This window comes from Alosa sapidissima, chromosome 4 (genome assembly GCF_018492685.1).
Source record: "Alosa sapidissima isolate fAloSap1 chromosome 4, fAloSap1.pri, whole genome shotgun sequence".
NCBI classification, from domain to species: domain Eukaryota; kingdom Metazoa; phylum Chordata; class Actinopteri; order Clupeiformes; family Clupeidae; genus Alosa; species Alosa sapidissima.
This window is the reverse complement of record NC_055960.1, coordinates 5,628,150-5,765,000: the sequence shown is the minus strand read 5'-3', so window position 1 is coordinate 5,765,000 and position 136,851 is coordinate 5,628,150. Positions and strand designations below refer to the sequence as shown.

The following is a 136,851-nucleotide window of genomic DNA, read 5'->3' as shown; positions in this document are numbered from 1 at the left end:
TTGTTCATTCATTTATTCATTCGCTGAATTGCATGCTCATTACGTAAACAGGAAAAAATGTTGTACTGTATACGAAATTCTGCCAGCGCGTAGAATTAATAGCCCCTCATAAAACGTTCAACAGATTACTTCCTCACGTTTTCATGGTTGAGGAAAAGTAATTTCTATTAGGTGACCTTATAATAATAGTAGCCATAATTACCACAAATTATTGAGACCATGTTCATTAGTCTTCGCTGAGTTCTCTATGGTAGAAAGACTGTCTAATCACGAGGAATGCTGAAATAATACGCTATTGACAGTTCCAATATTACTTGCTTGTGCAGTTAACCATGAGGAGAAGAAACAGTTTATATTGTCATGCTCATTTAACCTTACAGCTCACTGACACCCAAGCTGAATGTAGTGCAACAGTTCACAGTGAGTTCAGGTTAAGTTCATCTAGGGTAACAGGGCCTTCTGAGTTCCCTGCAAACGGACAGTTTGAGCTGGACCGCCTGATAAGAGTGCGTTTGGCTTGGGAGTTCTGGGGGAGTTGTTGATGAGTCCCTAATCTGGATGGGGTCCCCAAAACTGTGTGTACTGCCCTAACCTCACACCCCACTAGACAAAGGACAAGTGAAAACCAGCCCATCAGCTAGCTCTCCCATTCCCCAGAAACACACTGATCTCACTCACACTCTCCCTCTTTCTCTCTCTAGGTCTCTCTTTCCCTTTCTGTCCATCACTGCATAACTTTCTCTCTCTCTCTCTCTCTCTCTCTCTCTCTCTGTCTGTCTCTAGGTTCTCTCTCTGTCTGTCTTTAGGTTCTGAGTCTGTCCCTAGGTTCTGTCTCTGTCTGTCTCTAGGTTCTCTCTCTGTCTGTCTTTAGATTCTGAGTCTGTCCCTAGGTTCTCTCTCTGTCTTTAGGTTCTGAGTCTGTCCCTAGGTTCTCTCTCTGTCTGTCTTTAAGTTCTGAGTCTGTCTCTAGGTTCTCTCTCTCTGTCTGTCTCTAGGTTCCTCTGTGTTGTTAATGGGTGTTACAGTGAAGGCTCTGGGGTGGTTTGACTCCTCTTCACTACAGGTACATCTGCATCTATCTCTTCATCGCAGGTTTACTGGTCTTTTTCACTCCTCTAACACACTTGCACACACTCCTTTAACTAGGTCACAGTGTGGCCACAGGCTTTTAAAATCTCTCTTTCCTTTTCTTTCTCTCTGTCTGTTTCTTGCTTTCTCTCTTTCACTCTCTTGCTTTCTCTCCGGTGTTCTCTGCCTGCGTGCACTGTGTGTGTGTAGACTCTACAAGACGCGTACAGGTGTCCTGGTCCACAGCTGTGATGGTGGGTCTCTGTGGTTTTTCTCAGAAACAGCCTCGTGTTTGATGCATCATGCCGCTGTATTTGTCTCTCCCTCTCTCCCTCTCTGTCTGTCTTTCTCTCTCTCTATCTCTCTCTCTGATGAGTCTATAAAACAGTGGTCAGCTGCTTTAGAGGAAAAGCACACTCTGGTTTGTTTAATGAACACACACACACACACACACACACACACACACACACACACACACAGGTGGGCAGGGTAGCCCACAGAGTGACTACTCATCTCAGTACATTAGCTGCTGTTGAGGGTGAGGGTCCTTCTATCTGGCACGGCGACCAGTGAATCGGCGCTAGCATGTGGCCACAAACACTTCTTAAACGTTTTCATCGTACAAGAGCCACACGTTCAGAGTCTGTGGTTCAGATCACTAGAAGGTGCTTTTGCAGTGTCCTAGTTTAAGTCATAAGCCTCTGTCACCAACCCTTAATTCAGCTCAGATATACTCCCCGGACACAATGTGCCAAACATGTTATGCATATGAGTGTAGGTATGACTGGAAAGTCTAAGCATATACTGTACTGTATAGATCATAAAGCAAATGACAGTAAAAACATGCAAATGAATGTGAAAGCACCAAAAACCTTCTACTATTGAACTGTTTACATAGTTGTCACAATATTATGTCCTTACCATGAACATGGCGTGAGGTTGGAGACATTGCCATTACATATTGTTTTACATACGTTATGTTCAATAATTCAATGCTTGATTTGAAAGAAATTCGAGTTAAAAATGAATAAGTTTACAAATGAATGATGTTAAATACAAACTATAATAAAAATGAATAAGTATACAAATTAATGATGTTAAATACAAACTATAATAATAGCACAAATAGCTTTTGTACATCACAGATGGGTGAACTAATGAAAGAAAAGACATTGAATATTTAATATCATAAAGATATTGAAAGTGCTCTATCTTTGGACCTTCTTTTGAAAATGTACCTAATATATTACGTCATTTATTATGATATTCTGCATTGATACGATGAATGGTGAATGGTGAATTTTGTTAAAGTTATTTATTATCATTTCTTTCTGTCACCTCATTTGAAATTGTCTGCACTGAATTCAAAACTGTAATTCTGACTGGCTGAAAGTCTATTTTGTTAGCTTTTCAATCAGCCTGTTTCCATTCTCTTCCAACCTATTGCTTTTCCTTCGCTGGACGCTCTCAAAAAAATATTTTCTTTCTCCGGCAGCTATATAACTTGTCACTTTAACGTAATTTTGTTTCCAAAATTCTCAACAAAATAAAAAACGTTTTTTCAACTAAACCAAACACTGAGTGAATCTGTGTGATTGTTGTTATTTCAGTGTGAACCTCAGTGTGGCCTTGTTAAGTTTGGGCCAGTGCGGCTCAGTTTTGTATCAGAACATTCTGATACAAACTAAGTTAGAGAGCTGAGATGGAAAGACAAGCGAGCCCTGTGTGGTCTGCTAAATCCGCTCAGCTAATATGACGTTCGACCGTCTCTAATACTCTCCAAGAGAGGCCTGATCAGTCTACACAGTAAGTGCACTCTCTCTAAATGTCCCATGTGGGAATGAATATTGAAAGAATTCATTTGGAATGATTCAGTTAAACCTTCCTCTCTTCTGCTTCTCCAAATCCTCTTCCTCCTCAGAACAGCACCCCCCCCCCCCCTTCCCTCCTCAAACTCAGCCTTGTAGTTGAAGGCGTCACTGTAACATTCAACCACACGCATCACGTGGGGGCGTCTGACATTTAACTTTCAGACCCCAGACACAGGCAGCACACAGGGCCTTTTTTTTTCCTCCACTGAAAAACAGAAAAGATATCCGTGTGAAGAGGCCTGGGTGTTGCTTAAAAACACAAGCTTGACATCGGCGAGCTGTGAGCACAATTCACCTCAATTCCACTTAAATTCTCCTCTTTATTTTTTTCTGTTGTCTAACAGAAAAATATTTGTAAAAATATTTATAGTTCTACTGGGACGCTGATAACATCTGATCAGATGCAAACAGAAATCAGATGATTTCCCCACTGTTGTCGGCACTCATGTTAGTTTCAAAGAAATCTTGACATGTGCTTCAGATATAAGTGGAGAAAATAGTTGAACTGGGACCAAGACTGCATTTTACTGCATAATGAGGCTGATGACCTCAGGATATGAGCCACCAAACAAGCCCTTGGCTTAAGTGTGGAAGACAATGAAAATGTAGCAAAACAGGAAAACAGCAATAATGTGCCTGTGATAATATTATTAACCCCTGAAATATACTCAAAGATGGTCAATTCTTCTTAATTATATGCCTCTATGATGGAATATTAAAGGAAAAATATACCATAAAATGTTCTGCTTAACTTAGACTTAGAAAACTTTAATGTTCTCTAGAGGCATGTTGTGTTACAGCACAGAGACAAATGAAAATAAATTAAAACACATTGGTACATCAAACCAAACATCTATGGTAATGTTGACAAAGATATTAAACACACATCAATAAATCGGTTTGGTGTGACAGTTGTGATGTTGCACAAATGGTAGATTTCTGAAATTGTTTTGAAAGTGCATATATATATATGCACACACACACACACACACACACACACACACACACAATATGCACACTAACTCTCACACCCCATGCAGATACACACACACAGACCATACACTAACTCTCACAACTACATGCAGACACACACACACGCACAGACATACAATTTCAATTCAATTTTAACGAGCCGAAGCTCCTGGTAAATAAACAATGTTTACATATTTTTGTTGTATATTTATGCATATTTATTATTGCCATTGGTCTCAGTGTTAATTCCTGTCAGAATACCTTTATTTTAACAAAAAAGCAATTTGAGCAACCTTTAATTGAGTATACGCATATTATCCGCATACAATTGTGACCGGTAATAAAACTCACTTTTTCATCTACTTTTCTACATTTAAAAAAAAAAAAAGATTATTGATTACTTCAAAGGGTTGCTAATAACACATGATTTGCATATTTGCATGTCTGGGAAAAAAATGGGCTTAAATGGGTTAAGCATATTGTTGTTTGCTTGTTTTTATCTTTACTTATTTACATTATTATCTATTGATTGAATAAAATGTTGTCTTGAAAGAGAAGGGAGCAATTTGTAGTGGGATAAGACCTAAACAATATCAACAGCTCAGACAAACTCTCCCGTTCTCCCCCTCACTCTCTCTCTCACACACACACACACACACACACACACACACACACACACACACACACACACACACACACACACACACACATACAGACACACACAGCAAGTTAAAGTTATCTTCACGCACACAAACAGTTACTTAGATCAGTCATTACTCTGGGCATGAGGCCAGACTTTGGTCCAAATAGGTTTGGGCCCAGTGATGACTGAGCTTGTTGATACTGGAAAAGGGCAAAAGGGCAAAAAAGAAAAAAAAGATTCAGGAAATATTTTGGCTGTAACTGTTGTCTTTCTAGCATTAGTCGCCTACACAGATCTCCACCCACACAGTGCTTGGACACACATAACAAGGAGAGCACACACACACACACACACACACACACACACACACACACACACACACACACACACAGCTAAGCACACACACACACACACACACACACACACAGCTAAGCACACAAAAGCCACTAGACTGTTACATCAACACAAACACATTAACTTTCTCACACCAACACATCCCAATTCATACTCAGACATGCATAATAAATTGAAACACGCACACACGCACCACACACACACACACACACACACACACACACACACACACACACACGCACATGCACACGCACGCACACACGCAGACACACACACACACACACACACACACACACACACACACACACACACACACACAGCATCCTTTTCCTTCTTCTCTCCGCCTCCAAGTCCAACTTGGAAAGTAAGACCGCTGTAAGGAGGAAGTCTGGGCTGTTTTTCTTTCCTTTCTTTGGAACAATGTGGGGCAGTGGGTGTGTGTGTGTGTGTGTGCGTGTGTATAAGGGGATGGATAATGTTGGGGAGGTACAGTAGGGAAAAGAGCTCACAGGGAGACAGGGGAAGAGTGAGTGAAGAGTAATGCAATCTCCAGACTGGATTCCTCTGTTATGGCAATATCCGATTCAGGCTACGCAATTATTGTACAGGTACCGTAGAGTTCCTCCCAAATGGGCGCTCCTTCCCTTAGCAGCTCCCACCCCACAGGCCCAGCTGAGAGGGCTTTGATCTCATCATTATGTGGATAGTGGACCCCTTGGAAAAGCACTTTGGCTGAAAACCTGAAAATGTGTTAAGTTATTACACTCTACTACTGAGAGAACTAAAGGGCTGTAGGACATATATAATGTACAGTGTCTCTAATGATAATGTATCGTCTGTGATAAAGATGTTTTTGCAACAAAAGATTTGCACACATGCTTGCACGCACACACACAAAGTTAAGTTTTACTGTAGATTAATTAGTTTTTTCTTCATGTTTTAATCCTTCAAGATGTAGGAGGACAGTTGCGCTGAATGACATTTTGGGGGTTTCAGGGGTTATTTTTTCAATAATTATGCATTTTCTGAAAAAAAGTTTCAATAAACATGTGTGTAGATTGAAAGTATGTTCACTCATATAAAAATATTTTTTTAATATTTATTAAGTGGGGACACCAAAATGTTATGTCTCGTCTTTGACCCTGACATGGTTGTTTATTATTGCTATTCTCCTTATTATCTGTCCAGTCTGACCAACATCTTAATTTGTTCCCTGTTAAATTTAACATTTTAGATTGTCTTGTATTTGTGTGTCGCTTTGGACAAAAGCGTAACCATAATCATAACCATAAATAACAAACAAACAAACAAAAACAGCCTTGAAGCCAAATGATGTCATCAGGCAGCATACCATTCCATAAGGACAGGACTTTTCTAAGAAGCGCTGAATGTCTCATTCCATGAGTCAGTCCTAGTCATCTCTACTCCTCTAGGCCCAGAGCGGCTGCCTCGTACAGTTAGGTACACAAACAGGCCTGGTGGTGTAAGTAACCACGTTCCACAGATTCCCCTCCTGGACACATGCTGCCCTGACTCTAATCACATCGGAGTGACTTATATCAGGCCCCTCTGACTCGATCGCAAAGGCTGGATTAGCACACAATGAATCAATAGAGGAGTGTGGAGAGAGAGATGGAGAGAGAGAAAGAGGGAGAGAGAGAGATGGAGAGAGAGAGAGGGGGAATTAACTAATGTTATTGCTTAAATGCAGCTAGTGCATAGCGAGGGGATGGCATTAAGGAGGGCATTGCCGGCCACACAAACTGCTTTTTTTTTTTAAATCCCCGCCTGGACTGACTGGATTTTGAATGATGACCATGGCAAAGACACAAAAATCTACCTAAGGTTTGAATTTACCCTTTTACCAAATAAACACGAGCCTACTCTTTTCCCGCCCTGTCTGCACCAGGGACACTAGTGCTGTTGTCTCGTCCGCAGTCTACGTGAGGAACCATGGGGTGGGTCCCCCCCACCCCGTCATACACGTACGTCAGCAGGGCAGAGATATGCCCGCTTATTCTTATGGGGGTGATTCTTGGTAAGAGGGCACAGTTGACTTTCAAAGAGGAGCGGCTCCTATCAGCATGCCCAAGCGTTGTGCTGGTATCAGCGGGCAAGCACGAGGGGGGTCACCGCCCATTGTATTAATACCCTCCAGACAGACAGAAATAAATAAAAAGGGGCAGGGGGGGGAGGGACTGCCACCGCGCCCGTTAGACAATGATCTCAAAACCTCATCCAAAACCACCCAGTGCTTGTTCCTCTTTATCTGAGGCCCTTAATACAGGCTCCCTGCGTAACGCCCCACCCCCACTCCCTCACCCCCCACCACACACACACACCAGTATGGTCACATGCTGTCTTTATCCAACCCATCCTCCACAAAGCCTATAGTGCCCTCCCTACTGGTAGCCATGTGAGCTAAACAGGGACTTGCACCTCAGGGGCATTAAACTTTCATTGAGAATTATCTTCCTAACTCACTTTTCCTGTATTTGAGCATGTACATATAAACACACACACACAGACAGACAAACACACACACAAACACAAAATGCATGTGTTTAATTGTTTACATGCTTAGGTTCTGCAATCCAGGTCAGTTTTATAAAATATTTAGGGCATGACCTAGAGAATTGATTAAACCCAACTGCTACAGTTGTGTTGCTGATGACATTGCATTTTGCTGTACATCAGCTGCTGGGGGTGGCCATGACACCATTTCATTGGTGGCGCTTGCTCGGCTGCGTTTCTGCTCTATGATGGGGGCTCCAGCTCATGATGCAGCACCATGCCAGTGGACTGGGCGGGGTGGTGGCGCATCACATGGTCACGTAGTGGAGGACCGAGGGCAGAACGGCCGAGGGCAGAACCGCCGAGGCCGCAGTGCTGCGCTGCCAGAGAGCACAGAGCAGGACAGTGCAGCAGCAATGGCCTTGTAACCTGAGGGGGCGCCATACAGAAAGCAGCCCAGACATTACCAGCACTTTATGTGAAGCCTGAGGATGCTTTGTTGCAATTTACCTGAGCTTTCCTGTCAGTTGGCCAATCTGGCACCCCCGCCGCACGGGGCTTTCGGGTAAACGGCCGAAGACGCTCCCTGTGGCACGGCCGCCCTCTTATCTGCACCCTCACGCATGGCGGTGGGCGCCAGGACGCAACTATTAACGGCCCTGGCAGCGACTGGACCCGCTGATAAACCCATTTTCTCGAACGGCCAGAGATACCACAGAGCATCGTGACGGGAAATCTGGAAGCCCCTGCAGCAAACGCCTGCAGTGAATTAGATATCGCAGGGGGGCCGGTATGACTGGTATGACAGGTGCAGATATTTGGGGTTATTTTTGTAGTCAACCCTTTCCTCAGTTCTCCCGGCTCACATGTTTGTGATCTTACAAGGCTGAGTTAGCTCAGGTAAGACCATGTCCGATGCACAGCACTCTGAAGGGGATCACCTGAAGACAACAGAAAGGCCAAGAAGCTCTGACACTTGCTCAAAAAACCTAAAATCATTATCATATAAACATCAGCTGAAAACAAGACCAATTGGTTAGCGCATACATTTGTGACATGATCATATCAAAGTAAGAGCATGCAGAAGGCAATGTGAAAGTGGAATCAATGATGGCTCTTACTACAAATGTAGGAGTCTGGCCCACCATGGGTCAAAGTCCACTTCATACATCAGGCTTATCATCGCCTGTTCCAACTATAAATTCAAATCAGCCCCTTGTTCTTTTTCCTTTATTCGTAAGTCATCACTACCAGTGTTCATAATGCACAATAGTATTGGGTGTCTACCTTTCCTCAAGAGAATCAAACCTTAAAAGCTCCCTATTGAATAAGTCTGTATCACACCTGAAGCAATGGACATTTGAATAGTTCTACTTATGTACTGTGTATATGCTCTTGTGGAGTATTAATTCATATTGTGGGTGCAGAGATGGTGTTATTTGTGCTTCAATAATAAGGATAGAACTGCAGGGTCACTGGTCCACCAGCACCCTCTTGTGTTAGTAGAAAGTACTGCATCATTACAGTCATTCCATCAACACAGTGGAGCCAAGGAAGACGCCTACAAGGAGCATTTCTATGTACAGCGGTTTATTTGATTTGTAAAACATTGGACAAACATATCATTACATTATATCAGAGACATGAATTTACAATACCTTTCTGTTGAAAAGAAAAAAGAAAAGAAAAGAAATTTTGTCAATGAATAATTACATAAATAATTGCAGCAATATGCTCTTATTGGCTGGCAGGCAAGAGGCAGCAAGCCTGAATATGGATCCTGCATCCATACTAGATTTTTTTCTTTAGATTTGTTTCCTCAGTAAAAGACAAGTGCTTTTTCTAAATCGAGATCAAAAGTTTAAACGTTCTTTTGAAGGTTTTGGTTTTCGAGTTTTCTTTTTTTGACAATACTACTCTGGTCCTTTAGGGCTACTGTATCTACAGATTTGTTTTTTTGTATTTTATTTTTTATTTTGCTCTTTTTCTAAACATATTGTTTAGAGATGTTGTTATCCAGTTTGGAATCCATTTCGTCTCTCCCACAACCAATGCCCTAACTTCAGATGGGTTTTTTTGTATTTAGAAAAACAAAACAGAAAACCAGTGGGAAAAATACAAAGAACCAGAAGTACGACCTTTGAGAGCCACATAACCAAGCAAGCCTCTGGAGGCCGTACTTGGGCCGGTCTGTGGGACCAGTCTACCAGTCTAGATGCCATGAAAAACCAGTATCTACACCTGTCCTTCTGGATAATCCTTTGCACCCCAGCTCTAAACCAGCCCCATAATGAGTCAGTTTTGGATTGGATTCATGCATTTGTTTTGTTTTTTTTGCCCTGTGTTACGTACTGGCAGAGTGAGAGCTAGAGAAAATGTCGTATACTGGACCTCCACAAGCAGTTGAGTATATGGACTGGCAGGTAAAGCAGATAAGCCAGTTATGTCCACCATAAGGCCTCTAGTACATCAGGCACTCACAGTCAGCCAGTCTGAAGAGGGTGTGTTACTGAGTGAGAGGCCTCCACTCTGTGGCTGGAAGGGAAGTAGTATAGGTGCCTGCTCATGCATAATAGTACCCTATGTTGGCATCGCCACGACCAGTTGCCTTGAACTTGTTAAGAGTTCATGTCATTTAGCGAATGTCCATGTGAACCTTCTAGAAAAGGCACAACGGTAGTCATACAGCATTGACTTTTCTGACATGATTCTGATGTATGGAGCCTGGCCTTCAGGGGTGGAGGGGGGTAGGGGGTGTGTTTGTATGTGTGTGTGTGTGTGGGGGGGGGGGGCGGGGTGAGAGATGGTCAGCTCATCTGACCTTTTTAAAAGATTAACTACATCCTTTAAATGGTAACTTAAAAAAGAAAGAATAACCAAGATTTCTGTCAAGAGTGAAATAAGATTAAAAAAAAAGTAAAGGAAAAAAATAATAACTTTGCCGAGCAGCAAGTAAATGTAACAACCACAATCACAAATCAAACAGTCTGGATTGATAGAGGAGTCAAAACCTGAATCATGGGCCCCACCCAAGCAGCAACACTGTGTAATACTCACCAGTGATAATACCAGAAACAGGCATCAGCTTTTTTATATATATATATATATATATAACAATTAGGGCCCAATAAGGACACTACCTGTGTTTGTGACAGAAAAAAGCTAAAGCTCACCCAAAAAAAAAAAATAAAAAAAAAAAAAAAAGAACTGGAAATAAAATTCAAATTGAACAGACTTCATGTGGAGCCTGGCATTCTGCAGGTTTATGATATATTTATGAGGTACTGTATATGCCTGTGTGTTGCTTTTTCTTCACAGGACATCAATAAATACACAATGTGAATTAGAAATAATAGAAAAAAAAATAATAAAAAAAAAAACACGCTTCATGCTGAAGCTTGTCTGTAGACCAGAGAGGTAGTTCGTTATGGTTCCATTTTGGACTCCTAAAGAGACCAACATTATCATTATGATGTGAACACTTTTCAACTGAGAGGAGTTGTTTGTTGTTTTATTTTATACACACATATACATATATATATATATATATATATATATATATATATATATATATATATATATATATATGCTTATCTATATATCTATATATATATATATATATATATATATATATATATATATATATATATATATATATATATATATATATATATATATGTGTGTGTGTGATATATATATATATATATATAGATATATATATATATATATATATATAGATATATATATATATATATATATATATATAGATATATATAGATATATATATAGATATATATAGATATATATAAATATATAAATTGCAAAACAAGAAGGAATCGTAAGGTTGCTGGTGTTTATGTACTGTAGGCGGTGTTGCAGAAGATGACTCCATGTATAACTATTCACAGATCAAAAAAAAAATAAACCAATAAAAAAATAATACAATTTTTTTTTTATACATTGATTACTGTTCCAGGTTGTGTTCAGCTGGTATCCAAAAACAATTCCTCACAACACAAACGCATCATTCAAACTTTCAGTTTTTTTCTTCCAGTTTCCAAGTCGAACGACAACACTTTTGAGACAACAATGAGCAGCTAAACCTGTGCAATTCAGAGTGTGAAGGAAGGCGGGTGGCAGGGATAGAGGTAAAGAATGGAAGTAGCACAGAAAGAGAAAGATTGAGTGCTAGAAAGACAAAAGTGAAATAGAAAGAAATTAACAGATGACAGATAAATAAGAAATGGGGGGGGGGGGGGGGGGGGGGGGGGGTAGCAAGAGGTGAAGAGAATGTAAGAGCAAAAGAGCTTTCTTTTTAACGTGAGTAAATGCAAAGCTGGGAAGTCCTATTTAAAACATTAAAACAAAATCTTTTATATACAAACACACTTCTCTTATCAGTCTCTGTCAAATACTAGCAATTAGCAAATTACTAGCAAATAGCAAATTCCACACAAGTGGAGAAAAAGGATGCAAGAGGATAACTAAAGGATTAAAGTACTCACATCTTTCAAAACCATAATTCAGACCCTGTACCACAAATACGTAACACCCATGGATATGTGGTTATCAAACAATCATGGTGGGGTGTCATTTACATGAGAGGAAACCATCAAATCTATCTGCGAGGAACACCAGGTTTAAGAGGGGGTGTTCTATGAAGTGCTATCTAATACTTACAACCTGTCTGTGCATTACGAGTCCTTCGCCAGCACTCTCACTTCTCCTTCTGTGTGAGCATGTGTGTAAGCAGGTGTGTTCTCAAACTGAACTTTACAAAAGCAGCCTTTTTCCAAACCCAGACCAAAGGCTGAGGCCAAACTTCTTAAAAAAAAAAAAAAAGCCTCATCCAAAACATAGCCAGCCACATGACCTGAAACTCACTCACTTGCTTGGACAACTCCTGAGTGACCCATCCAGCCTATTTGAGGGCCACTTATTCGGCCATGCTAGTATCAGATGACCTATCAGATTAAAAGAGAATGCTGATGGACCTATCCAGTTCTCCTGTGAACACTGATGAGGTCACAATGGAGAAGAGGAGCAAGGGGGAGCAGCAGAAAAGCCAATCATAACCCAGCCTCCTGTGGCAGAAATGGGTTATAATGATTTTTAAATGACATTTAAAATTGTCAATAATTTTTTTGCATAAAAAAATATTTTACAAACACGTTCCTGCAACCTCCCAGTTTGCAGTAGTGAGTATTTCCCAGGAATGTTGACAGACAGGAAAAAAAAAAAAAAAAACACGCACACTGTCAAATTTAAAATGGAAAATGATCTGGCCTGAGAGTTTTTTTTTTTTTTGGATTTCCCTTACTTGAAAAAGGGAGGTGATTATTCATTTGCATGTTCTAACAACAAAGTTAGAGTTTAAACCGCAGGAGCGACAACCTTTCTTCACCACTCCCTTGCACACACACATTTGTGCGCACACACAAATACCCTATAGCTGTGTAAAATATACACATATGCGAGTGTTCACATAGGTGACAGTGTGGGCAAATACACACACATTCACATGCTGCACTTGCACAACAGCATTCTTCCTATTCGCCTGTCCACCTGTCTTCTCTGTTAAGTTATACTTAGAAGCGGTCGCAAATGCGAGCGATGAGCAGCATTGAGTTCTCCTGACAGCTAAGTCCTTCTCCCTTTCCACACTCAAATCCAGTCAACTGGAAGAAAATGAACGGCCGTCCCTACAGCCCCGTATCTCAAAAAAAAAAAAAAAAGTTTGATGAGCTGGGATTAAAGATAAAGATCCCATTTTGAGCGTTCATTCGCGCCTACCACACCTGGATCTTTTTTTTCCTCAAGGCTGGGCTTGTTGAGCCTTTTTGTCGAGTCGTCTCTTTGAAATGCCATGTATGCTTGTGTGTGCATGTGTGCATATGTGTGTGTGTGCGCGCGTGTAGTGATGTGTATACGTGTGTGCGTGTTTAAAGACAGACAGCGTGAAGTGCTATGGTGGTGGTGAAGAGGGAGGGGGCGGTGGTTGGACAAGCGCTGTGGCTGGCGCATGCACTGCTGGTTCCTTTGCGGCAGCTCAGCTCAGCTCTGCCCAGGCTGGGCCGTGCGTTTAGATGAGGGAACGAGCGCGCACGAGTGAGAAAGACACAGAGAGAGAGAGAGAGAGAGAGAATGCACATGCACGCGCACTGGTGTGTGACGCAAGGGCCGCTCTGATTTACGGTGTGTTATGCAACTGGTCGAGAGCGCACGGAACGGCCGCATGGGATCGCTTAGAGAAGCGTGCTGCTATACGTTACTGTCAGCATAATGATACAGCTCTGTAAGCACAGTGCTTTACGTGATAAAAAAAAAAACAAGTCTTAAAGTAAATATCAATAATATATTTGTGTGTGTGTGTGTATATATATATATATATATATATATATATATATCTTTTTTTGTCATTTTCCAGGATTATCTTGCTATTAGTTCATTGGGTTAGCCCTATGTACAGCTATGAATGAGTTAAAAGTATTTACAAACATCTGCCACAAGGTGGCAACACAAAACAAACAATTGGGTATGCAGAGGAAAAAGGCAAACCCAATGGGTACTGCAGCAGAGCAGAGGAGACACTTGAGCTGAGAGGAAACTGTAGCTACAAATGGAGGGTGTGAACAAGAGAAAACATGTGTGGGGGGGGGGGGGGGGACAATACAAATTGTCACTCAAAAAAACAATTGAACAATTCTAAGCTTCTGAAGATTTGAAATTAGAAGTGGATTAAAAATGAGTTCTTAGTAAGACCTAGGGTCCCCCCCGCCCCCCACACACACACACACATTCACGCACACACAATTCATGGAATTGTACCGGGAATAAAAACTGCCTGGATAGAACGTGTGACCACTGAGGAATCTCTTACTATCCATTGACACCAATTCTTAGAATTTATTGTATGTTCACTGTTCACTGTCAGCTTATGTTTGGTTTGTGGCTATGATACACCAGCATGAACCGGATACTGAGCTTGTTCCGATTCCAACAGATGTGGCAATGTAGTGTTGGCAACAGGCACAGCACATGACGAGAGTGCCATTGAGAGCTTATCAGTTATTTACCATTTAGATCATTATTCCTATATAGAAAGCTTATCAATAATACACATGTATAAGTAAATATATATATACACATTGAGGCTAGCTTAAGAATGAGAGATATTGCAGTGCCGTTTGCTGAGGCTTGGGAACCCAAGGACAGCGTAAAAGAGCTTTAACAGTAGCAAAGCCTACAGGCATAGACTGACCAGGGCTCACCAGAAAAAAGCAAATTAACAACACAGGAGACAGAGAGAGAAAACCCCGGAAACAATTTCCCACAAGATGGCTGAGAACTGATCTTTGATTGGTTAGCAATATCAGCACTAGCTAGCAACGCTTCCTTCAGAGGTTCAGTAAGACTGCAAACCGTTAGCTGGCAACCCTGTTAGTCTAAAAAAGGCATGACGTGTAGAGAGAAAGAGAGAGGAGAGTGTGTGAGAGAGAGAGAGGCAGAGAGAAAGAGAGACACAGCTTTTGTGGAAGTGGACAGTGCTTTTGGTAGAGAGCATAGAGGTTTTCTTTACACAACCCCAAAAATAAAAGAATACATAAGATCCGTAAAAAAAACCAGGATGAGCACAGAAAAAGAGGTGCATTTGTTGGTAGTGTTACCCATAGGATTCAATACTGCTAGAGTAATAAAAACCGTGACTTGTGTGTGTAGATGAAATGAATGGTATGTAAATACATTCTTCAACAGAATTCCCTGACTATGATTTCCCAAACTACTGAGGAGCTCCCGGTCCTCCTGCCAACCCACTGACAAAAGTGGACTTTTCCTATTCGTTTCTTGCTTTTATGGACACTCATACTCTTACTCACTCATTCATTCATTCACACTCTTTCTCTCTCTCTCTCTCATGCACACGCACGCATGCACACACACACACACACTCTAACTCTGCAAACTGCACTCATTCCATTGTGTTATTTTGCTGCTGTTGCTGTTGTTGTTGTTGTTGTTGTTTGTGAGCGATTGTCCATACATTCATTCCATTCTTCGTGATGCAACCCTTTCGGCCTCCCCCAATGACCCCCATCCCCCCCCCCCAACCGCCCCTCTACCCACCCCTCACTGCGCCAAACCCCCTCCACGACCTTTGGCTGCTGCCCTGACGACCAGGTTGCTAGGTGACCTGTCCACCGAAGACCTCGAGAACAAGGGGTGTGAGCTGCATGCTGTGCTCCGGCTGGAAGGAGAGCAGGCGGTACTGCTTGGAGTGCTCTTCGTTGAGGCTGCGCAGGTCAGCCAGCTTCTGGATCATCTTGGCGTAGAGCAGGCGCCCGCCGGGGTGGTTGACGCGGATGTAGGCCTGCAGCACCTCGCACATGTTGTCCTGCAGGGTCTCCACACGCGCGTGGTCCTGCACTCCTGGACGGTCTGAAACCACAAGGGCAAGCACACCGCGACACAGGACGTCAGGCGGGCACAAACATGTACTTGAGACATACAGAGTAAATCTGTACACGCCCACACACACAGGTTGTGGTTGCCCTCTCTCTCTCACACACACACACAGATATTATTTATACTAACACACACACACCAACACACGCGCATGCGTACACACACACGCATGCGTACACACACACACACACACACACGTAAGAACTCACCAGGAGACAACAAGCAGATGGCCATTAGCAGCACATGCTCCTCCTCATGGAGATTGAGCTTCTTAAGCCCCACCTGAAACTTGACCAGTGGCTCCAGCAACTCAAGAGTGTGTCCAGCTGCAGGATAGAAGAGACAGAGAGAAAGAGAGAGAGAGAGAGAGAGAGAGAGAGAGAGAGAGAGAGAGAGAGAGAGAAAAACACAAAACAAAGGCAAGATTGTGAGCTGAATTCTGACTCGAAACTACTTAACAAATATTCTCCGGTTGCCTCTGGTGGTTAAGGCGCACGGTGGCAAATTCTCAGCTAATATTCTTCTAACTCCCACACTTACAGCTGTCTATAACGCATGCTACCATCTGCCAAGCTCAAAGATTCCATGACAGCCATTTCTATTTTTTTCAGTTATGGCACTGGTGATAGCAAAAATAAATGTGGTTGTTTTTTGTATCACAAAACTAACAATTTGTGACAAACTCGTCAGTCCAGACCCTTTAAACTATTCAGCCTCAGCTGTAACAACAGAAAGTCTTCCAACGACTGGCTTGATTATGCTCATGTATTTATTCATGTACCCCATTCGCTCGCCACAGAGGCGATAAGCAACGTGTTCAAAATGTGGTAGTAATACATATACATATAGTAATACAGTCATGGGATACAGCAGAGATTTTCAACCACTGTTCCACCAGTGTGCCGTAAGAGATCATCAGGTGTGCTGCGGGAAATTGCCTAATTTCGGTCCAAAAACATTTACTGTTTAGTTGTTGCAAATAGTAGGCTAGGATATGCCATTGTTGAACATCTGTGCCTGCAATAGTCCAGTAGTGACTTGCTAAGTAAATAAATGGTCTTTCATGTCAGTGGGTAGCAGTAGGTAGCGCAATAATGACCTTGTTAATTAAGTGTAGGTTAAAATTGATATTACAAAGCTAGAAACCGCATTGTGTTCCAGAACGTACATAAATAGCACTGCCATCATGGTGGGGGCAACAATCACTGGAGGCCAATGGAGAAACAGGTGTCTCTGATTGTCAGCAAATGTGGCCCATAGACAGCAATATGAAGGCCGCGTTCACGTAGCCTATGCCACTTAATAGAACTCGATGGACAATGCGGTATCTAGCTTTGTAATATCTATGGGTGAAATGACGTAGGCCCTAAAACAGCGATGGAGAACATTTTGGTTGGCGTTGTGTTGCTGCCGCGGGATTTTTTTAAATTAAAAAAATGTACCGTGGTTCAAAAATGTTGAAAAACACTGGGATACAGCAGTGTCGAAACGTGTGGCAGAAACTTTTTTTTTTCTTCTATGGGAATCATAACAATGTGAGGATTATTTTTATGTTGTTTGATACACACCTGGCACAAAACAAAACAAAAAAAACTGTTGACGGATCAAATGCATTTAATAAACACTATTAACACTTTGAATGCCGCGCTGTTTTCGGAAGCTTTGGCCCAGAGTGCCAGCAATCTAGATCATTGTTGACGATTTTTGTAGAGCCACAGCGTATTCTATGTTATAGCTATGTACACTTTGAAAGGTGAAACTTTAAGCTCTCAGTGGGTACAAACTGTTAATTTCTACATGCCTCTGTTCCTGAGAAATCCTAAGTGGCTAGTTTTCATCAAAATCCCTGTTTTTTTTCTCTAGAAATGGAGATATAGTGTCTTTCACGAAATATGAAGTGTTGCCTGTAAAGTTTCCGGGAATTGACCTAGCGAGACCTGCCGAGACTGCCACCTAGTGATGATAAACCCACGAAAATGGCCTGGTTTTCACCCGACGTGTATGCGTCACTGATTTCGACCCAAAGTGGCAACTATCAAAAGCCGAGTTATGATAAAATGTCCAGATAAAATGTCCAGATTGTGCGTTTTCATGAGTTTTCGATCGTCATCTATTTCAGGTCTATTCATCATTCCCAAAATCGTATAAGGTGTGTCAGTGTCTTTTTTCGTAATAAAAAAATAAAAAAAAAGGCTAAAAAGGCAATATTGCGTTTTTGGCACTCAACGCATGGGAACAAAAAATGCAATGTCAAAGTGTTAACAGTCTTACTGCAGTCTAGCCTCCCAAATAGCCACTAACATTTTCATTCATCCTGTTTTGACTATTTTCTTTCAGCTACATTATGCAAATCCAAAACTGGGTTTCTGATGCTGAAAACGGCATCAGTTAATAAATAAAAGACACAATCCATATGTAACTTTCTTGAGGAATGAAGCTATTCTCGATGAGTAAGTCAAACAACAGTGTCTTTTGCTAATAATCTGTGTAGACATGTGAGGTTATCTGAAAGGTCAGGGATGTTGATGTGCAGGTCTGTGTGTTTGCAGAGCTATGACAACCACTGAATGCAAAGGCTCTGTATTGTTTGACACTGTCTCCCCAGTTGATCCATATGGCATTACTGTTTAGGCACATTCCTGGTGCCTGTCACAGAAAGCTTACAGATTCAGGCCAATTTTTTTCTTTCATATGCACCTAACAGAAGACTGTTACGGGCTTGCAACAGAAAGAACATACCCTCATAAAACGTATTTATAGCCACAGCGTCTTTAAAAATAAGCCTGTCGCGTCATGAATACAGCACAAAATGGGAGAGGCCACCCAGCTGACTTTGATGTCCTTTTTTTTCAGTATAAAAGAAAAACGTCCAAACTGCACAGCCTCCAGCCCATGAATCCTTGAAGATGCAAGTTCAGTTGATGACCACCAACATATCTGGAAGGAGCCAGTCAGACTAACAAACATATCATGCTATTCAGGTATTTGAATGCTACTCCGCAACAACAACTTCTCTTGAACCTGGTCTGCATTTTTTCTTCCAGTTTGGAGTGTCGGGTGCAACATATCTATCACAAGAATCTGTGCTCTGGTTGTTGCCAGTAGTAAGCACCTGTCGTTATCATACATGAGGATTAGTGCAGATGACCCTGACAAGCTTGATTAGCTCTTGTTGCTTTTAGATACATTGCCTTGCAACCAGGCAAGCCACAAGTGTTTGTGTGTGTGTGTGTGTGTGTGTGTGTAAGTGCAGCATGTGTGTGTGTGTGTGTGTGTGTGTGTGTGTGTGAGTGTGAGTGTACACACTAACCTTTGGTCACATCGTTCACACAGTACTTGAAGTCAGGTGCCCCGCAGGTCCAGGACATGTCCTCCAGGCTGAAGGACTGGTTGGATCTCAGCATAATTACCTCGATGGCACTGGACTTCAGCAGGGCGATCTGGTCCTCTGCTGTAAGGTCTCTGTGGACAGGGGATTGAAGAGGATCAGCACCAGCACCAATACACACACACACAAACACTGAACTTCACCAGGGGAATGTGGACCTTTGGCTTTATGTCTCAATGGGCGCCTGATTAGAGGATTGCATAAGGTTAACAACAAGACATATACGCGTGCATGCACGCACACGCACACACACAGATATGTCTTTCTCTGTCCCTTTCATACAAACACATCCATGTTTGCCTCACTCTCCATCTCCCTTCAGCGCACACCCATACACACACCCATACACACACAAACACAAACCATATTTATGTAAAGCCTCAGTGAGAACATTCTGTGCTTTGAAAAAGCCTTTTCCTGTTCATCCGAAGAACCTTCACTGGAGAGAAATGAAATTATTGTGCTAAGAAAAAACAGCGTAACCCAGCTAAATGGTAGGTTCAATCAAAAATGAGTACATGATATCAGCAGAGGAAAACACTGCAATGCGCATATATTCTTCCGATAAGAGGAGAAATGGAGGGGACGTAATTCTGAGTATGATTAGCACACGTGACTCATAGCGGTTACGGACACAAAGCATCGCAATAATAAACAACTGCTCACTTTCCCAGAGACCCCCTCTTCCACCGTCTGTTTCCTTTTCTTTCACTCCCTCCCTCCCTCCCTCCCTCTCTCCCTCCCTCTCTCTCTCCCTGACTTTACCTCTCTCCATATATCTTTTCTCTCCTCTCTCTCTGGAGGCGTGTGACAGGAGTCATGTACCGCAGAGAAGGCACTCGTATGGTTACCGTGACAACTCCAACGCTTTCATGCATAGAAGATGAAGCACTGGGCTCAGTGACCCAGAAGGCCATGTAAACACACATCTGAGAGCACATAAAAACCCATCTCTACGCAAAACACAAACACACACATCCGCACCCACACACACACTCACGGCTCATGTACCAAACACTATAAAGATGCCAGCAGCACACACAACATGAAACTGCCATGACATTGGACAGAATCCTACGCAAGTGGCTACAAGGCCACACACGTAATGACTGAACAAACGTCAACTAGATGTACCGCAGAGCGGTACAAAATATGACCGCCGCCCAGTCCAGCACATTTTTTCCACAAAAATAAATCACGCTGAAAGGACTATATGATTCTAACTGTCTCACTAAATTGCATTATCCACACTCAATTCTCACTGGTATCTGCTAGACAACAAGTACCAAATCATGATTAGTTCATAGATTTCACATGTAAAATTCATTTTATACAACCCCACCTCCATCTTGCCTGTTCATAATTCTGAGAAATTCTTGAATTGTGTGCATGTACATGTTTATGTTATGTGTGTGTGTGTGTGTGTGTGTGTGTGTGTGTGCGTGCGTGCTTGTGTATGTGCCTGTGCATGCATGCGTACATATGTCTACTGTGTGAGTATGTGTCATACGTATGATTACTGTGAATGTATGTGTGTGTGTGTGTGTGTGTGTATCTGTTTGTGCACGTGTGTGCACATGAAATGGGTTAACATGACCCCAGGAGGCAAACATACGGAAAAAAAATACTCATCCTAGGCCCTACAGTTCTCAAGATATTCACAGAGAACGGTGTCTGCCCTACCCTCCTTTCGGGGGGTCCAGTCCAGCGGGGGGGCTACAAATCAAAACGAAAAACGACGGTTCCATGCTATCCATGTGGGGGTACATGCCCACCAAGTTTTGTGTACCCCGGTCTTTCAGTGTCCCGGGAATCCTTGTTGGTGTACGTCACTAAATGTACACATAAATTATTTTATTGTAAGGCCCCCCATGAACGAAAGTACACAAAACTTGGCATGCATTCGGAGGGTGTCATAATGATCCTACACTTCTAATTTCGTGCAGCTTTGACCTTGTCAGCCAGAGATATTGTGATGAAAACACCTAATTGCTTTTTAATTTTTAACTAGGTGGCGCTATACATGAAATAAGTGGTAATGGGATGGGTTGACATGCCCCCTTAAGACCAACATACATAAAAAAAGGTGGACCTCCTAGGCCCTACGGTTCTCGAGATATTCACAGAAAACTGTCTCCAGCCACCTACAGGCCAGTTGGTGTATAGTAACATAAATTAATTTATTGTGTGGCCCCCCCACGTAAGGAATTCCACAAAACTTGGCGTGCATACAGAGGGCGTCATAATGATCCTACACTTCCAATTTTGTGCAGTTTTGACTATGTTAGGTCACAGATACCTGCGATTACAACACCTCATTTTTACTTTTTTTGTGTTTAACTAGGTGGCGCTATACATGAAATGAGTGGTTATGGAAAGGGTTGACATGGCCCCTTGAGATCAACATACATAAAAAAAAAATGGTTCCATGCTATCCATGTGGGGTTACATGCCCACCAAGTTTCGTGTACCCCGGTCTTTCAGTGTCCCGGGAATCCTTGACGGAAATTTGGGCATGCGAAAAAGAAAAAAAGAAAGAAAAAAAAAACATCTGACTAAACCTATATGACCACCGCTTCGCTGCGGCACTTAACCCCAAATTGTTCCAGGGACAATGGACTTTGTAATATACATGTAATTTAAATATAAGTCACTTTGGATAATAGTGCTAAATTAATCAATGTAAATGTAAATAAATGTAAATTTAGATCTGGGAAGTCAGGGGAGATATGTAGGTATAGTTATGAAATACTGTTTTCCAGATGTGCAAAATTATGAAAAGTCTGGAGGTTTTGCTCAATGTAATACATTTGCAGAAAAGTCTATAATACTAAAAATAGACACTTGTTTTATAAAACCATGTAACCATTTACTATTAAAAAATAGACCTTAAATGTGGTTATTTGTAACATGCTATTGTTTTTAAAGCCAAATTGCTATAATTTAAAGACAGGTTGTAATAGCTAAGTGGGAATTTATACTGGAAAGGCAAATGTTATTGAAGATGTCATTAAGGGAATGCATCAGAAACATTCATTAACAATGTTACCATCCAAAGATAAAGTTAGAATAGTGAAAACAAGAACATATTAACAAGAACATTATTTAACAATTGTTTAGTTAAGGCATAACTTGGGGGTGGTGGTAGTGTAGTGGTTAAGGAGCTGGGCTAGCGTGCAGTAGCCTGAAAGTTGTCGGTTCAATTCCCGGCTTCCACCGCTGTGCCCTTGAGCAAGGCACTTAACCCCAAGTTGCTCCGGGGACAATGTGATCCCTTGTAATAGCTGACATAAGTAAGAAGTGTCTGCTAAATGTAATGTAATAACTTGGATGATTATAACAACGCATAACTATCCAAAAATGTTTTATCACCAAATCCCTGAACTGTCCACATTTGTGACAGGCCAGCAGTAGGCTATAGCTGATTGTTTTCGGTGCTAACATTACCAGTTAGCCATGAGTATTTGTCATACTATGTAGCATTCAGTAGCCTACACTAGCCTTACCATCTTTTTTTGGAATATGAATTTTTGGAACTGGTCTTCCTGCCTTGATCCTAACCGTCACACTGTATTTGAATGTATAAAAGATGGACATTGTCCTCTGATTCCATTGTATTTCACGAGCAAAAAACAAGCTTTCTGTTTAACACAAGATTCTTAGCTGTATGGCTGCAGATAACTTTCTTGCAGAGCAGTCATTGGTTCACCGTTGCCGCTAAAAACAGCACCCCTATCGCAATTGAAAATTACTGTATGGAGGAGCTTTAGGTTTGCATTTACACACACACACACAACAGACTCTGCATGTGTGAATATACATTAAGACACGACATACACAAAGTCAAGCCGTCAATGACCTCTGATGCGGAGACCCCAAACACTTACTCACACTTACACATAGAACCCAACGCTCTACTCATCACTGTGGCGGACCCCTGGTTTTCATTTAGTTTGGTGGTAATAGGTGTGATTTTTGGCACACCCTGCTGGCTATTTGTTATCGGTGGTTTGCTGTTCCCTACCCGAATGCAGCATAAGGCCAAGGCTAAGGATCAGGGTTCCTATTCTAAGTCACATGAAAAATTCCCTGACTTTTCCCTGACTTGCTGAATTTCCATGATCTGTAATGAATGAAAAAAAAAAAACAGGCTAAACATCAATTTACAAGCTTTATTCACTAATTCAGACATTTTCAATCTTTACTTTAAAGTTATTGCTAAATCCTAGTCCATAATCATAATTACAAACCTCTAGGCATAATAATGGCCTAATGCATTACCTTTCTTAGAGTGATTGCAAGTTGTTGACAAGCAAGAGGAGGATAATAGATGCAAAAACAACAAAGTAGTCAAATAAAGAAACATACTACATGGAATATATGGCTTTTGATAAATGCCTTAGCCATGCTACCAACAAAATCATGTTGAGCCAGATCTGTGCCGCACTGTAAGGACTCAAACACACCCACTGATTTGTAGTACTTTTCCCATGGCAAAGATCGGAAGACGAGCTAAGGTAATACAGTGACTTCATAAACATTCCTTATTATAACCTCTCTGTACACTTTCAAAGTATACCTCAATTAAAAATACCTTGATTCGTGTGATGGGACTCTCCATACAACCACCAGTGTAAGGCTATTTTAAGCCGTCAGTGGTTTAATAATAGTGCTTTGTTTTGACATGATTTCATGCCCGCTGCACTACAACATATGCCACACAAACGTTTTGTTATCATCCATAAATAGAATAGAAAATGTTCTTTGGATCATCGTTTAAAGTGTTTAAGACACACTTTAGTGTCTCTTAATCTCTTAGTCTCTAAATCTGTCCCTGCAGGCAAAAAGGCATGGGTACAAGTACATGTTTACTGAACCGTGCACACATAAAACAGAAATATTCACACCATCATATACGGTATTTCAAAAAATACAACCCCAAGATAATGACCATGTTTCAGCATATACATTGGGGAAATAAGTCAGATCCTGTAACAATCTGTTTAAAAAGTGTATGGTGATGAGGAATGAAGACACACACACAAACACATACCTGAAACCAGGAATCATCTTAGCAAAGCCGATGACCTTCTGGATGCTGTAGCTGACCAGATCGGCCAGGTGAGGCAGCATAGAGAGGCGGGAGCCGTCGTCCTCGGCAGAGTCAGGGCTGGAGCCCTGTTCCTGGTACATCATCAGCAGGTTACTCAGGTTCACCTTGCTGTCTCCAGACTCTGCACACACACAACACACAACACACAACACACATACACACACACACACACACACACACACACACACACAGCTTTAATCCCACAGACCCCCAGCACATTTCAACAGGTGGGAAACAATCAACAACAGTGTTTTTACACCAAGAGCAAATACAGCACATACAACACTAAATACACTTTTTTTATATACTATATATATATTTTTATATATTATACTATATATATATTTTTATATAAAAAATAACCAAAGTCCATTTCATACTGGGCCACACCAGCTGTCAACACATTCAGACAACCTGTCACTGCAATAATTAGCTACATTTCTTATCATTTAAAAAAACTAATATCTAATACATTATTGTCCAAGCCAACATGAAACTCTTAAGCAAAATAAACATCACACTCAAGTCAGAGGCTTTTAGAAAAGACAAATAATAATAATTTCCTTGTGTCATGAGAATTTGAAACAGGATGGAATGTAAGACCAAAAATAGTCTCAATGCTGTTCTATTTGTATGTGTTCTATTTATAATCACACTGTTAGTTTTAATCTAACATTGTTTGTAAGTGTGATTAAACTGAATACAAAACTCCCCCACTGTGTTGGTGTGGTTACTGGGCTGCCACTGAGAGAAGGAGATGGTCTGCACACTGTAAATGGGCTCTAAGAAATACTTTATTTATTCTAAAAAGGCAACGTTTCGATCTCAACAGATCTTCATCAGGCAAATGAGGCTGCCACTGCCGTTTTTAGCATTTATCTTTTTTTTTTTTTAGGATACATTGTGTTTTTATGTCTCTATGACTTGTAAACAAAGTTCCAGATGGTGGAGCCAGCTAAATGAGTTACACTCATGATATACACTCTTTTATTGACACAGCTCATTTTTTTGGAGCATAAATATTCTCGTCAGTGCAGGAGACATTTCCTATTGAGTCTCTTGTTGAAACAATACACAATAAAGTTACCTTAACGGTAGGGGGTGGGTAGTGGGTGGAGCTGGCAGCCAGAGACCAAAGGTCATGGGGAAACAGTGATGGGACGTGACACGTTTCACAACAGCGCGTCTTCAACAGACCATTACAAATAATTTCCATCCCCCGGCCTTTTGGCACTGCTCCCCGGGAGCACGGGGGAAGCCTCCCCATCCACCCACCCTGTGTCCTGGTCTCTGGGGCCGAGGGGGAGCCATCACAGGGGGAGCTAAACCACATGTAAAGGCCTGGTCGTCAGCGGAAAGCCTACTGTGGGTGGCTAGTCCGCCTGGAGAACGGTGGCTAATGGTGGGCTGCTGGGTGGCAGACAAACAAGGTGAGCTGTGTCCTGCAGGCAAAGGGGAGGGATGGGGGGCGGCCCCAGACGCAGTGGCCGTGCTGCGGGGCCGGCCCGGCACATTATGGCACAGCAGGTCGCTGGTGCATACGGCCCCAACGCTAATTGGGTCATGGGATTATCACAGGCCAGTGCTACACTTGAGCTAGCAGCCGGCACAGATGCATGCCTTCCTAAAGTGACGGCGTATTCATTTATGTATGTTCCAGGCCGCCATGGGAGCCCGAGCAGGAGCCGATGTGCTCACCAACACACACACAAACAAACATATAGGCGCGCACACAAATGCGTTTACTCGGGCGCACATGCACACAGGCACACAGAGCTCTTCTGAGTATCTCTTGTTCTCAGAGTACATCATGTCCATTAACATGATTAGGACCTGTTTGTACAGAGAATCCCTCAGGCTTCTGAGTAGCACACCACGTGAGCAGACTCATACACACATGCACCACAAGACGAGACCTATAGGCTCCTTTTACACAAACACATCCACATTCTATGTAGAAGATTGAACACAATACCATCATTTCCTATCATTAACATTTATATTTTCTACTAATATTATATTATTTTCTGATGATTCTCTCTTACTGTCGTAGTTATTCAGAGAGTGATTTTCTGCATATATTTGCATTTCTATACAATTCAACGACATCATATTTTTATGTCCATGTGTTTTTGGATATATAACCCTGGAAGTCACTGACTTTTCTAAAACTCTATTTAAATACAATATATACCTTATATGTATGTCTGGAATAGTGGATCTCACCTGGGGAGTGGCTGAAAGAGTCTGAAGAGGCATCTGACAGCGAGTGGAGGGAAGCTGCTCGACTGGCACTACGTGTCACTGGCCCTTCTCTCACTGGAGGCTGCACACACACACACACACACACACACACACACACACACACACACACACACACACACACAATTACTTTTAAAAGGTTTTAGCCTGTAGCGCTGTGAGTTAGAAGAAGACAGGCTCTGAGTTAATGAGCCAGCTGGACAACAGAGGCTTGATGAGTTTATGTTAGTCCATCAATGGACTGAGCACGCCAAATGCCCGCCCGATCAGCAGAAACATAAATATAAACATTGTTGTGCTTCCTAATATGGTTCAGTTAAAATAATTTCTTAATTTGGAGAGTTAGATGAAAAGACAGGAGCATGTGTAAGCCATGTCATTGTTATTAGACATTCTATTTTGCCCACGTTGGTGGAACTGATATGGCTTGTGCTACAGGATACATAGGGTATGTGCTGAATGATTTAGCACATGTAGAGAATGCATTAATTCATCAGCACACCTACTTGCTAGGAATCAAATCCATAACCTTTAGCATTCCTCACATTAGCAATCATTGGAAACAGGACTAGCTAGTGCCAAAGACTTTATGCATAATAATTACTGGACAGATGTAGAGCACATCACTGTTCTTTGCATATACATATGGGGCAATTATAGCAAAAATAAATAACTAAATGGGGAGAAGAAGGATCAACTGTCACATTGTTCACAGTTCTGAGTCGGGACACAAAATCAGACTTTCATCTGTTATGGTAATGGGACACTGATGTTGTGTTAAGATGCCTCAACTACTGTATAATAGATTGTGATGTAATACAAAATTATATAACAGATTCTGAAATCATTTTAGAAAAGAAGAAAAACTAAATTAATACATCATTACCATGTAAGGACATTTCAGAACAGGCTACATCATGGGCTAAGGGCACAGGGCTGAGGTTAGTAATGTTTATGACAGCGAGTGGAGGGAAGCTGTTTGACTGCCACTACGTGTCACATGGCAATGAAACTTAAAATCAATCAATAAGTACACAGCACCTGAAGACGCACAATAATATTGTCCGCCTAATAGTGTTACTGTAATAACATGGCCTCTCACACACAAGTTTACGGTCTGATACATCCTGTATCAGAGGTGAAATTAATGCCAGTTACAATGTCGGTCAATTTGTGGAGAAATGGGCCATTCTATTTTTTAAGCTTAAGAGCCTCGATCCATTGTCCTGAAGCACTGTATCATGCATGGGTACTGACAGACATGGGCAGTATTTCAATTATATGTATTTTAAATACGTATTTAATTACTTTAACATATTTTATCATTTGTATTTTGCAGGATTAGAGCAAATTTAATGTAGTTTGTAACAAAATACTTTGAGGGATTGTATTTAGAGTATTTCAAATACTTAAATACTTCTGTCATTTTTGTAATTTTTTGTCTAATAAGCCAAAATTTCATCACTCAGTTAAATATACCTATAACCAGAGGTGGGACCAAGTCACTGTTTGGCAAGTCACAAGTAAGTCCCAAGTCTTAGCAGTCAAGTCCAAGTCAAGTCCCAAGTAAATACAGAGAAGGGCAAGTCGAGTCCAAGTCCAAGTCACATCAAAGCCAAGTCGAGTCCAAGTCCAAGTCCCAATCTTTTTCAAGTCCTGAACAAGTCATCAGGTACTCTTCACTTAATAATGCCATTATTAGACTATCGATCATAATTTTAGCACTTCCATCTAATCCACAGTATTTTTTCTATAAATACAGATTAAAATATGTTCAATGTTTCTGTCTTGTAATCTTTTACGACATATGCATGTGCATACCTGTGTAATATACACATGTGCATACCTGAGTAATCTCTACAAAATGGATAGCTACATGACACTCAGCACAGCTGCAAATATATATAATGTTTTTCCAAATTGTGGAGCCCACTGTAAGGACGAGTAATAATTTGACTGATGGTATTTCACTGCGCTAGGCCACAGATTTGCCTGCAAACAATTTATTAGGCTGTCTGCCAGTGGTGACTCATAAGGGAAGCCAAGGTCAACAGTTTTATATTATTTAAAAGATAATAATGACAGTAATTTTGTTTTAAAGTATTAATTTCTTAAGAAATACTAGACATTTGATGCTGTTTATCTAATTTGTAAATGGTGCACGGTCACTTTAAGCCCATTGTGTGCCACTGTCCACACGTTCTCATAATGATCTTTTTTTACCAGCTCTGTTCAAATATAGCCTATGGCTAGTCCACAAACTTGTTTGTGCCACATGTATAGCACAATTTTAACAATGATAAGCATGATATTAAGTTGGCACAAACAGCTTTCATTCCTTTGGAAAGAGAAGCATGTATGACATGATGCTTGCTTGACATTTTCTGTTTGCAATTAAAAGTGAATTATGAGCCTGGTAGCCAGTAGCCACCTAGCTACAGTAGCTGAGTGGAATGCGTTTCAATCGGCATATCATGTGCTTCATGTAAATAAATTATTGAATACTTCAAGACTCACCAGTTCCATTACACAAGGCAAAGACAACTCTTCATAATATTCTTGTCCACTTTCCAAATCACAATGAGTGCAGCTATGTCATAGTGACCTGGATCTCATAGTTTATAACAGTATAGTAGGCTAGTGAGAAACGGATAAATTCGCAATCTCCTCTAATCTCGTATTTTTTTGCCTCCACGATTTCTTTTTATATGTTTCTTATATTTAAAAGAAGATATCAATCATCATCAACAATGACAAGCCAGCTGGAACCTACTCGTTTTCTCTCCCTCTCGTGCGTGCTTAGATGTGTTCTCAATTAAATGCAGTAGCTTAGCATAAGTTTAAGTTGGATCTTAATGGAGAGGACTCGAAAAGTATCATCTTTATGTAACATGCTGTTGGTGCTTTTTGACAAACGTTCTCTAACAAGAGTGCAAATCAGTTTGCAGTAAAGCTACTAGTGATTGGCTAAATGTTGGTCCTTCCTCTGTCTCTTGGTGCCCTACACACAGTGCGTAACGCGTGTGGGGGTAGTGGCAGTAATCTACTGAACTGTGCTCTGGCCGCTTGTCTCCGCTATTTTTTATTTTTATTTTTTTTTAGTCGCGGTTAAGCGTCTCTGGGTTGACTGGTACACGATCAGGAAATTTAGTTTTTGATTCGATTCATGTCAAGTCATCACAAGTCAAAGAGGCAAAGTCCGAGTCAAGTCTTGAGTGAATAGTATTCAAGTCCAAGTCGAGTCGCAAGTCATGCCGAATTTTATCAAGTCAAGTCTGAAGTCATTAAAATCATGACTCGAGTCTGACTCGAGTCCAAGTCATGTGACTCGAGTCCACATGTCTGCCTATAACCATGACAATAAGCTATGCTTATCATAGTCTGGGAGCCAAAGGCCAGAATCTTGGTGAACCTGGTTTTGTCGGTTAAAGTTTTTTTTGTTTGTTTGTTTGTTTCTTGTTGCCTAGGGGTTACTCCAAAAGAATAGGCTGGGTGCCCAATGATATCCCTTGGGCAATTCCCTATATTCCCCATATCCCTATATATCCCAAAATGGTCAACGTGGGTTGTAAACCCAATTTTTTTGTTTGTGCCACCAATTTTATATCACCCTGTAAACAACTTAAAAGCATTATGTCCGTCTTTCCTGTTTAATCATCTCCTTAGAACATTGAAAGTTGAAAAAAAACTTTAGGAGCTTGAATTGTCAGTTGTGTCAAGTGCTACAAGACTAAAATTTGAAAACGAAATAGATAAGATACTGAGGGAGAACATTAGGACATGGACCCCATATGATGACCTTTGACCCCATGACCTTGAGTACCTAATAGCTGATGTTCATTCTTCCTACAGGACAGTATTAAAACCACTTAACAGATTTGACATGAGGATTTATGGCAGGGATAACATCCGCTGAGGTCTGCAGAAATAATGGAGGAGACGGACGCAAAGACCTCCCCGATGTGAAAAGAGTTTTCTCCACCAAGTTAATTAATTCTGTATATTGGGACACCTTACAGGATGTTATTCTGTTTGTCCGCCATGTTGCCAGTCATGTATGTAGGCAGAGAAATAGGCATGCATTTATAGCACAAAAAGGGAAATGCCGTTCAGTTTAAAAACAAGCCAACTTGTTAAATTTGTCATACCACATTCATTGTTTACGGAAATGATGGTGGGTAGTTTGGTATGTTACAGTTGATTCCACTGTTGCGAGGTCTGCTTCTTGTCAGTTCAATCATCATTTACATTGATATGGGACACTGATTATATATTTTTTTTACCAGATCTACTTCATAGGAGCCCCAATGTACAGAATAAATAGCCCTCTGCCAGCTAATCAGAAGATAGTATTTTTTGTCTCTTGGGGATACGTTTTCAATAATTTAAAAACTGGTATACCATAATTATTGTGTGGGTATTTCTGTATTTTCAAATTACTAATTACTTTGTATTTTAATTAATTCACATTTTACATTTTTTCACATCAGTATTTTGTATTTTATTTTGTTACTTTTTATGAGCCAGTATTTGTAGTTTGTAACAAAATGATTTGGGTACTGATGGGTACTGGGTACTGATGTTAGAAGTACAACCATCAGAAGCTCAGTAGCAAGCTAACTGATTAGCATTGATGGTTAGACCAGTGGTCTCCAACACGGTGCCCGCGGGCACCAGGTAGCCCGCGGGACGGCTATGAGGCGCCCCCAGCGCACCTTCTAAAAATAGCCAACAGGTCGCCTGCAGATCACGCTCTAAAAACACGCTCCATTGTGAAGTTTTCAATAGATATTTAAGTCTAGACCAGAACCATTTTAAGAATGTATGTAGCCATACATCTGTAACATTAAATTGATATTGGTGATACCTTACAAATTGTAGCTGCGTTAAATTTTAGTCTTTGGCTCCAAATCCGTTTCCCATTCAATCTTTAAACAACAACGGAAGCGGAGCGCATACACGCTGCTCGCACGCATAGACAGTAAAGGGGGAAAAAAACTTGCTCGTCTGGTGTAGCCAGTGCAGCATATCTTTGCAAAAGTTCTGTGGCCATTCAATGTTCGTCAAATACGGTTCTTGCATGATTGTTCAAGGACTGAAAAACAATTGCTTTAGCTCACAGGCCTTTTCTCCTCTGTAGGCTACTGCCGTATAATAGCGCTGAAAATGTTGTAGCATGCATGACTGAGCAGGACTGTGCATTACCTTTTTTGTCAGATCATGGAGAGATTTCAGGTGTGCAATAACTTTAAAAGGAGTTTTCATATGTTAGGGTGGTGTGGGCGATTAGGTATTGAAATGTTAAAACCGAATTGTCCACTGAAATCAGAACTTAAACAACCGCTGAATTCATAATGGTGGGTGGGTATAAATTGGGTACAAATTGCACAAAAAGATTTTTTTTGTTGTAAAAATCCCAATGCAAACTTTAAAATGGACAAACTGAACAAAAATGTCGGTAGTGTTGCATAGGTTATTGATATTAAATGTAAAAATACAGTTGCTTAATATATAAAGACTTATAGGGCTACACAATATTGATAATTTAAAAATCACATAGGCCTATTATTTCATCATTCATATAAATGTTAATATATATAAAATATATAATTAATATATAAATTCAAAATGTTTTCATGATAATGCTATAAGTAGACTTCAGCATGTCAATGTATTCCATTAGCCATGTAACAAACACTGGCTTCCTAGAACAGCACAGTTCTGCAGAAATGTCCTCAAAATATCTCAATGTCCAGTCAAAATGAAGTGTAATGCAAGCCTTAGGGCTGTAACGATATGCGATTCGAAACCAAAATCGCGACACTCATATCCACAATACTGTGTCGCGGTGTGAAAAGGCAGAACCGCGACACACCCTTTCTAGTGTTTCACGCAGTGCTTTGCAGCTTATGCGGCCGCATAAGCAACACACATCTCCCGCTTTACTTACCAGTAGCCTACGTTGTCCACAAATGAATAAATAAATAAATAAATAAATAAATAAATAAATAAATAAATAAATAAATAAATAAATGTCCTTGCCCCGCTCTCTCTCCCTCCCCCTCACTCTCCCTCCCTCTCCTGCTCAATGAACACGTACGATTCGGCCAACACAATCCAAATAAAACATTCACAATCGTGAAAGCAAGGACGCATAGAAGACGACTAGCTAAATTACTATTAAATCCGCTTAGCATCATTAGCAGGCTGCACATATTTGTTTAAATGTTGTTTAAGTGTGCCGCCTTCACGTACCAGAGATCACAGTATCCACTCAAAGGCAGAGGACAAAAGTGTGTTCAGGAAAACGTCTGTATTTCAGACTTTTTCATCCCTGCGAGAGTTTAACAGGTGCGATAATTAAAAATCCCCATGTTATTTTCCCATAGGAAAAATCCGGAAGATACCGGATGTCAAAGATGGCAGCTTTTTATAGGCGAACTTCAGAGGTCTATGCTACTTTGTTTACAATATTTCCAGGCTTCAACCAAACAGCTGAATTAAAGAGGTAGAGTTGTGATAAAAATAGTAGGCCTAGGCTATAGGTTAATCTGCATAAAGTGTGCGGTCATAAATTCAGACATTCAGTAAAATCTTTTTATATCAGGATATAAAATAATACAGATATATTATAGTATATTATATTGTAATCCTCTGGTGTTCTAAGGTAGGCTATTAAAATGTTATTTAATAAAATGTCTAACCCCCCCACCCAAAAAAAAAATAAATAAATAAAAAAAAAATAATTGAGGCTCGTTTCGAACCGTGGGTCAAAAATTGTGATACAAATCGAATCGTGAGGTCGGTGTAAGCCCTAGCAAGCCTTGTAATAAAACTGTGCAACCATTAATTGACAGGAGCTCAGGGTAGATTTGTTGGCAAGCGGACACATTTCCTGTAGCCTATATAAAGTCATGCACACGTGTGGGTGTGTAAATGTACAGTATATGACGTACGCCTGTGTGGGAGAGACAAAGAAGGATCTGACAGAAATAGGGGGAAAATGAGGACGAAAGAGTCACCCTGAAGCGCGCAAAGTCGGTGTAGGAGTCGTCGTAGGTCTTGTGGTGCGCCTCCACCAGCGAGGAGATGAGGTTCTGCTGCTCATCCGTCAAGCGTGGGCGCTGGGCCTCGCGGAGAGCCTCCTCCTCTTTACGTCGCTGGATCAGGTCCTTCTTGCGCTGGACTTCCTCGTCTGTCAGGATGACTGATATCAAAAAGACAAAAGAGGTGGTTTAGACTGGGCTAAAGTGTTAAAGAAAACCGACTAATCGACAAGGCAGGAATAGAGAGAGCTATCCACTTGCACTGGGCTGGACTAAAATTGACAAAAAATAGACTAACAGCAGAGCAGACTGACAGAGACAGAGAGACAGACAGACAGACAGAAATAATAAGTAAGTGAGACTGACAGCAGATACACAGACAGATGCAAATACAAGCATGAAGAATACCCAGTTAGAGAGTGACAAAGAGAGAGCGCAAGAGACAAAGCATAAATAGAAGGGGGAAAAAAGATTGTATGATGGGAAGAATGTTAAAGAGAAACATTTCCCTGCCTGGCATCTACTAAACAGACTTTTCCAAGAAAACCCTATTTTGGAAGCTATTACTGACAGTGCAGACTATCCTATTACGAGTGTTACCTCTGACAAAAACAGTACACAACTTCTGAAAAAGTGAGTGTGTATTGTGTAAAAGTGTGCCAACAACAATGAGTGTGTGTGTGTGTGTGTGTGTGTGTGTGTGTGTGTGTGTGTGAGAGGTCAGACACTAACACCAATTCTCAGGTTAGCGCTCCCGCTGAGATGTGGATGAAGAGGCGAGAGCAGAGCAGCGCTAACAGGTAACTAACTGACGCATTGACCCCGCCATGGAGAGCACACTGCCGTACTGTTCCTGCCGTTGTCGTGGTGACGGCTGGGGGAAATCAGTTGTTTTCACTTAATGCTATCGTCCGTTTGGTGGGGGATGGAAGAAATAATCGAGAACTTCACTCACACATACATGCAGACAAAGACAGAGAGACAGAGAGACAGACAGACACACACACACACACACACTTTGCTTTAAAGCAACACCAAAGAGTTTTTTGTACCTTAAAATAATGTTTCCAAAATTGTTTCAGTGGTTCATCAACTCGTAACAGGGTGAACGGCACTTCTGCATTCGCTTTGCGGCCCTCTATCGGCTATAACCGCACTATGTAAGTTTGCCAGATCGGGTAGCGGATCTGTAGTTAGATGGAATGAGACATAACAAACTACAAATTTGACTTGCATGATGTCGCAATACATACTTTCATAAAATCATGCAACATATTCTACCTTGTCTGTGGACATCGTTATTTGCAAAGCCGGAGCTGGATAAACAAATAGCGTGCGTGCGACAAAGGAAAAGTTCTTTGGTGTTGCTTTAAAAGCCCTGAAAAATTCCTTCGGTGTACACTCACACACACACACACACACACACACAGATGCTCTCTGTCTCTATCAAGACAATGTCAGGAATGTACACTGCTAAAATACACACCACATACACTTGCAGACACACACAAAGGCAACAATATCCGGATTTAACACAAAAAAGGAAAGAGCACCTTGTGTTTGCTTGAGGTGAAAGCAAACAAAGGTGACTCAAGTCTTGCCAAAGTTGGTTTTGCAGTAACCACAGGTGTCTCCAGGCCAGTAGAAGAGTTTTTGCAGCTGAATATAACCCTCTGTCCACTACAGGCTAGGCTAACCCATTCTGCTAGATGCTTTAAGAAAAGCATGCTGTGGGCTCTGATCCACACACGTACATGCACACGCATGCACACATATATGCATGCATACAAAAAAACACACATACACATGCGCGTGCACACGCACACACACACACACACACAAACACACAGAGAGAGAGAGAGAGAGAGAGAGAGAGAGAGAGAGAGAGAGAGTGGTGCCTTATGTTTGAAGCCTGGAGTAAAGGGATGTAGAGCCTTTTTGGAACCTTTAAATCATAGCCTTTAAGACACTCCATAAATTCCAGGAATCAGCTAATCAGAGATAACAAGGAAAAGAAGGATGCTGATTAGACCCTCCAAGTTTGAGCAAAAGCCTTACAGCAAGGTGTCAGTTACAACCAAATGTCTACTATTCAAAGGGTTCCTCAGAGCAACCCCTCATCATGAAAGGAAGTGAAACCCCAGATTGGAGCGGATGCGAAAAGGTGAGTAAGAAGAAATACAGGTTAGAAAGAAAGAAAGAAATATGAAATATGGCTAGATCCAAATACTTGGCTGTAGAAAAAAGGAAATCCAATGCACTCTTTAAAAAAGGTTAAGGGCCCTATCATGACCGTCTAAAGCGCATCGTCACTCGTCAAAAGCTTATTCAAATTTAGTAGAATGTCCAGTCCACAATGGGAGTGTTTTCGTTATCAATTGTCGAGCGCATGGCGCAACAAGGTGTTCCTAGGTTTTTTTAATCAGTCATGGGTGTGTTTGGGACGTAACATCATTTAAACCAATGAGAATGACATCTGTCATTCCCTTTGACGGCGCAAAGCGCGATGTCAAATAAATGCATCGTTATTTTGACATTCAACGGCGCATTTGAAGGAGGCTAAGGGGACATGAGCAAAATAAAATCTAAAGTTTAGTTTCATGTGCTCACGTGAAACTTTCATGTGCGCACAAAAAATAAACATGCAAAATAAGGAATTAAAGTTTGCGCCCGGTGGGAAACGAGTTTTACGCCATGCGGCAGGGTGCAAAATACAGCCCTAAAAAGCCTTTATTATCCAAATAATTGGCTGTTCAGCAGAGGTGGGAGTAAGTCACACATGTGCAAGTCACAAGCATGTCTCAAGTCTTAACCTTCAAGTCTCAAGCGAGTCCAAGTCATTTTTTGCTACTCATTACTTAAAAGGCATTGCATTTAAGCCACATCTGAACGTCTGAATTTTATAAAATAAGATGTATATAAGATGTATATGAATAAAAATAAATGTATTTCAAGTAGACCTATTATAAAATAGCATATTATCATTTCAATATGCCTCAAACAATAGGCTACATCAAATCATGAAAATGTATTCAAACAATTCAAGTTACACCTATCATCTCCAGGGACCCAGCCTGAATTGGCAACCCTATCAGCCCAAATAACGTTGAAAAAAAAAATTAACTAATAAATCAATCAGAGGCTACTGTCGATGTCACTGCTGAAGTTTGATAAGCACAACGGTGAGACACTAGAGTTGCAAAAGATATAGGAAAGAGGTTTCAGACCCCTCGTTGCTAACTTATAATATTATGCATATGCCTAACATGTGAAGTAAGCTAAAACTTTTCTATGCTGATTACTGGCAGTTTACTTACTGATTGTTGTTACTAGCCTACTACTAAAGAGCGGCTTACTTTAGGCTACATTGCCTTAAATTGCCAACATTTTTGCTATCATATAAATCAGGATTATATTTAGACTAGGGCTGGGATAAACGATTATTTTTTAAACGATTAATCTAGTGATTATTTTTTCGATGCATCGATTAATCTAATGATTTATTTTTTCAATTCGATTCGATTATCTCCCCATTAATTGACTAATAGCAATTTATGCACGTTGATTTACATATCTGAATGGAAAACCATGAATTCCTTAACATTGCAATATGTTTCTTGCTCTTAAAATTTCTAAGTAAAAGACTATACAAGTGCAAAGTAATGCATTCTTAGTCAGAGGTAGCATTCAACAAAGCTCACTTAGTGCCTGTCACTTTAAGAGTTCGTGAGGAAACCCTTGCAATTGTAACACTAACAACACAGTTAAAAGGCTGCTGATTGAGCAATTCATACATAGCCTAGTTAGTTCAAATAACGTTCCGTACTTCTCCTTGGGACAATCACTTTTAAGTCTTGGAAAACACTTTTCCATTTACATGGAGATTTTGCAAACATTCAGTGTCAGAGTCAATAAAATGAGCCCTGCATGAGTAACGAAATTGACAAGGAGCTGTAAGTAAGCATGCTAAACTCGGCATCCAAACAGTACTCTAACGTTAGCTTTGAGATACTGCTTGATTGCATAACTTAGTTTAGTCTCCTCAATGTACTATGTTGTGATAAGACCTTAGCAGAGTTAACTTTAATGCAGCAGTTTTGAACAAATTTGTGCAGCATGGTCACGATGCTAAGCGGATTTAATAGCAATTTAGCCAGCCATGTTCTATGCAATGTTTCTATGTGGCAACAACAATCCTTCAACAATCGTGAATGAATATTTTGTTAAATGCACATGCAGAGGAGGGGCAGCGGGCTTGTTATGAGAAAGAGTGGATGGGGCAAGGAAAGGCTGTGTGCGTAAAACACGCAGCTCAATGAAAGGATTTTATCTCATCTTTAATTTAAATAGTACAACATAGAACATCAATGTGTGACGGCCGGTTTTGATTTCGTGGTACCCCTCCAGAGATTAGTCAACGTATGGGAAACACTGAAGGTGTACAATTAAAAATATTTGGCGGCACACGTTATATGCTTGCTATTTACCCACTCGCGTTGCTACTACACTCTGGCGGGTGTTTTGGGTCTGACGAATCGACGCGCATATTTTGTGTCGACGTATTTTTTGCGTCAACATCATCGATTACGTCGATGCGTTGTCCCAGCCCTAATTTAGACATGAAAATCTTTCATGTAGCCATCACAAATTTTTATCTAATATCCTAAAAAAGCATGTCGAACACTTGACATTAGGTTTCTACCATGACTTCTGTCTTCTGACAGATAAGTCGCTAATTTGCACACTGCACACCTTGCAGATTGCTGTTCATTTCTTCTTTGAGTTGTCAGATACCTCATCTGTGTACCCAAACTTTTATTATTTTTTGGTATGAAGGTAGATCTGGCACTTGCTAGTGGTGTGTCGCGTAACTTGATAACAATGGCAGGTTCGCTCGCATGATGCATGCAATAGCACTCAATCAACTAAGCAGATTTTCTCAAATGATTTTAGTAAAATTGTTAAGTTACAAAAGATATCTATTAAAAAAGTCAAGTAATTTCAAATCGTTTGACTCGAGTCTCAAGTCATGAATATCAAGTCAAAGTCAAGTCAAGTCTTTTACACATGTTGCTTGAGCTAGAATCATTATCATTTGGTTTTTACTTTTGGGATTTGGATATTTATTTATTTTATTTTATTTTTTTGCCTAAAACCTAAAGCATTTCAGTTTGAGTTTCTGATATCACACTTTGTTCGTAACAGTTCAGCATAAGTTTGACCATACGTTTGGGTGTGAAGTGAGTCATAAACCTTTCCTTGAAAAGTGGCTTTAAACTAGCACTTCTTTTTCAGTTGCCAGTGAAGCTGAAGTTATATTATAGTTTTCAGCAAGTAAAAGTAAAGCAATTCGTTTCACTCGTTATACTTCCTGACACTGAGGCCGTCGCCCCGCCGGCCCACAGTTGCAAGGGTGGTTTTTCCGCTCACAGGCGCTAGGGGGAAGCGAGACGGCCACCATTCAACCCGAAAAAAGTCATATAACCATTCCAATGACTCTAATGCTGTTAAATGAAGGTAAATGAAGCTAAAAAACTTACATATTAAGCTAAAAAACCTGCATAGTGTGCCTTTAAAGGAATTACCCGGAGTAAAATGCACTTTAGATCGATTTACGGATGATTGGGAGTACATACGTTGAGTTGACATCCAAATCATGTCATTCGGATGTGTTTTGAGAAAGTTCGTTGTTACCGTTTTTAGTCAAAGCTCGTTAGTGTGGAAGTGAGAAGGGCATATTATTTCGCCGCTACAAAAGCCGCTACAGTTCCAAACAACATTGCACTTACGTGGTAGTGAGTAGAGGGTCCCCAACTCGAGCTAGATTTTTTTCATTCATGCTGACAGTTGTCAGTTTTCCTTTAATGTCAATCTAGCTATACATGAGGCGTATTTGAACGAGATTGCGTTGCAATTGGCTCAGTATAGTAATAAAACATTATGCATTTATCAAATGTCATTTTAAATAGCTTAGTCTGATAACATTAAGTAGATATTACTCAGGAATATTTGATTTGTATTCAGCTAGGCCAGACTCGAGTTATTTGCACTATTAAGGCTACATCAGAATTGACGTCCACATTGTTATGGATCATTCTGTCTGCAATGCAACGCACAGCAAAACATCTCTTGAAATACAGGAAAAGCTTATTGTATATACAAAATTAAACAGAGAATTTAACAGCTTTGAAATATACTTGTTTCACATCACACTGAACTGATTATTACCATGCCATGTACAGAATTGGAATGCCTACAGAATGATGGCAATAATAACCGACGACTACTAACCTCTACCTAGCCTGGCTAACGTCAGACCTCATCTCATTGAGAACTAAGTCCATGGAATCCAGGCTTCCTAGCAGCGTAAATAAAATCGTGTGCAAGACAGCATGGGAAAACCCAGGCTAACCTCTACCACTACCACTACAAAAAAAAATAGGCCTACTGTATATGAAGAGCCTTTCATCAGGAAACCAGATAGTTAGGCCTATTCAAATACATAATGCCCCACCTTGATCAGAACCTTGTTATGGTAGAACATTTTTACATCGTGTTTGCTAAAAATGACTATCGGCCGAAGCAACAGTGAAAAATGAATGGCTGCCACGCTTTTGTTCAGGCTTCGAAGACATTGTGCATATAGTGTAGTCACAAAGTTTGAAGGTACTGCATGAATTTAATAGCCTGTTTAAAGTTCTGACTGCGTTCTGGCAAGATTTTTTTGATCATATTCACTGAAACCGACACTATGCTCCAACAGAAAAACATAAATCAGCCGGTTTTAGAAAAAACCCTGCACTTCTAACTCCATCTAGAGCCTGTTATTTGTGTTGCAAAAATCCACAGCTCCCGGTTCTTCTGGTCCAATCAGAGCAGGGCTGTGTGAGATCTGACTGTCAATCACAGTCTGGTGAAGTCTGGTGAAGTCTGGTGCGCACTGACGAGCATGAACTCGATGAGAGGGTGCTCGGTGGTAGTGGGGGAGGGGCATGAGAGTTTCCTTTGTCTCCTTAATCTGTCAGACTTGCCAACTGCAGCTTTAAGGCAGGGGGTCACCCCACCTGGCCTCGAAAGGTTGTAAAGTATGTTTTATAATGAGCTACTTAAGTACTGTAAATAATAGATGCTTTAGGACTTTTACTCTAAGCGATGTTACGCTGTTTCTAAGCTAAAAAACATAAAAACATAACAAACCGTTCCCGCCAATCACCAACGAATGCGTGTTTAGGAGAGTTTCCATTGCACAAGAGGGAGGATGAGGGAGTAGCGAGCTTGCTCTCGGTTTTGTTTGAATGTCAACAGAAGTGACATTACCCAACATTGCTTAGAGCACCTTTAAGTGGTATTACTTTTACTTTGACTTAAGTAATTTTCTGATCAAATATCTGTACTTTCACTCAAGTAAAAGTGTGGGTTTCGGATACTTTATACAACACTGTTACTACTACTACTACTAATAATAATAATATCAATAACTAGATGTATCGCAAAACGGCACAAAAATATGACCACTCAGTCCTGCACATTCTCTCCGTAAAAATAACTTACGCTTGTCAATGTCTCCATCCCCTACTCTTGCAACTTTTGTGTCTGTAAATGAGTGTGTGTACATTTTTGAATCTATCTATCTATCTATCTATCTAATATGCGAATGTTACAACGGTAGGCTACCGCACATTTTAATGGCTGCCTCAGGTTGTAACAAAGGCAAGTCCTAGGCTAGCCTAGACTTACATGTTGCTGTTAAGTTAAATTCTTAACAAACTAAACATTAATCCTTTCTGGACAAATTTCACAGCTTTCACGTTTAACAGCTTTGTGTAAATCGAGTTTGAACGGAGAGAATAGAAAAGTGTTACGATTGTGCCAGTTCTTCCCTACTCTCGCATAGTAAACAAATGGAATGTTGGAACATTGCGCTCCCCAACACGACAAACGCGAAAGGTCGGGTTTGCTTCATCTTTTGATGATAAGTTTTGAAGTTTTGTTTTGAAAACAGAGGGTTAGCCTACTTAATGTAACTATGGTTCTCTGAGTATCAATGTCATAAGATGGTTCATCATCACATTACACATCATGACATTACATAGGCCTACTACGTGCACAATGTCCAGGCCAATTATAGGGGGATTCGACTTCATGTAGGCTAGCCACCTGCAGACGTCTAAGCTGACTGCATACAGTAACGTGATTATCTCTGAGAAGTTTTCAACCCGGAATTGTGCATATGTCATGGTTGAAAACGTCAAAGTCGAATCCCCCAAATGTTTCACAGATTATTTGTTTTTTGTGGGGATGACTGTGACGAGCTCAGACCCGCGGTAGGGGTCACGTGACCGCGGTATTGCGGTAATGCGCGTAGGGCATGGGTGTGTATGTGTGTGAGCATGCATGTGTGTTTATGCGTGTGCCTGTTTGTGTGCATATGTACTGTGTGTGTATGTCTGTCTGTGTGCGTACATGTGTATGTGTGTGGGTTTATGTGTGTGTGTATATATGCATGTGTGTGCGAGTATGTGCATACCTGTGTGTTTGTGTGCGTTTATGTGTGTCTGTGTATCTGTGTTTGTGTGTGTGCATTTATGTGTGTCTGTGTTTGTGTGTGTGTGTGTGTGTGTGTGCGCATCTTTATGTGTGTGTGTGTATGTGTGTGTTTATGGGTGTGTGTGTGCGTAGTGAATGGTCACTAAATGTAGACATTCATTTATCGTATGGCCCCCAATGTACGGAATTCCACGAAACTTGGCATGCCTTCAGAGGGTGTCATAATGATCTTACACTTCAAATTACGTGCAGTTTCGAACATGTCAGCCAAAGACACCTGCGAAGCGCTATACCTCAAATGAGTGGATATGGGATGGGTTGACATGACCCCTTGAGACCAACATACAAAAAAAATGTGGTCATCCTAGGCCCTACAGTTCTGGAGATTCACAGAAAACTGTGTCCAACTAGTGGGCGACAGATCAAAATGAAAATCAATGGTTCCGTGTCATCCTTGTGGGGCTACATGCTCAACAAGTTTTGTGCAGCCCGGTCAAAAAAAATAAAAAATTCCAGGAAAAAAAAAGTCTGACTTAACCTATATGAACTTCACTAGCTTGGCGGTCATAATAATAACCAATATAGTTGCAATCGATAATGAGGTCCAAGCGGATTTAGTGCATGGGGACATCAAGTCTTTGGGCATTGAGATTGTACTGGGATAAGTAGAACTGAAATTGCAGAATTGGAAAAACTAAGGAGGAGTCAGTGCACCACCATGCCCTATAACAGTAGTAGTAGTAGGCCTAGTAGTTGCTATTACATATCTACCAAACCATCTAGATATAGTGGGGGTGGCACCAAACAGGGTCAGAGGGGTCTTCATGTACTGTAGAAAGGTTTGGGGGGGACCCAGCTTGGAAAGGTTTGTGAAACTCTGAGCTAGGGCATTAAGCGTTTTCAGTATGCCACATCTTAAACTTAGCCTTATAGGCTACCCCTGCTGAGTTTCAATGTCCTACCTTACAAAGGATAGCTAGCTATGTACATGAACGAAGCTCTGAATATTCACTTTTAACAACTACAAAATCATTGGAGATCAAACAATAGCATTCGGGACAGCCCTAGTAGGAGAGAAGGATTTAAAAAAAAAATAAGTCAGGGACACATACACTCTTTCATCATGCCAATCTCCACACAGCGCTTCAGGCGACAGGCTTGGCAGTGGCGGCGGTTGTCCTTGGTGATGTTGCAGCTCCCATTAAAAGGACAGGTGAAAGTGGCCTTGCGCTTCATGCTACGCCTGGAGGAGGGAGGGATAGAGAGAGAGACAGGGGAAGGAGAGAAGGAGATGAAAACAGAGTAAGAGAGTGCTGAGGGCTGGGCCCAGCCCATTTCCATTTTCATCATGTAGTATGAATACAAAACATATTGAGCTTTGCTTTTATTAGTCTTTTTTTTTTTGTCATTTTAGGCCTCCATCTCAGACCGGAAGCAACGTCTACTAATAAAGAAACCAACTAAAGAACTGGAGAAACACCTGAGGGATCACAACAAAAACATGTCAAGGGTCAAGGGCAAGAACAGGTTTTGACCTGATGGGCCTTCACTAAATCACTGGATTTTACGACTGAAACATAAACATGACATTACAACACAGCTCAAAATCTTTAGTCAACAGTGAGTAAAGCGTTGCATAAATGAGTGTTGGTGTAAGGGGGATAGGATAGGGGGCTGTCTTTCTAAAGGACAGTGAGCAGCGTGGCCGGTGGGACAGGCGGATGGACGCACAGTTACGGAGTGTTCGATTGGGAGGAAAGGTCGGAACGCTGAGCATTAACACACACACCCAGTCAACCTCGCTGACCCTCACTGTGCAAACAGCTCCATCTGTCAGCAAAGGGGCCTTTACAACACAATAGATGCATAAATTGTGTGTTAGGTATGTGTGTGCATGTGTGGGAGTATCTGTGTGCGTGTGTGTGCGTGTGGGCGTGTGTGTGCGTGTGCGTGTGTGTGCGTGTGTGTGTGCGTGTGTGTGTGGGCGTGCGTGCGTGCGTGCGTGCGTGCGTGCGTGCGTGTGTAGATGGGTGTGTACACCTCACAAAGCCTGTCGGTCTAAACAGGTCGAGGCTAGTGTGGGGGACTATGTAACTATGCATATGTAACTATGTCTTGAAAGCATCCTGTGATATGGTCTATGGTTGATCATGTCGATCATGTCTGATGAAGAAATAATAAAATCGCTTGATTGTTAGTGAGCCTTATGTAAGAATTCTAAGAAGCTCATGAATGGGTGTGTGTGGGTGTGTGTGTGTGTGTGTGCGTGCATATGAGTTTTACCTGAAGAAGCCCTTGCACCCTTCACAGGTCATGGCATTAAAGTGGAATCCGGTGGCCTTGTCGCCACACACGCCGCATATCCGAGGGACATTCCTGTCAAACTCGTCCAACGCCTGTGTAGAGGTACTCACAGCCATCTCCATCACTGAGGGAGAGAGAGAGAGAGTGTGAGAAAGAGAGAAAGACGGAGAGAGAGAGAGAGAGAGAGAGAGAGAGAGAGAGAGAGAGAGAGATACACACAGAGAGGGAGCAAGAAAGAGTGATAAGATCATTTGCAAGGGATTTGCAACGGCTCCATCAAGGCTTATAATCCTTGGCTAAAGAGTTGAGCCAGCAATTGCAGTTCTTTGGTCACTCTCTCCCTCTCTCTCTCTCTCTCTCTCGTTCACATCTCTTGGAATACTCAATAAACCGCCTCTCATGAGTGGGCCTGTTGGGCTGAACCACAACACGGGGAGACTACCTGGTGGCCTGCATATGAAGGCAGTACAGGTATGAAGGTGCGGAATGTAGCCCTCATGTATGAAAAGTGGAAAAACCCCTCCGTTCCCATGCCAATGAGGGGTCTGGCTTTGATTGGACTGCAGTGTGTTCTTGGAATATCACTTTTCACCAAAGTGGGCTGGTTTTAGGGGCAGGAGTGGTGTGTGTGTGTGTGTGTGTGTGTGTGTGTGTGTGTGAGGGGGGAGAAAGCAGCCTGCAAGCTTCAGAGCTCGCCGCGTAAACACACAATCACTGACCAACACAAAGCCTCTCCTCAGATTCGCGTTCCTCTCCAGCAAAGGAAAAAAGAGAAGTGGCGGGGAAAACAACAGAAGAGGGGAAAGAAAGGAAGAGAAGAGAAGAAAGAAAAGAAAAGAAGACTCTGGAGCGAGGGCTGGTATGGGAGAGAGGGATGGAAGAAGAGAGAGAGTTGAAGAGGGCAAGACAAAAGGTGAAAAGTGAGACTCCAGAACAACAGCACTGATTGACTTCAACTAATCCAAGACCACAAATCACAAGTGACATGATTTTGTAACATGCTAAATAATTTACTAAGTGCTAATGGAACCCTAAATCACTGTTCCCTAGCTGAGAGCCTTCAACAGACCTGTGATGCAGCAGAAAAACATCATAACTTCATAAACACAGGTGTATAATTAGGCCTAATAATCCAAGAGCAGAGTTGCATTCATTTGGGTCTATTAGCCACCAGCTTTTAGGTTTCTTTTTCGACCAACTCGTGACCATCATAATTTGCAGCTATACACAAGCTACACGGTGAAAACAAAAACACTAAACTGACTCCTAAGGAAGCATCTGTTCACTCTTTTTCCAGCAGAACCCTCATGGGCGGATTAGGAACTTTCGGGCCCCTGGGCCCAGATGTATTAAGGGCCCCCCACTTATGGTCGTATATGTGGGAGGTGGGGTTTGGGGGTCCTCCCCCAGAAAATGTTTAATTTGTTTGATGTGATTTCCTGTATTCTGGTGCATTCTGGGGATGGCCAATACTAAATTCAATCAGATTCATAGCCTACATCCTGATGTGTTGATATTGAGGCAATGATTACATGCAAACGCTTGGGCTTCAGGGCCCCCTGACCCCTTGGGCCCCTGGGCCTGGGCCCGGTAGGCCCGTGCAGTAATCCATCCCTGAGAACCCTGTATTCGTCTTTATAAAAGGACTGGGCAAAATATATAGTTATGATGAGAGTAGCACTAACAGAACATTGTCAGCCACCCAGCAGAGGCACAGATGACCAACTATTCGCTCAACTTGTAATTACTAAGCACATCTGCCTGCCAAGAAAGTACAGACAGGGCAAGATATCCAAATCCACAACCTCATGTTCATGCTTCATGCATCTAAATGTTAGGCTAGACAAGAGCAGTCAGACTCATCTTCAGTACAGTGACCATTGTCTTCAGACAAGAAACGGACACGTTAAAAGTTAGCCTACGTACCCTTCATCTATTGTACCTTCTGTCTGGATTATGAATGTTTTATTTTCACAATAACTCACAGTGAATTGGGCATTAGTCATATTTTATATAAAAGTTTATATATAAAAAAAAAAAAAAACAGGACAAAAGCACTAGCCTACTCAAAGAATCTCAGTGGATAAATGCTACTATGCTAGCTGCCTGAAAGCTCAGATTCCAGCTCTTCCAAGTCAAATGTAAAATTCCATGACTTTTCCCTGACAAAAAAAAATGAATTTCGATTTCAGAGTAGCCGTGTAGGCCATCTGTAGACATACCCTGTCTCTTCGCCAATCTCCCGAGTCGAGCTCAGAACCTTGAGGGAATAACGAGACTACGTAATCCACTAATGTCGGCAAGCATTAAGAACGCCAGTACCGACAGCATTCCTTCCTCATCATGGAACTGAAAAGCTAGAGTAGTCCCAGGAACAGAGTCTGCTGACACTGAGCTAGTGTCAGGTGATCAGCTAGGCTAATTCAATGTATTCACAGCCCATGTATGCAAATTAAGGCTGAAGTATGCTAAACTAAAAACAAACCTAAACTAAAAACATACAAAATAATATAGCCGCAAGCGGCAATGAGGGGGCCAAGCAAATAAGCATGAGTTGTCATGGAATTCATGGTCGTTACATAAGACATTGTGACAGTTTCTATCCACAAGCCATCAGGATACTGAATTATGGCGTCCCTAGTCAGTGCTGGATCAACAGATCATAGACACCTGAGCACAAATGTTTCTCCAAACTCATTCTTTCATTGTATCTGTCCTCTGCTTTCCATTCCTCCAAACTTCAAGTTCTTTCATTATATCTGTCCTCTGATTTCAAAGTTCTGTCATTGAATATGTACTCTGCTTTTTTCAGTTCTCCAAACTTCAAATTCTTTCATTGTATCTGTCCTCTGCTTTCCATTTCTCCAAATTCCAAGTTCTGTCATTGTATCTGTCCCATTGAAAATCCATTGGTTAATACGGCCCTGTCCCTAATGGTCAAACATCACTAAATTTACTGTGCGTCCTCAGGATGTGGTCAAAAGTCCACGTACCAAGTTTGGTGTCAATATGAGAAAGTGTTGCTAATTATAATGCCCCTTGTGGTCAATGGTCACTTAATTTATTGTGCGTCCACAGGATGTGGTCCCGAGTCTATGAACCAAGTTTGTTTCCCTATGTGAAAGCATTGCTAATATATGAGCTAAAACCCTGTAACTCTCGCACCCCCCTAGTGGTCGAAAGTTGGTAAATTTATTGTGTGTCCTCAAAATAGGGTCCCAAGTCCATATACTAAATTTGGTTTCTATATGTGAAAGTATTGCTGAAATATGACCCTACTTCCTGTGATTATAGTGTAACTAGTGGTCAAAGCACAACAAATTGATTGTGTGTCCTTGAGATGTGCTCCTAAGTCCACATACCAAGTTTAGTTTTGATAGGTGAAAGTGTTGTTAATTATGGCACCCCTATTGTTCAAACGTCACCAAATTTATTGTAGGTCCTCAGGATGTGTTCATGAGTCCACGTACCAAGTTTGGTGTTCATACGAGAAAGTCTTGCTAATTATAGCGCCCCTAGTGGTAAAAGTTCACCAAACGTATTGTGCGTCCTCACCGTGGGGTCCCAAGTACGTTGCTGAGATATGAGCTTACTTCCTGTATCTCTAGCACCCCCCTAGTGGTTGAAGGTCACCAAATGTATCGTGTGTCCTCAGGATTGGGTCACAAGTCCATACACCAAGTTTGGTTTCTATATATGAAATTGTTGCTGAGATATGAGCCGACTTCCTGTGATTATAGCGCCCCCCTAGTGGTCAAAAGACACCAAATTTATTGTGCATCTTCAGGATGGGGTCCCAAGTCCAAGTACCAAGTTTGGTTTTGACATGTGAAACCGTTGCTGAGATAGGAGCCTACTTCCTGTGATTATAGCGCCCCCATAGTGGTCAAAAGTCATCAAATTTATTGAGCCTCCTCCTAATTGGGTCCTAAGCCCATGTACCGAGTTTGGTTTTGATACTTCTGGTTTTGACGTTTTGATACTTCTGGTTTTGACGTTTCTTCCGTGATTTGGGAAAAGCCGTAAAAGTCCTGGCAGGAAGCGATTACATCAACGTTTTTTGGTATATCCAGTTTTTAATATTTTTTTCCGAAGTGTTCACAACTTAGTGTTAACTAATAATTGTTGCAAACTGGACTACGAACCAAATATTAGTGCATTCCTGGATCTACATCCTTACGCATGCTTCCTGCCAGGACTTTCACGGGCTTTTCCCAAGAAACGTCGACGCAGTGGTATAGTAGCAGATGCAGAGGCAAGTGTTATTTAAATAAACTCCTTAAAACTCCTGGTGCACTTACATACTTTCTAATGCCTCGTTATTGGACTAAAGGTCATAGTTGTACTACTGTAGAAGTTTCGTACCATTCAGGGCATTATTAGTGGGGTAATTTACGAGATAAAAGTTGGTTCCATTACGACTGCAGAACGTCATTAGTTTCTGACAGCGCTACTCAACCAGGGTGTTTGGCTCGGGGTCATGGTGCAAAGGACCCTAGGGTGAAATTACTCCGAACCATCGCTTTAAGTGTTTTTGATGAAATCCAATATGGCAGAAGATCCATCATGGCGGAAATTGACGTCATGCAGTGCGTTAACTTGGCTTAGTCCAAGGCTTCCAAATATGTTGCGATATTCAAAATCGGGCATACGGTTCAAAAGTTAATTGCATGGATGCAATGTCAACTTTGACCCATTGGTGGCGCTAGGCTGTCTGTGGTTCAGGCATAAAACTTGGTCAAATTAATTATTATACTGTCCCGAATCAATGTGCCAAATTTTACAACTTTTTACTGTACGGTTCTATGGGCTGCCATAGACTCTCATTGCGGAAGAAAGTTGCATAATAAATATAGCTGCAAGCAGCAATGGAGGGGGCCAAGCAAGTAAGCAGTTGAGCAGAAGTTGGGATTGGATTGGACTAGACTGGACTTGACTGTGTTGTGTTAGATTGGAATGGATTGGACTTGATTGGATTGGATTGGACTGGACTGGATTCAAAGGTCACCGAATTTATTGTGTGTCCTCAAGATGTACTCCTAAGACCACATACTAAGTTTGGTTTAAATCGGTGAAAGTGTTAATAATTATAGCACCCCTAGTGGTGAAAGGTCACCAAAATAATTATGCAGTCTTAATATGGGGTCATGACTCCACATACCAAGTTTAGTTTAAATCGGTGAAAGTGTTAATAAATATAGTGCCCCTAGTGGTCAAAGCACACCAAATTAATTTTGCATCCTCAGGATGTAGTCCCAAGTTTGGTTGTGATAGGTGAAAGTGCTAATCATACCGCCCCTAGTGGCCAAACGTCACCAAATGTATTGTGGGTCCTTAGGATGTGTTCACGAATCAACGTACAACGTAAGTTTGGTGTCAATACGAGAAAGTCTTCCTAATTATAGCGCCCCTAGTGGTCAAAGTACACCAAATGTATTTTGCGTCCTCAGGATCGGGTCCTGAGTCCATATACCAAGTTTGGTTTTGATACGTAAAGGCGTTACTGAGATATGAGCTATCCCAAGTGCCCCCTAGTGGTTGAAGGTCACCAAATTCATTGTGCGTCCTCAGGATGGGGTCTCAAGTTCATGTACCAAGTTTGGTTTAGATATGTGTAAGCATTGCTGAGATATGAGCCTACTTCCTGTGATTATAGCACCACACAGTGGTCAAAATTTACCAAATTTCTTGAGCCTCCTCCTAATTGGGTCCTGAGTTTGGTTTTGATACGTGAAAGCATTGCGGAGATATCCCTTCACTTCCTGTTTGGTGGCTTCGCTGATTGGCTGTTACGGGCGAACGGTTTTAGGTTTGAAGACAAAAAGGGATAACTTTTTTGAGGCTTGGACTGAAGATTATGTGTGTCAAGTTTGGTGTCAATCGGACAAACTTTGTGACCTGTGAAAACTTTTAGGTGTTTTTGATTAAATTCAAAATGGCGGAAAATTACGTCATAGGGTGCGTCGGCTTGGTCCAATGATTCTAACAATACCTGATTTTTGACAATCAGGTGAACGGGTCAAAAGTTACGTGCGTGAACGCACGTCCAACTTTGGACTGTTGTTGGCGCAAGAGCGCTCAAGGTGCCGGTATGAAACTTGGTGAAATTAATCATGTGACTGTCCCCAATCAGTTTGCCAAATTTCAACTTTTCACCTTGACGGTTCTATGGGCTGCCATTGACTTCAATGACGGAAGCGTAATAATAATAACAAAACATAGAAACACAATGGGTGCCTTAGCAGCTTCGCTGCTTGGTCCCCAATAATAGGAATAGGTAGAATAATCACTAATGGTGCCTCGCAGCTTCGCTGCTTGGCCCCCAATGATAAATGTCCTGTGTAATGACGAGAAAAATCAATCCATGTGGTAGAGTCCATGTGGTAGACATGAAGCTTTTTCTTCGGTGGTGACAAGAAAATATTTCACAGTGCTGAAATATTTGATTTGGGATTAAGGAATAAAAAAAAAAGCTATGTGGTCATTGGACCGGTGCCTGAGTGTCACCAATTCATTATCTAACATCAAGTAGCTCCACTGCTTACAAACCACTTGCATAAACGCAATGCATCATATGCCTCTGACAGGCCTGAACCACAACAAAACACAGGGACAGATCTGACTTCTGTTCAGTTGAGAAAATAAAAGAGTTCTTGGTGGCATAGCAGGCCACCAGGTTGAAGTTCACCATCAGAATTTAGTAATAAAAAATGACGTTAGTCCGCACACTGAAAACTCCTTATAAAAAAGATTTAATCACCACATGTGACGTTTCGGGCTGAATGCCCTTCTTCAGACATTTCAGTGTGCGGACTAACGTCATTTTTTATTACTGAAATTTTTGGGTCCAGCACCTGTTTGGATCTGGATGTGCGCGTTTTTTGTATTTTTTCACCATCAGAATTTAACCACTATAATATTGGTCACTCATTCATATAATAAAAAAGAACAAACCTCACAGCCAAGTCTATTATATATTCAAATAGAGATGCAATCATTAACAAGTGGCCCAGTGCCCACAAGGTGCAAGGTAATCAAATCATAAACCTGTTACTAAATACTAATGATGATGCTGCTAATGCAGCGCAAAGTCGAAAATATTATTTTACGTGCTTTTTTGATAAGGTCTTTGTGATGGAAAAATGTTGCAATGCTTACTTTTACAATGTGATTAGATCCAGATTGCAGAGGTGATGAATGCAACAGTAGTTCAATAACCTTTAGTTGCAAGCTTCTCTGTATGGAGCATACTGTACGTGTGCTGACGATACGATTCTTGATATGATCGTTATGCTTTTTTTTTTCCATGGAGTAAGATTCTGAGCGGCTGAGCTGTGGATCAAACCCACTTAGCTGGACATCATGCACAAACAGGAATAGCACAAGCAAAATAAATACACCTCTGGCATGGTTCTGATGTCATGACTTTCCTGTTTTCATTCAGAATTCCAGGTTCAGAAGAGAATCGGGAAGAATTCATGGGAAAAAGGGGGCTCGTGTTTGCTTTTGTAGGCTAAACACAGATTGCATCTTCCGGTCTGCGTAGGCCCCATACTGTACAGCAGGTCATATACACACTATGTAACCTCCATATAGGGCTGTTGGGGGCCCAGGCAGGAAACCTCGCCTCCTGGCATTCCATAGGGGCCACAGCTCAAAAGGGCCGAAAGGTCGAGAGAAGGCCAGGAGAATAAGGCAGACAATGTAAATGTTTTGCGAGCAGTTTGCTTTTGTCTCAGAAAAAAACACAGAGGGATGAGTGTATATCTAATAGAAAGAAAAAAAAAAGATAGAGGAAAAAAAGGGCGAAAGCCCCACATTGTGGTGCTTCCCTCGCGTGTTATCTGGCCCTCAGCCGATGTTTCAAGCCACTTCACTCCTTACTGTGTCTGTGTATGGCACTTGAGCCAAAGCCAATTAGCTGGCCCTTGCTCAGAGCAAACACATGCTACTGCGGTATTGAGTTTGTGGGACTCGAGGCCATGTGGTGGAGAGTTTGTGTGACTGCTGCCAACGCATTTGTTTGTTGGATTAATTTCATTCAGATGAATGGTGTCCAACGTGAATAGTGAAGGGAGAGGCTTAGCACATTGATAACAAACACTGTTTAAGCATAAGGACATACACTCCTCCTCCGCTCACACACTCACACAAACACAAACAAATGCGCCGACGGACATACTTGCTAGGCAGTGCTCAATTACTCACACAATCACAACAAGGATCGGATTCGATCGTGACAGACTGTTAAACATGAAAAGGCCTGACCGTAAACAGAGGTATTCTAAATAATAAATCAGTCTATTACGTGCAAAGTCCAACAATGACAGCTGTGCTTTCAATTATAAATTAGGCTATTACTGAGAGAAAGCAAAAACACTGTTGGCGGAGTAGGGGCAGTAACAGAAATGGTACAGGGCAGTAAACAGATTTGGTTACGCAGTTGGTCTGAGAGGATTACTGGTGGGCCTAGCAGTGTCAGTGTGACTTGAAATGTATGGCAAGAGATTACCTGCTGATGACACACATGCAAGATCACAGGAGCTCTAAGAGCCTCGTGAGTTAAGTCTGCAGACTGGAATGGAATTCTGTTTTTCGCGCTTTTTTTAATGATATGCAAGGTCCTCCACCCAAGATCCAAGTATATGTTAAAAGGAAACAATGCACAGCTTTATTGCGGAGATCCACACTGAACCGAGATTGTTATCTTTATAGCACAAGACCCTATGTGGCCTTTCTACAAGCCTAAACCTTGTCAATAAGCAGCCGCGTCTGTCGCTATCTGCGGCTGCAATTAGGCTGTTAACAAAGCTGCACCTACTCCAACACTGAGGTATCACTACTGCTGCCATATCTCGGTTAATTGGGCAGAGGTCATTCTCCTGGCCATTTGTCAGAACAGCGACAAAACCGAATGCTTTTAAGATGCGGGCCGCGGCGAGGACAGCTGAGGACAACATGGACGCTGCTTGAGTCAGCATTTCATTACAGGCGCACAACTGCACAGTGTCCTTCACAGTGGCAGGGTCCGTTCAACTGCCTACTGTGGCAGCTCATTGGTGCGTGGGCCTCAGTGTTGAGGGATTTTGTCAGGTCTGGCATTATTTTTAAGTGATCCCCCATACACTCCCTCAAAGGGTTAGGATTTCCATGTGATGTTAAGCTTTAAGTCACAATGGCATCCCAGGTTAATTCTGGCAGGATGATTTGCTGTGTTTTGCTGTAGGCTAGTTAGTTTATGATCAACTTGCAACAGAACAGGATGACATGGAAATCTGTGAGCCCTTCAGAGTTAATGTGTTCCCATACAATTTTATTAACACCCTTCCACTTCCAACTATACACTGGTACTGCATCTACAATTTCCAGTGATACTGTAATAAATCAAATATATTTTCATTTCAGATTACATGGCTTTGTATAAACTTGGCAAATTTGGCCAATTTCAATAACAAATTTCTCACAAATGTTCAACACCTACTGTAATTTAACCCATCTGAAATATACGTATAGCCTTATAGCCCCAATAGTCTGATTAATCCTGTAACTAAAGATCGCTAAATAAAGATAAAGACAAATAAACATGCTTATAGGAGGCTATTGGTGTTCCTACTAAATGGCTTCACAGATTTGCTTTCCACAGTACAAGCCAACGCACCACAGTAAATAGCAACTGAAAAAAAAAATTCCACTGAGTGAGTCAAAAAATTTGCATAACACACAAGACATGGAAAAATACACATGTACTGTCCATTCTTTAAAGTCAGGCCCACTTTCAATACAGACTGCAACCTCTAATAAAAACAGTACTGCTTAAGCCACGCCGGGCACTGTTGGTGAAATACCAATCTAAACCCCAGATCTCTCTCAGTGCTGGGAGTTCAGAGAGAGGCCTCATTTATGAGCTCGTTCAGCTGTTTTGTTTTCTGATGCTGCCCCTCTCTGAAGGGAGGTGGGGGGCGAGGGGCTTTGCGGTTGGGGCCTCTGGTCAGTGAGAGGACGTCCCTGCCCACTCTGTTTTCAGACCGAAGCGAGCCGAGTGGGAGCAAACTCGGAGGGAATCTCTCTGCGACCCTGTCGGCAGCTTTTCTGACATTCCAATATTCCGCCATTCCGGGTCACTCACAATGGTCCAGTGTTCTGGATTCCGGAAGCAGAGCTACAGAGGGATACAGGGCGCCGTAACAGAGCATGACCCATGCAGGAACACGAGAGGGGGAACGTGAGTGGCTCTACCACCGACTTACTGTAACAGTGAAATGACATGGGTGAGGCCTACCTACCGAGGATGAAATGGCCCCAAAAATGGACCAGGACAGATCTCAAATTACTCCAAAACAGAGATACGTGCTGTTGAATTTTCCGATTATGGCCAGTTGCAAATGCAATACTGATACATTTTTTTTTTTTTAAAGGGAACATCATATCTCTCCTGTAATTATTCAAAAAGAATAATTAGCTATTATTCTTTTTGAAATGGCCTAACTATTGCATACAAATTTAAAACAATATTTTTTATTAAATGTAAAATATGTGACAGTTGAACTAGATGCAAAATATAGAACAAGTGGTTTTTACCACTTCAACAGCTTCAAATACAAATGTAAATCTTCTCCTACTTAAACAGATTTGTATAATGCTTCCCTCAAACCGCATAAGCCAGACATATTACCAGACATGTTCATATCTGCCGATGATGATAATGATGATAATGATGATGATAACTTTTTTCAGTTTTTGAACTGATATTATTGTGCATATTCCTCCTCCATAACTATGAACAGCTTTCAGAAACTAAACATACATTTAGTTTCTGAAATTCTAAACAGGACCTCCCACTACAAGGAAAGCATGGAGAGTAAAATGGCTGGCTAGCTACTCTTACTCAATGGTAAGACCTGTATTGCAATGTGTGTGTGTGTGTGTGTGTGTGTGTGTGTGTAAGGAGAAATCTGCATGTAAATTGCTACTGCATGGCAAAAGTACAGCAACCCATGAAAGACTGACCTCAAGCAGACCCTATTCATTACACATTTTATCAATGACCAAATGTGCCATATTTTACCAAAAGTGTTCTGTGTAGAAAGTGGAAAATTCCAAATAAGACAGAAGAAATTGCATTGCCATGAATTAGCTTATTTTACCTTAGCCTAGCCTAGCTGCTCAGCTTCTATTGCCATCCTCAAAATTCATCACAGCGCAAAACATGATGTTCTATGCCATGTTGACTCCATATAATGGCTAATATATGGTATGGCTGCAGGCCTGTTGTATCTGTGCCAGAGTTCAGGAGTCTGACCCTTCACCCACAGAGCCAGTGAGCAAGCACGCAAACACTCTGAGCAGTGACAAACGCAGATCAGCTTGTATGTTCTTCCACTTGATATACTATGAGATTAATAAATCTATCTATCCAGTGTTGCATAATCCTAAAGCTGAGGCTTTGAGTTTCTGATTACAGCTCAGTGAACACAGACCTAGTTTAAGGCTCTCTTAACATATCTAAGGTGTCCCAAATTCTGTACTGCAGAACTATACCAGTGTTTGTTTTGCCATCTCCGTGTACTGACCCGATCCTTGGTTAATTTGGGTGTTGGCTGACCAGAAGCATGTGGATTACATTTGAGTTGGAACACACTGGGCTTCATTGGTCTTCTTTTGAACCCATGCGGTCACTAAGGTGTCATCGTTGATGCTCTACCAATCATCACTCCTTAGAAATTAGCTAGATCTCTATATCTGGCTGCCGTGTTTACGCTATAGCAGGGCACAGTGTTCTCGCTCAAGGATGTAGCCATGGTTACTCCATACAGGATATGACATCACTACTGTGTAAAAAGAATACATGGGTTCTAAAGAGTGGGTTGCATCAGATGTCCTATAATTCCACAGTTATGGTGTTGGTTCCTATGGACGAGGACATCCATAGAAGGCAGAATTAACATAGCGATTAACAGAACAAAACTGTGGTAGGTAAGAAGCAAAAAACTACAAGGTGAACATTTCGGGTAACAATAAAAGGAATTCTATTCAGCCAGATGAGGCTATGGCAGTTTCCAGCTGGCATTTAAAGAGGTAAATGATGATTATAGAACAAGTGGAAGGGCGAAGTAGACAGAGACGGAGAGAAAACGAGGGATAGAGAGGGAGAAGGAGAGGAGAGATGATGAGAGGGTTTTTATAAGCAGTCATTAGACATAACTGCACACAGACAGGCAGAGACCGATTCACACGTCAGGAATGCTTGCGATGAGTTAGTGACCGCATGCGAACATACAGAGCCTGTGAAGGAATGATGAGCGACGCCATAAAAGTGCTAAAAAGAAGAGGGAGAGGGGAAACAACACAGTAAAAGAAGCATAATCCTGAACTGTCCAAGGAACTTCCTCACACATCACATGACGCAATCTCACAAAGGGCTCCAAAACGTGTCTTTCCCTTAGAGAGAGAGAGAGAGAGAGAGAGAGAGAGACAGAGAGTGATATGGGAAAAAGTAGTAATGCAAGAGAGAGATAGAGCAAGTGAGACAAGAGGAGAAGAAGGGGAGAACACAAGGCAATACGTTGTAACGCATACCGCTGGCTGGGTCATCCTGCGTCCAGAACACACATAAAATCAGCAAGACCTCAGCTGAACTCCAACAATGCTGAACTCTCGCCATCTCGCTCCAAAACAACAGGCAGGGCCCCTTTTAGCCAGACTACAAGCCCCGTTTCTGCACGGCACAAACTCAAGCCTTCGCAGATTCACAGGGGGGGCACCTATTTGGCCCTTTAATGAGCTATGCAGACAACTCATAGCCTCTACAAACACCGCTGCCTGTCTGTAAACACTGCCAGTCCCATGCTGGGTACATCCAACCACCGTCATACTGAAACCAGGCTTTCAAAACAAATCCAGTAAGAGGCCTATCAACCCACCATATAGCGGAATAGCAGGGCTCCAATTTTATAAGTTTTGCTTTTTGTCACAGACACAGGCAGTGGAAAAAAAAAGAGAACAAGGGCAAGTAAAAGGTTAAAGTACAGAGAGTGTTTTGGGAAAATAGAAGAAAAGAGGGAGAAAGGGAAAGCAGTGTAAGAGTGAAAAGCAAGTAGTGAAAGAATGAGACCAAAAAGCCTCAAAGAAAGTGAAAAGAAAGTGAAAGAGTAAGACTGAAAACATAGACCAGACTTTCACAAGCCTGAGCTAGCACTGTGTTTGATCAAACTATCTGTCTAGATCTGTTTCTCCTTTTTCGTCTTTCTTTCTCTCTCTCTCTCTTTCCAGCTCCCTTTCTCTGCATTCACACATCTCTTGGTCCACCTATCACATGCAAACATGAGTGACACGGTGTGAGCAGCGCATGCTCCCACTCTCTCCTCCCTCCTTCCTCGCTCAATGTGGAGAGGGTGGGGGAATGGGGGCGGGGGGTCCTGTGTCCTATGCTCCACATCCAACAACCCCCCCCTCCCCTCCCCTCAGCCCCTTTCTGCATGCTCTCTCCCTCTCACTAACACACCACGAGGGAGGACAGCCACCCCTTACACTGGGCCCCTCTGGAGAGGCGTTACAGACAGAACGAGTAAAAAAAGAGCGAGTGGGGGGGGGGGGGGGGGGTGTGGTGGACAGAGGGAGTGAGAGAATGCAAAAGAAAGTTTTACAAATACGTCGAAGAAAAATGACAAGAAAATATGGAGGAGTATAGGGACGTACGTGTGTGTGTGTGTGTGGGTGGGTGTGTGTGTGTGTGTGTGTGTGTGTGTGTGTGGGTGTGTGTGGGTGTGTGTGTGTGTGTGTGTGTGTGTGTGTGTGTGTGTGTGTGGGTGTGTGTGTGTGTGTGTGTGTGTGTGGGTGTAAGCGGGAGGGAGCGAGAGAGAGAGGGAGAGTAATAGGTAGTGACCAGCGAGAACATTCAGGTCTGTACTTCATGGTACAAATCTGACAACAACAGCGCACTTTAACAGCCCACAACAATAACAGATTGACTCATTTAGTCCACTTTCAAGCATTAAAGCCATCTTAACGAGCAGCTTCCTAAATAAGACTGAGATGTCTTCAACATATCAGCAGTGAAACAATGAGGGCAGCGCAGCACTAACGGTCTTGGCCCAAATAAACAACTCTCACACACACCAAACCCAGAGGTTTGTGCCCATCCCCTCAAATCTGCTTTTCAGACACTGAGTAAACACTGATCCAAAACAGCTTGACTTGTAGCAATCTCTGTTATACATTGTCTTAAAAAAAAAAAACTCTGTTTTCAGGCAGTCATCAAGTTAACCACAGCTTTTGACTGAGAAACTGGCTAATCTGTTATATGGATATGCAGTTAAATAGTAAAGTGGTAATAACAGTTCTACTAAGTGAAAACGGGATGTTTATTATACGTTCAAATTAGGCATTTGGTACAGAGAATGGGGAGGGGGGGTCCTCTGAAGCCTGAGCACTGAACCGACTCTAATGAGCTGGCGACCACCGCAACTCAAAACACTTTTACAACTCACCATATATCACTCAAAACAACACGGCCGGGCATAGGACGACACAGGTATGCACAGGTGCACTGCCATGGTATAGGCGAGAGTGAGTATGAGGGTAAAGGGAGGTACCAAGCTGTTGGCGGGGGAAAGGGGCTCTAGAGTGTACCATTCCAACTAGCGTGGGGTCCGCCACTCCACAAGCGGCACCGGTGGGCCAGCAAAGGCACGAGGGAGGCTCCATTTCACTGCTTACCCTAAAGATGGATGCCACATGTATTTTGCTTGCCTGACTTTTTTTTCTCCAATTCTTTTATTTTTCTGTATTTTTACGTGGAGGTTTTGGAATGAGATGGGGAAAAAACAAGTGGCAAAATAAGGCCGTATGAAAGAAAGAAAAAGAGGAGAGGAATACAGAGCATGTGTTAATAGCAAGCGACAGTGAGACAATTTAGAACAGTAAGAGCAAGTGTGTAAGAGTATGTGTATGTGTGAGTGCAGGTCCCTGTGTGTAATATGGGATTCGAGCCAGGATATCAGCGCTAATCTTGTTACATGCTTGTGTATCTCATGCTCCTTCAAGGCAAACGAACAAATCAGAAGTGAGTATTTCCACAATACAGAACTGCTTCTTGGTGAAACCCTGAGCTACAGATTTAATTGTAGCTCACAGTGACCTCTTAGTACACCAAAGGAACTCCTCCGAGCATTAAAGACTAGGTCACTCTGCAGTCAAAACCAAAACTTTTCCATGAAATTTACAGTATTGCTTTTCACACTAAAGACAAAAAAGCCATTGATTAGCCTCTCACATTTTTTTCAGGTCCACAAAAACAGAAACCAGCTAAGTGAGAGTGACAGTCTAATCTCTAATATTTTTAATATAGGCAGTGGTCTGTTGTTAGCCTGACTGATGGCGTTTGCTGCCGACATCGCTGGGAAGGAACTTCCCTGCATGACCCACACCCACACACACACACTTTCTTCTCTGAGCTGGAAAGGCAGTGAAAAAAGACTACCTTTGAACAGTCCAATCATGTAGTGATCAGGAGGTTTAGACCATGTGACAGCAGCCACTTAAACCATCCTAAGATATTGGCCAGTAAATACCAGAGACTACAGTGCTAACTTTTCTTATTTTCTTGAAGTATACATCACTTGTTTTGGCAGAATTTACACTCAAAACTTGACAGTCTACTCTTTAGCTTCAACAACACAATTAGTGGACAACAATTACAGACCAGTTTAGTTTTTTAAAAAAGCAACTTAAGCCAATAAAGAATGAACTGGTTTACATATATCAATGTGTGCCAGTGTGTGTGTTTGCAGTAATATGTGTCTATGTCTGTGTGTGTGTGTGTGTGTGTGTGTGTGTGTGTTGCATGCATTTTGTGTGTCCATGATAAGGGTCAATCTATGATTGCAGAACAGAAAGGTAAAGCAAAGACATTTTGTGACAAAAGAAAATGCCATAATTCAAGCTAATGGGGTGTGATTTAACTTGATGCAATTCATTACACAATAATAAGCATCAGAAATTAGCGTCAATTACTAGGAAGAAGAAAAAGACTTGGTGAGGACCTTTTCCCCCTCCTTTTTCATGTCTTTGTAAATGGTGCACAAAAACAAACAGACGACAATATCAAACGTGAGCCATCTGTAGATAGTAATTTCAGCACATTTTTAACTAAACATATGGAACATTATGGAGACTTCTATAGTTACTCTTCATTTTACCAACAGATTTTCGTCAACGACGGCTGTCTTGGTCATTTATTAGGCTTTCTTAATTCTTAATAATTAAGAATAAATAGGTCAAGTTAATGAGAATGTTTGGTACTATAGTTATTAGCACTAATGGATCAAGTAGCAAAATGATACAAACACTACAAACGTGTACAAAATAAACATTTTCACTGTTCTGAAACATTGTTATTGACGACAAGTGAAAGGGGGAAAAACAAGAATGAGCAAGTCTGTTTCAACACGCCAATTGATCTCAACAAAACTTAGACATTCTGTCTCGCCGTGCATTTTGACAAACAATTAAATACATTCGTCTATATACGGGGATTAATGCATTCTTATTATCATTTCTATAATAAGGTTGTTGTTCTTGTATTGATAAAAGGTTCGTTTAGTTGAGACAAACATAAACAGAAGACAGATCCTGATACCGGAGACAAAGTTAGCTATATGCTAACGTCAACGTTATGAAGAGTTTTGATAACTAACGTTAGCATACACATTATGTGAGGGTCATGTGGTGAAATATGCATTTACAATTCATGGTAAAGACAATGTTATTACGCACGTTTAGTTAATACATAGTAATTGACGTGTAAGACAAATGTTGAAAAAGAACAACATTTGTGTCCTTGTTAACGCTGAAAAATAACGCTAACGTTCCGGTGTACAGCGACAGCTAAGTTAGTAACATTATCGATAATGTTCCTGAATATTGGGCCTAACTTATGACGGGAACATTCGCAAAGTGAGGCGGAATGTTTCCAAACGATAAAATATGTCACATGGGTATGATCATATGCACAACTGAGGTATTTTACTCGTGTGCGTAGCTATTTTAACAAATAACCAGAAGAGAAAAAGCAACGTCTTACCTTATACTGTTTCATGCCCGTCGTTTAGACCCGGTGGAAAAGTAGTAGCCGTCTTGCCCGCGACTCAAAGGTGTGCACCAGCAGCTACGAAGTTTTCCACGTTGTGTAACTTGCCAAGATCTGCGCTGACTGCTATCTAAAAATAAAATGGATACGCAGAAATACTTCAAAGGGTTGAATACGGTGCTGCTGGTTGTCACATTTCCAATGTATTCTGGATGTTATTTTATGTACTGGCATTAGTTAGTTGTACCACGTCAGTGCTAGCTCCATGATTCCTCTTTTAAAAGCCGAGTCCAGTCCAAACTGACAAAAGCGCAGTCACTTACGCAGGTTACCTAACATAGTCTAACGTTAGCTGTTGTGATTTGAGTTGCTGTTAGCGTACACATTATTGATGGAAGCGAATTAGCAAAAGACGCGCAGTTTTCTCACCTGAAAATAACTTTCCCGATAAACACCAATCGGACCCTCTTTCGCTTGTAGGCAAAATAACCCAACCGCTCGCTAGTAAATCGCGGACATTTTATGCCAAGAAGTTAGTTAGCCAGCTTGGTCGCTAACAACACGCAAGAGACACGAACAAAACACGCCCACTGACTCACCAGCCTGAGCCTGATCCGCAGATGGAGGTGTTTGCTCCGCTTCAGACCACTAGCACTCCCACGTTGGGATTCGTTAGCTAGCGAAGGGATTAGCTAACGTTAGCTGATTTTGTCTGGCTAAACGGTTATGTCGCTAGCAAGTTGCCCCTGTTCTTCGTGAAAGCCCCCTCGAGCCTAGCAAGCTCGGGATTCGTGGCGTTTGCAGCTTTGATAACAATAGCCAGTCCAACTAATTCTATATCTTTTTTCGTCGCGTAATTTCTACCGACCTCTGCGTCGTACTAATGCAAACTTTACAAACCCGCTTGCAGAGATGGAAAAAAATGTTCAACTTGACCCTAAATAGCTAGAGATCACTTTGGCAAGCCACGCCTCGAAGCTGGTTAGAATGGTGTGTTTTTCCTCCAATCACAGATCAAAGTCACCGTCTGCGCGAGTCTGCTGTTTCGGTTGGTGCAACATCGAACGACACGCGTTCTGTGCTTGGTCAATTCCAATGCTCGTTACTCGCTTTGGGGAAATCTCCCCTCCCCACGAAAACACATATCCACGGACACACACACGCAGTTACACTTTCATTCTCTTACGCACACATACTCACACAAAGACACACACACACACAAGCACAAACCAGGGGTGTGTCATGACGTCAGGAGCAGCGAAGAGGTAAACAACTCTGTCCGCGTGAGCTTTAAAGCATCATGCCGCAATCACGGGGGGTGTGGTGCACACTGCATATTTTCACAATGCCTTTCATCAGGACCAATATTTATACCGCCTGAATCGTTTTAGTACCATGGCCTGACATTACATTTTACAAATAGAGATCTGTGTCACAGTTTTCATGGATTATAAATAGCTGCTTGAGTTGAATATTCTTTTCAGTATTTTGTAGGAAATCGTGGGCTTTATGGAGGGTGAAGCCTATCGAATTCTATAATAGGTTTTCTAATCAAGGTCTACCTCCTTGATAGGCTAGCCTATTTTAAGACAAAAAGAAGGAAAACCTAAGATGTCTTCAATCACTTCAGTTTTGAAGCCTAACTGAAAATGCAGGTAGGTAAATTAACCTATATTTGCTTGAATTACAGGTTGCATATAGATCTATGCTTTATCTTACAGTGATGCTTTGGGTAAATGGGTTGTTGAGCTGGAGATGGGGGAGGGGTATACATGTATAGTGTGCATGCCTGCGTGTGTAGGGTGGGGTCAAGCCAAGGTCGGGATACAGAGCAATCGGGGAAGTGACAGCAGGAGGGGGTGGAAAAGAAAAAGATGTGGGGAAAGAGCTTCCTGGGTTTGTGGGAAAGAGAGAGAAAAATACATTTGTTTTAAAATAATGACTTTGTTATTAGTCGGTTATTAACCTCTTTTTCAACATTTTTGTTTAAGATATCTACTAAAGCCCCTTAGATGCCAGTACAACTGAACTAAAATGAAGGGATAAGGATATAGTTTCAACTACAACAAAGTGAGAAGGAGTGAGGCCCCCATGCATCCTGTATCCTCCACACTCTTTCCCAACACTCCACTCTCTGGAACATGAAGGCCATTGTCTGTCTAGACGTACAAGAGGCCACATTTAGGGTACAGTGGAGGTATGCTGGGGCATTTTTTGAAATCAAAAACAGACCGAGAGAGAGAGGAGAGCTGCTGCGGATATTTACATTACTGATGCATTCAGTGCAGCATACCATGGCAAGCTAGAAACAATTTCATACTCTCTTTCACTGTAAAAGATGTAATATTAAGTTGTTGATTTTAAATTGCTAACTTTATACTATAGTTTATTTGAACCTATGCAATCAACTGTGGTACCATCATGTCAAAGGAATGGTGTTGTTTGTAAAGGTAGTCTGCAGTGCAGTTTTTTTTCTTTACTCCCTCTACAGTTTTGGAGTATTTATATTTTAAACAAAATTCATGGTTTGCACACCCTTCTCCCTGCCTGACTTGCTGTAAGGCAATTCTCTGAGTCGGGGGAGTGTGAAGTTTATTACAAGTTAGTTACCATTAAAATGACTCTGAAGCTATTAAGGTAAAACATTTGCATAACATTAACATGTATACTTGAGCAAATAAAAGCAATTTTTATGAAGAGAATCATCGATCTTCTTTTTGTTTGTGTTGACTTCCATTGAGCTTCATCTTATAGGCCTGCACTTCAATCTGGCAATATATATTTTTTAATTATGTGTGAACATTATTACACTATGTAAAAGCACATGAGTTTTTTTTTTAAATAATCTATGATTATAGCTTCAGCATAACAAGGGGTTTTGACATATTAAAGCAACAGTATACTGGAACTTGACACTTTAGGCAACAGTCTTGGTATCATCTTCAAATTCATTATCATTGTGTGAAGGGCACATGTTCCGACTTGCTTGCTGCCCTTGCGTATCATAGTTTTGTGGTCCACAACAGCTAAACCATGCAGTACATTTAAGAAACACTTTAACAGCATAATGTCAGTGGCACCGCTAATGTATCCTATCAGCAAAAGACAGCAGTAAGCGTGAGAGCTTTCTCAAGTCACTTGCCAGTTTTGCATGCATTATTTGTGGCCAGATCAGTGAAAATCTAAAATAGGTTTACTCATTCTCTGCTACTAAATTAATGTCATTGTCAATATAACTGATACAATTGACCACTGATTGACATAAAACTTTAGTTTCTTGTTAATGGCACCCCATTTAAGCCTAAACAATAATGTCCTGAGGTTTGTGATGCTGCTGAGTACAGTTTTGGCAAGTAGTTCAAATACTGTTTGATGGTTGTTCACACTATCATGATGTCCTCAATAGTCCTTAATTTCACCATAAAAATGCATGTATTTTGAGTTATCTCACAAGTTCCATCATGAATCCATGTGAAAGGAACTGGTGCTAATGGAAATGTCAGTATATACAGTAAAGAAAAAAGACACACTTCATGGGTTGTCTATATGTTGTCTATTTACACTGTGCACACTCTAAAGGGTTCAAATCTTTTCAACATTTTTGCAAACTTTAAGACTATCCCCACCCCCTTGTCCACCTTATTCCTAATTAATCTTATTCCTTATTCCCATCATTCCCATTCACATGACACCATTACATAGTAAAAGTCAGTGTGGGTGGGAATGGCCTATCTCCATCTCTCAGCACCCCTCCCCCAGACACACATGACTTTATTGACATGTTTTTAAAACGAGAGCACTTCTGTGTCAGTGGTATCAGTGTTCGGTACCGTTCAGGACCATGACAATGCTTAGACTAACCTGAAACTGATTCCTGTCATTATACAAGCATGAATAATCTCATCACATGAGCAAAATGGAGCTGCGTGTCTGCTTTACCACAAGCTCATAAACAAAGAGGACCTAACCAACATAAACCCAAAATGCTTTGAGATATGAATCAAACATTAACAGTTTGTTGTCAAAAGAGAATTAAATTGTTTAAATAGGAAAACATTAAAACCAAGAAGCCATTGTCAAGAAAAAATAAAACAATGTTGCTCAAACATTAAAAGTGAAAGAAAACAAATATGCCTGCTTGGCCTAAAATACAATGCACAAATATAATGTGAATCTGAAAGGTTAAGGGAAGGGAAGATGAAATTTGACTAATAGGATGCAGACCTCATACAAAAGGCCGTAGCAAGTTCAGGGCATCTAACACTGATTTCTGTCTCCAGAATATTGTGTTCTGATTTATTATGACCGCCGCGCAGCGAAGCGGCGGTCATATAGGTTTAGTCAGATTTTTTTTTTTTTTTTCTTTTTTCTTTTTTTTTTCTTTTTCGCATGCCCAAATTTCCGTCAATGATTCCCGGGACACTGAAAGACTGGGGTACACGAAACTTGGTGGGCATGTAACCCCACATGGATAGCATGGAACCATCGTTTTTCGTTTTGATCTGTAGCCCCCCCGCTGGACTGGACCCCCCGAAAGGAGGGTAGGGCAGACACAGTTTTCTGTGAATATCTCGAAAACCGTAGGGGTTTAGGAGGACCTTTTTTTTTTTGTATGTTGATCTCAAGGGGCCATGTCAACCCATTCCATAACCACTCATTTCATGTATAGCGCCACCTAGTTAAACACAAAAAAGTAAAAATGAGGTGTTGTAATTGAAGGTATCTGTGACCTAACATAGTCAAAACTGCACGAAATTGGAAGTGTAGGATCATTATGAGACCCTCTGTATGCACGCCAAGTTTTGTGGAATTCCGTTCATGGGGGGCCACACAATAAATTAATTTATGTTACTATACACCAACTGGCCTGTAGGTGGCCGGAGACAGTTTTCTGTGAATATCTCGAGAACCGTAGGGCCTAGGAGGTCCACCTTTTTTATGTATGTTGGTCTTAAGGGGGCATGTTAACCCATCCCATTACCACTTATTTCATGTATAGCGCCACCTAGTTAAAAATTAAAAAGCAAAAAATTTGGTGTTTTCATCACAATATCTCTGGCTGACAAGGTCAAAACTGCACAAAATTAAAAGTGTAGGATCATTATGACACCCTCCGAATGCATGCCAAGTTTTGTGTACTTTCGTTCATGGGGGGCCTTACAATAAAATAATTTATGTGTACATTTAGTGACGTACACCAACAAGGATTCCCGGGACACTGAAAGACCGGGGTACACAAAACTTGGTGGGCATGTACCCCCACATGGATAGCATGGAACCGTCATTTTTCGTTTTGATCTGTAGCACCCCCGCTGGACTGGACCCCCGAAAGGAGGGTAGGGCAGACACAGTTCTCTGTGAATATCTTGAGAACTGTAGGGCCTAGGATGACCAATTTTTTCCGTATGTTTGCCTCCAGGGGTCATGTTAACCCATTCCATGTGCACACATGTGCATAAACAGATACACACGCATACACATACATTTACAGTAATCATACGTATGACACATACTCACACAGTAGACATATGTACGCATGCATGCACATGCACAAACACACATACGCAGGCAAACACACAAGCACGCACATACACACACACACACACACACACCCACACACATAAACATAAACTTGTACATGCACACACACATGCACACAATTCAAGAATTTTTCCCGTCATCTACTTCCTGAATTTTTGGTCATTGATACCCGGGACACCGAACCACCGGGGTACATGAAATTTGGTGGGTATGTAGCCCCACTAGACTTTTACGCAAAAATTTCATTTCGTCCCCATCCCCCCGGTAAAAAATGAAAATGCAATATTATTCTGCTTTAATCGCCCCTATCTTCAGTTAAGATGTTCAGAACTGCACCAAATTTTATGTGTATGATTGACCTGGCATTCTCTGGGGGTATGCCAAGTTTCGTAGAATTTCATCCATGGGGGGGTCTAAAAAAATTAGGTTATGTGTACATTTAGTGACTGTACACTCATTGGCCTGTAAATGGCGGTGCACACATGTACACATGCACACACACAGGCACCCACATACTATCGGTATTAGAACGGCCGATACATAATTACAAATTCAGTAGGATTAAAAGAAAGCCAAAATAAATATTCATCATCATCATCATGGCTGCATTTTCAGTATTGGCGATAAGTAGTCGTTTGTCCACTAGATGGCGCATCGTTGCAGTGAGACGTAATTTTGTTGGAAGTTAAAAGTGGGTTGGAAGAACAATGGACGCTTCCTACAAGGACTGTAATTTACCGAAGCGAACATCTAATAAGGATAGGACGATGTTCACATGAAGTGTAATTCCCATTTCTTCTTGAAGCCGAAATAAATCTGAGGATGTTTATCGGACATGCTTGGTTTTTACTGCAGGTACGTTAATCTTGTAATATCAATAAGGACCTAGGTAATGTTACCGTTAGCGTTGGTTGAGTGATGGAGGCCCATTTGATTGATTGCATTTGTATAAAACTATAAATGCGGTTATACCAAGCAAATTGATAGCAGCACTGTTTGTATCTTTCGACTGTCATTTATTGCATGTGCTACAAAATCATTCTGTGCAATGGAAGATTTACCAACGTTACACCGGTCTGATACAGTTTTGCCTATACATGCGTGAGACTGAGACGCCTGTTTATTTTGTTTTAAGTGCGTGCAGGGTGTGAGAGGGGAATCGATGTGCTTTGATTCCAGCTTGGCAGTTGTCGTCTGTGAAATTAAAAAGCACGTGTGTGTGAAGTATCCAAACAATGACACCTTCATTTCATTATGGCTGCTTTAGCAACACACCTTAAGCTACTGTGTAGTGGGTCCCATTTAGAAGTGGCTACTTCATTCGCGCTTTCCTTGACTAATGGAGCTGCGTGAATGTTATTACAACATTCGCCACGATATGGCAGTTTAAGTCCGCTTGATACTGTAAGGCGTAAGCCATTGGTTTCCAAAGGAGATTTTATTTGTGTCGCCAGCATAGCCTATTGACAATTTATGTTGTCAATAGGCCTACCTTATAATCCTACCTGTAGCTTAGGGAAGCTAACAGCTTTCTATTAGGATCTAGTTTGTTAGTTACCGTTTTGTCATAACTCCCTGATGCATTTTTGCATTTAGAATAGCCAGAGCGTGTATATCTCAATCGAAAAATTAAACAATATCGGCTGCCTATGGACTAGGCTGGGTGAACCCAGCCTGATCTGCCCGCTATTTATTTTTTGATTTCTTAAAAGATTGAGCTTGGTCTGATGAAAGCCAGACTAGCCATGGACCTCAGTTACACAATGCAAGGGAACATGAATCAGCCTATATTTGCACGAACAATAACGGACAATAGCTCTTCAACTTTGGCCCGTTAAAATGTGTATGAACTGTCTAGCGACGCATTTCATCAAGGCCCATTTGGACATGTCAGTTATTTGCACCACTGGTTAGATGTAAAACAGCATTTCGTTTCAGACGACTGTTACTTAATTTGTGCATTAACAATAACGTTTCAGACTACTGTTACTTAATTTGTGCATTGACAATAAAGTATTACATGAACTAAAGATGACTAAAATCTTATGTAGAAGAAGAAACATCCATCCATCCAAAAATGACCTTTGTTTTTGATAGCTGTTGAAAACGGCATGGAACTGACAGAGATGTTTTTGTTTATAAATACATAATAAATAAAATAAATAAATAAATAACATTATGCTGATACCTTTTGCTTTTCCCAAATACAATGTAGCCTACAGGTGTAAGTGACCTTTCATCAATCCAGTTGCAATGGATGAACTGTGATGAACTGCCCTACTTGTGATTGCTTAGAGATGTTAAAGGTTTTATAACAATGCTACATCTTCTTTGGCTATTCTACAATCTATTCACCTTTTCAGCACCAGTAGGCTACTTTCTGTGCAGCCGCACACACACACTCAGGCATGCCAAACAAGCATACACAAAAGTTTCAAGAGTGGGGGATGGAGTAAAATATGGAGACAAATTGAAGTGTGATTTATTTTCGCGGAACGGATGTCCAGGACTGAGCGGCGGTCATATTTTGTACCGCTATGCGGTACATCTAGTTTATGCTCACAATAGTAAAATGAGATTTGCTGTTAAGAAAGGAAAGTCACGGCTGTCTAATTTATCAAACCATATTACATTACAATTACATAAAGCAGTCCAGTTTTCAATTAAACACAACCTTATTATGTTAAAATAGTCATTTCAATGGAACATTCCATTGATCTGATGCATTCATTTTGTCTGATAGCATGTAAGTGTAGCCTATACATTGTAAAAAAAATAGTGGGTTTGCTGTGGTGTAACTGGCAGTGCCAATACCATATTGGGTTCAAGTACCCATGGATATCCAGGTTTAAGTTTGATCCAGGTTATTTCTCTCTCCCACTCATTTCCTGTCAGTCTTTATCCTATCAAAATAAAGGCAAACACTTAAAATATATATACTCCAACAGAATCATTTCAGATGAATGTGAAGCACCTGCACTGAATCAAGAAGGCAAATGATCACATGGGATGCCTTAGTGCCACCATCATTGTGTTTCCATAAGCCTTTGCAAGAACACTGAGAAAATCAAGCAGCTATCAGTGTTACCAAAAGTTTTCACATGGGTTTTGTTAAAGTTATCCTTATAGAACTTTGGAGCTGTGTTGTGTGTTATGCTTTAAGATGCTTTGTCATCCCACCATGCATGCGGTATTGAGCATGCACAATATCATTGATATAATTTGAAATATATATGACTACAACGACAAAATGTCTTTCGAAATTATTATTTCAAGATTTTATCTCAAAGTCTTTATGTCAAAATAATCTTCCATGATGCTGAATATGAAGTGCAACATCCAAATGCCTTCTCATTCAGATGATGTACATTAAAATGAAATAAAACAGATTATTTTATTTCAGTAATAGGCCATATGCTTTGTGAGTGATTGAAAAAAAAAACTGAACTAAATGTTGTGGTAGCCAGGGTATTAATTACTAAGTGATTTTTTTAATGTATCTCAAAAATCAAATTCCAGTTTAAGATCTCCCCTGAATTATTTGGCAACAACAATAATGTGGGCCCTATGTCGATGAGGACTCTGTCTCATTTAAACCCACATTAACTGTTTTTAGGCCTAACTCATTTGCCATGCTGTTGTTGATAGTGAAAAGAGCTAGGACATCTTAACACTAATGTTAAATGCTTATGTTATAAGCCTAATGTAAATACTTAAATGGATCCTTGAGAACACAGAATTTTGGTGAGGAAAGGGACTCAGCATTGTCAAATGATTTTTAAAAGCGAATTTCCCTGCTGGGGAATTATGATGTGATCATAATTCACTCATTCAAAGAGATGCCAACCCTTTAATCAGCTAATTGAATCAAACAGTTTGATCCATTTTGCCAAAAGCACTTAAGTAATTCTGTCAATAGAGGCCATCAAAAGAGTTTTGGTGATCGAGGGGTTGCTGTTCTGTTGATAAAATGACTGTGTAATTTGTACTTTAAAACAACTAGTTTTAGTTCTCCCCCAGAATTCAGTACATTTAGACATTTCACAATATGATTACATAACAAATGTTTCCAAATGTATAATACTTCTTAACTACATGTTACTTGATTAGACTAAGCTCTTGGTCCTGCTAAAGCATCAGTCTTCCATCTTATCCCAAGCCATCTCACTTTCCCATACTCCTTAGTAGAACATCCTTTTGATATTGTTATATTAGTTAGGGAAAGTTAGGCATTTTTTTCGCCAATATGCAAAAAAATGTCTACCAATAACTTTTTTTATGTGCTCCTATAGGTGTCTAACCTGACCCTAGCCAGATGAATTTCGCTCCGCCTAGCTCCACTCATCCATCTGGAACCGATCCATTGGAATGGTGTTTCAGAAGGCTGGGCCTAATCAAAAAATGCTTGCATATGATTGAATAAGCCACTTGTCCGTCATCTATTGACGTGCTACTTCAACCACTCACATCGAAGCCAACCCGTGACGCTGATAATAGTCTCACGGTCGCTTCTCCACTACGTCACATCTATGAAACTCCCACCCTGCGTCCTGATTGGCTGAACCATAAAGTCGGTTGCAGAAATCACTCTCAATGGAAGAGGTCCCAGATGGATGTGAGTGAAGCTAGGCGGAGCTAAGCGGAACGAAATTCATCTGGCTAGGGTCAGGTTAATAGGTGTCTAGTAACACCTCCCAATATCCACGGCCAAATTCTCGGGGAAACGCCTGGAGAGCCCATCATGTTTGGGGTTTGGCGAAAATATTGAAAACATTTTTTTTACCAATAGCTTTTGAGATGTCTAACCAGGGGTTTTTAGGGGTGCTGAATCTATCCCAGCCATTAGTTTTGAGTAAGAATGACTCCAAGTCCATAAAAAATCATTGAACAATTACAAAACAAAACTTCCTTAATCAATTTAAGATTTAACAAACCTCATCCCTCAACTCCCCTGCACTCCTTCACTCCTGTTATCATCTGGCTGGTTGATGTTCTGGCAAGAGTTACCATGACCAGACAGAATTACACTTGACTCCTTGCTTTTTACCTGTGACAAACTTCAGAAGGTAGTCCGGTGCAATGGGATCTGGTGTAGGGACTAGTGCTTAACCATGTTCTCCTTGTTTCTATCCACACTCAAGGACATCTAGTGACGGACTTTGTAGCAGTAGCCAATCTCTGGTCTGGAGATATGCCTGCAGAGAGTGCTGTGCTGCAGCTCCTGTAGTCGGAGGCAGTTTCTAAGGCTTGATAGTTATGTCCTCATGAGTTTTACACGTTGCTCACTGTCCACCCTCCATGTTGTACACTCCTTTTTCTCTTTCTCTCCCTCTTTCTCTCTCTCTCTCTCTCACACACACACACACACACAACACACACACACACACACACACACACACACACACACACACACACAAACACACACACACACCCCCACATTTATGCACATTGACTCTCAGAAACACATTCACAACCAGCCACACCCACTAAACACCTTCACTGATACAGTCTTTCTCTCTGTCTTTCTCTCTCTCTCTCTCTCTCTCAGTCTCACACACACACACACACACACGCACACACACACACACACACACACGCACACACACACACACACACACACACACACACACATACATAGCCTACACACACATGCAAAATGTCCTTTCTCACACACACCATATTGAGACAAAACTATCTGTGATTAGTACCAGTGTGTTACACGCAAACAAAACTTGACAAGCTGAGATCTGTTCTTTTCTGCTTTTCTTTGTGTGTGTGTGTGTGTGTGTGTGAAAGCGAGAGAGAGTCCACTGCGGAGGGTGGACGGTGAGCAACAAAATGTAGAACTCATGAGGACAAAACTGAGTTAATATTTTTGTAAATATTCTATTATATCTTTTCATGGGACAACACTGAAGAAATTACACTTTGTTACATTGTAAAGTAGTGAGTGTATGCTTGTTTAACAATGCATAATTATTGTCCCCTCAAAATAACTCAACACACGGCCATTAATGTCTAAAACTGCTGGCAACAAAAATGAGTACACCCCTAAGTGAAAATGTCCAAATGTCCAAACTAGACAGCTATAGAAACACATAGGAAAAAAAGCTATTGGTAAGAAATGTTTTTGCAGATTGGTGAAAAAAAGCCTAACTTAAAAAGCCTAACCCCCCCCCCCCCGCCCACCTGAGGAAGTAGTAACACAGCAATGGTAGGGGGGTCCCGGGACATGATTTTGAAAAATAACCGCTTAAATTATGATATCTGGCGAGTTTTGTGGAAAGAAATTGAAAATTGAGTTGAAATTGAGAAATGACATAACCATCAACAGATTTAAGGCATCTTGCTGTGAAAAAAAGATGGCAATCACAAAGCATGATTATCACACATAGTGTGATCTGTGTTATTTGAGGGGCCGATATCAGGGGTTGAGAATATAGTAGTGACTTCACGCAGAGGCTTGAACTTCAGGGCCCCCTGGGCCTGGGCCCAGTATGCCCGATCAGTAATCCATCCCTGAGCCTGAAAGCTTTGTTAAGCAATTTGAAAGTCACACATCATGCTTTATGTAGATCTAAAGGGCAATAAAGTGATGCAAAAATATCTGCAAAAAACTGTGTATTGCACTATGAGGATGATGATAATATGAGTGAGTGGGAGAGTAGGTGAGTGAGTGAGTTACTGGGTGCAAAGAGAGAGAGGAGGCCTGGATTGTGTGGACTTTGACTGTTTAAGTTTGCTGTTGTGATCTATAGTAACCGCTGCCCCCTCCAGCTCAGGCCTGCTGTTATGCAACACCCAAAGCCCCTTGCTTTGCTCTCAGGAACAAGCTCCCATTCCTTCTCTCTCATGCTTCAGCTCACTTGTTACACTGGTGTTTCATTACCTCCCTGGCTCTTGTCTGTGCATTAGGTTTAAACAACATGTTTTTTAGGTAGTCACAAGGCTGTTTCTTGGTAACACTCTTTTACTGACATTTCCATTTTGTTTGTGTCCCCGAGAATTCATATTCATAGGCCTATATCAAAGTTTTAAACTACACATTGTGAAATAATAATAACAAATGACTGTCTGAATGATATTGATCTGCACTTTGCACTAGTATCCCTTGTTGAAGTTTAATTTATCTGATCATCATCTTTCATTTCCAGTAATTTTCATGTAATATTTGTTTCATAATAACTTACTAAACAAATCAATAAAAAATGATAAATAAATGAACTATTCAGAAGCAAACTGACCTTTGCATTTAGAGATAGATAGATAGTTTTATTCCTTACATTTTAACACGAATATTGGTACTTTCTACTCCTTACATTTTACAAAACTGGCTCGTTACTTTAGTTTCAAATAAATTCAGTAGAGTTACCGTTATTATTTTTCACGTCCTCATATATATAGTTATATATATATATATATATAGTTGCACTTGACGCACCACTACAAGATGACTCGACAGATTTTTGGGCGGCATTCGCGTGTAATTATTCCATTTTGTGTAGTCATTCTATCAGAACCTGACATACAATCCAAATAATCTGCAAGAAACCTCAGAAATGCATACTTTTATTGTCAGTATGCATTTTGGGTAACAAAAAGTCCTATCGGGAGTTTCCATAGGGCATTACAAAACGCATGAGCATACCTTGGCAAATAATGGTCTAAAGTACTCATTTTTCATTCTATATTGATCTATTTTTGCACACAGCTTCGCAAGACCTGGTGCTAAGACTCAGGTGTGTTTCTAAAATCATATGAAGTGACCTAGAGGGCTGAAATGTGGTCAGTTCAGAGATGCTTGTTATCTGGCAGAAAGAAAAAACAATATTCTAGGCTCTGTAACTCTGTGCCAGTGCTTCCTAAGAAACTACAGGATCTTAGCTTTCTAAAGATGTCCAGCATTTGATGGTAGGTCAAAAGAACACACTGCCCTCTGAAGTAGGCAGTGCAATGTTGGGGGGGAAACCTAGAAATGGCCCAACAGATTATGGGAAGATTTAAAAAGAGAGACTGGCACTCTTGCACTAGTAACATTTGTGTGGTCCAGGTAGGCTACCGTTGCATAATGGTTGTCATTCACAAGACTACTTTTATTTTAAGTAAATTTCCAAGCCTGTACTTTGTTACTTTTACTTGAGTAAAGAAGTTAAATCAGTACTTCTACTTTTTCCAGAGTATTTAACACAAATATTTGTACTTCTACTTGAGTACGGGAAGTGAGTACTTCTGCCATCTCTGTAGATACTTTACTGATCACCAAGGGTAAATTCAAGGTCTCAGTAGCATAGACATCACACATAACATGCACTTACAGTAGAAAAAGTAATATAAGTATATAAATATAAGAAACACTGAACAAAAGACAGAAGATAAAAAAAAAAAAAAAAATCTAAATACTAAATCAAATATCCACTGTGATTAAGGATGGATAAGCATGAGGCGCTTGCTCGCTCATAGGGCAGGGACTGAGCCTGTGGTTCTGTATGCATGGTAAGGTGCTCTATGAGAGCGAGTGTCATGGTGATGGTGCAAATAAGTAAGTCCAACAGTGCAACTGTCACGGTTGCAAGGGCTTGACCCAAACACAGGGCAAAGTACAGCAAGGCAATCTTAGAGTTACAAGAATCTTTATTTCCAACTAAACAAACCTTGTGTAACAACACACGTTGACTAATAACTGACGAAGACTGAGGGGAGACAGAGGGTTTAAGTCAGAGCACGATCAGGAGCCGGCACAGGAGCCTCACTCGGGGCTGGAGAGCGAGCTGGAATCGGGACTGGAGCTGGAGCTACCGGAAGAACTGCAGGCCCAGGGCGTTGGGGACCTGGTCCATCCTCCTCAGAGGACCAGTCGTCCTCAGTGGTTTCCCCCTCCTCTTCATCCTCCCAGAACAGCTCCCAGGGCATTAGGTGCAGTGGCAAGTCAAAATTAAAATTAAAAAAAAAAAACTTGCCTTCTTCCATGTTTGTGGGTCGGTTATTCTGTCACGGTTGCAAGGGCTTGACCCAAACGCAGGGCAAAGTACGGCAAGGCAATCTTAAGAGTTACAAGCATCTTTCTTTCCAATTAAACAACCCTTGTGTAACACAACACACGTTGACTAATAACCGACAAAGACTGAGGGGAGACAGAGGGTTTAAATACACAGGGGTAACAGGGCACAGGTGGACAATGAACAAGGTAAAACAAGAGACCGGTGGAAACCATAATTAACAGACTAACACGGATCAGGTGCAGGGGCGGAGACACGGGCACAGGGAACAGAAACACATGGCAAAACAAACAAAAACACATGGAACAGAGGGGTATTTCACAAAACCTAGATAAGGGATTAAGCTGGGATTTATCCTGGATGAATTTAGCCTTGACTTGGTTTCACAAAAGAGATGGCACATAAATTACCATGGGGATTTATTCTCTGCACCTAGCCTGGGGCCTATTGCACAAAACTAGGATAAGGGATTAAGCCGGGATATCTTGGTTATCCTGGCTCAATTGATCTGTGATCCAGTTGCACAAAAGCGGGATAGGGGGCAGCAGGATATGTTATGGTATAAATCACCATGGCGATTTATTCTGTGGAGCTAGCCTGCTCCAGACCAGGCTAAGTTCCAGGATCTATTTAATCTCATCCCTTATCTCAGTCAGCAGTCACCACAAACGGAAATCAATAGTTATTCCACTGCCCACTACACATTGTTATCACATATACCTAGACCCACTGTCATTATTTAAACGTTTGTGATCATTAATTAACTTTTACATACTCGCCATTCCCAACCTGTCATGCGACAATGTGATGTCACGGGAGTGCCGTAACCATTTCACACGTGGTGGTCGCGGAACTAGTTGCAATATTCTCCTTAACAGAGGTGTTGCTGTTTGTTGCTGTTGTGAGAAGGCTATCTACCTACTTCACACCGTAGAAGAAGCAATGAAGCCGCTCTAGTTGCCATGGTGAATCAGTGAATCTGTGATCGGTGGCGGGGTCTATTTGAGGGAGCCGTGAGCGCGCACTTATCCAGGATAGGTTTCACCTGGCTTGATGAATCCGTGTCTGCTCATCCTGGCTTGCTCGTTGTGCAACCAATTAAGCCTGTACACTCTTGTTTTGGATTCATTGAGCGCAGCTCAGTAACTTATCCCGGATGTCTTAATTCTGCTTTTGTGCAACAGGCCCCTGGTCCCGACCAGGCTAACGGCCAAGCTAAGTTAATTCTAATGGTAATTATGTTGTCTTATTGGTTCAGCTAGCTGTCATTCACATCAGACCTCCGTGCTCCTTTTTAAGGAGCTTTATTCCATTTATAAACAATTTGCCAAATGTATTTGCTCGCAAAACAAAACAGATTGTCTGCCTACTACTACCATATAGTTATTATTTTAATTGTGATAACCTTATAATTATTAACATAGGCCTAGGTACTTATTGTTTGCTTATTTTGATAGACGTTTGATGAATAGCCTACTGTAGTTGATTGGAAGTGGAGGGGCAAGTTTTCGAAGGTATTTTCAACTATAATATTAAGGTAAATCATACTATGTGCATTCTTTGCAATGGCAAGTGCTTTCTTAATGATGTTGTGTGCCGAGACAAGGAAGCACTCACACGTGGGTAAATTTGCATTCAGTTGGTCTACCACGCCTACTTTTGCTGTTTTACAGAAATAGCCATGATTCCCCATTCTAAAAAGGATAACTTTACTTCATTGTTAGTCTATATCAAAAGCGGTTGTTCACTTTGTGTGAATGACGCTATTTTCCGCGTCTTTTTTATTCCAACCGTGGGCACTTTGGAGCAGAAACGAGAACGCGCACACATACTGAATTACATACACCTGGCTTGACATAGTCGCTCCTACCAGAGACTTTCTAATGTGGAGACACAGCACTCAAAAAATCCTCCATAGAAATGCATGGGGCTAGTTTGTCACGCCAATATGGCCGTTGTCTACACATATCCCACCCCTTCCTCGGCAAAACGTCGACATGTGAATACATTGAGCCAATCATATGGTGTGTTGTGAAGACATCGTGCCAATCATGTGTTGTGATCTCGCCACTGGAGCAAGATTGGTGTCGTGAAGCCTTGCGCACGCGCAGTTCGACCCAAAGACTGTGCCCGATGAGTGCCCATAAAACGTTGGTATATGGCCGCCGAGTGGAGGGACTTGCCTAAAAGGACTTTGCTCCTACTCATCCTGGATTGGCATTAGTGAAACGAGTTGAGCTAGGATGACCAGACAACGCTATGTCAAACCTTGCTTTATCACTTATCTTGGATGTCTTAATTCTGCCTTTGTGAAATACCCCTCAGGGGCCTGTGGGGTATACTACGAAGCACGTTAGACATATCTAGGCTATGTAGACATATCGAGGCTTGACAAAGCCTTGACTCAGGGGTATACGTTAAGTGATACTACGATAGCAGTTATGTGATATATTTGTCAAACTAGGCTTTCAGCTCAGATCTGTGCGCGTTCTCGGTGTTGGGATGACGTTGGCCAATCCTGAAACGTGGAGACGCACAAGACCGCCTATAGTAAAAAACAATTACTTCCGCATTTATGAGCGACAGTGTAATCTACGGTAATTTTTTGTGTCTAACCTATAACATCAAATAAATCAATTGTCATCAGTTGTTGTTAGTATGCACGTCCATAGTGGGATATTTGCACGCACAGCACTATTAAAGCACATTCGAGATCCAAAATGTTAGTAGAGGCGGAGCTCCACCTGTAAGATATATGACAGAATCCTACACGTGAGAACTTCGTTTTTAAGACAATTGATTGGTCAGTGGGCGGTAGAATACACGATTTGAGCTATAATTTAGCACATAACCTCCTCCCGACCAGGTTTGGTTGACAGCATAAGATACCATGGTGATATAGCGACACCAAAACAGATCCACTTTCGTGTCACAGCATACCCTGGCTTTGAGCGCAACATACCTCGTTAACCCACTAATCGAGATTCGTAGTATACCCCACTGTTGCACAAAACCAGAATTAAGACATCCGGGATAAGTTACTAAGCTGCGCTCAATAAATCCAAAACAAGTGTGTACAGGCTTAATTGGTTGCACAACGAGCAAGCCAGGATGAGCAGACACGGATTCATCAAGCCAGGTGAAACCTATCCTGGATAAGTGCGCGCTCACAGCTCCCTCAAATAGACCCCGCCACCGATCACAGATTCACTGATTCACCATGGCAACTAGAGCGGCTTCATTGCTTCTTCTACGGTGTGAAGTAGGTAGATAGCCTTCTCACAACAGCAACACCTCTGTTAAGGAGAATATTGCAAGTAGTTCCGTGACCACCACGCGTGAAATGGTTAGGGACTCCCGTGACGTCACGTTGTCGCATGACAGGTCGGGAATGGCGAGTATGTAAAAGTTAATTAATGATCACAAATGTTTAAATAATGACAGTGGGTCTAGGTATATGTGATAACAATGTGTAGTGGGCAGTGGAATAACTATTGGTTTCCGTTTGTGGTGACTGCTGACTGAGATAAGGGATGAGATTAAATAGATCCTGGAACTTAGCCTGTGGGGTGTACTATGAATCTCGATTAGTGGGTTAGCGAGGTATGTTGCGCTCAAAGCCAGGCTATGCTGTGAAACGAAAGTGGATCTGTTTTAGTGTCGCTATATCACCATGGTATCTTATGCTGTCAACCAAACCTGGTCGGGAGGAGGTTATGTGCTAAAATATAGCTCAAATCGTGTAATCTACCGCACACTGACCAATCAATTGTCTTAAAAACGAAGTTCTCACGTGTAGGATTCTGTCATATATTTTACAGGTGGAGCTCCGCCTCTACTAACATTTTGGATCTCGAATGTGCTTTAATAGTGCTGTGCGTGCAAATATCCACCTATGGACGTGCATACCATACAACAACTGATGACAATTGATTTATTTGATGTTATAGGTTAGACACAAAAAATGACCGCAGTGTAGATTAAGCTATCGCTCATGAATGCGGAAGTAATTGTTTTTTAATAGAGGCGGTCTTGTGCGTCTCCACGTTTCACGATTGGCCAACGTCATCCCAATACCGAGAACGTGCACAGACCTGAGCTGAAAGCCTAGTTTGACAAATATATCACATAACTGCAATCGTAGCATCACTTAACGTATACCCCTGAGTCAAGGCTTTGTCAAGCCTCGATATGTCTACATAGCCTAGATATGTCTAACGTGCTTCGTAGTATACCCCACTGGTCTGGAGCAGGCTAGCTCCACAGAATAAATCGCCATGGTGATTTATACCATAACATATCCTGCTGCCCCCATCCCGCTTTTGTGCAACTGGATCACGGATAAATTGAGCCAGGATAACCAAGATATCCCGGCTTAATCCCGTATCCTAGTTTTGTGCAATAGGCCCCTGGACACAGGAAGTAAACAAGAGGAGCAGACATGAAGGAAAACACTAAACAGGGAAAACAAAACACGACAGGACCCTTACAGCAACAGTGCAAGAATATGTCTAGAGACCAGCATAAAATAATATGGACATATAAGAGAATAATGTAGACAAAGTAATATAAAAAACGATAGCAGTGCAAGAATAGGGTGAAGTAATAGGGTTAGAAAGTAGTAAGTTTAAGTAGGCTGGTATTAGAAACCATTAAGATCTATGACATGTTTTTTCCCTCTCAGGCTCTTATGTCCAATTTCCATTTGCTTTTATGCATATCAGGGGAAAACATGTCACTTGGGAGCTTTTCAGTACAGCACTGTCATATAGTCTATCCATCATGGTGTGCTAAAATATATCATATCCAAAATATACTGGCATGGCACACACACACACACACTGCTGTTCTATTTACATTTGACCCTTGCTGGTTGACATTATTGGGATTCTTTGACCTGGAGAGTGTTTGCAGAGGAGGCTAAAAATACTGAGGTTTGTGAAAGATTCAGTTTGTACATTTTCTTCAAAAAATTTAACAAGGTGTTGCAGAAGCGTCTCCTTCTCCTATACAAATATAACATTTCATGCATAGGTTAGCACACACCGACTATCCTTATATCTACTTCATATTATTATTATTATTATTATTATTATTATTATTAAGCTACATAATCTTAAAATATGTCATTAAATGTATATCCTGGTATGACACAAAAAATAGCTAAATCTTTGCAGTTTCTTGGGGGTCTGCATGTTTTACAATAGGCCTTGCCTAATCCACATTTGGCCTAGCCAAAAAAACGTTTTTAAAACATGACTAATTCCCAGTGAATGTTCGTCTCATTCCGACAAATCTACATAGGCTATGGCATAGCTAGCCTTGAAACAACATAGGTCATCTATCATCAAATTGACAGAGGTTTTAGGCAAAATCGATGACCGAAAAAAAGTAGGCCTATTTTATGAAAATTGCGACTTGGGTAGTTTTAGTAGTATTATTGTTGGAGGCGACACATCAACATCGTAGCGTAGCCTACAACTTCATAAGGCAAAACCCACCATTAAATAGCTTCACTTCGATTTGTCGGTAGCTGCAGTAAAAAACTATGAATGGAACATGAATACGACGACGGCCTGCTCATTCCACTCGCTGAAGAGGCACATCGCCCTCTGCCGATTCGATAACTTGTCGCCACAGTTCAACATGCGTTCTTTGATGATAACAAAAGTAGGCTACTATGCTAACTATTTCCTTCATCACTATGTAGGCAGCCTGCCTACCACAACCCACACGATGCACATATGCATAGTTTAGAGGCCCTACTGTGCTAGCTCGTTTTTTGAAAAGGGTAACGTTAAGGTTATGGTGATAGTATAGTCAGCCACAACCCACACGATGCACATATGCATAGTTTAGAGGCCCTACTGTGCTAGCTCGTTTTTTGAAAAGGGTAACGTTAAGGTTATGGTGATAGTATAGTCAGTTAATGTTGCATGAGGATCGAGTTGCTTGGTGTATTAATTTGTCGAAACTAAGTCAGTAAGCTATGTGGCGAAATGTAACGTCATATGAAAGTAGGTCAAGCTACATTTGCTTTTATTTTGAGTTAGCTTCCCCGGACAGTCGCTATGGTCCCATGGTGTAATGGTTAGCACTCTGGACTTTGAATCCAGCGATCCGAGTTCAAATCTCGGTGGGACCTCGTCCTTTTGAAGTGTAGCTCAATTCAAAGCGTTATCATTACAGCCAATTCGAATGGCTGAAAACCTATGAAGAACAAATGATGTTGCTAATAGCCTACGTGATCACTGTCACAATATGGGGCTAGGGAAGTAAGTGCAGCCCATGTGAATAGTTAGATAGCAAATTACTAGTGCCACAAATTATGTGCAGGCCTGTTGATTCTGGTTTGGGGGATTTACTACATATAGGCAAATCCTCTGAAAATGTTATATGTAGCATAGGCTATGGACAGCAAGCCTACAGCTGGTAGGTCTACTAGGTCTATATGACAATAAATGCAGCAGAGGAAACATGATTCATGGAAACAACTTTATTTTCTTTAATGCATTTCATTCAAAAATAGCATGTACATTTCATTTTCACTGGAACTTCAAAAATACTTGCAGATGGTGAAAATATATTACTTCTGTAAGGTATAAAGATGGCAAAACAATTCATGGACTCTTATACAAAATGCTCAGCTGTATCCTACAACAAATTAAATATAAAATGGCAACCTAAAGAGCTTTGGCAGTATACAAACACATGGTTTGAAAATGCAACCTGCAGCAAGAACCTTGGTCTTTCCAGTGACCCTTGTTTTTTTATTTCAATGTGGAAGCTGGAATTGTACTTCTTTCAAAGTGGAAGCTGGAACTGCATTTATTTCAGTGTTGTGTGACCCACTTACTAAAATTACTCTATAAAACACAGCGAATGGTATAATTTCCCCTTGTTTAGAACATCTTACTACAGGCAGTTTCCAAAAGACAGTGCCGTATTAGGGTTCAATGATCAAACACACACACATTGTGTAAATATTTTAAACAACATTAAAACACATTTATAAAATCTTGAGGGCAATGGTAACTCCTTAATAGTTTTAGATACCTGAGAGGGTGTCATGTTAACTCAGCATCTGTGCAGCAAAGATAGCCATTTCCATGAGCTTTACCCTCCTTTTAAAATGGTTCACCTTCCATGACAAAAAAAAAAACATTCGTATTTTCATACCAAACTGAAATCTAAAATCACTTACTTAAACATTCAGGATGAAACAGCAATACTCCTGACTGATACAGTCACATTCCACCAGACATAAGCAGGATCATCTCCACCTCTCTGTTGTGCTCAGCCCAAAATAACACTTGTGTGCTTCTAAACAAGAAAATGGCCTAGTATTTCATTTCATTACTGGAAAATGGATAGTAGGACAGGTTGACCTACGAACATAAATAAGAACTGTAAATGTAAAATTAATGTAATGGTTATTAAATTCACCTGTGATTCAGATTCTGGTTTTATAAAAGGCTGTTCATATTTTGAGCTAACAGCCAATCAAATTGCACCCCTCCCTTCTCTGATAATGAAGCACTGTATTGATTACCTGGAGTTGTTCAAGACTTCAAGCAAGAGCCAGAACTAGAGTACAAACACCAGTTTGCTTGAGGGTTATGATAAGCAATCCCTCAACAAAACGTGTATGGGATTACAATAGCAGACTGCTCCTTTAACTGAAGAACTTTGGAAAATATTAGTCATTATGACTAAGCCACGACCTGGGTACAACAGTCAGAGGCTAAACAAGCCTTTCACCACTAGGGTGTGGACCGTAACGAGGACCATTTCTTCTCAGTTTTGATTATTTTCAATCATTTTGGACCAAAAGAGAAAAAACAGGAATCTGCTGTGTCACCTGGGCTTGGGACTTTGGGACTATCTAGTGTATACTCATGATTGTTCCTTCTCTTTCCATAATAAAAAATACAGTTCAAAATAATGAAAAGGTAACGCACAGTTTGAGTCACATTTGGTCTTCTGTGAGACTGAGTGTACGGAAACATCTACATTACTGCAGCATCACAGCTGTATGTCTGTATTTCACTCTCTCCCCTCTTTCATTAACCATTCCTCTCCATTGTAAGGAATCGCCTTAGCTTTGCACTTTCCTCGTTGAATCCTAACTGAATCGTTTCTCTTCATTCTTGTCAGCTTCCTGGGTACAGAAACAGAGTTTTCTCTGTCTCTCTCCCTCTCTCTCCCTCCCTCTCCTACTGCTATCTCCTGAGCTGCGGCCCCAGCATGATTTTGTTGATAAAGTTGACGATGGCTGTAGCAGGTTGCTCCGGGTCCAACTCGGCGAACAGGTGGCACACATTCTCTGACGAGCTGCTTGTGCGCTTCGCCACGAAGCCAAACATCCTGAAACAGTCAGACAGGAGAAGCCAGGTCACCTCACAGAGTAATACAAGCAAAGCCGGCAGAGGGAGGGGGGTGTTTGGGTAGACCGAAGCAGCGATGGAATGATATCTGCAGCATGGTTTATGTTCGCAGGGGGAATTCACGTCGATGTTCTAGTGTGTGTTGATAAGAGTGACTCTCTGTTGCTTATTGATATATACATTGTGATATTAGCTTTTGTAAACAGAGAGTACAAAAACATATATAGACATATAGTATGTATGGTATGTTATGTATATGATATGTTACACTATGTATATGTTGTGTGGAATCCACTTGTCCGTTGACATAAACTCAAGTCATACAGAAATTCAAACAAGCCAATGTGCTCAGCCCTGATCATCAGCACGCACATATGCCAAGAGAGCTGGGTGTAGTTCCACATACATTGTGGGTCACATAAAGAACACAAACTCGCATGATCAGCACTTACTTGGTAGAGGTATTATTATCAGCATTAGTCCACCTGAGGCACAGACAAAGAGACAGACAAGACTAAGAACCACATGGACAAGCAACGGAGTAATTGAGTTGCAGATGAAGACAGAGACGGGTGGGGAAATGTATACAGTTTAGGGGGGGGGGGTGTGAAACCATGAGAAGATGTGTTAGAGTGCGTGAGAAAGTGAGTGGAGGAGTACACAGTTGCAGTACACAGTGACACATACGATGCTTCCGACGGAGCTGACAAATCAGTCTGTATACTTTTACACAGGAAAAGGCATCACATCCTTCTCAGGGCAGCACACTAACACACACACATACAGGCATAATACAGGCACTGACCTAAACTCCACAGCTGTCATACACAGGCTGATGTAAGGGGGCGCCACTTGTATGGGACAAGGAAGGCACACATACACTCATTCATACATACTGGCCTCTTTAAACATGAGACCGTATCAGATTCAAGGCTGATGGCTTGCATTACAACGGCCAGCAGTACAGCTGTGATATACAGTTTCAGGTAAAGGAAATGCTGCACGGCCTTGTGTGCACACATGCAAGAGTGGCGTGGCGTTTGAGAGGGCAATAGTGACATGCTGAAGTTACCTTTGATCTTGAGGGTCCACATTGCTGAACGTTACGCTGTTAATGGGGTAGTGCCTCCTGAAAAAGACTCTGCAAATACATGAAAAACATTTAAAAGGGTAGAACAAAATGAGTCTCCCAAGATGCATTGCATTTTAATTTTAGTGCTTTTAGGTCTTGTGAATGACTGGGAGAATGTCTGTGAGAGTATAGAATTGTCTTATTGGCTTGTGTACCTGCGCTGGTTGTCAGTGAGCGTTATGCCCTGGGCCGACACTTTAAAGTGGACCACCGTCGCCGTGGGCCGGGGCTCCTGACTCAGAGTGACCTTTGTTGCCTTGGAGATGGCCTGAGGTCCCGTCAAAGACTCTGTTTCCACAGAGCTTAGATAGAGGACGTTGCATGCTGCAGGGAGGAGGAGAACTGTGATGGTGCTCAGTTGAGTTTGTCCCATTTTAGAATGCGAAGCAGGAGTACCTCCTACTGTCCACGGAATGTATTGCACCAGTGTGGCAAATAGCCTCACTTCTGCTCTCACATAATACACACACATACATACACATGGCGGCTATCACATAAACAAACCTGCCCCTTGCTTTAGCAAGTCCGCTGCTGTACTGGTGTTGGTGCCACTCTGCAGTTCCTGTAGTTCTCCCACAAGATCTAAAAAACAATTTTTCACTAGTTATACACACAGTATAAACAAACACACACACACACACACACAAAGAAATCTAATAAATATAAAATGCTCCTGTCTCCAGTGTGACATGGTGGGGACAGACCTTTCTCGGGTATCCGCAAGGCACATGGCAGTGAGATGGGAGTGATGGAGTGCTGGTACACCAGGGCTGATAGACTTCCTGTGAGAAGGAGAAGGAGGATGAGAAGGAGGAAGGGAGCTTTGAATCAACCAGAAAAAAGTAGAGATACACTGCTAACACATCAGCTAGAAGGCACTCCTCTCAGACCCTAACCTTTCCAAAGCTACAGCCTGCCCAACATTTGTTTGTAAAGGTTATTGCCTCCTCCTGGCTCCATTTGAAGCAGGGGATGAGAGAGTCTTAAAGCATTCTCCTGTCCTTGCTGTTTATCCTTCCTTCACACCTAAAAGGTCATATCAGTTAAATATTCCTTATTTAACAGGTCACAGAAATGTTCAGCGCTCAGTCGAAGAAGAGTTACGAAATCAGATGAAGCGATGTCAGATTTACTATTTTGCTGAATGATGTAGTACTGAAACTTCTTTAAAATATTCATTCCCAGACAAGACCTTCTGGCTGGGCATTGTTATTATAAAACACTTTTGTGTAGTTTGTCTTTTACATGATGAAGTTCTTTCCTTCCCTCCCACACCTCCTTTTGTCCTTTTTCTTCTGACTTTTATTTATGCCTGTGCTGTTGCCTGTATTCTTTCCTGTCCTGGGTCATATTTCCTGTATGCAACACAGTGACCCTTTCTTTATCTGACCAGCCTTATCCTCTAGACAGGAGAAACAGTATTGTCCAGGCCATTCATCTTCTCACTACTATTCATCTTCTGATGACTATTCATCCTGATCACACTCACTATGCTCGTGACTTCCTTTCATTTCTCTCTCTTTTTTCCCCAGTTACTCATGCAGGACAGCCTTTCTCTTTCTGTCATTTCCTCTATCCCTTCATCATTTTGCTCACCGAAGTAGGACTCGTTTTGGCACCCCTTGATCTTCACGCCACGGGAGCCGGTTTCAATCAGGAAGTGTCGGACGAGCTGTTCCAGGGGGTCACCCCTGCTCCCGTGGTTATTGGCGTTGGCCGGAGGGGTGGCTACTTTGAGGGCTAGTCCATAGGCGCCTTGGAAGGAGTTGCTGTCTCTTATCAGGAAAGAGCCTGGCTCTTTATCCCTTAAAACTGCAATGGCTGCAAAGAGAGGGATAAGGAGATCTGTTGATGAATGATGCAAAATGTACAGTGCACCACAGAGTTAGGACTGCCAACATATGCACACAGCCTAAGCAGTTTGGCAGATGGCCCTATTTTGATGTCACAAAATGTTAGCGATCCCAATCATTCACATATTGCGAGAAATAGCTCTACTTATCTCTGCTCTAACATCCAGACAAGTGCAGTAGTACTCCCCCCCCCCCACAAATGTCCTTGCGTGCCTGGTTGTTTTGCTACTTTGTTTCGAACATTGATGAAGCATAATTCTGTCAATCAAACATCTCATGTGGGCTGTCTAAGTTTATTTTTACTTAGCTTGATTGTAATGATGGTTACTTAACTTGGATATCTTAGATAGATAGATAGATAGATAGATAGATAGATAGACTTTATTGATCCCCAAGGGGAAATTCATCTTGGGGTTTTATGTATATTTTTATCCAATGTACTGTTCAATTGTGAGAGACCCAGTATTTCAGGCGACCCCACATGGGGTCCTGGCCCCAAGGTCGGGAAACGATGACATAAACTAAAGAATTAGTCATTCCCTATGTATTATTTTACTATGTTGTCTTCTGATTGTTTCTATGACTTGTATACGTGTGGTTATATACACTTATGCACTTACTTGTATAACTTTAGGTTTATCATTAGCATCAAACATCACATTATGTATGAAGCTACACTTGAAACAGTACGGTCCTGTTTTTTTTTAATAGCATCTGCATTATCTAAATACAAATAAAATGTATATACTGGTATGTTTCATGAAATATTCATTCTTTATTACACTAATCTGGAGTACGTCTACAGAGTGCTGTTGCAGAATTTGGCATGGATTCAACGAATCCCTCACATGTCCCTCACGTCTAACCCCACTGATTGGTTTTGGATGGCCCTCCGTATGGCTGACATTCCACGCGAAGGCTGGAGTATGTGGCTATGCGCAGTAAGGGAGTAGGGGAGGAGGATGATTTGGGACCCGACCATCATTGCCTAATTATGTTTAAGTAGAGCATACTTCTCTGCGCTGCTCCAGAGGACACTAGTGTAGTTTGCATGTTTAGGGTTTAGGGTCCCTTGTTGGTTAATTAATTACAAAATGGTGTTCATGTGCAACTATTCAGAAATGTTGGCGTGCTGATCCAACCCTGAGTAGGAAAACAGCAGACTCATTGAAAACATCTGATGGAGTCAAGGCTACTCTGGTTGTGTGATTACTTTAAATAATTGTGGTAAAGCTGGAAACGGTACATAGTAACAGTAAACACTGTAAAATATACAGTGAGTCATTTCTACCAGATATGACTGGGGATGTATTGGGGCGATGTACACAGTGTTTTGCCCACCTTGATCCCTTGAGATTCCTGGCTTATACCAGAACTTGGAGCTGTCCTGCACAAACTTGGCACTGACACGACTTCCTGCCTCCTCCCCTGCGCTGCGTGCTGCTGTGGCTAGCCGGGAGGCCGGGGGTGGGGTCAGCTCGCTGACCGCGGGCGAGAATGTGACGTGCAGCTGGGACGTGGAGCTGGAGCTGGAGCTGGGTCCGGAGCTGACCGAGAGCGAGGAGCTGGAGAGGGCCCCGGTGGAGGTGCGGAGAGCCGAGGCCCTGCTGGGCGAGCCGTGCTGGAGGCCCAGAGGCCTGCGCTTCTCAGGCAGAGGCGGCTGTGGGGGGGTGGCGGGGATGGTGACGGCCGTGTAGCCCGTGTAGGGCACGTGGGGCACGGTGAGCAGCGGGTAGTAGTGGGACGGCAGCGGGAAGGATGGAGTGGCCTGACCGTCCGGTACGGGCGAGGGCGCCCGGAGGTCGCCGCAGCTGCTGCTGCCGCCGCTGCCCGCCTCACTGCTGCACGACACGCTGTCCATCTGCGGGGTGAGCCTCCGACCATCGGCGGACACCACGGCCAGCGAGGACAACTCAGAGGACGGGCAGCGGCTGGTGGTCGGACACGGCGTGGACGCCGGGGTGGAGTCAGGGGTGGAGCTAAAGGTCGGGCTCGAGCGCAGAACCTGCACCTGCACCTTGACAGGTTCCGGGCACGGATCGTTCCGGAAGGCAGGGCCGTCGGTCTTCGCTGCAGTGGTCGCCTGGGGAGAGGCGCTTGAGGACGAGGGAGGACGGGGGCTGGAACGCAGCTCGCCAGAACTTGTTGACAATTCATTAGTGGATTCTTTGGCGGCAGTCTCTGGAGCAGCTGGCGGCTGTGAGTGGAAGCTCTGTCTCGGCGAACTCTTGCTGGGAGCCATGGAGAGCTTGCAGCTGCCTTGGACGCCTCTCTCCGCAAGAGCAGGGCCTGGATGTATCGCGTCCCCACTACGGGATTCTTTCTGCTGAGCCACAGTTGGCCGAGGGCACTGGATTCGGTCCGGGCCTGTTTGTGAGCCATGAGAGGATGACAGCTGCTTGGAAGGCACTTCAGGAGTGGATCTCTGTTCCTCTACTTTAGTCCCAGTAGAACTAAAATAACAAAGGACAGTGTGATAAGACATCAATCATGACCCTTCAACTTGTCTAAAAGAAAATGAAGAAGTATGAAAGAGTAAATTCCCAGTCACTTAAGTATGCCCTCTAGATATCAAGGACAAATACAGCAATACATAAATAAATAAATGACATGAAGGAATGGAAAAAGGACTGAGGTGAGAGACAGATGAGAGATCAATGAGGTGGTCAGAGTGTGGACGATAAAGACCTGTTCTGTGTGTGTTGTTGAGCCTGGTTTCCATTATGGGAAGGCTCGGAGTCAGGGGATGCATCAGCTTTCCTGCTGGATGGCCTGGACAGAGCATCTGACGTCCTCTGGTCATCCACATCTACATCAGGAGAGGGTGGAAACATGGCCCCCAGAGGAAGAAGAGCAAAACGCCACAGACAATGGTTACAGCTGGCAGCTGATGACGCAATGACAACTGACTCCACTGACAGAGATAGAGGTTTATCAGACGACTAGCAGTAAGCGTTCCACTTATCTCATGAGTGGAAACTAGAAAAGGATTACTGTCAAAGTAGTTTGTGCAAAAGTCAAAGTCAATGTCAACTTTATTGTCAATTTAACTATACACTACTCACAAAATGTAAATCAGATTTCTAGGCCAAGTATACCAGGAATTTGGTCTCTGCATTTATCCCATCCATGAATTAGTGAACACACAGAGCACACAGTGAACACACAGTGAGGTGATGCACACACTAACCCGGAGCAGTGAGCTGCCTTGTTACAGCAGCGCTCGGGGAGCAGTGAGGGGTTAGGTGCCTTGCTCAAGGACACTTCAGCCGTTCCTACTGGTCGGGGAAGGTTCATCCGGAAATTTCACCCAAAAGCGGAATATCCCTGACTTTTTGTGAGTAGTGTATGTACAATACATACAATAACAACAATAACATAGTGATAATAATAATAACACCAGGTGTCAGCATCACCTGCAGTTCTGCTCTGCTGGCCAGCTTGGCTGCTAGCCCCAGCAGTGGGTCTCAGGGCCTGGCTGAGGCGCCCCTCTGGTTGGCTGGCTCTCTGCAGGGACGGGGTGGCCGGCAGAGGGGAGGCCATCCTTGACTGGCCCCCGGATCCGTAGCCGTGGCTCTCTCTGCTGGGAGGCAGCGAGTGCAGGGCGGGGGAGCAGGGGCAGGCGGCCTGGGGCGTGTGGTAGCCGCTGCTGGAGCTGTGCGGGCTGGGGAAGGGGCTGGCCATGCCGGACGGCGACGTCGCTGGCGGCTGCCCCTCCTGGAGGTACGATGGGGGCAAGTCGTGCGCCTGGGGCGAGTGGCAGTGCCGGTAAGCGGTCATCGCCGAGTGTCGGCGCCAGAATTCCGCTTCCTGCTCCCTCTCCCACGGGGACTCCGCCTCCCTGTCCCACACCGGATGTCCCTCCCGCCTGTAGCCGAAGCCGGACGCCTCTCGGCCCCAAGGGTGGTGGCCCTCCGACTGGCCGGGCGCAAGACGAAGCAGCGTGGGCTCCTCCCGACGCAGGCAGGCGCAGTCTGGGCACGGGCAGGCAGTGGACGCCGTGGTGCTGAACCTCAGCTCGTGGTAGGGGCTCGGGGGCAGCGGCTGGTGCAGGACGCGAGGGGGAGGAGGGGCCGGCGCGTGCCCATGGGAGTGGGGGGCGTAGTGGTAGAGAGAGCACACCTCCGCTGGACAGTAGCTCCTGGGAGAGGAGGGGAGTGTGTGCGCGTGGGGGTGGGGGTGGGGGTGGGGGTGGTGCGGCGAGAGCGACAAGGGGCCTCCGATGCCCTGAGCAGGGTAGGAGTAGTGCTGCCGGGACGGCGTATGGCTGCAGGAGCGGTGCAGACAGCGCCCCCTGTCCCACAGGAGGTCCGGGTGGGACAGGCAGGGCTCCAGCAGCGGAGGGGGCGACGTCCGGCTGACGGGGAGCGTGTGGTGCTTCGGGGCCGGCCCCTTAGAGGCTGCGTCCCTCCGCTCCAGGTAGTGTCCATTGGTCCCGCAGCTCGGAGGGAGACTACAGGGCGAGCGCGGTCCAGGGGAGTATGTGCGCGGGCAGCAGGAGTCCGTCGGCCTGAGCGGCGAGCTCTCCCCGTCATCCAGAATGGCCGTCTCCCTCTCGCGCACCCTCCCTCGCTCCCTCTCTCCCTCCACCTCTCCCAGCAGGAGCTCTAGGTCCAGGCGCTCCTGGTGTGCGGGCGGGCCGGGGGGAGTGGGGCTCGGGGTGCCCAGGTGGTCGGGAGGCCGAGGCTGGGACTGAGCGGTGGGCAGAGCTGGTGACTCGGGGCTGGAGGGACAACCGTTGGCCGAGGGCAGGCCACTAGAGCCTGGAGCACGCCGCTTCTTCACCTGGGCGTACAGACTACCATCCAGAGGACCCCGTGTGTGAGCAATATCTGTGTAAGGGGAGAGAACAGGGGTTACCAGAGGACTAAAGAGCTCATGTATATATCTGTATATTATACAGTAGTCTGAGTGTGTATGTGTAATACTATAATGTAATACTATTGTATTACTACTACTATGTATTACTATAAGTAATGCATTACTACTATAAAAAGGTTTGTGTGTGTGTGTGTGTGTGTGTGTGTGTGTGTGTGTGTGTGTGTGTGTGTGTGTGTGTGTGTGTGTGTGTGTGTGTGTGTGTGTGTGTATCCTCTGCATTACTACTTTAAAAAGGTCTGTCCATCTGTGTGTGTGTGTGTGTGTGTGTGTGTATTTTCTCATGTGCGCGCACACAATGGCATGTCTGTTTACCCTCTGCGCTGTCCTGATGGTGCATGTTAAAGTTGTCATAAGAGTCCCACCGCACCACAGGATCCGACGTGTTGTAGTCCACCTTTACGCTTACGTCATTCTTCTGGAACTCGCGACCTGGCCGTGACACGCACAGAGTGAGGACACACGTGTAAACAATCACATGCTAAAACAAACACGCATACAACACATGCACTGTATGTTGATGTGGTCATGACACACAGGGTGTTGACAGCGCAGGTGAGCACCTCGGACACGCTCTGGACCATATGAGAAGACGAACTCCACAGTGGCATCAGAGGGGAAACGGTTATCTACAGAGTCAGAGAAAGAGAGGGGGAGAGAGAGAGAGAGAGGAGGGGAGAGAGGAACACAGATATACAACAGAGAAAGGCTTTAATTTATCCATTTTCACAAATATCTACAAGCATCTATGCATTATGTATTCATTGACGATGCATCTGCACCTACAAGTTTTGTGTATCTATGTACAGTACATGTGTGGATCTTTATATTAGTGTCAGTAGGTGTAGGTACCGGTGCAGGCCTGGTCCAACTCCTGTTTCCCAAACCACAGCTGGGCTCCATGGACGGTGCATGTGTGGAACTGGACCCTAAACACACAGTCTCGGCCATATCCATGCATGTGTCGATGATAACACTTCACCTGGTGGGAAAACAGCACAGAGATGGACAACCAAATTATATATTTTTTAACATAAAACATGCTAATAATAATCATACTTGGCTCATAAACACCAATTACAGCACAGCATGTAAAGATGAAAGCTTCCTAGCTTGCTAACCGATGTATTTTGTTTTAATTTATTTAGTATACCATCAATGTCATAATGTAAAGCCTGTTTTTAAAAACCTTTTTTTTGAGGGTTTCAGTGCCAAAGCACAAAATGAATAGTGAATAGCCTGAGTGGCTTATTGAGAACACCAGATCTGTTTATCTCTCCTTGACATAGCTATAGTAGGTCTCAACAAATTAAAGTTGAGGAATCCATAGCATCAAGCCACCTGCTAAAATATACATAAATGGTGAACACCTGCATACTGCCGCTTTAGATAGATAGATAGATACTTTATTGATCCCCAAGGGGAAATTTAAAAACGTTAAAGTCACATACTGCATACTCATATTTTTACAAATGTTACAGGAACAGCCATCCATGGCATTGTCTCAAAAATGATCCTGATCCTTTATCCACTGAACAAAACAAAATGGTCCTTGGTCTACTACAAAGGCCTCACTGTATCCTTGGTTTAGAGAAACACTGGCAATTATAAAGTGTTAGTGAGGTAAGAGGCCTTAATTAGTACACTGGGTAATGGAGCACCTTTGTTTTTGTCTTACCATGATGTCTCCTTTCAGCAGTAGTGCTGGCTCTATGGTCACACACACACGGCTGCTCCCGGAGCCCTGCACATCACTGCGCACAAATACACACATATATACACACACAGACACACACGCACACAGGCACAGAGAAAGAGAGAGAGAGAGAGAAAGAGAGAGAGTTATACACAATTAAGTGGTGCACCTAGTTCAGTCATCTAAACCTAACTGCACATAGTATCACATGTTCACTTGGACACAGTATGGAACGTACAGAGAGACATGTTCCATGTACTCAGGTTACAGTACCAAACAAACAGGGTTATGCAAAGTCAAACATACAGAGTTACACACAGTCAAGCAAACAGGCTTTCAAGCAGTCAATGTAGTTTATAGGCAAACAAACCTATTGCTAAAAAATAACATGTATATGGGCATGTGTAATACAAATTGTACATTGTGTAATTGCAATGTAAGTTGCATCTTAAATGTGGGCTACAGCTAAACATCCAACAAACTTACTATATGCCAGAGGTATAGACCAACTGAAGAGACTGATAGATCTTCAGGAAAGGGGAGTAACCTGAAAAGTAAACCAGAAAGCCATTGAATGGTTATTTTTAAGGAGAAAAAAATCATCTTCTTTCATCTAAGAGCAAAACCTAAGTGACTGCTCCACGACAGAGTCAGTCCCCCGATAAAGGAGATGTCCAGTTCCGTCCAGCAGCTGAGCTAATGTTAGTTACCTCCTCCAGTCTGGAAGTCTGGCAGAGAGGGGATGAGGACCTGGTGCAGGAACAGGGGACTGCTGTTCATCTTAATGCTGCCAGACAAAAGGCCACCAAAGTAATAAATATACCTGGAAAAAAGAGAGAGAGAGACAGAGAGAGAAAGAGAGAGGTTAGATTAAAGAGAAAGAAAAAAAGAAAGTTAAGCTGTCTGAAAGAGACAGGTACAAAACATAAAAGGGCAAGATCGTTATTTAGGGACCAGTACCTGTTCTGAGATGGCTGGAAAAAAGGAGATATCTTATCCTCACAGAACTTCCTCATGGCTACTGTGGACAGGGCCTGGTCAGCCCTGTGAATACAAACACACCACATTGTTTCTACAAACATAGTTGGAGACACTCATGGGAAATAGGAAAACTCATAGGAAATATGAAACTCATTACAATGCTTCAGGTTAAGTAGATTAGAAATGAAACTCTCACCCGGCAGAGATCTTACTGTAGTGCATGTAGGCTGCCACAATCACCCCTGTCTTTCCTTTGTTACCCTGTAAGACAGTGAGACAGTGAACCAAAAGTCTGTCATCTCATACTACACAGTATAAAATATATAGCATAGCAATCTATAACATACTATGCTAGATGTTTTCTGCTAACTGCACTGAGTTACAATTCTGAATCTTCCTTGAAAATTATTCTACCTTGTGTCTTTTATTTTGTCTTTTTAATCATTCTCTATTTTTAAATTATTTACCTTGTGCGTTTTATGTTTTATTTTATTTTTTATTATTATTATTTTGTTTTATTATTATTACTATGATCTTTACCTTTTAAACTATTCTTTCACTATTGCCCTTTTATGCTTTTATTTTTTACTGCTTGCTTTTGTTTATGTAAAGCACATTGAATGACCTCTGTGTATGAAATGCGCTATATAAATAAACTTGACTTGACTTGACTACTAATCTTGTAGTTTTTTTCAGTAACAAATAAAGGTGCCAAACACTTCAATATAAAGGTAGTGTAATCACTATGCTTCTTTCAGACTGCAGACACCAAGACTGGAGGTTCAGCTCTTAGAAACTGTACATCCATCTAATTATCTAATTCCAATTCCATCTGCAGTGTTACTAGAAATGACATCAGAAGCGCTTGAGCCCTGACCTTGCAGTGGAGGACCACAACGTGCTGGGGGTCAGAAGTTAACCAGCTCTCCATGGCCTTGCAAATGGCACAGATTTTATCCAGTGGAGGAGCGTGCAGGTCCGGCCAGCCGAAGTCATGCACCTGAGGGAGCACAGGGGAACAGTGGCATTGGTTAAGGGGGGACAGGGGAACAGTGGCGTTGGTTAAGGGGGAACAGGGGAACAGTGGCGTTGGTTAAGGGGGAACAGGGGAACAGTGGCGTTGGTTAAGGGGGAACAGGGGAACAGTGGCGTTGGTTAGGGTGGGGAACAGGGGAACAGTGGCGTTGGTTAAGGGGGAACAGGGGAACAGTGGCGTTGGTCAGGGTGGGGAACAGGGGAACAGTGGCGTTGGTTAAGGGGGAACAGGGGAACAGTGGCGTTGGTTAAGGGGGAACAGGGGAACAGTGGCGTTGGTTAAGGTGGGGAACAGGGGAACAGTGGCGTTGGTTAGGGTGGGGAACAGGGGAACAGTGGCGTTGGTTAAGGGGGAACAGGGGAACAGTGGCGTTGGTTAGGGTGGGGAACAGGGGAACAGTGGCGTTGGTCAGGGGGGCACAGGGGAACAGTGGCGTTGGTCAGGGGGGCACAGGGGAACAGTGGCGTTGGTCAGGGAAGATGGGGTAGGTCGAAAGGGAAGCTGAATGAACATCACAGAGGAAAACCCAGATGTGTAGCTTCAGGACAGACATGCACGTTCACAGAGACATGCACTGGTAATGTCAAGGTAAGGCATTTCATTATTGCTTTAAACCAGTTAGTCCATACACCTCCTGTATGAATGAATGAATGAATGAATGGAGGACTTATCATTAATGTTTACCTTTGGATTCAGTCTGCTGATGTCATGCCGCTTTTCAGACAGATTGAGGAGCTACAACAAAAAGATAGACTTGTTACTTTACTGAGCTTTGATTTGAAGACACAAAAGGCAAAATTACTAATGATCAAATCTACAAATCTCGAACGAACCAAGAACTTGTCCTGGTGTTTGGACTTCAGCATGGCAGCCACTTCCTTCAGGTTGCCGCGGTAGCGCTCTTCATCCAGGTTGGGCAGGAAAAAGACGGAGATGATCCTCTCGGTGATGTAGGTGAGGTCGAAGTCGTAGTGCCTCTCCATGACCCGGTCCATCACGCAGTCTTCACTCCCACTCCTGGGCCACAGACAACAGACAGAGACAGAAAGATCACCGGCATCAGTTTACTTCCTCTCAGTCTGAGAGCCAATCACAGTGGCTGATGGTGACGCCTCACAGGGTATCCTAACTGCATGCGAGCGACCGACTGTGGTGTAGCATTGAATGTTCTCGCTCCACACTGAATCCCGTTAAATATGTCAGTGTATTGTGCCATATTTCTCGCTCAACAGCAGAACAACGTAAACTACAGAAAGAAAATAAAAATAGAACGCCCGACAAAAGCTTTGCTCAAAATGTCACGCTGCATTGCACTGCACAACACTATGTAGTGTCGCATCCAGTTAAGACTTTCCAATTGAAAAGTACTCGAACTGATTTTGCCACTAATCGCTCACTCGCATCGCATGCAGTCAGGATACTGTGTCAGAGTGGCAAACAGTCAGTGACAAACTCAAGCCCCAGCTGATCCCAAACAAAACAAACTGCCGATATCCAGCATCCACACTTACCTGAACAGGCAGCTTTTGGATTTCTGGCCCGCTGGCTTGACAGAACCCTACAGATAAAAGAGACCGAGGGTAATGATAAGGATGCCGCCACAAACATCAACCACTCATATGAGATATTTGATTTCCAGGCGACTTTGGGTTAAACTCACCTGTTGTTCAGAGGGAGGCACGCAGGAGGATGGGGCCTGTGTGGATGAGAGAAAAAGTGTGCCGCCATCAATAAAAGAAGAAATCCAGTCAACCTATTGAAGATACCTAAAGGACTGTACACCATGTTCCAAATTATTATGCAAATTTTTTTCAATTAAACTCATGGATGGTATTGTGTCTCAGGGCTCTTTGAATCATTGAAATCAATCTCAGACACCTGTGATAATTAGTTTGCCAGGTGAGCCCAAACAAAGGAAAACTACTTAAGAAGGATGTTCCACATTATTAAGCATGCCACAGGTTTCAAGCAATATAGGAAAGAAAAAGGATCTCTCTGCTGCTGATACCTAAAGGACTGTATGTTTGTTGCTTGATGACTGTCTGTATGTATGTATGTATGCTGTCTGATGAATGTCTCAGGCTCAGCTGGAACCAGGAAATAGAGGATGCAAACGGACAGGGGACAGGAAAAACCAGTGGCCAACAGCTGGCCTGGGGGGACTCTGAATCACTGCCTGTCAGACCGATTTATCCGGCATGCCTTTCTACAGCAGATACGAGTGGAACTCTAAAATGCACACTGAAGGCTGGCAAGCATGCATGACACGTACCGTACAGTATGGGAGTCAACATGACAAGAGGAGATGGGTAGACAGTGGGCAAGACTGAAAATAGGCACGGTCCGTTTACAGCACAACGGAAGGGAGTACACCAGAATTGCTTCAATGTCAAATGCTCAAACATTATGTCATCTCCAAATGTGTGCTTCGGATCATTAGTATGCTGGATTATTCCTCCTCTGCCAGGCTTCTGGAGACTAGTAATCATTTTGGGTTTGGCCAGTATTTTGGTATATCCACAGGCATTCATTCGGGACACCTATAAATATCTAAATGTCATCTTCTCAACACCTTTAGCACTCCTGGAACCCCATATCATCTGAGTCAAACAGCTCTTTGGTATCAAAATGCAGAGTAAACACGAACAGAAGCCTGATGAATATAGGGAGCACATTTTTCCATCAGTTAAATGAAGATAAAGTGGTTTGGCTAAGTGAAGCACGAAGGTGGCATTTTTTTTATATTTCACTGATTCTTGAGAATTTGGATAAAACAGGTTTTAATTTTGAAAAGAAATAGTTAGTTAAATTACAACATCTGAAGGTATATCATTATAGACCAAGGTCTTGGCTGTTCAGCAATGTACCAGTGTCAGCTCCCCATTTTGTATTTTTTTTTTCATAAAATAGGTCCTTTTTGAGTTATTACTTTGTCTTTGTCAACACCGTCAGACACAATAAAAAGCAAATTATTTTGTATTTATTTGGTCTAGTATGTATTTAGAGTTAAATCATTATCTGAGATTCTTAGTACACATATATGCTGTTAAATGTTGAATATTCACTTTTGTTCATTTTTTATACTGCTTCACGTGTACTCCTTTTAAAAGATCTAACATCATACAACATTTATTTTAAGCCTAAATAGAAAAAGTAATGTTTTTTTATTGAACAAACATATTTTTGTATTAAAAGAGACTATTACATTAATAACTCAACAGCACTTAAGAAACATTATTGTAGGCATATCCATTTAAAACAAATAAAACTCCCTCTGACAGTGGTGACTTTAGAACTGACGGTGGTGACAGTGGCCTCATAACAACATATAATTCCAAAATGTATACCACTCAAGTCAATGCTTCTTGCTTAACAACTTTATTTAACTATTTGGTCCAAAAAATAACAATCCTGAGCACTGTGATGTGAACATTTTTCAAGGAATATAAGGTAGAATTAAGCAACAAAGCTGGCCTGGGTGGTAATGTATTTTTCTCCACTATGGATTTAACGTCTGGCTCACATTACAATGTGCCAGTGCATGAGGATGATAAGAAATATACAGCCTTTTCCTCTCCATTAGGATTGCACGAATACAACAGGCTTCCTGGGGCCCTTTGTAATAGCCCAGCTACCTTCATGAGGATGATGCTGTCCATCCTTGGTGTTCAGAATTTCCTAAGTCTTTTGTGCTACCTCGATGATATGCTTGTATTTGCCAAGTCTGAGGCAGAGTGTTTGTAACGCATGGTGTTTGAGCAGTTGAAGGAGCACAACCTGAAGCTGTCTCCTTTCTGTCTCCTGCTAAGTGTTTCTTAAGAGATCGTTGACATTTTTAGGTTATATAATTTCTCAGGAGAGTGTTGCAAGCGATCCAGATAAGGTTTAGGCTATGGTGAATGTTTCGCAGTCAGTTCTGACAGATGCTGATGACGTCACACTGTCAGCTAGTAAGATCCGCTCCTTTCTTGGCATGGTGGTTTACTACCTAGCCTAGAAATCTAGACGCACCCTAGCGGCAGCAAATGTAATTTGCAGCCAGGGTAGTCTAGCAACTCTTCATTGGCTTGAGAGCTGGAAAAACCAAACTTCGCTAAACATAATGATGGCAGAGTTGCGACGGTTCTGTGTGAATTCCCTGCTACTTGAAAACAAAGAAGATGGATGCTAAGATGGAGTTAAGATGGATAGATGGAGTTAAGCTTTTTTTAAGTTGGCAAAAGTTTGATCAACTGGTCAACTAGCTCTGCTGGTGGGAAATGAAAGAGGAAATTTGAAAGACAACTGTTTATTCCGCCCCTCCGATTGAGCACTACCAATGGTGAGTTCCCAGACCCTACATCTTGATGTGAGTCTGGCTCATCAGGCTGTTTACTACCAGCATTTTACTGAAAACTGCTCTGTGCTTGCAAGGCCGTTGTTTGCGCTTACAGGTGGGTCTAAGCGGCCGCACAGAGGTAATGGGGTAGGTAGGCAGAAGAGAAAGCTCTGCCCTCAGGACTGGTCCCCTGAGTGTGCAGAGGCCTTTCAGAATTTTAAATCTGCACTGATAAGTAGTGTGCCTCCATCCATGGCGCATCCAGACTTTACGAAGCCTTTCCTATTGTCTGTTGATGCATCTACCAGTGGTCTTGGAGCTGTTCTGTCTCAGGTGCAGCCCAGTGAGGACAAAGCCCGGCCTATTGCTTTAGCGAGCAAGTCACTGAATCATGCCCTGTCTAAATATCCTGCTTATCGGCTCGAGTTTTTCGCTATGAAGTGAGCTATTTGTGATCAATTTAGTCACTGGTTGCGGGGTCACAGGTTCACTGTGTGGACAGACAATGACCCCCTTAAGTATGTCCTGACAAAGTCGAAGTCTTTTGTGAGGCCCAGAATTATGCACAGGCTGACTAGAATGCCTTACATTGACCTGCTTAAAGAAGCAGAGAACTTTGAAGTTGGTTCGGTTCAGGACATGTTTTGCCTGTCTTCTGAACTTTCTGAGGCAAGAGAACAGCGGGCAGCCTCCATGGCTGATTGCATGTGTGTTGGGGCCACACATCGGCCTCGTGGCTGTGGCCGAACCACAGCCGTGAGGCACTATATTGTCTGACGGTGGTGACAAAAACCTACTCTTTCATATGATATGCATGAGTTGTTCACATTAGCCATCTTGTTTCACCTCTAGCTACCTAAGACCTCTTCTTAAAAAGTATACATTTATGTCATACATTGATCTAATATTTTTTATACAAAAGAGACGGTGTTGACATGTTATGGTTGCTACAGTAGCAGTGTCCAAAAATATGAACAAGTTTAGGAGAAAATAGCAAACTTACAGGAGCTTGAGTGACCTTGAAGCATGCAGTAGAGCTAAAGGTTTGAAAATGGGGTCCTTAGGAATGAAGTTGACCTTATAGTTTTTAGGATTTAGGATAGGATTTTATTGCTTTTTATAAATATCTGACGGTGGTCAGATCAGTTTGGGCTTGTCTCATGAAGGATGCATCTGAATAAGAGAGGGTCACCTTTAACTTCAAACTCAATGAGCCAATACTGCAGACTGGTCCCACAAATGGGAACATACAGCAGAATAAGCAGCTACTTCTGAATTATTTTGCTTTTACATTCTCTTTTCATTCTTTTAAACATGAACAGTTTGGAGTGAATAGAAATGGAAAGGGGCAGTCTCCATGGTGTAGTTGTAAGACCCGAAGACCTTGTATGGTGTTATGATGGGTATTCAACTGAACCTAAAGAATGTGACAGGGTTTTACTTAGGCAATAATAGCAGCCCCCTAAATCTTTCTCTTGGTCCTCTTGGTTTCTTTCCCTCTCTCTCTCTTTCTCTCTCTCTCTCTCTCTCTCTCTCTCTCTCTCTCTCTCTCTCTCTCTCCTCTCCCACTCTCACAAAACAAACACACAAACACACACACACACACACACACACACACACACACACACACACACACACACACACACACACACACACAAGATAATTACAACCCCCCCAGTCAATTACACAGGCGTTTCCTGAGCACACACCAGCCAGCTCTCTTTTCCGTCTCCTCTGTCTCCCTCGCTCCATCTTTCTGTGTCCCCATCTCTCTCTCTGGCTTTCTCTGGCCCTCTTCAACAAAAAGGTGCAAATACAAACAGCAGTGATGTAAATGAAAATTAATTAAATTTAATTAAACTACTGCATGGCAGTCCATTTAGATAGATCTTTCATCTCTGTGTCAGTGTGCGTGTGTTCTGGCCATTGTTGACATAGGGATAGGGAAAGGACACACTTGATAAGAGCCTGACTCAGCAACACAGAACGACGGTGTGTGTGTGTGTGTGTGCATTAAGTGTTTGAGAGGGTACTAGTGTGTGTGTGTGCGTATGTGTGTGTGTGTGTTAGTGCGTGAATTAGTGTGTGCTCACATCAATGTGGAGACAGAGGAACTAATTGGGATCCTAACAGGGTGAATGAGAGGGCAGTCCTAAGACATGTGCCCAGCTTTCCCTTCAGATGACTGAGCCTCTCCTCAAAGAGCCATCATTAGTGCCGCAAACACACAGGAAAGGAAAGAGAGCAGAGCCTCTCGAGGAAGGACAGAGAGAGAGGGAGAGAGAGAGAGGGAGGGAGGGAGAGAGAGAGAGAGAGGGGCAGGGGGAGGAGAGCGTGATAAGAGTTCAGATATTCTGGCAGACACAGACCCCATGCACTTACGCCGGGTCAGTGAGCACCTACACTTAAATAATTCCCACAGCCGCTTTCAGAACAAGTCGTCGTCCAGTGTGACTGAAAGTAATGCATTTGATTAGGGTTATGAGATGGCATGCTGAATGAACGTCTGGAACGAACGAATGGGAGATAATTGATGAGAGCTAATATGAGAGAGCTAATATGAGTCTTTCACTGCCTGCTTTTCCCTTTACTCACTCTATCTGGACACCATCAGTCTTTACTGTGAACAGAGGAACTGATTATGGTAGATGAAAGGGTTCCTCCTCTTCTATACCTCCTCATCTTTCCATGTCTTATCCTTTCTTTCCTTCCACTCACCCTCTCTCTCTCTCTCTCTTGCTCTCTCCCTCTATTTTTCTCTTATTCTCTCTGTCTCTCTCTGACTCCATCTCTCCTTCCCGTCCCATGGTTTTACAGACTGCCCCTGGGTCTCCACCAACTCATTACGACACACGCGGACATGTGGCTCCGTTCAGTCACCACAGCCCACACCCCGCCTGCTAGCTGGAGTTACAGCCTACTTAGGAGAGGTGCCAGTCTTTATGAGGAGTCCCTGTAGGACCCAGCCCGCGACGGACTACTGTTTGCCACATCAAACGGGCCCACTTGAGCCACAGCTGTCCGAGACCTCGGAGACCACGGTAGCCGCTGCGTGCTCTCTCTCTTGGCCAGGGTCCACACTCAGACTGGTGCCGTGAGGCAGACAGGTCTCAATATACACTACTACCCAAAGCCATACCGGGCTTTTGGCTCTGAATCAGGGAAAGTTGCCAAAACGTGCCGTGGAGACGCAGTGATGCTATTTTCTACTTCTGCCCTTTCCCCATCTCACTTCCGACGACGGGGGTTGGGGGGGGGGGGGGGGGGGGGGGGATGTGACGCTCTCCTCAGGGTGCTGCCCTCTTTATTGTCTTTTTTGTTGTTGTTTTTGCCAAGGCAACCAAGGCAAGGGGAGCATGTGTCAGCACGAGTGAGCAGAGAGTGAAGGCAGAGCGGAGACGACATCCCTACCAGTCAGGCACCAGAACACAAGCCCCCAACCTCCCAACCTCCCCCTCCTCCCCCTCCTCCTACGCAACCAACACCCCCGATCTGTCTCATGCTAAACACACACAAACATGGAATCAACCTAACAGTGGGGGAGGTTACCAGGGGGAATTCAGGCCACTGCGTTTGTTTTTCATGTGCCACCTATACAGTGGATTAAGGGGTGGAATTTTGTGTGACGGGAGCTGGCTTGGTCCAGCCAGCCAAATAAGAGTGCAGATAACATGGCCACGTACTCCATGTCCCCTGTACCAAAATAAACAAGGGAACACAGAATAAACAGAGGATATTTTCATACAGAGAGAAAGTGAGAGACAGAGAAAAAGAGAAAGAGAAGGCAGACAGTGCGTGAGAGAGAGAGAGAGAGAGAGAGAGAGAGAGAGAGAGAGAGAGAGAGAGAGAGAGAACAGCTGAAGCATCACTTTGCCTAGTGACAGGAATCTCTGTCGGGTTTAAGGAACTATTTTGACAGACATCAAAATGGTTATTTCAGTTCATCAGCTGGTTGGTTTGTCTAACGCTTCCTCTAAATGTTACCTTTATTTTGAGATGTGTCCTTCACAACACACGCGATCATGCCATGTTAAACGCTCCAGCCCATGTCAACCTTACATGTCTGATGCAAGTGTCAGCATTCTCAAAACAGCAGCATTTTGCTGTGCTTCGCAGACTGAATCATCCGCCCATCTCTCAAATGATACATCAGTCTACATGATACAAGTGGCCACACAGCCCAATCTGAACTACCCAAGCTGATGCTGGCTGACACCTACTCCTCTTCATCACTTAACTACACATAACAGCTCATCATCACAATCATGGGTGACATTGCTCAGATTAAGTGAGTGGTACCCCCCTCCAACAACAACAGCATCTGCATAATAAACAAACGGATAACCATAACATTATATTTGATGCATTGTGGGAAATGTGGTCTGTGTCCATCCGTTAAGGCCACACAGGAAATGAAGCGTTGCTGTGTAATTACCTCTATGTGTGCTTTTGTTTATGGCTTCCTCTCACAGCAGGGGCGAGCCCGAGGTGGCGTGCTGCGGCCCCGGCGTCAGTGGTCAGCGCTGCAGGGAATGTCGTCGCCGTCGCCGGCGTTACGTTCCACTGCAACAACTCGGGCGACTACCCAGAGACAGATACTACGCCATAAGAGACCCTCGATGGTGGTGAGTGCGGCACAACTGCACCAGTCATGTATGTGGCACTGCCAGCTGCCATCGAGCCACGTCTGGATGGCTTCCACGGGTCTGCATTAATCTGCTCTGAGGCGAGACTCCACACATGACGAGAGGAGAAGTTATATTTAAACTCTTCCCTCAGTTTTATCTCTCTCTCACTCTCTTGCCCTTCTGGCTTGTTTTTTGTACGTTCGCTCTATGCCGTTAAGAGGGGGACTTGGGAGGATGTAAACACTCTCCAAATCATGTTTATGAGTGTTCTACACACACACACACACACACATAATAATCCTGTGTCACTGTGTTATTTCTGAAAGCTAAAACAACCAGATGACACTCAGCGACAAACACACTGCTCCTCCTCACCCCAGAGCTACAGTCCAGATCAGCCTACACAACCCCACACATTCACCGACAAGTTAAGATTCCACTCACAAACCGTCAACCACTGATATACTCACTCTACTAAATATTTTTCATATCAAGTCCAATGACTAGATGACATTAGCCTAAGCTACATACACGTAATGTACAATCCCAATCAACACCAAATGACTTAGTCATTTACGTTCGACTGAACCCCAGAGTTAAACCTGACTATGTCTGGGACCAGACTTAGGTCGCACGCTCTTACCTCTCAGAGATCGGCCAGTGATCCTGCTTCACCACACTCTCTGTCTGCAGCAGGGGGAGAACAATCTGGCATCTCTCTCTCCCTCTCTCTCTCTCTCTCTCCCGCTCTCTCTCTCTCTATCCCACTCTCTCTCTCTTTCTCTCTCTCTCTTTCTCTCTCTCTCTCTATCTCTCCTGCTCTCTCTCCCTCTATCCCACTCTCTCTCTCTGTCTTTCTCTCTCTCTCTCCCTCTCTCTCTTCCGCTGTCCCACCCCCAGAGGGCAGGGAAAAGCGCGTCAGAAGAGGCAGAGGCAGAGGCACAGCGGCAGGAAGACGACAGAGGGGCACCACAGAGGTCTCCTTTCTGACAGAGTCTGTACTACTCACAGGCTGGCCAGCTGCCCTAAAATGTGTGTGTGTGTGTGTGTGTGTGTGTGTGTGTGTGTGTGTGTGTATCTGACCATGAGAGAATCATATTGATGGCATCTCGAGTGTGATCGTTATTTCTATTAATAGACACTTAACGCCCATCATGACTTGCCATAACTGTGCTTGTAACTGTGTGAGTATGTGTGTGTGTGTGACTGAGTGCATGCGTGTATGGGGGGAGATAGCCAGGGTTATATGATATAATCCACAACACTGTTGTCAGCCAGAGTCCATTCCTATGCTACTTAATCCCTTTCAAAAGGAAAGTCGGGCAACAAACAGCTGGTGCAGATGAGGACCCCGCCACACAAAGCTTTCCAGCACTCAGATTCATTTGAGAAAGACTTTAAAATGTGTTATATGTGGGACAAAGACAGAAAGGTATTGTTTTTTTTTACATCTATCATTTTGGGGAGGGCAGACTTACGGTTGGCTTTATTTGAGTTGAGGAGGCAGGTCAAGTTGAATTCAGTTTACTGTCTTCAGCAAATGAGATTTTGGGCCCAGCTCAGCAGTATGGCTCAAGCAGCTGTGTTTATGGTTTCAGGTCGCATATAATAGACCATGTCAAGATAATCCTACATCCAATTTCAACAGATGGGAATGCCTTTAACTGCTGCGCTGCTTTGCTGTACCTAATCATCGTAAATTTAAAATCTGTGGCATTTATAGTGCATGCATACTCTGTGTGTGTGTGTGTGTGTGTGTGTGTGTGTGTGTGTGTGTGTGTGTGTGTGTGTGTGTGTGTAGAAGAGTGCTTTACCTTTGCTTCACATTTGTTATGCACAGCGATCTTACAATCTAAAAGGAGAAAAAGAATAGGACAATTTGAGTGAGTTTGAGGTTGTGTGAGTGTGTGTGTGTGTGTGTGTGAGAGAGAGAGAGAGAGAGAGAGAGAGAGAGAGAGAGAGTGTATGTTGCAGGGGGATTCTAACCTTTACAAAATAATCCATGGCTGTCTATGGTCTGCTTGCACACTCCACAATGGTGTTTTTTCTTGAAGTTCTTCTCTTTGAAGTGATGAGGCCCGACCTTCCCCAACTACAAGAGAACCACAACAGCACCCGTGAGACTCGTCTTAGTGTCAAGACTCCATCCTGAAAAAGACTAGCTCTAGTTTTCAAATTCGTCTTCTGACAAATTACATTTATTAGTGGAAAAATGAAGCATGCATTTCCAAGTTAACCCTGGTCCTCATATGGCCACTGTGAATGCAGAGAGAGAGAGAGAGAAAAATAGAGAGAGAAAAGAGAGAGAGAGAGAGAGAGAGAGAGAGAGAGAGAGAGAGAGAGAGAGGATTCATAAAGACACATTCACCACCAGTTAACGTGGCTGTGGGACTAAAACGCTTTGGACAGCGGAGGCTGTAAAGCGACTGCCCCTGACCTGGTCTAGTATGGCCAGATGCAAGCACACTGCTGGTAGTGGACGACCACTGTGTGTGTGCTTACTCACGTGGCCCCGATCCCTTTCTCTGGTACTCCCTACAAGGCAGTCTTAGTGTCGGCAGGGTCGAGGCCTCCATCACTCCAGACCAGTGCACACGTGATCTGCTCACTTTGGTTTTGTGAGTGCTTGAAGAATTTGCTAATGGAAAATATGACTAATATGTGTGTGTCCTCTATTTATGTTTCCTCTTCAGTCATATTCAATGTTCATGAGTTCTCTCTCTCTCTCTCTCACACATGGACACACACACACACACACACACACACACACACACACACACCTAGTTTCTCATTGGACATATAGCATCCCCATCATGAGCCTGGCAAAACCTCATGTGCATACCTCCCAAGTGAGGCAAAAACACATGGGCACGCACGCATTACGGTCAAACCCCGCCACAAAGGTGGACGAGCTGCGGAGAAGGATAGATGGAGAGGGAGAGATGACTACCGGTCAGCAACAAGGAACCAGCAGACACGGAGGAGAGGGAGAGATGACTACCGGTCAGCATCAAGGAACCAGCAGACATGGAGGAGAGGGAGTGAGTTTGGCCAGCTTGCCATCTTTCCCCTCTCGCCCGCGTCAGTACGGCGTAGATGTTTGCACAGCTGCCATGGGGATGGAGGAGTGGAGAGCATGGAGCACAATGCCCACCACACACACACACACACACACACACACACACACACATACACACACACACACACACACACACACACACACACACACACACACACACACACACACACACACAGAGTGCTGTGGGCAAGGTGGCACTGCCAAAAGCAAACCTTCAGTCCTGGGTACACTTAGTCATGGCTAAAAGGGGATTTACTTTTTAAATGAAGAGACTCACAGATAAACTGAGACATGCTGCAACCAGATGCTTTGGTTTTTGCCGTTTACACATTTAAACAGCGGATATTTACCACATTTAAAGCCAGCATGGGTAACAGATTTCCCTTTCAAACACCCTCTGGTGTCATGTGGTAATAGTGGATAAGGTACATTGGTGTCATTCACACATCTGTATGTGAATGGAAGTCAACAGTGGCAGGGGGAACACTTACGCACTGTTCTTGTGAGATGAGATTGTAAGAAACACATGAGCTCACACAAATGTTTTGGTCAGGAAATAAACATTACGTGGTTATGGGTGTGAGTAAGCACTGGATCAGTGTGTGAAGACTGTAAGAAAGGTCCTATGTGTAATATCGGGGGGGAGAGGACAGAGTATGCTAAAGTGTGACTGTGTGTGTGAGCGACAGAGGTGGTGGTGGTGGTGTGTGTGTGTGTGCGTGTGTGTGGAGGGGGGGGGGGTGCAGAGAAAGATGTATGGACCAGAGGACTGCAGGTGTGTGGGTGTGTTTGTTTATAGAAAGTGACAATGACTCATGTGAGAAGTACGCGGTCGGCACAGAACACTCTCCTTATTCAGAGCAACCTTCCAGCACTGAGACTACATTACCCATGAACACACACTTTTACGCCGTCACCTAGAGATTTTCCATTGCTGACCTCTGGAGAACTTCCTTTTGACTGTTTTCAAAACAGTGGTTATATTATTTATTACATAATAATAACCCTCAATACATTTCTGTCTTTTCAATTCAATTCAATTAGGTAGAGACCACATTGTAATGGCCGCAAAAGAATGGCAACAAAATAGACAACAATGCCTCAAAGGCATTAATGCTGTTGCCATGTTAAGTGGTGTGGGCTCATTCAAATAGAAAACAACTGTAAAACATTGATCTAGCCCGAACTGCCCTTGGTGTTCTTTTGTTGATCTCGTTTTTGTGAGTTGGAGTGTGTGTGTGTGTGTGTGTGTGTGTGTGTGTGTGTGCGTGTGTGCGTGTGTATGAGAGAGAGAGAGAGAGAGAGAGAGAGAGAGAGAGAGGTGCTGTGTGGTCTGGCCATAAACACAATGTGAGTAATGGACTGAGAAGCACAGTAACTTAGGCAGTTCACCCCCTCATCCTGCTTATCTGCCCGCTTATGTCTCACATTTCACTGCCGTTTGAAATTAAAGTTTCTAAATATGGAATACATTTGTCTGCCTCTCCCCTGCCTCTGCTGCAAATCTCCACTATGTCCTATTCTAATCTCCTTCTCTCACCTCTGATTAGGTTAGGGGCGGTAATCAGCTTCACAAGGTTTCCTCTGCACTCAGACAAATCTCTAATGCCACTTTTTTCTGGGTTCATACTGAATTGAGAAAAATGAAACTGGGACTAGTACTTGTTTCTCTGACCACTAAACTAGCGATGACCTTACATTTCACTGGAAAGCAATTTGCTGACAAGACTTCAGCTACATTTGTTGCATCCAAAAACTCTGTAACTAAACACACTGTACTTTAAAGAATGTGTGCAATGGAGAATTTTCATGATGAACAAAGGAGACTTAGTGCTGTATGATCACATCGGAAAGCCAATTTACTCACTCTTTTAATAAGTGTGCAAACCAGAGGGCTGCCATTAGCTATAAAATATAACTCTTATTATATAAAGTCTAATTATTGTGGATGACTACGATCAATGTGGATTACACAAGAGTAGACATAGACATAGACATAGACAGAGAGAGAGAGAGAGAGAGAGAAAGGGAGAGAGGGATAGAGAGGGATCTCACCACAAAATTATTCCGTCTTATGAGTTTTCATATCTGTTTGAATGCTAAAATCCATCACAGAAACTACCATATTCACTGTCAAGATGGATGTCAAATAAAGTAGAAAACATTATGTTATTCCCGCATGTTCTCAATTTGTGAGCAGTTTTGCCTAATGCAATCCCCGCCGGAGAATATTAGTGACCTTACATAAGAACAAAGTTGTTTGTAAATCCATGAATGCCTGACCGCAACGAAGGTTTGCATTAAGAAACGTTCATATTACCACAAATGATACCATCTATCTGTGATGGGAAGTGTGGATATTTTGAACATGTAGGCTATCTATAATTCAGGTCGCAGAATCCGAGGCGTAGCCTACCTTGACCAAAACCACAACTTTTCAGATGACCGAAACTTCAATGCCTTAATGTGGAAAACGCATCATAAAACATTTCCTTGTAGGCTAGTGGAAAGAATGTAGCGAACTATTGCTTTCACCAACTGCAAACAGGAATGAATAGTCTAATTTTACCCTATGCTACATCATTTTGCGCCAATTAAAAAAACTTGACAAGGTAGCCTAGCTTGCTTTTTCCTGACAAACTCCGATTAAAGTTGATTCAAACATGGATTAGCTCTTACCTTACTCATAGTTTTTCTTGTCTGTTATCTTTGCTCTGAAACTGATGTTCTGAATCCATGGGCAAGTTTATGTATCTGCGAAAGGATGCGGAGTCTGCAGGACGCTCAAAGCCACTGGTAAAACCTCAGCGGTCAAAAAACTAATTCCCCCCTCAGACCCGCAGGCGGAGCCACATGCCCACTGAACGTTCCACTGTCTAGACTCCCCAAAAGGCCACTAATCATTGGTCAGCTTGTTTAGGGCGGTGCATTTCAAGTGGCGACTGCGTTGTTCTCATACTCTCATCATTATGTGATGCTTGGTTCGACAGAAATGGGGGACTTTTAAGTATTTGATCTGGAAACATCAGACGTGTATTAGACACCAAATTAAAACACAAAAACAGTAGGTCAATACTGGTGAAGAATCTGAAGACACCAAACGCCGTCTCACTCTCTTACTCTCTCTCTCTCTCTCTCACACACACACACACACACACACGCACGCACGTACGAACGTACACACACAGTGTTTTCATCTGATCGGAATGTTTTTAAAGCAGATTGAGAAATTCAAATTGCTTGTAGGCCTATTCTCTAATGCCCTTTATGTGGTAGGCCTACTAAGCCCTTAGCAACGCACAGCTGTTGTTGAAGACATAACTCACCCTTCGCTCAGCCACACCAGCGACGCCTAGTGGATCAGTGGATATGTGATCTGCATCTGCCAATATGTTGTCATCGACATCATTTAAATTACGCCTGATCCTGTACAGATGGATTCCTCATGGATTGTTTTGACCCATGTTTATTGTACTTGAATTAGCCTACCAATAAAAATATATATATTTTTTAAAAAAAGTCATCGACAGGGTGGTATATTACATATAACTGCATTCTGTTTCGAATAAATTGTGTAAAAATGAACGGATGTTTTATATGTATAGCTTTCAACTGTGCACACACACAAAAAACCCAGTTAAATTGAGTCCAAACTGCAGCTGTTCAAAACAGGAGTGAAGGCTTGTACATCAGGACTCCAATAAAATGATGAATTATGTGTCCCCCACCTACCCATCAAACTCTCTTGCAAATTCTGAAATTCCTCTCTCAAGAACAAGGACATAACTTCTCATGAGTCACCCGTCATGCAATGGATAAAATGAATTTGATGGCTATAACACTCTGAATCTGTATCCATCACTTCCAAACTCTGTCTCCATGGTCCTGCTCTGAAAAACAAGCATGGTGATGTGACTGAGTGTGTGTGTGTGCGTGTGCACTTACGTGTGCATTCTATCACTGACAAGTAATGCTGTTGACACTGAAGCAGAAGAGCCATAATTCTTGGCCCATGAAACAGTAACTCTCTCCCTCTCTCTCTCACACACACTCACACACACACACACACACACACACACACACAGAGACACTCAAACAAACACTCACACACTCACTCACTCACAGACACACACACACACACACACAAACACTCACACAAACACTCACACACACACACACACGCTCACTAAACATTCCAGCCAGGAAGAGACGGGAGCAGGTGGAAACCCTGAGGTATGCTCCCACCGTCCTGGAATCCAGTGTATTTATATCCCCTTAAGAGTGACTCTGAGGGGACGCTAGCAAAGCCACCAGAGGAAGCAGGTTTGGAGTCAAGTCACACATGTGCGCCTGTGAACCATACTGTGTGAGGGATACAGTATCACAGGGCGAGTAGGTGAACATGTCATGCTTGCCGCTTTTTGAAGGGCAGACTCAGACTGCTCAGCTCGTTTTTTATTAGAGAACATCATGGTAGCTTAGCTTAACTGTCTGGAGTATCGCACATCAGTGTCCAGTTGCTAAACACAGTTACAAGACACAGTTTGGTTGCTAAACACAGTTGCTGAAACACAAGTCTTGCATACGTTACGCATGCAGCCTAACAGAAAGATGCACATTTTTGATCATCCTTTTAATTAGTGGCCATAGCAGAGCAGAACCTTCTAAACATCCACATGTAAGCCTGCCCATCCGACCACTTTTCCAAAACAGTCATTTATTACTCATAGAAGCATGTCCACTAACAGTGTCCACTCCCCCCGGACATTCTAACCCAAGTCAAACACCTCTGACCTCCACCCCTATCATCGCTCTCTCGTTTTGTTTCCTGCTCCGTAAATCACTGTATATAAATGTCTAGGTGCGAAGATAAATAGACACAGACAGACCGACAGAAAAGGTGATATCTTAAAATGTCGATGAGTTTAAAAAGAAGGTCCAAAAAAAGACACTCAACAATCTAATGGTCAAAAGGTCTGTGTCTAACAATGTATTGACTGTATCAAAGCATTAAGAACGTGTCACTTCTATAAGCATAATGTCAGTCTTAGTATAACTTTCCAAAATGACCACTAAAAGGAAATGTCATGAGATGTGGTCGATGACAGTGCTAACTTGTGGATGACATGGAGAATTTTGACAGGTGATTAAGCTTCACATGTAACTGCAGTCTCTCTAGACCCAAGACGGCTTACCTCAGTGAGGCTAAGGATCTCCGGGCAGTCCTCTGAACAGTCCCTGGTCTTGGGGAGTCCCACTGCTGCCGAGTTCCTCTCCTTCACACACCACTGTCCACTCTGCGCACAACCCATAGCTCCAGTGGTCCACCGTTAGCCTCTCCGTATCTCCTTTGTCCCGTCAGTTCCCCCCCCCCCCCTCCTTCGTCTTCCTCTCCAGCCCGTCCAGCTTCGTGATCCAGCCCTCCGCTCCCTCTTTCTCTCTTCCTGCGTCCCACACAGAGAAGAGGATCCAGAGATCTCCCCCGTGTTCCTTTGCGCTCCACACCCTCGTGGCTCCTCTGTGGCTCTGTGTGTTTCTCTGCCTGTCAGCAGAGAGAGAGAGAGAGAGAGAGAGAGCGCTGAGGAACCCAATTCCACCCCCCCCCCCCCCCCTTCCCTCCCCGGCCCCTCGCTCCCTGGGTGTCCTCACTCACACACACACTCACACACACACTCACGCACAGCTGTTTTGGTCAGATGATGTCAGGTCTATCCACCCTGTTTGGCACTCAGCTCCTCTTGCTCCATAGGGGACCGTTAGAGTGGGCACTCGCAGGCACACATGTGCACATGCAAACATGCACAATCCCACTGCTCACCTCCCTCCCAGCTGCAATTAGTTCAACATTCCTCAGCAGTGAAGAATTTAGAAATCGTTTATGAATCATGAATCTCATTGTAATCCACTCTCACACACCACAATCAACGGATTACTTATGATGGAAAGATAGATAAATAAATAGATAGAGAGATAGATAAGAGAGAGAGAGAGAATAAGGAAGTAAAAAAGATAGAGAAAGTTTCCAAAAATGAAGGAAAAGGCCGAGATGATGAATCAAGATCCTATGAGGCATGGGATATTTTGGGCTGCACTATTCTACCATAATATAATGTAATCTTTCACCGCACACAGAAAACAATGACCCTCCCTGTCAGAGGGCCTTTGGATGTGCCCCCACGAGGCAGCTCTGCACCACAAGCGCCTCTGGCACAGACTGTGCAGCCTGGAGTGCAGGCTGCTTGTCTACAGTAAACCGGGAAACAGCAGTTCTCCAGAAACTCTCGGGGAAGGAGGACAATCTGCAACAATGAGCTCTTTCTGCGTGGTCACTTTGTTCCACTGCCCGAAAGTCCTGCAGGCAAGGACCCTGGCCTTCAGATCAGTGAGACAAGGAGCTGAAAGGCAGCTCTGAGGTCTTCATTGAAAAGAGCTGCAGTCGTGTCGAGAGGACAGCTCAGTCGGCCCTGCCATTCCCTTCACTCTATGGCCGCTGTGACAACTGGACCACCAGCGAGCAGCAACTGTGGCTCTGCTAGGAAAACAAAACCAATGCATTTGTTTATATATAAACACACACACACACAAACTAGGCAAAGGCAGCAGTAGTGTAATTATATGTATGTGTGCAGCAGACATTTAAATTATTGTACAAGTAATGCGCGTGAAACTATCTTCACACACAGACAACAGACTACACTTTCTCACTCTAATCCCATCTGTCACAGGAGATGCAGTTCCCACCCAGGGAATACTGCTTACACGTAAACTTTGCATATGTTCAGCACGCATTCTCATGCAGAGGGCCAAGAGAGGGAGGGACAGAGGGAGGGAAGGAGAGAGAGGGAGAGAGGAGGGAGGGAGAGACTCTTTCCCTCCCTCCTCTCCTCTCTTTCTCCCTCTCTCTTTCGAAAGAGGGAGGAATACAGAGGAGAGGATAGGAGAAAGAGGGAAAAAGAGAGACGGAGGGAATGAGAGAGAAAGAGACAGAGGGAGAGAGAGGTTTGTAGTGGTGGCAATCATCCATCAACTCCTTGATCCCTACGGGCAAGTTATGGCCATTTCTGGATGTGGGACTCTTCACTTGGTACACCCCTTCCAACACACAATGTTTATAACTGATGGCCTGTCTTCTGTAAACAGCATTGTTCTCTGCTGAATGATCTAAAACAGATGAATTTCTGAATGCTCGTGCAATGACTCGAGTTCATTCCTGATTTACTTGTCATTTGTATATCACACATACACACTCACAATGATCAAGATTGTTCTCAGCGAACAACTAAGGCTTACTAGCCTCAACTCTGCACACAGCTTGAAGTACAAAACCTTCTCATCCATTATCCCCGTGGACGGGAAAGAGTAACCCAGCCTGGGTAAAGGGGGTCTTGAGCTACTGGCAGAGCAGCTGAGCAAGCAGAGTCGTCGGGCAAGGAGATTCTTTGTGGCGTCTCTCCCCCTGTGCTTCCTACAGCTACAACAACACAACTGCAGGGGGGTCCCCCGAGTTAAATGTGCAGGCACTGGGGTTTGGGCCATCTCTCTCACACACACACACACACACAGGGTGATTAAGCCAGTACCTGCACCATCTCTCTCTCTCACACACACACCAGGGGGGTACCAGGCAGTGATTCTCAACACCTCTGCTGTGAAATGTAACAGCTTCTAAATTCAGGGGTGCTAATATAGTACTATAAGCATTGGATACTGTGTGAACTTGAAAAAGGAAATCTAGCTCTGTATTATAATGTCTCAGACCATAGTTTTGAGTGTTCAGAAGATACTACTAGTGATAACTATGCAAGTTTAAACACTTCAAGACATCTTTAACTGTATCTGAGTCTGAGAATGGAAAACGGGTATGCAGCAGTATCACAAGTAATTTTATCACAACATGGAAAATTGACAGAAGCAAAACTAACACAAAGCTTTTTTTCTTCCATATTTTTTTATTTATTTATTACAATTACTTCCTTTGTGAATGTGTATCCGAGTCATTTTAAATTTCATCATTTAAAAAAAAAAAAAAAAAAAAAGTCCAGTATGTGACACTCTCTTAACTTCTAGAAACGGCATTCCAGAAAGGCATTCTGGACCTGAAGTAAAGGTTGGGGGAGAGACATGGGGCCATTAGGGCTGCCCCTCCATCACACATGTAAAGACATTTTCTGCTTTAGAGTTTAATTCGTGTTTTTTTTATGTTAATTTTCGCTCTTTATTCCGCGACTTCTCTCTACCGCTGCGGTGTTGCCCGGCGCTGCTTACTCCACGTCCTCGTCGTCTCCCTGGTCTCCGTCCATCAGCAGGGCAGCGTACTTACTGGCCGAGCTGAACTTCTGCACAGCAGAAAAGAAACACCTGTTAACTTATTTCAACAGAAGTAGCAACAATATACCGTTGACTGTATATATTCTTTCATCGACTTATACAGCTGAATGAATGCATTGTACTGACATCCAGAATCTAAACTCATAAAACGCTCTGCTTTGAAATGCAAAAGAAATGGTAACACCTGTGCATTGCACATTTACGAAACTGTAAATAAATGCCCAATAATATATTCAGGAACGGGTGAAGCAAAATTAATGTACTGTTACATTACCATGGAATACTATGTACGGTAATTGTCTTAGTCCCTTTTGCAGTCACATTTTCCATTCAACTATAAATATTGGAACTAAGTGACTTGGTCTATGTCTTAGAATTCAATAAAATATTTTGCAAAGAAAAGATACAGACCGAAAACAAAAATAGAATTAAATTGAGATAGGCCTACTATCTTAAATGAAATGCTGCTAAATTATTCATACTGTTAAAATGTTAGAATTCTATTGACAAATGAAAAGTGTTACCCGATTAGCATTGTCAGGGTTTCCATTCTTTTAGTGTGCATGTTTGCTGGGCACATTTAAGTTGGTCTAGCTCATGATTTATCTGATCATAAAAAATGTCTTAACTTCCTGTAGACAATAGTGCCTGCCTGTGCAAAAATAAAATTGATGACAGACCACCACACAAAGAGGAAAAGAAAGATGTACACCAAAAGGAAGATGTATTGTGTACAGAAGTAGTACTGCACATTTCTAAAATGATAAAAGTGGAGTGTAGGTGAGGTACAAAAATGTAGTGATTTATAGTTCATGTTTAATGACACTTAAGTTAATTGCTATTAGCCAGCTAAGCTTTCTAGTGCAATAGCCATAGACAGGAACTCGCCCATGTCAACTAGCAGGTGAAACTAGCAGATCAGAATTCACTTAGTATATCTATCTTAGAAATTAGTAATGAAGAAAACATTTAGTTTATTACTAATAGTTTATTAGGAGCTGTGTGGCGATAGCCCAACTAGCAATGAAGTTAGCTCATTTCATTGTATTCCATGTAGTCTATAATTTGGACATAATCAAGTCCACATATTACAAGTTTTGTATTACTCTAATGTGGGCCAGGATTCCTCTCCAGGACACTGGTAACACAGGAATAAAATGGTTATTTGCTACCTATTGCTAGCCAAGGCATTAATGATACTGATATCCTTTCCTCCCTACTTGTAGTTACTGAAAGTGAAATATCATTTGATAAAGCCAAAAGAAAAACTAAGCCACTGATATGAGCTTGAAGAGAGACTCATGGTCTCACTTTAGTTGGGAAGTCCATCCACAGGCAATCTACAGATGCTCAAATTATCAACTATCTGTTGACACTGTTAACTACAATTCGCAATTAAGGTTAAGGTTAGGTTGAGGTGATGTTCAACAACAATTTCACTAACTGAACTTAAATCTTAACAGAACTTAAGTCTTTGTGAGCAGACTACCCTGTGTTACTGAAGTCAGAAAATAGGACATTTTTGGTTGATTGCTGTCAGCTGTTGTGTCCTTTAGTTCTGAAGTCAAGCTGAACTTCCACTAAGTTACTGTTTAAAAAAACCTATATTTGAAGAACTCACAGGAGCAGGGGTCTCCTCATATTTCTTTGGCTCAGGTGCTGCTCTGGGGTCTCGCTCTTTTTTGCTCTCTTTCCTACAAAAGCACATTCAAACATGACATCAATCAGAGGCATCAATTCAGATGAAGGCTGTAAGGAAAGAAAGCATTCCTTCCTAACAAGGGTTGAATTCAAATGGCTGTTCATTGACCAGCGCTGACAAAATAAAACTGAATCATAATCTACACAGCGGTGGTGTGTGGGCTTTTATAGAAAACAATGGAATCAGAGGTGTAATGGTACAATAAGAGGTGAGTAAACTATGAATTCTGTGATCACGGTAAGGTGGACTGCGCCACGCAGTATCAGTTTTAAAAAAGGCATTCAGAACATGTTTGATGATGGTGGAGGTTATTATCCAATGTTTATAACACCAGTGGTATCACATGGTTCCTCAAGTGTTGATGAGTGTACATTTTGTGACTGTGGATAATACAGTGCGATTTTGTTTCAATGTTAAAAGTTGCAATTAGATATTTTTGAGAGGTGAATAAACGGAATTTCTGAAATTTCTAAGGTGGATAAACTGCGTTTACTTGCGTTTAGCCTCCACTACAGCACTGAATGGAGTCTAATGGCGTGCCGCACTCATGTTGGCATCTATGTGCAGAGGCCTGAAGGGAGATGCTTTGAATGTCATTGGACGATTGTGCAGTGACAATGAATGAATGAGGCATTCAAGTCTATTCTATACCTGTCTGGTTCTCTCCGTTTGTCCCGGTTTGGGCCCTCCCCTCTGCCACGCCCCGCTCCGAAACCGGCCGGACCCCCACCACGGCCTCCTCGGGGGGCCCCCCGATCCCGCCGGACTCCGTCCAACTTGTTTTCATCTGCAACATAGAAATGAGGTCGTATCACTACACTGTCACTAACAAAGGGCCCAGTTGTATGATGGGGTTTGGATGACTAAAAGAGACAATGTGACGAATGAGGACCCTTACCTTTGCCTGAACCTCTCTCATCAGTCGAACTGGAGGAGCTGGAAAGACATGCACATGAGCACGACTCAAATATGTGTCAAATCCATCAGACATTCTTTAGTCAGTACTTGGGTACTATGGTATGCGCTATTGTGTTATTCCTCTTAAAACGTGTATGCCTGAAAAGACTCCTTAAACAATTTGCATTCCTTGTGTACATGGTTTCTGCATGTTTCAAAAAGTTAAATGTAAGACTTTATAGGACATTATGAATGAAATTGACAGTATTGGCATGAAAAAACAGTTTCATGTCAATACTGTCAAAAAATATATAAATAAATATAAAGGAAAATCATGGTCCCAGAATTACTAGCAAAGGCCGCACAGTTTACATCAGTTATCAGTTCCAAACTAATTCAGTTTGTACATAGTTTTTATGCGAGCTGCATCTGTGCCATTGAGAAAGAACTACAATCTCTAAACCTAGTCTATACTGAAAAAACATAAATAAATGAGCTTTAATATACTACAACACCTAACTAGTATTTAAGATCTAGTGCATAATATTTTGAAACATTTAAGAATTTCTAAGGCCTTAATTTCATATTACAAAATTTTAGACTTAAGACATACATGGAACCCCTGTATTCAACGGTAGCCAGAAGTAAGTAAACCTCCCTTCTGATGCCTTGACAGACGCTCGTACCCATGAGTTTTAGGCTCCTTGCTAGCACGCCCCCCCTCCCAGTCTGAGGTGCTACAGCATCACGAGTTTGAGCCTGGGGTAGGTTACACTGGCGCAGTCACCCGGATGCTAGTGAGGTTTACGGGGGGTGAGTAACGGTATTTGCTGGGTGCTGCAGCTGTGCAGAGTAAACCTCCCTCCCGACGCCTTGACACAAGCTAGCGACAAAGGTTAGTGCTCATGGGTTTCAACTTGCTCGCACGTCCACCTCCCAGTCTGAGGTGCTCCAAATTCTCAAATTCAATATTAATTCAAACATGATACTCATTCATAAATAATGCTAACATGAACAATGCATTGAAGAAAAACAAAAAAAACAATACTGCTCAAATATCTCGGCACAATCTCGGACAATTTGTTACAGTAGCTGAGTTCGTATCAAACTCTTCAATGCAATTTGGGTAAGAAATCCTGTGTGAAAACACTTGAAATTCACATAAAATATTCTAAATTGAACAACAAATTAATTCCCAAGAGGGAGGTGGACTAACTTCCAATAGCGTATAATCAAAGGTCCAAGGTTGAAGTAAACGGGTTTATTTGCAGCAAAACACATTTGTTAAGATTTCATTACATTTTTCCGTTTTTAATTGGCCTGACAACCTCATGTTTTAAAACCACAGCTTTTCACAACTTGTTCCTTGACTAGAAGATTGCGAGAAGATTTTTTTTCCATTTGCATTACAGAGTGGATGGAAATGCGGCACAGATCTTTTTGACGGGATCGGTTCATATAATTCAGGAGAACTCAAGCCTGTGGTAAGGGTTGTGTTTGGTTGTGGTTTTATGAGGGCAGGGCGTCAGACCTCTTGGGGGGGTGGCCGCCGGTGGGAGAGACAGGGGCACGACCGTCACCCTCACTGATGCCTCCCCCGGTGCTGCGCTTGGCCCAGGCATTCTCCTTGGGTGGCGGGGCTGGCATCACTTTAAGGGGGAGGACATCCTGACTGGTCGGGGAGGCAGAAGGCCGGGAGGATGGGGGTTCGTCCTCCTGACCGCTGAAGACCTCGTTCTCCACAGAACGCTCGCTCTCCCGACGTCGGGAAACTGCAGGTGAGAGAAAGAGTCAGCATACGACGAGCATTACAGAATTCTGTAGCCGTAGTCACTTCGTGAAATCAAAGAGGCATGTAGTTAGCTTCTATGCTTTTAGTAGGAACGTCCAATACAATTTGGTATAAACTACCTATTTTCACATGCTTCAGTACAATTAAGGAGCATAACAGCACTGGATTGTAGCAAAGCACTCACCTCGGGCAGGCTGTGTTGAGTCGCTACCCGTCCGAGAGCGCTCCTTTGGTGGCTTCTCACTGCGCCAGCTTGGCTCCCTGCAATGTACAAGTGACCAACATCAATATCACCCGACGCCAAAACCACTATCTCTAAGAGGCCCCAGGCTATTCTCGAATGTCCCCAAGTCATCAGCCCCATCTGCCATCGGCGGTCCCTCCACTCACTTATCCTGTGGTTTGTCGCGTCTGTCGCGCTCGCCCCGGAACTTGTCATCCTCCAGCTGCCTCTGCAGCTTCTCCTGCTCCTTCTTGAGCCGCTCCTCCACCTCGCGCTCCTTGGCCGCCGTGTCCACGGGCTTGGCAGCGCCAAAGATGGAGGAGGCCCGGCTGCCCCCGCTGGGCGCGGTGGGTGGGGTGCTCTCGCCTGCATCTTTCTCGCCCTCATCTTTGGGGACACTGCGAGGCTTCAGGTTCAGCTTGGGCCTCTGTAGAGGCGCTGGAGACAGGAGGAGAATTCATGACATGGGGTGACAGAGTACTAATGGCCTAATCCCAAGATGTACACTCACGCCCTTTACATTACACTAGAGGGCACCTTAAGGGGGGCAACAAGGAACTTAACAAGACTCAGCATTAAAAGAATAAAGTATTACTCAACTTAATGTTAAGTCAGCCTTCTAAATCTCATTAGTAGCAATATACGGTGCACCTCACAGGCAAGAATATATGTGTAAATGACAGAAGTAAGCTCAACACAGTAATGTCTGAATCACACACACATACACAAACCTTGCCATTTCTCATTCCATATTATAACCCAGTATAGCAAAATGCAATGTTCTCAAAATGCAGCATTAGCATGCATGCATAAGTTATCAACAGGCACCCTTTCCATAACATGGGACATGTCCATTCCTGCTCCTATACCAAACACAAGAAGTTACACAAGAACTTAACATGCAAAACACAAACAAGGGACCACTCTCATTTACACACAAACACACCTCCTCCACTTCTTTCCTCTCGCCTCTCGAATGATCGCTCTTCACGGTCACCGTAGCGGTCACCAAAGCGATCACCACCACTCCTGCCTTCATCACGGCGGAAATCGTCGTCCCGTCTGAACCCGCTGCCAAACGCTCTGCGGCCTCCGCCGGAATCAAAACCTGTGGACGAGGACCATGTGGATGAGGAATGTGTGAGTACCCACATATATATATATATATAATAGTCAGGCTACAGTATCTGATGAAAATAGTTCCATATGCTAATGGCCAACAACACACCAACCTCCTCGGTCAAAGTCACGGGGTCCCCGGTCATCATAACGGTCACGGAAGCGTCCACCATCGCGTCCACCATCTCGTCCACCCCCAAAGCTGTCATCCCGCCGTGGTCCATCCCTGAAACGATCTGACTCATAGCGGTCCCTTGACCCTGCAAGCAAACAACAGCAACTGTAAGCCAATGACTGTCATTCGATTCGGACTACAGATAATACAAAAATTATTTTTAAACCGACTGCGTTCAGGCTGACGACCAAGCCCCATTGGTTTCTAGTTTCAGTCAGAACCACCAAAGGATTATACATGTGCAGATGAACTCACTCTCTCCATAAGAGTCGTCCCGTCTAGGTCCATCGTCCACATCCGAGCTGGGCCTGGCTCTCCAGTCTGAGTCAGTATTGGCAGGGCCGTCCATACCACGGCCTCCCCGGTCCCGGTCACGTCCCATCATAGACCCGTTGTCCCTCTCTGGTGAAAAGCAGAGTAGTAGTCAGGGAGGTGAAAAATATGGTGTTGAAGGCTATGTCTTGACCAAAATCTACATGGTACAGAAGTATAGTACAGAAAATACATTAAAATGAACAACAAACAGCTTCCAACATTTTATTTATCATCTTAACTCTGTACTCTAAATTTGATATAACAGTAACTGTACCTTTGTCATTAGATTGGTCTGCAATGTCCACACGAACCCGCCGGTTCCCAAGGTTCTGTGGAGTCAAAAGGTTCAGGCATGCAGAACAAAATCAGAGCTGCGACAGATCAACTATTAACTTGTCTGGAGTGCGGATGACCAGAAGAGCAACATTTCTATAGACTTGCCTACGCAGAAAAAAACCTACATTAGCTAGGACATTTCCTCAAAGCATCAATTTGTTCATTTCAACAATCCATAGAGGTTATGAGCAATGTTAGAAGCTTGGTTCAAACTTTATTGCTGACAGCCAAGAATTGACTTGTAATAACTATGACAGTCATTTTAATTGTTTGAAATGTTATCTATGCTTGAATTTTGTATGCATTTCCTTCATTGCACTGACACACATGCAGTATTAACAAGGTTTCTGGCACCGGTGATGAGACAATCTCATCAGCTAGTTTGTCTCAGTAATAATTAATAGAGCACATAATCAGTTAAAAACTGAAATGAATTCAGAATGTGAATGTGACTTCTACCCAACTCCCTGACAAGACTGGCAAAGACGTAAGGGAACAGATCAGAAGTCTTGACATACTCTATGGGTTCTCACATCTCTACTTAACAAGCTCCAAACGAATCGAAATGCCATCTTTTAAACTTAAGCATAAGTCATCATTTCAACACACACACACACACACACACACACACACACACACACACACACACACACACACACGCAACACAGTTGCTGTTTGCATCGCCATGTCTGCTGTGCGAACTTACTTCCTCATTAAAAGTGAGTGCCTGCAGGATTGAATCCACATCGTCAAACTCTGCATAGCCAAAGCCCTTCAACCTCTCTGGGTTACTGGGCTCCCTTGGCAGACGCACAGCGCTGATCTGTGCACAGAGCAAAGCAGAGAACAGATTATTGATCCTATAAACACACTGCGGAGGTAGACAGGAACCAAGGAACAAAGGTCACGGATACAGGATCAAAGATGAGTAAAGACACTGGAAGAATTAGGACAAGAACACTTAAGTAAATACCGTTCCTTGGACAGGAATAGGGCTTTTTCTTCCAAATGGTAGCGGGCATGAGGGGAGCATATTTTGAAATGTTAAGGCTGCCTAAAAAGCTTTCGTCTCTATGGTCCTCTCAGGGTACTAAACAGGGCTCAACCTTACCTTAACTTTTAAAAGTGGTTGACAGCTTGGCAAACAGGCATGAGGTTTTGGTTGCCAAAGCCAATCAAATGTGGATGTCACAGGGGCAACGTAACTGGTTGCCACTTGTAACAATTAGGTAGCCAAGGGCAACCAGGCAACTTATAATGTTGAGCCCTGGTAGTTAAAGAGTACTTGGGTTTGTCAATATTATGCTGCATTGAGCAACTACTAAAACGTAAAACATGCAGTTCCAGAAATGAGGTCAAATTGCCTGTGGGCTCACTACGCACCGCAAGACCTCTGAAGAAGTTCTTGATGGATTCCTCTGTGACGTCGTAGGGAAGGTTGCCCAGGAAGGCAGTGTAGGGGGGGCTGCGGGGCAGACGGGATCGGTCAACGTCGGGCTCGCGAGCAGCTCGAGGAGCAGTGGGCAGGATGGAGCGGTCAATTGGGGGCCCCCGGTATGAGTCCTCTGCAGTGTGCCAGGAGGTGGAGACTGAGGCAGGACACAAAAAAAGCAAGAGGCAGGGGGTGGATGAGAGACGTCTGGTTCAAATTATGGCTTGTAGTACCAGATGTGTTCATTTTCCTATTTTATTAATTTCTCCCTGGACATCATTAGGAGGTTGCATTTGCAAAAGAGAAGGTTGAGTAATCACCCATTTTGCTCTTGAGCAAGACTAGCTAGCTGCAGAATTGTTTGCAAGGGAGAGTAGAGCATATTTGCAAACTGTCCAGTCCTGTATGCCTATTCATATGTATTATTTACACAAAGTCTGTTTTCTAAACACTATGCTAATTCAATCTCATCTAATGCTAACCATCTCCATCCAGATCATCGGTCTCGTCAGCCCAGCTGGTTGCCTTGGCTGCAGGGAAACTAGGGGCAGGGCTGCCGCTGCTCTTTTCGTCCGCTGCCAAGAAGTCCGTTAGAGTAAGGGTCTTCCCCTTCTTATTCTTCTTCTTACCTGGGGTGAAAAGACAGTGAATGAGTTCATGGATATTAAATGCAATTGTGTAAACATGTAACCACGAGTAACGACGTGGTGTGAGGAAAACAACGTAAAACGGTAGTGGTCTGCTATGACTTGCACTCGTTGAGCAGCCACGCCTCGACCACTGTTTGAGACCAACTCAGACAAGAGAACGTAAGGTTATCGCAGATAAGAACATTTTAAATATACCCATGGCATACGGATCAGTTTGCGCGGGCTGTTTCCACTCTATATATACCCAAGTGCAGTGCAGAAAAAAAGAACAAGCCTTAATAGTAATCGTCAGATATCAATATAAGCAAGTGGTGGTGAACAAGGGATCTATAAGTTAGTTACACTAAGAAGACCTTTCAAAAGCATCCCACATAAAACCATCAGGCTTGTTACTGACCGCAAAGTGTTTTCTATGCGTCTTGGCAAATAATAACCAGCCTAAATAGCCTGCTGCAATGTATGAACTATGAACACAGATGACTGCTAACCTGCCGGTCACGTTACACAGCATAGCAAAGCCAAGGCAGCACAAACAGGTGAATGAACAGGATTTACATTAGGTTTCAAATCACCAGTCACTGAACACCATCTATTCCCACCTGATAGTACACGTGGGGTACTCTCGACCCCTCCTCCAAGACATGCGCTTAGCTGCTAGGTGGTGACTGTTAGCAAGTTAGCCCCACGGAGAACGAGAGTTGGATACAATGTGACGGCCACTAAGAATCATCATTCGAAGTACGTAAACAATACAAATCGACAATTCGACATTGAATCAAGAAGGGTAACCTCTAATTGGCCCAGTCCACAATCGATATTTCTTATACTCAGAGAGAAATCCGAAAGTAGCGGCTAATTCCCACCTAAAGTTAGCTGGCTAACTAGCTAGCATCCTGCCGTCCACCCCTTGGATCGGCCCGGACTAGTGTTTCGATATAATGTGATCAAACGCATTATAAATCTGTCCCTAGAATACACCCAGCTTGAACCGCGCCAGTGCGCTGGTAACAGAAACGCAATTTTCCATTCTAATGTTTCGATGATATGGCCTCACAAGTGCAAAAACAGACTCACTGCAAGCTCACATAAACCTCACCTGACGCCGCCATGTTGAAGAGCGACCTCGTAACAGACTCCCGGATGAATGCGTCAGGAAAGACTGCGCGAGAACGCGCCTTGCCTCTGCACGCGCCAAGATATAAATAAAATTAAAAGAGCTGTTTTCGTCCTTATAGCCCCTTCGCACTTGGTCAAATATTGTTCCTTTCCCTAGCATAAGTACCCAGTACCTGAAGATTAATTCTGACCCTGAATGTCAATTAGAGATTTATATGAAGCGACTACGTTAACTTATTGAAAATTGTTGGTGAAGATGGAGTCTGGGAAGCTAAGCTGGAGAATGTTTATATAGGCCTAGGCCATAATAATATACTAAAAAAATAATGCATACCCTCCCCACTCCCCGTAAAACATGTATTTACAGTAAGCTAAGCCTAAAACGTGTTGATTCGTAAATGTAATTAAAAACGGAACTCGAAATGTAATTTGACTACAACGCTTAACCTTAACTCTGATTAAAATGTCAGTAACCTGATAAAAAATAATCGTTTTCTAAAAGTGAACTATTGAGATGTCACGTGACCTCATCACGGGACCTTCCAATGTGTTGTCACATGGTTTAATTTCACGATAAATTCCGAAGGTCTGGCTTAAGTTGCATAGAGCCATCAGTCATCAGCAAGGTGAGTTTGTGTTAGCTATGGACAATAAGTCGATAGGCTATTAGAGGTACTGAAGTGTTTTTGCTCAGTTTGTAGGTTAATTGGGTATTTGTCGCGCTGTCTCAGTACAATGACTTTGTGGTTCTTCCTGTATGTAGCGTATGGTCGCTAACAGTGAAACCTCAGACGTCTGTTTATGTAGCCTACATGCAGGATATAGCCTTCTTACTTGGCTGAATGATTCCCCATGACCTCAAGAACCTTTGACTGAAATCTATAGGTTAATGTGTTTTTTTTCTGGGAAATGAGAACCCAATGAATGTCTTGCCATATAATTGTTCAGTATATCCTCGTTGGTGTCCGCAGATGTCGCTTCTGGTGGTCTCATGTCTGCTGCTGCTCGGAACGGGAGTTTTCGGAACGCCTGATGCCGATGAGATTAAATTTCTCCCTGGACTTTCGAAACAGCCCAGCTTCAAGCAGTATTCAGGATACTTAAACGTTGCTGACAACAAGCACCTTCATTATTGGTAATCGGCCCATGCCTTTTACTTTAGTTTCCCTATTGGTGTTTTTGCCAGTTTCCTCGTATGGTCATATGACTTGTCAGGAAACCACTTGATGCCAAATAGAAAGTGGTTCAGTTTTCAGTCTCGACAGATCTTATGTGTTTGGACTGTAGGCCTACTTCAGTCATTCTGACAATCTGCCTGATCAGTGTAACAAGAGCATAACAAGCACCATTTTGTGTGCCCACCACACTAACTGGGTGATGTCTTGTGTCTGTGTTCAGGTTTGTTGAGTCTCAGAGTGATCCTGTCAAAAGCCCTGTGGTTCTTTGGTTGAATGGAGGACCAGGATGCAGCTCTCTGGATGGACTACTCACAGAACATGGCCCTTTCTTGGTCCGTGTGGCTTTAGCCCAATCTCTGCCTGACAAATGCCTTATTTGTTTTAATTATGAAACATTGAAAATCTAACCTTATTTGTAGGAAAGTGGTGTATGTTATACCATGTGACCCATTATATAACCCTGCAAATATATACTAAAAAGGTTTGCAATTTTTTAGAGGAGTATAGGCCTATGGGGCAAAATACTGAACAGCTATTCTCATTTCAGATTCAAGATGATGGAACGTCATTGGAATATAATAAATATTCCTGGAACCAGGTTTGTCAACACTTGTCTGCATTAACACTACGGGTTGGTTGTAGTAGCCTAAATATGTGTTAAAGTTACTGATGGCGAATCTTGTAACATTGTTGCTGTAGATTGCCAATGTACTATACCTTGAGTCACCAGCAGGGGTCGGGTTTTCGTACTCCGATGACCAACAGTATGCGACCAATGATACAGAGGTTAGAAAAAACATTTTGTATACAGTTGAAGGTGTGATGTATAGTATCATCAAAAGCCTTTGGCATGAGTGCATGATTTTAAATAATAGCATTGTAGATATTGTTATGCATTTTAAATCGAGATTTAATTATTGTTCAAGCAGTGAAGTTAATGTATTTATTTGCACGGTCATAGGTGTCGCTGAATAACTACCTTGCCCTAAAGGAGTTCTTTAAGCTCTTCCCACAATATGCAAAGAATAAGGTCTTTCTTACTGGTGAAAGTTACGCTGGAATCTACATCCCTACACTGGCTGAGAGGGTAATGGAAGATGAGGACATTGATCTCCAGGTTTGTTATGTCTTGGTTTACAATTAGTCATTTGGTCTCAAAAAACGAGCACAATTCGTTTTAATGTCTGAACTCTTGGAATTTGTTACATGAATACAAAACTGTCATTTTCAGGGTATAGCTGTTGGGAATGGGATGTCCAGTTATGAACTGAATGACAACTCCCTTGTCTATTTTGCATATTACCATGGACTTCTTGGCACTAGGTACCATTTTTACTGGTTGAGTTAAAGACTGATTCAGATTGTAATGTGCTACATTCAGGGGTGTCTTCTAAAATGATTTTGTCTGCTCTTAGACTGTGGGAAGCCTTGCAGACATATTGCTGTAAAGATGGGAAGTGTGACTTCTACAATAACCAGGATGCAAACTGCACCAGTAATGTATGGCCGTAACCTAATCTCTTTTCGTCCATTTCAAATCATATTCAGTGGGATGTGTCTTGGAAATGTTAATCCTCGTTAACTTTTGCCTTTCTGTGTTTGAAAAGCTGAACGAGGTGCAGTTTATTGTCTACAGCTCTGGTCTGAACATGTATAACCTGTATGCCCCCTGCCCTGGTGGCGTGCCAGTGAGGGCCAGGTGAGGTTTGAAATGGACATGTTAATTTGGCATATTTACTGCTTAAATCTTTACTCGTGTTGCCATGAAACAAAGTTGCTTTAATTTATTACTCATGTTCTATCATATTTTTAAAGATTCACTTGTATATTTGATACGCAGTGTTGACAATGGCCAACTTGTCATCCGAGATCTGGGAAACCAGTTCATCAAACATGAACTGTCCACTGTGTGGAACCAGGTGAGCATACCCCTTCTGTTCACTGGCTTCTAATTCACTAGACCAGAGTTCCTTGGTACACTGCACTAATACAGGAGCATCTTCTCCTTGTTCTAACTTGACTACATTATGTCTCTTAGAAACTTCTAAACTTGATGACCGTATACAAATCTGTGAGGCTTGACCCTCCCTGCACAAACTCTACACCGTCTGTGCTCTACTTGAACAATCCCTATGTCAAGGCTGCTCTGCACATCTCTCCCAAAGCCCTCAACTGGCAGATATGCAGGTGAATTTAGAAGTTTTCAAGTAAAGGTTCAACCTGTGCTTCAACTGGCACTGTAGTGACCTGGGATGCTGTTAGTTTTGTACAGTGATCGAATCTAGGAGGAACATGCAAACAGTTTAAGACCAGATTTTCTGTCTTTTGCCTGATCCATGTAGGATATGTTTTCCAATTCAAAAAGGCAGTCATTGCAGCAAGAATGTTTTGACTTCTTCCATTATGGTTGTTAATATTTTAGTTATACTTTCTTTGTTTTTGCAGTGCTGAAGTGAACAGGAAATACAATCGCTTGTACATGGATGTGACACAACAGTACCTCAAGCTTCTAGGAAAACTTGTGAGTTAAGGCTTCTGTTTTTTGTAACAGAATGACCAAAACCTGGGCCAAGAACCAGATAAAGTAAAGCTATGACCTATGGGGGAGACACGGCTGCAACTGCCACATGACTGCATGTAGGTTATGGGTTTTATGTGTTGAACTAATCTTAATTGTGCTTCTGCCACCATGTGCTCTTCTACAGAAATACCGCATTCTGGTGTACAATGGTGATGTTGACATGGCCTGCAACTTCCTTGGTGATGAGTGGTTTGTCGAATCCCTCCAACAACAGGCAAGCTTCTCTCCTTAAGCAGTTTGTCCTCTTTCTCCTGGCCACCATGACTCTTTGAACTGACTCATTTATTGTTTAAATATTATATAACCTAGGTGCAGGTGCAGCGACGGCCCTGGACCTACTACAATGGTGACAGCCAACAGGTCGGTGGCTTCGTCAAGGAGTTCTCGAACCTGGCCTTCCTCACAGTCAAGGTAGGACAAAGATGGTAGAAGCCTTAGAAAGGCATGTTGATGGCTTTTGTTTTAGTTAACTGTTAGTTAGTTGGCACCACACACAGATTTCCCTTCTGTGTAACCTACCCATTTTCAACTATTGTGTAGGTATCTTACCACCATTTCCCGCCCATTTTATTCCAGGGATCGGGCCACATGGTTCCTACTGACAAACCCATTGCTGCTTACACAATGTTCTCCCGGTTCATAACCAAACAGCCTTTCTGAGGGGGATCCTGCTTACTCGTCACCACTCCCACATTTCTTAATGGGTCTTGCACTGGAGCACTGAAATGCACAGCTTTCATCCACTCTTTAGAGGTAGGGCTTTCTCCTCAGGGGTCCACAGAAAAATCCCTGTCCTCCAAAGCCTTTCTTTACATATGATTATGACTCTGAAATACAATCAGCACTTGCCCTACTGTATATCAATGTTTTAAAGAACGATCTAATGATGAGTCTGATGACTGCTTGTACATTCCCTACCCAGGCTGTGCATCAGCTCTAGTATGTTCAGCATTAAACTGTACCCTTTTATCTGTAGTTTAACTACTGTGGGAATTTTGTCTTTTATAAACACCCCAAGGGGATTTCTTTCTCAGTGTCAGTGAAATTTATACATGGGTGTTCTGGGGGGCAAAGACTCCCCGGGGGCGGGCGAATCTGCAAGTGTGTTGTGTAGGGTTTTTTTTTCTTTTGCCTAGTGCCTCAATGCTTGTTTGTAATTTTACAAAATCTACATGATCAAAAAGGGAATTGTCTTTCATGTCTCTGTATTTTGTTGCAGCATTGATTTAATGTTTTTATATTGAAGCGATATTCCTTTAAATTGGAGTTGGTTAATTATTACAAATTCTGAATGTTCACTCCTTTTATAATTGGCAGAATTTAGAATTTGTTACAATTGCATGTGGACAGCTAAATTTTGTGTGTGTACAGAAGACAATACATGACTTTCAATTTCAAACGACCAAAAGTTTGGAAAAGTAACTAACTGTATTGCAAAACGGTACAAAATATGACTGCTGCTCAGTCCTGCACATTCTCTCTGGAATAATAAATCACGCTTGTCAATTTGTCCATCCCTTACACAAAAAAACAAAGTGTATGTAAATGTGTGTGTGGTGGTCATAATACTCACTCAGTAGCACATGGCTTATTGATTTATAACAATCATCTAAAATTGTCCACATTGTCTACATAAGGAATTGTACAAATGTAGTGCATATAATTAAGTTGAGAGAAAGTGGAATAGAACATTATGTCCAATATGTGGTTTAATGTTCTGCATTGCTCATAAGTGGGTCACTTTGATACAGTCATTACATAGAATCATACTTTTAGGATGATATCTGTACTGTCCCTGTGTATATCTGTGTGTGACTGTATTTAGAGATAAACGGGAAAGTTATGACTTTGCAGTGTTTCACTGTTCTGCATGGCTGCGTCAGTAGCTACTGTATCTGCTCTGGATTGCCAGGTTGCCACTAATCAGTCTGATTCAGTGTAGTCCACGTGATGTGGAATGACCAACGCTATCTCCCGTCAGCCTGGAAGGATACTTTAACCCTAACTATTTCCTTGTCGAGTTAGAGCAGCTGATGGATCTTTAGGTGAAGTCATGCTGTCTCTCCCTTGATGCGCATCATTGTAAATAAACTCTGTTCCTGATTTTTCATACCATTGGTCTGACTGAGTCTCTATTAAATCTATGGTATCAAAATTACCATCAGTTTATGAAGGTTCCACCGAGATCGATAAGGATTATATTGATCTATTGACTTAAGGATTGTTTTTTTTGTACCAAACTTACTGTGTGATCCCTCAGCCCGCTGGTAAGACGCGCTCTCGGTAAGTAGTATGTTTTTGTTCCTTTTAAAGTGCTATAGTCCTTAGTTGGATACAAGGGAGATTCAGTTGAGCAAGACTACTGTCCACGTTGGGTGATGCGCTACAGCAACCCTAGATGGTCACCTGTAGCTATCCTGCCCTTGACCAGAATTGGGCATTTTGCCCCTCAAAACAAGGAACCGATTGTGTGTGCACAAACGGGTCTAAGTCAACAAATCTCCTGATAGTTACAGATGATTGATGCTGGGTCTGGGTGAGATCACAATCACTGGGTTTGCTAAATTGGACAATCTGTCAACGTTTGAGACCAGTCACTTTAAGAAACTGACTCATGTTCCTGATTGGTTATGTCTCAACATGTATGTCTATGTATGTTTCTGACCTATGGGTTATGTGTATGTGTTGCTTTGCAAATTGTCTGTTGGCTCAGGGCTCTCAAGTTTTGAGGACGGGCAAGAGACATTTCCCGTCGACAATCACCCGCCCCCCGCCACGTCAACACACACTGGCATGGGAGTCGAGCGCTCTAACCACTGAGCTAAAAGCCCAGGCTTCCAACTCGGCGGTTAGAAGTGTTCTTAAGGTTAGGGGTGTGAGGATTTACACACGCAACTAGCATCACCAGCTAGCATACACCAGCCCCAGGTCAGTTACCAGTTGATCCAATATTAGTTGTGCAGAAATATAGCCCGTCTTATACACACCAATTGGATTGAAATAGAAATTAAGATTTGTATTTTTTGTAATTGTTCCATATTTAGTGTAGTCATATCAGAGCCTGAAGTAGCCTACAATCCAAATGCAAGCAAGCAATTCATTTGAGGCCAAGATTATGCTTATGTGGGGTTCATATGCATTAAGCATTTGATTGCCAGTATGCATTTTGGATAACTCCCCATAGGGCATTTTACCAAGTGCATGAGCATACCTTGGCAAATAATGGTCTAAAGTACTCATGTTGTCATTCTATATGCCCACAGCATGACAAGACCTAATGATAGGACTCAAGTCATATCATGTCAAGACCTAGAGGGCTGAAATGCGGTCAGTTCAAAGATGCTTGTTTATCCGGTAGAAAAATAAAAGAATAATCTAGCCTTTGTGACAGTACATCACACAGTTATTCTAATTGTTTTCCAACATTGTCTCAGTTTTCCAAAAGAGAGCAGATGTTTGATTATTGGCTAAAGTATGTAGGAGCAAGGCCCTCCTAAGTCAAAATGGGGTAAAAGTATAATTTATAATTGCTCAGATTTGCAAAAGAAATGATTTGACACATGGCACTGACAATTCAATAATGGGCCTTTTCACCACCTCTGAGCATCCACTAACCTGGACCTTTTAGGGGGCTTTCCTCTCAGGGTGAATGAGAGGCTGCTTAATTGCTTTTTACCCGACATTTTTTAATACAGATGCAATGATTAATGCATCCATGGCCAGGATATAATTATATAATATGACCTGATTTTAAAAATGACCTATAACAATAGGCTATGCAATACACTTTAATTTGTTTAGTGCTAATAAAATGATTAAGCCTATTTGGAGAGAGTGATGTTTAGAATGTGACATAAATATGTCAGTCATCGTGTGAACGAAAGGCTACTTGTTCTGAGCAAGTGTTGTCAATGAACAGGCTGTGAAACTGTTGGCTAAGTTACAGACAGTCATGAACAACTGGTGCTAATTATCTCGGAAACATTCTCTATAGCAGCAGTCACGTTGTCATTGTTTGTGTCAAACAAGTTGTGGATTTGTTGTAACATTAAAAGATGACTTACTCTGTGCTGAAACCATGAACTGATGCTCGAAGCTCCAAGGTGAACGAAACTTGGAAGAAGTAGGTAACAGGTTGAGGTTCACGTTCAACAATTCCAGGATACGCGTTTTTCATTGGTTGTTGCGTTAAATCTTACCCAGATACAATAGTTATTTTCTGATTTGCTATTGTGTAGCCCCTCTCGTTATTATGACCGCCGCGCAGCGAAGCGGCGGTCATAGGTTTAGTCAGATTATTATTATTTTTTTTTCTTTTTCGCATGTCCAAATTTCCGTCAAGGATTCCCGGGACACTGTAAGACCGGGGTACACGAAACTTGGTGGGCATGTAACCCCACATGGATAGCATGGAACCTCCGGTTTTCGTTTTGATCCGTAGCCCCCGCGCTGGACTGGACCCCCGAAAGGAGGGTAGGGCAGACGGTTTTCTGTGAATATCTCGAGAACCGTAGGGTTTAGGAGGACCTTTTTTTTTTTTTTTTTTTTTTTTTTTTATGTTGATCTCAAAGGGCCATGTCAACCCATTCCATAACCACTCATTTCATGTATAGCGCCACCTAGTTAAACACAAAGTAAAAATGAGGTGTTGTAATCGCAGGTATCTGGGACCTAACATAGTCAAAACTGCACGAAATTGGAAGTGTAGGATCATTATGACACCCTCTGAATGCACGCCAAGTTTCGTGGAAATCCGTTCATGGGGGGCCACACAATAAATTAATTTATGTTACTATACACCAACTGGCCTGTAGGTGGCCGGAGACAGTTTTCTGTAAATATCTCGAGAACCATAGGGCCTAGGAGGTCCACCTTTTTTTATGTATGTTGGTCTTAAGGGGGCATGTCAACCTATCCCGTTACCACTTATTTCATGTATAGCGCCACCTAGTTAAAAATGAAAAAGCAAAATATTAGGTGTTTTCATCACAATATCTCTGGCTGACATGGTCAAAACTGCACGAAATTGAAAGTGTAGGATCATTATGACACCCTCCAAATGCATGCCAAGTTTCGAGGACTTTCGTTCATGGGGGGGCCTTACAATAAAATCATTTATGTGTACATTTAGTGACCGTACACCAACAAGGATTCCAGGGACACTGAAAGACCGGGGTACACGAAACTTGGTGGGCATGTAACCCCACATGGATAGCATGGAACCATTGTTTTTCGTTTTGATCTGTAGCCCCCCCGCTGGACTGGACCCCCCGAAAGGAGGGTAGGGCAGACACAGTTTTCTGTGAATATCTTGAGAACCGTAGGCCCTAGGATGACCAATTTTTTGCGTATGTTTGCCTCCAGGGGTCATGTAAACCCATTCCATATGCACACATGTGCATAAACAGATACACACGCACACACATACATTCACAGTAATCCTACAGTACGTATGACATACTCACACAGTAGACATATATACGCATGCATGCACATGCACACACACACAGGCACATAAACAGGCAAACATGCACGCACACCCACACACACATAAACATAAACATGTACATGCACACATGCACACAATTCAAGAATTTTTCAGAATTATGACCAGGCAAAATGGGGGTGGGGTTGTATAAAATGTATATTACATGTGAAATCTATGAACTAATCATGTTTTGGTACTTGTTGTCTAGCAGATACCAGTGAGAATTGAGTGTGTATAATGCAATTCAGTGAGACAGTTAGAATCATATATGCCTTTCAGCGTGACTTATTTTTGTGGAAAACATGTGCTGGACTGGGCGGCGGTCATATTTTGTACCGCTCTGCGGTACATCTGGTTTTTGATTGGCTGATAAGTGGCAGGCTCAACTCCAGGGGAGACGCGCTTGATTCCTGCCGGTTCCGTAGTGAGAGCGGCGGGGCCAGAGACATTTTGGGCGCTGCCGCAGCATATTAAATATATAAATAGTTTTTCTGCGTGAGAAATACAATGTGTGGCGGGAGAGCGTTAGCCTAGAAATCTATACACTCCCCTAGCGGCAGCAAATTACTGCCAGGGCTAGTCTAGCAACTCTCCGTTGGCTTGTGAGCTCCAGAAATCGAAACTTAATCAGGACATTGAAATCGTGTATAGAGTCGTTTGGTGGGCTTAACATAATGATTGATGGCAGAGTTGCAACGGTTTGACTTGAATTCCCTGCAACTTGAAAACAAATATCCTATTGCGTCCTATTGCTGTGCAGAGGGAATTTGAAAGACAACTGATTATCCCGCCCCTCGGACTGAGCACTGCGAATGGTGAGTGCCCAGACCCTACATTTTAATGTGGGTCTGGCTCGCCAGGCTAGGAGAGCGTGACAAAAGACTGAAATGAGTGACTCGTGACACTTGAGAGCCCTGTTGAATGAACGCTCATACCACCACTTTATTGTATGGCTCCATGTTTAATGACATCGATAGCATAAACGTTTGTTTTCTTGTTTTGTCGGTCCGCGGTATCTTGATCAACTGCGCAGCAAATTATCAGACGAAGCACCGGGCCTAATTTCACTCCGCGGACCAGCAGTCTCCACGTTGCGGACCCACATCAAAACAAAACTATTTCCTGATTGGTTGAGAAATCCTATTTTCTGATTGGCCGATAGGTTAGTAACTGAACAGCAGCTCTCTGAGCTGAATGAGCGCACAGACAGCAACTTGTGTATTTACGTTTGTAAAATATGGCGCTTAGAAATATCTGTGCGGGCAAGTTAATAATTTCTCGGAGTGAGAAATCCCATGTGTGGCGTGTGAAGTCATTGAAATGCGTGTGTCTCACGCTCAATGCGTGAGACTTGAGAGGTCTG

General features: G+C 42.6%; 4 protein-coding genes, 1 long non-coding RNA gene and 1 other non-coding gene across 14 annotated transcripts; 3 read left to right on the top strand and 3 right to left on the bottom strand.

The window, feature by feature from the left end:
* Positions 1–15,527: 15,527 nt before the first annotated feature.
* On the bottom strand, positions 15,528–62,760 carry LOC121707193 (vitamin D3 receptor B). 3 transcript variants are annotated; one of them, XM_042089557.1, is made up of 11 exons: positions 62,061–62,760; positions 61,879–61,963; positions 61,626–61,761; positions 44,525–44,669; positions 43,354–43,484; positions 33,671–33,855; positions 26,613–26,712; positions 24,327–24,507; positions 19,196–19,347; positions 16,095–16,211; positions 15,528–15,858 (listed from the first exon to the last, which is right to left on the bottom strand). In XM_042089557.1, the coding sequence occupies exons 4-11, from the start codon at positions 44,665–44,667 to the stop codon at positions 15,605–15,607; spliced, it is 1,263 nt and encodes a 420-aa protein (XP_041945491.1). In that variant the 5' UTR covers positions 44,668–44,669; positions 61,626–61,761; positions 61,879–61,963; positions 62,061–62,760; the 3' UTR covers positions 15,528–15,604. The 3 variants fall into 3 exon arrangements, with proteins under 3 accessions (XP_041945491.1, XP_041945489.1, XP_041945490.1); XM_042089555.1 differs by lacking the exon at positions 61,879–61,963; XM_042089556.1 differs by lacking the exon at positions 61,879–61,963 and having other exon boundaries at positions 62,231–62,760.
* LOC121707194 lies at positions 28,098–30,329 on the top strand. The gene is made up of 3 exons (XR_006031260.1): positions 28,098–28,116; positions 28,588–28,592; positions 30,014–30,329. It is a non-coding gene; the product is annotated as an uncharacterized LOC121707194 (long non-coding RNA).
* A 19,481-nt stretch (positions 62,761–82,241) lies between the features above and the next one.
* trnaq-uug lies at positions 82,242–82,313 on the top strand. Its single transcript has one exon. It is a non-coding gene; the product is annotated as a tRNA-Gln (tRNA).
* A 336-nt stretch (positions 82,314–82,649) lies between these two features.
* Positions 82,650–113,708, bottom strand: LOC121707367 (tensin-2-like). Of its 6 annotated transcripts, none has more exons than XM_042089873.1 (26): positions 113,352–113,708; positions 107,064–107,169; positions 106,892–106,929; positions 97,792–97,827; positions 97,643–97,689; positions 96,965–97,148; positions 96,816–96,866; positions 95,973–96,095; positions 95,292–95,356; positions 95,075–95,158; positions 94,825–94,937; positions 94,601–94,661; positions 94,097–94,172; positions 93,271–93,400; positions 92,982–93,047; positions 92,734–92,850; positions 90,957–92,372; positions 90,229–90,394; positions 88,882–89,993; positions 87,284–87,508; positions 86,392–86,469; positions 86,192–86,269; positions 85,843–86,011; positions 85,628–85,696; positions 85,008–85,040; positions 82,650–84,535 (listed from the first exon to the last, which is right to left on the bottom strand). In XM_042089873.1, the coding sequence occupies exons 1-26, from the start codon at positions 113,466–113,468 to the stop codon at positions 84,391–84,393; spliced, it is 4,905 nt and encodes a 1,634-aa protein (XP_041945807.1). In that variant the 5' UTR covers positions 113,469–113,708; the 3' UTR covers positions 82,650–84,390. The 6 variants fall into 6 exon arrangements, with proteins under 6 accessions (XP_041945807.1, XP_041945809.1, XP_041945810.1 ...); XM_042089875.1 differs by having other exon boundaries at positions 90,229–90,349; positions 113,352–113,698; XM_042089876.1 differs by lacking the exon at positions 113,352–113,708 and adding an exon at positions 110,836–110,927.
* A 2,377-nt stretch (positions 113,709–116,085) lies between these two features.
* LOC121707316 (eukaryotic translation initiation factor 4B-like) lies at positions 116,086–126,613 on the bottom strand. 2 transcript variants are annotated; one of them, XM_042089784.1, is made up of 16 exons: positions 126,576–126,613; positions 126,222–126,307; positions 124,958–125,104; positions 124,427–124,632; positions 123,750–123,866; positions 122,982–123,036; positions 122,648–122,794; positions 122,331–122,477; positions 122,045–122,206; positions 121,266–121,536; positions 121,060–121,136; positions 120,615–120,855; positions 119,085–119,122; positions 118,838–118,973; positions 118,106–118,178; positions 116,086–116,492 (listed from the first exon to the last, which is right to left on the bottom strand). In XM_042089784.1, the coding sequence occupies exons 1-16, from the start codon at positions 126,596–126,598 to the stop codon at positions 116,418–116,420; spliced, it is 2,001 nt and encodes a 666-aa protein (XP_041945718.1). In that variant the 5' UTR covers positions 126,599–126,613; the 3' UTR covers positions 116,086–116,417. The 2 variants fall into 2 exon arrangements, with proteins under 2 accessions (XP_041945718.1, XP_041945719.1); XM_042089785.1 differs by lacking the exon at positions 118,106–118,178.
* Positions 126,614–126,780: 167 nt separating this feature from the next.
* ctsa (cathepsin A) lies at positions 126,781–131,067 on the top strand. Its single transcript, XM_042090262.1, has 15 exons — positions 126,781–126,867; positions 127,213–127,376; positions 127,640–127,751; positions 127,967–128,017; positions 128,119–128,205; positions 128,381–128,536; positions 128,651–128,742; positions 128,835–128,919; positions 129,027–129,118; positions 129,260–129,338; positions 129,458–129,606; positions 129,865–129,940; positions 130,125–130,214; positions 130,310–130,411; positions 130,577–131,067. Exons 2-15 carry the CDS (start codon positions 127,213–127,215, stop codon positions 130,658–130,660), a joined length of 1,419 nt encoding a protein of 472 aa, XP_041946196.1. The 5' UTR covers positions 126,781–126,867; the 3' UTR covers positions 130,661–131,067.
* Positions 131,068–136,851: the final 5,784 nt, after the last annotated feature.

What these genes read in the sequence shown, in the direction of transcription:
- ctsa (XM_042090262.1), top strand. Translation starts at nt 127,213, where the DNA reads ATGTCGCTTCTGGTGGTCTCATGTCTGCTGCTGCTCGGAACGGGAGTT. An exon ending in ATGCGACCAATGATACAGAG is followed by an intron (nt 128,206 to 128,380) that starts GTTAGAAAAAAC and finishes GCACGGTCATAG; the next exon opens with GTGTCGCTGAATAACTACCT. An exon ending in ATGAGGACATTGATCTCCAG is followed by an intron (nt 128,537 to 128,650) that starts GTTTGTTATGTC and finishes TGTCATTTTCAG; the next exon opens with GGTATAGCTGTTGGGAATGG.
- LOC121707316 (XM_042089784.1), bottom strand. Translation starts at nt 126,598, where the DNA reads ATGTTTTACGGGGAGTGGGGAGG. An exon ending in AGAGGAAAGAAGTGGAGGAG is followed by an intron (nt 121,537 to 122,044) that starts GTGTGTTTGTGT and finishes TCCTGTCTCCAG; the next exon opens with CGCCTCTACAGAGGCCCAAG. An exon ending in CTCAACACAGCCTGCCCGAG is followed by an intron (nt 120,856 to 121,059) that starts GTGAGTGCTTTG and finishes TCTCACCTGCAG; the next exon opens with TTTCCCGACGTCGGGAGAGC.
- LOC121707193 (XM_042089557.1), bottom strand. Translation starts at nt 44,667, where the DNA reads ATGGAGATGGCTGTGAGTACCTCTACACAGGCGTTGGACGAGTTTGAC. An exon ending in AAGATGATTCCTGGTTTCAG is followed by an intron (nt 19,348 to 24,326) that starts GTATGTGTTTGT and finishes CCCTGTCCACAG; the next exon opens with AGACCTTACAGCAGAGGACC. An exon ending in TGTGAACGATGTGACCAAAG is followed by an intron (nt 16,212 to 19,195) that starts GTTAGTGTGTAC and finishes TCTATCCTGCAG; the next exon opens with CTGGACACACTCTTGAGTTG.
- LOC121707367 (XM_042089873.1), bottom strand. Translation starts at nt 113,468, where the DNA reads ATGGGTTGTGCGCAGAGTGGACAGTGGTGTGTGAAGGAGAGGAACTCG. An exon ending in TCAGCAGACTGAATCCAAAG is followed by an intron (nt 96,096 to 96,815) that starts GTAAACATTAAT and finishes GTGCTCCCTCAG; the next exon opens with GTGCATGACTTCGGCTGGCC. An exon ending in TGCTGAAAGGAGACATCATG is followed by an intron (nt 93,401 to 94,096) that starts GTAAGACAAAAA and finishes TTTTCCCACCAG; the next exon opens with GTGAAGTGTTATCATCGACA.